This window comes from Loxodonta africana, chromosome 3 (assembly GCF_030014295.1).
Source record: "Loxodonta africana isolate mLoxAfr1 chromosome 3, mLoxAfr1.hap2, whole genome shotgun sequence".
Taxonomy (NCBI): domain Eukaryota; kingdom Metazoa; phylum Chordata; class Mammalia; order Proboscidea; family Elephantidae; genus Loxodonta; species Loxodonta africana.
The window spans coordinates 46767723-46888481 of record NC_087344.1 but is presented as its reverse complement, the minus strand read 5'-3'; the positions used below and the strand labels follow the sequence as shown (position 1 = coordinate 46888481).

At 48.7% G+C, this 120759-nt stretch overlaps 5 protein-coding genes across 17 annotated transcripts; 2 read left to right on the top strand and 3 right to left on the bottom strand.

Annotated features, from left to right (window-relative positions):
• The first annotated feature begins 2708 nt into the window (after positions 1-2708).
• Positions 2709-4985, top strand: NPPA (natriuretic peptide A). Its single transcript, XM_003413163.3, has 3 exons — positions 2709-3264; positions 3387-3713; positions 4431-4985. The coding sequence occupies exons 1-3, from the start codon at positions 3142-3144 to the stop codon at positions 4440-4442; spliced, it is 462 nt and encodes a 153-aa protein (XP_003413211.1). The 5' UTR covers positions 2709-3141; the 3' UTR covers positions 4443-4985.
• A 2514-nt stretch (positions 4986-7499) lies between these two features.
• Positions 7500-44079, bottom strand: CLCN6 (chloride voltage-gated channel 6). 6 transcript variants are annotated; one of them, XM_064281283.1, is made up of 23 exons: positions 43725-44079; positions 42693-42752; positions 36012-36077; positions 35603-35668; positions 31811-31877; positions 29712-29818; positions 28612-28738; positions 27312-27379; positions 26098-26156; positions 25091-25223; positions 23898-24011; positions 23469-23635; positions 22784-22910; positions 17894-18020; positions 17444-17597; positions 17136-17295; positions 16942-17048; positions 15636-15822; positions 14646-14803; positions 14339-14495; positions 13522-13629; positions 13250-13375; positions 7500-10433 (listed from the first exon to the last, which is right to left on the bottom strand). In XM_064281283.1, the coding sequence occupies exons 3-23, from the start codon at positions 36021-36023 to the stop codon at positions 10353-10355; spliced, it is 2412 nt and encodes an 803-aa protein (XP_064137353.1). In that variant the 5' UTR covers positions 36024-36077; positions 42693-42752; positions 43725-44079; the 3' UTR covers positions 7500-10352. The 6 variants fall into 6 exon arrangements, 4 of the variants coding, with proteins under 4 accessions (XP_064137353.1, XP_003413510.2, XP_064137351.1 ...); XM_003413462.4 differs by lacking the exon at positions 43725-44079 and adding an exon at positions 43574-43706; XR_010321300.1 differs by lacking the exons at positions 13250-13375; positions 13522-13629; positions 43725-44079 and adding an exon at positions 43574-43706 and having other exon boundaries at positions 14339-14461.
• On the top strand, positions 43916-58761 carry MTHFR (methylenetetrahydrofolate reductase). 4 transcript variants are annotated; one of them, XM_023552056.2, is made up of 12 exons: positions 43916-44043; positions 46505-46750; positions 47986-48290; positions 49810-49920; positions 52619-52812; positions 53533-53783; positions 54306-54440; positions 54590-54770; positions 55083-55265; positions 56464-56565; positions 57450-57569; positions 57887-58761. In XM_023552056.2, the coding sequence occupies exons 2-12, from the start codon at positions 46518-46520 to the stop codon at positions 58082-58084; spliced, it is 2013 nt and encodes a 670-aa protein (XP_023407824.1). In that variant the 5' UTR covers positions 43916-44043; positions 46505-46517; the 3' UTR covers positions 58085-58761. The 4 variants fall into 4 exon arrangements, with proteins under 4 accessions (XP_023407824.1, XP_023407822.1, XP_023407823.1 ...); XM_023552054.2 differs by having other exon boundaries at positions 43941-46214; XM_023552055.2 differs by having other exon boundaries at positions 43942-44515.
• Positions 58762-58838: 77 nt separating this feature from the next.
• C3H1orf167 (chromosome 3 C1orf167 homolog) lies at positions 58839-83821 on the bottom strand. The gene is given in 22 exon segments (XM_064279928.1): positions 58839-59290; positions 60016-60126; positions 60414-60546; positions 60900-61119; positions 61449-61554; positions 64449-64722; positions 65327-65746; positions 66987-67131; positions 70818-71026; positions 71778-71932; positions 72036-72222; positions 73624-73810; positions 74346-74521; positions 76467-76644; positions 77070-77197; positions 78204-78337; positions 79197-79404; positions 79896-79939; positions 80143-81097; positions 81099-81399; positions 82505-82645; positions 83785-83821. Coding segments are annotated over 22 exon segments (4635 nt in total). The 3' UTR covers positions 58839-59104.
• An 8254-nt stretch (positions 83822-92075) lies between these two features.
• Positions 92076-119935, bottom strand: AGTRAP (angiotensin II receptor associated protein). Of its 5 annotated transcripts, none has more exons than XM_023552059.2 (7): positions 119594-119718; positions 117980-118162; positions 110870-110982; positions 98711-98745; positions 95644-95749; positions 94527-94722; positions 92080-93079 (listed from the first exon to the last, which is right to left on the bottom strand). In XM_023552059.2, exons 3-7 carry the CDS (start codon positions 110912-110914, stop codon positions 92964-92966), a joined length of 498 nt encoding a protein of 165 aa, XP_023407827.2. In that variant the 5' UTR covers positions 110915-110982; positions 117980-118162; positions 119594-119718; the 3' UTR covers positions 92080-92963. The 5 variants fall into 5 exon arrangements, with proteins under 5 accessions (XP_010591418.2, XP_023407827.2, XP_023407826.2 ...); XM_023552058.2 differs by having other exon boundaries at positions 117980-118784; positions 119594-119714; XM_064281284.1 differs by lacking the exon at positions 119594-119718 and adding an exon at positions 119031-119476.
• Positions 119936-120759: the final 824 nt, after the last annotated feature.

The following is a 120759-nucleotide window of genomic DNA, read 5'->3' as shown; positions in this document are numbered from 1 at the left end:
TTGGGCCACCTACAGTCTCCTACAGGCTTCAGAAATGACTCAGGGTAGAGCAGCCACGTGGCCCTCAGAGGCCGAGCCATCAAGAAGAGGCCACCTGCCTTGATGCGGCCTCGAAGTCTTCCTCCATCAAAGGCCTATCTCAAAGGGCATCTCCAGGAGACAGGCTGTGTGACGCACGCGGCATCAGCTCCCCCCAGCGTGGCTGCAGGCTGGATCCTCTCTGCTAATAATAACCCTGCCAGCCGAGCAATTATGCTGTGAGCACATTTCGGGGATGCATCAGGGTATGGGGGTGTTTAGTTCCCAGAGCTCCTACTCAGAACTGTGGCCCATTTCAGATGCCAAGTTGAGTTTGACTGACCCAGATAAGTTACCCAAACCCCCAAGCTTTCTGAAGAGGATCCCTTTTTCCTTCCGTCTTACAATAAAATCACTCTGCACACCTGTGGGGACCTCTGGCCACCAACTGCCCTGATGCCCTGTCTTCTCATGGTGTAACTGCCTCTCTGCCTGGTTGGTCACAGAGTAAGTGCAGCTGCAGAAGGATTTGGCCAGGACAGAGCTGGTTGTTCAACATACATTTTCTGAATTTCCATGTTGTCATTAGTTGCCATTGAGTCAGCTCCCATTCATGGCGACCTTACATATTGCCTGGTTCTGCACCATCTTAATGATCGTTGGTATGTTTGAGTCCATTATTGAGATTATTCTCTCACTCCATCTCATTGAGGGTTTCTCTTGTTTTCATTGGCCTTGTTCTTCATCAAGTAGATGTCCTTTTCTAGTGATTGTTCTTTCCTGATGACATGTCCAAAGTAAGTGAGTTGAAGTCTTGTTATTCTAGCTCCTAAGGAGCATTCTGGTTGGTATTAGGTGTGTAAACAGATTATGGGGACTGGATGAGCCCTTTCTTTAAGAAAATCCAAATGGGGAGAGCAGCCAAACACAGAGAGATTTGTCCCACACACAAAGCTACAAGCCCAGCTGCAGTAGGAGGCAAGAGATGTTCAGGGTAATGGGAGAGATCAAGTGTGGGGGGAGGCATTTAATCAGGAAATGCACCCAAGGGCTTGTTAATGAGCCGCCATGTGAAATGGGTTAAGATCATGGGCTTAAGTATCAAACCTGGGGCTCAAGTCCTGGTTCTGCCAATTGGGCAAATGACATGGCCTTGGGCGAGTGACATAATCTCTCCAAGTCTCAGTTCTGGCTCTCTGCAAATGGGAACAATACTACCCACCTCCTGGGAGCGGTGAGGAAAATCAAGTAATTCACATCAAGCTCTCAGCAGAGTGCCAGCTCATTGTAACTGATCAATAAAAGACCATCATTACTACCCCCTTGCAATTATATAGCATCTCACACTTCACACAGTGCTGGCTCTATTGAGCCTCACAACTGCCCTGTGAAGTGGGCAGGGCAGCTTTTTATATTTTTCTCATAGATGAGGAAATGGGGGTCCCAAAAACTTATGCAACTGGTTTGTTTTTGGGCTACAATGCAGGTTTCTCAACCCTTCAGTTTTAGTATTTTTTCTTCCAGTATGCATTGCCAGCTGTCTGTCAGTGTGTTGTACAACGGTGACTTGCATATTGCTATGCTAAGCTTGTTTACAAGCTATGTCGCTGGTATTTTAAATATCAGCCTAGTCATCCATGGCAGACAGGTTTCAGTGGAGCTTCCAGACTAAGAGGGTGGGAAGAAAGACCTGGTCATCTATGTCCAAAAATGAGCCAATGAAAACCCCATGGACAACAGGATATTGTCCAATATAGTGCTGGAAGATGAGCCCCTAGATTGGAAGGCACTCAAAATATACAGTGGCTACAACAATGGACTCAGCTATACCAACGATCATCAAGATGGGGCAGGAATGGGCAATGTTTCTTTCTGTTGTGCATGGGGTCGCCATGAGACGGAGCCAACTCTATGACAGCTAACAACAGCAAGATGCGTTGCATTGAATGGTATACTAAAGTCGAGTTCAGCACTTAGAATGTGGGGGCCACTCATTAAATGTGGACAGACTCGCTGCCTATTATTTGTCCTTGGGGTTCAGGAAAATTGAGGCCTTAAGTGGTTCAGTCACTTGGCTGGCCCTGGAGAAGGACATGGTGGGTTTTAACGGAAACTGTGTACATCAGGTTTGCCTCCCACCTCATTGTATCCAGCCATCAAAGCTTTCATGGGAAGGGTGGGGGGCCATTACAAGCATCAAACTCAACAAGTCTGAGCTTCTATAAACAGTGAGGTGAAGAAATAAAAACACCGGCATCTTCTAAGTGCCTACCTCCCTGGACACCTTGGATGGGATCATGGGGGATGGGAAGGAGACAGAGTTTGGAAGAGGAATGACTGATTCCCCCAGCTTTTCTTGGTGTTTGTATTTGGGAGCTGAATTCTTGAGACGTTCATCACATTTGGTTCCTGGCTGATTTAATACTCTAAAAAATAGCTCCCTCTTCACCTGACTGCTGAGAGTGACTATCAGAAGTGTGGGCGGTCTTGTCTCAAACAGAGGCAGGAGGTCTGCCACGCTTGCTCATGGGTCAGGTGTGAGGCCAGCCTGAGCATCTGGGCTGATTTGTCCTGAGCTGCCGGCTGCCTGCCATTTCCTCCTGTCCCGCCCTTATTTGGAGCCGCTGCCAGCGGAACCACAAACCAACTGGGGGAGCTGGGCGCCGGCCAACCGCCACCCTTCACTTCCCTGCATGGGTCCGGTTGCTGAGGAGAAAGAATCCTAAGGCATCACTGTGAGATAACCAAGGACTCTTTTTTGCTCTTCTCACACCTTTGAAGTGGGAGCCTCTTGAAGCCAATCAGCAAGAATGTGGCTCTTGTAGCCGAGGGTCTGGGGGGTTGCTGGGGCTGCTAAAGGCAGAGGGGCTGGGACAAGCTCTGCTGGGCTGATAACTTTAAAAGGGCATCTTCTGCTGGCTCCTCACTCAGCTGCTTTATCGCTGCAAGTGACAGAATGGGGAGGGTTCCATCCCTCTTGTGCTCTCGGAGAGCTGGGGGGGCTATAAAAGGAGGCGGCTCAGGGCAGCTGGTAGGCAGAGACGGACGAAGACCACGAGAAGGAACCCAGAGAGGAAGAAGAAGACGCAGCAAGCACCAGACCAGCTCTTGGCCAACGCCAGCATGGGCTCCTTCTCCACCATCACTGTGTGCTTCCTCCTCTTCCTGGCATTTCAACTCCCAGGTCAAATCAGAGCGAACCCTGTGTACACCTCCGTGTCCAATGCAGACCTGATGGATTTCAAGGTAGGGCCAAGAAAGGGGGCTTAGCCTGGGACCAAGGGGCTTTCTGATACTGTGCCTATTTCTGGTGATTTTCTCCAAGCCCATGAGAACTTTACCTTTCCCTGTATTTTCCTTTTGTAAAGAATTTGCTGGACCGTTTGGAGGACAAGATGCCTTTAGAAGATGAGGTCGTGCCCCCACAAGTACTAAACGAGCAGAATGATGAGGCTGGGGTGGCTGTCAACCCCCTGCCTGAGGTGCCTCCCTGGACCAGGGAGGTCAGCCCAGCTCAGCGAGATGGGGGTGCTCTTGGGAGGGGCCCCTGGGACTCCTCCGAAAGATCTGCCCTCCTGAAAAACAAGCTGAGGGCACTACTCACTGCCCCTCGGAGCCTGCGGAGGTCCAGCTGCTTCGGGGGCAGGATTGACAGGATTGGATCCCAGAGTGGCCTCGGCTGCAACAGTTTCCGGGTAAGAGGAGTGGGGGTAGAAATGGGGTGGGGAGGAAAGAGATTGTGGCTTTGTTGAAGCTGAAACCTTGTCAAAGAACACAACCAGGGGACACTTTCAGCAGGAAAGGAGCCAGCATAAAGGCTTGTTCCCTTTGAAATTTCTGCCCTAACTTGGTGGGTGGCCCTTCAGGACAAATGCCATCATCCTCAGCTACTGCCACTACCCTTTTCTCCATTGCTGTCAAGTGGATTTTGACTCATAGCAACCCTATAGGACAGAGTATAACTGTCCTATAGGGTTTCCAAGGCTGTAAATCTTTATGGAAGCAGGCTTCCACATATTTCTCCCTCGCAGTGGCTGGTGAGTTCGAACTGCCGACCTTTCAGTTATCAGCCACGGCACCACCAGGGCTCATTCCTACTGCCACTAGCACAGAGAAATTAAAATGTTCATAGGCCCAAGTCATCTTTGTACTGCTGATTGGCATTCATGTTCCTTCCCAGAATTGCAAGATTCCAAAAGATCAAGTGAAATTGACAAGGGCTGCCCTCACTAGCTGCTAATGAGTAACTTGTTTACCAGTTCTTGAAACTCAGAGAGTCATCAGGGTGAGCATGGGAGCTGGTAGAAGTAACTGGTCAGAGGTCTAGTTCAGAGATGTAGCACTGTCGTCCAAAGCTGACTTTTCCTGTAGAGCTGGTCACTGAGCCCAACATGTCTGTGTTCTTTTTGTAGTACCGAAGATAATGGCCAGGGAAGAAAAGGTGGCCCAGACCCAGGCAGACTCCGAGACCCTCACCCCCTGGGATCTCTCACTCAACCTTGTCCTATCCCATGGCCATCGAGTTGACGAGCACCGGTTCCAGCAGCAGCTTCTGGTCAACGTTTCTCATATTTTATGCTAACTGTAGATAAAATGGGTTAATTGTGTCTTCCCCCGCCTCTCCTACCCCCATGCCATTAACTTTTAGGATACACCCCACCTGCTACTGAAAGCGGTTTGAAAATGAATAAATGTCAGCACCATGGACAGAAGCCAATGGCTTGGGTTGGTGTGATTTCTTTCGTTTCCAGGGGAAGAGAATCCAGCCCAATTTACCTTGTCAAAGGAGCCCTGGTGGTGCTGTGGTTAAGCGTATGGCTGCTAACTGAAAAGTCAGCAGTTGATGGTTCAAACCCACCAACTTCTCTGAGGGAGAAAGATGTGGCAGTCTGCTTCCATGAAGATTACAGCCTTGGGAACCTTATGTGGGCAGTTCTGCTCTGTTCTATGAGTTGGAATTGACTTGAAGGCAACAAGGCTTTTTTTATTCCTTGTCATTTTACCCTTTGTCAGAAGAATGCTCAGGTTTTTTTTTTCTCTTTTCTTTCCTTCCTCCCTCCCTCCCTTTTTTCTTTGGCCTCAAACTACAGTTCTCAACCTGCTCTGCTTTTCGTTCCAACCTCAGTCACGATCCTGAGAAATGCCCAGGAGAAAGTTTAGTTTGAATTTGCTCACATCCACCAAACCAAACCAAATTCGTTGCCATCTAGTCCATCCTGGCTCATAGCAACCCTATAGGACAGGGTAGAACTGCCCCATAGAGTTTCCAAGGAGCACCTAGTGGATTTGATCTGCTGACCCTTTGGTTAGCAGAGTAGCTCTTAACCACTACACCACTAGGCACTTATTTATTGAAACACAGACTTACAAACAACTGGACTTATTTTCTGGTTATACCTAACATAGCTTGTGCTCAATAGACAATTTTTGCACTTGTAGGCTTTTTGGTTACAGTTATTTTCAAGAACCACTGAATTTCCTCTGATATATTTTGAGAGAGCGACCTGCTGGAGGCGAGTGAGTTGCACTTCTAGTTTGGAAAAAAGGAGGCAGCGTGTTGGGTTTAAAAACGGAGGAAGAGAAGAAAAATATTTGCTCTGCTGACAGAGAGTTTATGTGTCTTTCGAGTGTTAACACATGTGCCTAAAATATAGCCATTGGCTTTTCCTAATTCAAGTTCAAGGTGCCTGGACTTGTGGACTTTACTGAGAATATGAGAACCACGAGGGGAGATGCAGCATTTTGGAGTCTGCTTCTGAAAAGGGTGTTGTCCTAAGCAGAAAACACCAGGCATTAAGTTCGCCTAGAACAGGAAGTAATACTTTAAACTATTTTCCCATCTGTTACCCCCTGAATCTCATTCTCCATATCAGATCCTGTGCCCCTCCTTCAGGCCTCCTATACCCACCTATGCCCTTCTCTGTGCCCTTACTTATGCTGTTTCTTCCACCTGGAAGGCCCTTAATCCAGTCCTCCTGAGAACATTCTACTCATTCCTCAAGGCTCATTGCAAATGCCACTTTTTCCCTGAAGTCTTCCCTGATACCATGTGTCAGTAAAAACTTAATCTCCTCTTCCTCTCTCCACGGGCAGCATTGCATATGCAGCTGTCACAAGATGACACAATGTTGTGTGTGTCTATATCCCAAACAAGATTGTAAGTTTCTTGAAGACAAATGTCCCTTCAGCACCTCTTGCAGCTCATGGTACTCAGTGCTCAATAAACATGGGTCAAATTGTCTTGGTTTTGTACAGAAATTTGGAAAAGGGAAAATAATGTAACAATTCATTCCTGTAGAAGAGAAGTGAGGCCAGAAGAAAACTGATGGTTAAGGAGTGGGGGTGGAGCTCTAACCTAACCACTTCCGATAAAGATGTGCCTTATTTGAACTTCAAGCAGAAGGGCAGAAAACCGAGCAGCAGTGAACACCTAGCAAAGACAAGGGTCAAGAGACAGGAAAAGGCATCTGGCCAAGTCTGGCCCCAAGTTCCGGCACAGGGGTGTGGGAGTTCCTAGGAGGGGGAGACTGGTGGCTGGGCAGATTCCCAAGGTGTCCCCGAAACACAGCGGCTTCTCATTGGATGGAATCTACTTAAAGTGCCAAACACATAAGGCAGAAGATGCCCCTACAACTTAGAGGAGCCTTGGATAGGTGGAGGAGCTTGAATGCCTGACCTAGGTGGTTTCTACCACTGCTGGAATGGCAACTTGACGTAGATCACAGAGAGACAAAGACAGTTACGTTTCTTGTAAAACAAAAGGCAAACGAACAAAAACCAGTGAAATGGCCTTGGCAGAGGGTAGCCACAAAATCTAAACATCTACAGATGCAGCAATGATTTTTATTTCTTCTTGTTAAATCTCAGGGGAATGTGTTTGTGAGACAAATTCCTAAGTGTAACACCGTCAGAAACACAAATACCTTCTCAATCTATTGCTCTGGCAAGCAGCAGCTGGAGGGAATAGGTGGTCTTTATAAGAGAGGGAGGATGTAACACCTTTAAACAAGTCGCAACACATTGCATTAAATGAGATGTAATGTGTTCATGGAGTCCTTGGGTGGCATAATGGTTTAACATGCTCAGCTGCTAACTCAGAGATTGGTGGTTCAAGTCCACTCAGAGCTGCTTCGGAAGAAAGCCCTGGAGATCTACTTCCAAAATACCACCCGTTGAAGACCCTGTGGAAGACAGGGGCTGCCATGAGTTGGAATCGGCTCAATGGCGACTGGTGTTTATTTTTTTTTAATGTGTGGATTTGAAGGGAAAAACAGAATAGTGGTGATTTTATGATTTTTGCTAGGATCCACAGGACGAAATCTGTTCTTATGATTAAGATAGCTATCTAACACAGACAAGTGGACCCCCCCAAGCTGATGAGGCATGCTGGGAGAGCTACGGAAGGAGAGAAGCAAGACTATGAAACTACTTTCCAACTTTGCAATTCTTACATGTTAGAAAGCACGGTGGAGACAAAAGGCTAAAGGAGACAGATGAAGACATTTTATTCTGACATGTTACGGTTACGATGAGAACTTCCAAGTTCCAAAAGCTCAAATAAAAATAGATTTTTACAAATTAAAAAAAATACAATTTATATACACAGTGGAATTAGCTAACATTACTGTATAAACAAACAGTGCAAACAAAAGAGAAAGCTGCTGCTGTGAAATGGCCAAAGTCCACAGGAACTGGGGCAACACTGCCCGTCAATACCGCACAGGCCCTCAAGGAGGCGCTCTCCTCCGTCCACCAGGGCCGGGTCGCTGTGCGATTTTGCCTCAGGAATGTGATACGGTTGCCTGGGCCTAGCGAGCAACTTTCTGCTCCAGCTGGGAACCGTTAGTTATACGTCAGGATCAAATCATCCCTAGAGTGTGAAGGGCAGGACCAGACTCTTGTGCCCCTTCTGTCATCTCAACCACAGCACACCAAGCTGGAGATGCAGAAAGCACCTCCAGGCAGCCTCAGGCCCTGCCCCTGTGGGGGTCTGTTTTACTGAGGTGCCTTGTCACTGGGAGGTGATGGAAGTTCAGCTCTCTGGGGCTGGGGAATTGGGAAGATGTTAGAAGTGTTGGTCTGGTTTCTAACACAGAACTCAAAGGACGAGGCTTACAATTATTTTGTCGTAAGTGGAAAAATTGCTGTCTTTGGGCTTTTCTGAAAGGCAGACGCAGATGGGAGGTAAGGAAACAGTGCGCCTCTGCAGAGGACCTGGGCCCTGGATCCTCCTTGGCAGTCATCCAGTTGTTTCAGGAGGGGAGGGTGCCATTTGCATTCTCCTGTCTATCTCCAGGAACAAAATATCCGGTGACTCAAATATAATGTGATGTGCACGAGGGAAAAATTCCAGAACGATCACCCCAGGGTGGCCTCAAGGCCGGGGGCAGGGGACCCGCCCTGCGGGGGGGGGTGGGGAACGACTCAGTGTCCGTGACAAGCTGTCACACCACTCTTCTGACTTGGTAATTCAGTTTCTTCTTAATAAAGGAAGGATATGGCCAAGCTCTGGACACCTCCGTAAAACAGAGCAGCAGCTAGTGGGGCGTGGTCGTATTTGGACTGTTTACCTTTTTGATCTTGTGATTTCCTGAACTATTGATTGGGGGTCCAGATGCACGGAGGGAAGCTGAGAACTTCAGAAATGGATTTTGGTCAAGGAGATAATGGGGTTGAATGCAGGGGGCCGCAGTCAATTGGAAAAGATCTAGAAGCAGCAACTCACTTACGTGGGATACTTCCCAAGAGTGCTGAGCTCAAGAGCTTAACTGGCCAAGCCAAGGCTGCCCCCACCCGCAGCCTGAGAGGCAGGCTTGGCAAAGGCAGTTGGTGTGGCGATGTGGGTGAGACAACAGGCTGCCGTCCCGAGTCCCTCAGCACACCCGCCCCAGGGTTGCCTGTTGGGATGAAGGTGCTGATAAACGCCCAGGGTTGCCTGTTGGGATGAAGGTGCTGATAAACGCGTAGGGAAGCGAGCAGAAGCAGGAGGAAACTAAGTGCCTGCCTGAGACCCAAAGGCTCGGTTTTGGTGCCTATTCAGGAAGGGGGGCTGATTTTAACGTGCCTGGAGAGAAACTAAGTTACTGAAAGAAACGAGGGGGTTCCTGTGTTTCATGCTGACAGGGAACACCTCCTACTATAGCATCGCAGGCCCTCTGGTAGTTTCCATTTCTGAATTCCAGTAAGTTGGGGATGCCTACCGGCCGAGGAGTGGGAGAAGTTTAAAAGGTGGATACCCTCTTCCTCGAATAAACCATCTGCTTTCACGTTAACACTCTGGCTTTTCAAGCTGCTTCTCTTACCTTTTAGTGGTCAATGGCTCAGGACTCTCCTTCCTTCCAACTTATAAAAAACTGTGCCACTCCTCCAAGTGAAGTTAGCAGTTTCACTGAGGGGTGCCCTGCTTTCAGTTAACTTTGAGGGTGGTGCCAAGATCCTGGCTGTGGTCACTTCACCAGGAAGACGTAACGAAAAGGTAAGGAAGGTTTAGGAATCTGTGGAGATGAAAAGGCCCAGGGCCAGATCAGAGAAGAAATGTGTTCCTAGGAGACCTTGAGGAATTTGCAAAATGCGGAGAAAGCTAAAGTGTTAAAAACGAGGGTGGGTGTACTTCTGTCCCTATTTGAAGATTTTCCATTCAAAGACTATTACTGGGGTTGTAATGCTTTGTGCTTCTGGAAGGTGTTGGCTGCAAAGAGTCAAACCACAGGGCAAGCCTAGAGGACCTGCTCACACCCCAGAAGCAGAACATTTCCCTCCAAATGAACTAGAGACGGTATCGAGAGTCCCAACAAATGAAGGCCTCCCTGCAGCCTAGATCATTTTCTCAGGGCCCAATTCCTAAATTGGTATTAACTGAATTTTTCAACTGGCATCCCCCTAGTGTTTGCCTTGGCCAAAGTCCCTCCCAGGTTTAAGGCAACAGCTGGGTTCTGTAGGAAAGCAGCACAGAGGGGCGGAACAACGGCTTTGTGGCCCCCTGGTGGCTGGGGCCTGACTTCCACCTCTGGTCTGGCTCCAGGGGGGCCTGGGGCCCGCCTGTGCCAACACTGGATGGTAGAAACATGGGGAGCAAGAAATGGGAAGATACGTGCTGAGAAAGTTCAGAAGTCCCAACTCTGATGGTTCAAATACCCTCCCTAGGGGTCTCCGACCAGCCAAGTGTTCGACAGTTCCAGGCTTTCCAAACGAGTGGGGACTGGGAATCTTTCGTGCCCTGGAATGGCCCCAGCCAGCTGGACAGGCTGGAATGGGAGCGAGCCGGCTCCCTGGGCAGCTCCGGGGAGGCGGGGGGGACAGGCAGCGGCACAGGCAGGGTGAAGCCGAGCAGGCCGTCAGATGCTCTGGTAGTGCTGCCGCAGCCGGGCCTGCAGAAACTCATACGTCAGGTTGTGCCGTGTGATGATCCCGACGATCTAGGCAGGGAAAGAAAGACCCAGGTGACTGGCTGGAGAACCCTCGTTGGCAAGAACACGAGTGAAAAGTGCTCGCCCGGCTGCCGTGGTGAGCGAGGGAGCCAGATCAGGGGTCAGAACAGACGCCACACGAAGATGCTCACTGAATGCTTTCTAATGCTGACAAATGACCCAAAACCACAACTCAAACTCGCTGCTGTCAAGCTGATTCCAATGCATGGCGACCCCATGTGTTACAGAGGAGAACTGCTCCGTAGGGCTTTCTTGGCTACAGTCTTTCTGGAAGTAGTTTGTCAGATCTTGCTTCTGCAGAGCTGCTGTGTGGGATTGAACTGCCAACCTTTAGGTCAGCAGCTGATCGCAAACCACCTGAGCCACCCAGGGGTCGTGATAAATGATCAGGGATGCTCATTTCAAAGGTTTTCTAACGTCGAGGTGAGAAAAACATGTATAGCCAAGTAGGGGGTCATAACTGGAGACCCATGGGACAAATTAAACTCCACAAAGGTTTTAGCTGGGCCAGGTGAGATGCGAATTTGATGTCTGTTTGAACAGGACACACACTCTCTTGTCTTTCTCAGTGCCACCACATCCAGCCTGCTGCATACATGCAAACAGCTGGTGGTGGTGGTGTGTACCATCAAGGCAATTCTGACTCGGAGCAATAGAGTCAACCTGCCCCACAGGGTTTCCTAGGCTGTAATCTTTATGGGAGCAGATCACCAGGTCTTTTCTTCCACAGAGCCACTGGTAGGTTCGAACCACTGATCTTTCAGTTTGCAGCCAAGTGCTTAACCACCACCCCGTCAGGGCTCCTTTGCAACAGGTGTGGCCCCTGCTAAAGCTCATCATTCCCACCTTTCAGAAAGACCCAGAAGAGTCTTTTTTCACAGTTCATCATAGTGGTTCAGTTTCTCACTGGCGCCAGGCACACCAAAGCCACGTGACAAACCATTAGAGCTGGTCTGTGTCAGCAGTCATGTCTTAAAGAACACAACTGGGTCTACTGAGACATTACCTGTGTGAGAACAAGCTGTGCTGTGCCAGGGTTCTGCTGTATGAGACTATTTGATTTTGAAGCGGTATGATCTCCTGAGTGGCAATTTGGCAGTATGCATCAAAAGCCTCAAAGATGTCTAATAATAGATGACTACTGAATACATGACTGTCCAGCTGTACAAGGGAATGCTGCAGAACCGCTAAAATATTAACGGCGAATGTCTTCTGCCGTGGGAAATCATTTCCTGCATAGCAAGTAAAAAATCAGGCTGGCTATTTAGACAGTATAAATAACGGTTCCATCTCCATTAAGCCTTGATAAAATAAAACCTCTGTTTCTAAATGTACAGAAAAAAGATTGAAACGATGTATTCTGAAAAGTTAACATGACCACCTCTGGATGGCAGAAGTAAGGGTCTGGTTCTTCTTAGTTTTGTTTATCTGTATTTTTTTATTTTTCTACAATGAAAAAACAGTTGTTTGTGTAATAAAAAAGCAATAAAGTTCTAAAAAAAAAATTAGAAAGTATGCAGCAATAACCACTAAACCCAAACCAAACCCAGTGCCGTCGAGTGGATTCCGACTCATAGCGACCCTACAGGACAGAGTAGAACTGCCCCATAGAGTTTCCAAGGAGCGCCTGGCGGATTCCAACTGCCGACCCTTTGGTGGGCAGCCGTAGCACTCAACCACCACGCCACCAGGGTTTCCCAATAACCACTAGATACTGCATATTCTCAAAGGAGTCCTGGTGGCGCCAACGGCTAAGTGCTCAGCTGCTAACCGAAAGGTTGGCAGTTCAAATGCAACCACCGGCTCTGTGGAAGTACAACCTGGCAATCTGCCCCCATAAAGATTAAAGCCTAGAAACCCTACGGGGCCGTTCTACTCTGTCACACGGAGTCACTGAGCTGGAACCAACTCAAAGGCACCCAACAACATTGCATATTTTAAAACAAAGTATTTTGCTTGGAATTCTCTCATCCAGTGTTACAAATTCCCGTTAGAGGCAGGTAACTGGGAAACACAAAGAACAGGTCTGCTCAGGGAGGAGCCAAGTCAAGGGTAAAGAGAAACATTTTAAAATAAAGGAGACTGTCCTGTTTCTGGTAAGCAGAAAGGCCAGTGTCACACGGGTGACATCTGCTGGCCAAACAGGAGACAGAGCATCATAAACCCAGGAGGGGCACAGCTGAACCCCAGGGAAAGGTTCTAGAAACTACAGGCATTCCCTGGACTACGAAGGAGATCTGTTTCGAAGTTTGTCTTTAAGCTGAACTTGTAGATAAGTCAGAACAGGTACACATGGTTCTTATTTAGTGTCAGTCAAATGTACTAAGTATTAGTATATAGTTTATATACATACTATATACTAATACTTAGTATATAGTATGTATATGCACCTTTCTGTGCATATAAAACATTTAAGAAACACATCCAAACCATGCAGGGCTATCATGAGCATTACGAAGTGGTGCTTGTGCTCCTTATTACGAACCATTGTAGTTATTTAACTCAAATGTTTAACATAATAGGCTTTATGGCAGTCTGTTCCTTAAATAAGAGTTGTCCGTTTAAGTCAGACTTTGGTGACCCAGGGACTGCCTGTACAGCCGTCAGTCAGCCACCCCCTCGCCCTGCCTGCCCACACTCTCCCACTCTTGGTGGGGAGCTGCCCAGGGGTTTCAGACTGAGACACTTCCCTCTGAGATCCCAATGCTTCCTCCTGGTTGAGCACCCCTGTTGTTGGAAGGTGGGTGGATGGAGGGCACACAGCCACCAACACACAGGCCTTCTCCAGCCAGAAGACCACTCACCTCTCCCACAGCGTTCACCACCGGCAAGTGCCGCAGGCCCATCGTTCTGAACAGATTGAAGACTTGGGAGACGTGGGTATTTGGTGAAACAGTAAAGGGTGAGGGGTTCATGTATGGGGTGACGTCCTGCAGAGAGGATGCAAGCACAGGTCACCTGTGACTGCCGCTTCTACCCCAGGATCAGGCAGAGCTCAGCAGGAGCTGCAGCAGCGCCCCCTCCAGGTCAGTCCCAGGGCCAGTGACCTCCTTCCCAAAGGGACAGCCCTCCTCACCACGATCATCCGTGGGTTCAGCAGTGTCAGGTCCAGGTCGTGGATGTCAGGGTACCGTGGGTAATCCTCGGCCATCTCCGCATAAGAAAGGCGCGGCTGGCTGGCACTCTACAACCCAACCAAGACACTGTCCTTGCACCGAGCAGCAGTGACTGAGGAGGTCATGCTTCGGGCCTCCTCCCCCTTTAGGTGCGTATGCCCCAGCTGAGAGGGAGACACTGCAGGGCAGGGGCTTTGCAGTCTGACATTTAGACCCAAAGCCAGTTCTGGGCCGATTCCTAGCTGTGTGATCCTGGGCGTGTTTCCTAACCTCTCTGAACATCCCTTTCCTCGTCTAAAAAATGAAAATGGGTTATTCTGAAATAATGCCCCGCTTATCGCTACAAAAACAAAATGAAAGTGAAAAAAGAAAACTACAGTGAAGTTAACAGGAAAAACAGTATTTCTTTTGCTAACACATGTAAAAAAGTTCATTCAGACCAGAAATTAAAATATGTATGGAAAGGGTATTACAAGCCCCAATCCTGTCAGACTTCAGGAGGTCAGTAGGGGGCGCTGAGAACACCCGGCCCAGAGACAACGTGAAGAGCTCTGGCTGGAAACACACCCTACCCCTGCTTCTCCGCCCCTGGAGGAGACGAGACACTGACTTTGCTGACCTCGCAGAGGGAGCAGGAGGGCTACGCTCGCTGCTCAACAGCACCCTACTCACACAACTCCCAAAGAGCCGCCTCTCCTCTCCCTGAGGGACGTGGAATGTGTTCCTACCACCCCTGAGCCTTCCAGAATCCCAGTGCTAACAAGAAGCGAGACTTACTGACTGATTTTCAGAATAACAAACTCCTCGGACGAGCAGGGTGACCAGTTGCGACCGAAGGATCAGGCCATGGAAGGTCAGTGGGCGGAAGCGTTCCTCCATGGTCCAGTCTTCACTCGGGGACTGGTCAGGGTATAGGTTGGGGTAGGGAGTGTATCTGTTAGACAAAAATCAGACACAGCCTAGTACACCTTCAGCAGGATCACTTCTCATCCACATCCCCCAACCCACTCCCCAGTTCCCAGAGAGCCCAGGAACTGGGCAATGACTCCGGGTCCCCTGCGGGCCCCCATGTGACCTCTCTCACCTCCTGTCAAGCATCTGCTGCAGCAGGTCCTCCTTCTCTGCCGGCTCCTCGGAGGCGATGTGCTCGTCACACATGTTCCGCAGCTCGCTTGATGGGTAGGACTTCATGGACTGGCTCCGCTTGCGCTGCTCGCCGGCCCGCGTGAGGATGCTGGATTTCTGCGGACGGCAGGGTGAGGGTGGCTGAGGCTGTGGGCTGCTGCGCACCAGCACACCAGCTGGTTTAAGGATTTGGACGACAGTGAAGGTCAAGAGCATATAGTGATACAGGAATGGAAAGAAACGCTCACAGTGACTCAAGGTCTTGTCATTCAAATGAGCCTCTCAGAGTCCCAGCACTTGGCTGAAACCCTGTGATCTTTAGTGACCCAGTATTGCCACTCCTTTGATCTGGGACTGCCCTTCAATTGGAGAACAACCCTCATCCTATGTCATGTCTTGGTGGAAATGCCCCCCGGCCCCAGCCAGCAATGTCAAGGGGGAGGCATGTGACCCAAGTGAGGCAACTGGACTCTCTCCTCCTGGGTTTTGAATCTGGAGTGACCCAAAGACAGAGATTGGCCAGTGTCAATTCTTCCTGGTCCCTAAAGAGAGCCCCTGGCACCCTGGCACCTTTGTCCCCAGAGCATCTGATTCTGGTTCTTCAGCTTTCTGTCAGTCCCAGAGCTTCCAGAAATAGACAGGCCAGACTGCGTTTCTGTTGCTAGTGAGTCTAAAACCCTCCCAGATACAGTGCGTACACAGTATGTAAAGAATGAAGGCTGCTGATTAAAAATTCACGGCTTCTTAGGGCAAGAAGGAACGCCTGTGCAGATGACCTAAGAAAGTCCATGCTTGCTGCTGATGCTATCTATACTTGCTGTCGTGTGTAATGGAAATCGTATGCCAACTTTTCATAAGGGCCGTCGTGTCCTCCCTTCCAGAGGTGTGGCGAGCACTAGGTCGGTGCGTCTCCTCTCGCCCACCTTTCCTCTCAGGCTGCTTTGGTTACCTTGAATTTGATGTTGTTACTGATGAGCTGGTTGCCCTTCATAAACTCCTTCTCGTTGCCCCGGTTCTCCGTGACCACCGGGAAGGCGTGGTGGACCGTGGTGCGCAGGATGCTGACCAGGGACTGGATGCGGGTGTGCGGGTAGACGTAGGTCAGGTTGGGCTCCATGACGTCGCTGGCTCTCAGTCTGTGGGAGAGGGGTGCAGAGGGAAGCATCCAGCCTCACCGTGGAGCACACAGCTCCAGGAGCTGACACGGCTGCCCTGGTCCTCCTGCACTGCCTGGACTACTGGGGCCTTCTTCTGGACCACCTCTGGATGGCTCCTTGAGCCCACTGAATTCCTTGTACCTCCGACCCCTCTATACATGCTCTTCCCCAAGCCTCCAACCCTCTTCTCCTCTTTGTCAAATTGGTGCCCTTTTACTCATCCCTTAGAGCTTGATACGAATATCCCCTCACCATGAACCCCATCAGCTTGCCCAAGGGTTGGTCATCCCCTCCTGGTACTCCCATGGCACGTCCCACATACTGCTGCAGAGTTTCTAATTATGCTACTGGAACTGAAAAATACATATGTTTGGGTCTTCCTGTAGTTTAGGGGAAGGCGAACTACAGCCCACAGGCCAAACCTGGCCATGCTCATTCATTTACGTTGCAGCTTTTGGGCTGTAACAGCACAGTAGTTGGGACAAAGACCGAATAGCCACCAAAGCTGAAAATATTTACCGTCTAGACCCTGACAGAAAAAGCATGCCGACCCCAGCATTAGACTGTAAAGGCCTTGCCTGATATCCAGACACAGGAGGCCCAAAGTGTGGACTGATGACTATTACGTGGTCGTGCCCAGAACCATCACTGGCAGAACAGCATTTCGCTAGGCACGTGGGGGGCAGGCAGTCCTCACTCCCAGGGCTTTGCACGCCCTTAGTTTAAAAATGGAATCACAGCCCTAACTTTACCCACAGACCTCTTCTGGGAGAGCAGCCACAGGAGCCAAACCAATCCAGTAGGCATGGTCCAGCCAACCTCAGATCCCATTGGGTCTCTCTCCCACCGGGGCCCTCTGTCCCTTGTGCCCCCAGCCACACTGTGCTGCCCAACGCGCCCCAACACGCTCAGGGACAGACGGCTTGCTTTTTGAAGGGCCTTCCTGTGGTTATTTGCTGTTTCACCTTTTTCCAACCCAAGAATCATCTGTGACTGTTTCAAACGTTCCTGTTTCCCACCAGAATACAAACCTTCCTGAGGCCCTAGAGCTTATTTTACAGCCTGAAACTAGGACGTGAAAAGGAATCATGGCCTCACTTGTCCATTTCCACCTCCGTCTCCCATTCCAGAAGTGGCACTCCTCGCAGGCCCACGTGGATATCGTAAATGCCCTTATTGAAAAAGTCCCCTGTCCATTTGGCTACCTGAAACACAAAGTGAAGGCCTGAAATAGGCCCTGTGGGGCGAACTTAGCCCTGGACCAGAAAGAGGCCGAGAAGGGATGTACTCACCATCAGTGTGATCATAATGGGGAGCCCGTAAGTGATCTCGTTGGTGGACTCAATCAGGATGACTGTGAGGCTGATGGTCATGCGGACAACCCCACCCAGGAAAGCTGCAGCACCGATCAGGGCAAAGGTGCCTGAATAGATGTGGCCCAATCCAATGTAGCTGGTGAAGGAAACCGAGAGCACGGCTTAGAATCATACTGGTAGGTGGGGGGGCCATAGTTGGCACACTAGCGCACATGTACACAAAGGCATGTGCACACGCCTGTGCGTGCATACACACATACACACACACCACACACACAGAGTACCTTTTTAGCACATTGGCAACTAAACGTCCAAAAGCAGCTCCACACAGCAGAGAAGGCACAAAAAGGCCACTTGGAACAGAAATGCCGTAAGTCCAACAGGCAAGCAAGAAATAGAGGACGAAGAATAAGGCCAAAGTGATGGGGCTGAAAGTACCTGCAAGGCAAGACCCGCCCTGAGTCCTACTGCAGATGCCAGCCCAGGCCCCAGGCCAGCGCAGCCCGCAGCAGGCCCTTCTAAGCCCCAGCCAGGTCCCCTGCCAACACCAGAGGCAGAGACCCTAATCTATGGTCTGGGTAGGTATCACAAAGGAAAAGTCCTGTTCTTGTTCAGCATTAAGGGAGAGCCCGGTTCTGTTTACAGGGCAATGGAAGGGGCAGAGGGGTAACAAACATGTGTTCCCTGTAGAAGAAACCAGCCACCCAGTAATGGGTTGAAGCATTGAGACTCACCATCCTGGTGGAAGAGCTGAAGGATGGCTGATTCCTGGGGATTGAAGAAGAGGGTGGCCATGTCATTGTAGGTCTCATTGGGACAAAAAAAGGTCTTGATACTTGAATTCACATCTTCTGACATGACCTAAGAAGTACGAATCAACAAGTTAGCACGAGGGTGCCTAATCGGGACACTCCTGAGTCTTTTTGTAGAAAGGAGGTTTCCAGCAAGGTAGAGCAAGCCTGGCTTGAGAGCTTTACCAGTAAATTAAACAGGCAATAAAAAAAACATATGTGGGGTAAGAAATTTAACTTTACCCAAAGTAATTTGATCTTCGCCCTTGTTTCCTGAAAGGTAACTCTAAACCCTTGGAATTTCCTGAGTAACTGAAATGCTTTTGTTATCTAAGGAGCCCTGGTGGTGCAGTGGTTAAGAGCTCAGCTGCTAACCAAAAGGTCGGCAGTTCGAATCTACCAGCCACTCCTTGGAAATCATATGGGGCAGTTCTACTCTGTCCTGTAAGGTCACTATGAGTTGGAATCCACTCTATGGCAACAGGTTTGGGTTTTTGGTTTTTGTTATCTAAGGTCTCCAGACTATACCTGAGCGTTTGTGCTAATGAGTGGCCTGATATCAGCAGACCTCAGGGAGGAGGGGCATGATTCAATCAAGCATGTCTATGCAATGAGGCCCAATAAAGGATCTGGACAGGGAACTTCCAAGGGCTTCCTGGTTGGTGAAAGACACCCACACACATGAACGGGTATTACTTTCCTTATGGGGATATGGGAGTTCCACACTTGGAAACCTCCCAAATCTCACCCTACACCTCCCTTTATTTATATCCCTTTTTTCCTACAGTAAAACTGTATTAGTAAACGTAACACTTTCTGTGAGTTCTGTCATTCCAGGGAATTATCAACCCTGACGGAGCAGTGGGAGCCCGCAGGTCAGAACTGAGAAGGGCTGGGAACCTCTGCACTTACAGTTGGTATCTTGAGGGGGTAATGGGAACCCTCGAATTTGTAACCAACAGGTCAGCAATGAGTGAAGCCCTGGGGGGTCCCGAGCTTGTGGCTGGCGTCTGAAGTCTTGGGCCAACTTGGCAGTCTGGAGGACTGTGTCCTTTAACCTGTGAGCTCTGCCCAAGCGCCAGGTGGCCAGGGGCACAGGAAGAAGTGCTGCCTGTGCAGCTGGTGTCAGAACTGAGCAGAGAAGTGAAAAGTGGGAAATCTGATTTATGTTGATTAATGTCCTTGTAGTTGGTATCAGAAAAAGGAGACGCTGAGATTTATTACCACAACATCCGACAGTAGTCAACTGTGATATTGTATTCTTTGCATTTTGAGAATCAAAGAGTCAGGATGGGGGCCATTGTTCTATACTTATAATGAAAAAGTAAACTATGGCTCACCATGGATTCAGCTATGTTTCCCGTCCTAATAAGCAACATTGCTGGAAGCCCGGCCTGATAGCCCTCAGGACAATGGGAAGATGAGGCAGGTAGGAGCTGATAGGGGTCTGGAGAGGAGAGCCCAGGGCACTGCTTGACCTAAAGCCCCAACTTTGGCTTCAAATGGAAAAACCCTCCATGCTGAATTTGCTGCAAAAGAAAACCAGCCTCAGCACGAGGCCTGGATGACAACTCCAATCTCTGCCCCTGATGCTCTCTGGCTGAAGAGAACCAAAACCGGGAAAAAAGGACATTATACATAAAGCAGATCTCCTGTTCTCTCCACCACTTGGTGTGGGAAGATGAGATGCTGGTATGGCCTGGCTTATCACAGGGTAAGGGTGTTTGGAGTACGACATCTGTTTCTGTTTTCTAATTGATGCTGTGCAATAGTAGAGGGGCTGTTCTTTACACCTATCACTGTGCATGCAAATAGGGAGTGTTGCTAAAAAGATTAATTATGGATATGGATTTTCTTCTGGATTCAATCCTATTGATGACACTGTAGGGATGCCCTTATCTGGACATCAGAGGCGATGGGTTTGTAAATCCTATCAGATGAACCTGGCTGGGCAATGGAGCTGCCTGAAGGCTGCCACAGGAAACAGGACAGCACCCCTTATTGTCAGAACCTGCAGGTAGCAGCTGGCAAAGCAGAAATGTGTAGAGAGTCTGGATCCAGCATCACAAAGTGGAGCAGGGAGGGAGGGTTTGGACCTGAGAGGATAGCTTAACAACCAACACATGCAGTGTCTCCCAAACCATGTCTGGAGGAACAGAAGGCAGTCTGGAAAGAACCCTACTGCCAAATGCACTGAGCAGTGTGGAGTTCTTCTTGGAAACCAGTGTATCTGCTAAAAGCAGAGCCCAGGCTCCACCATCAGACAGATTTCTGACTCTGCCCCTCACTAGTGACCTTGGGTAAGGTATTCTGTGAAGCTTTTTTCTTCATCTACAGAATACCTACCTTATGCTAAAAAAATTCATATCATGTTATATGTAGATCAAAAAGTACAGCATAGTGGTTAAAAGTCTGGACTTAGAGCCATACTGCCTCACTCAAAACCCGGCTATGTCACCAGCTAAGTGAGCTTGGTCAAGACCATACTTTGCCACCCTGTCAGGAGCAAGAGAGAATGAAGACAACTAAAGACACAAGGGAAAGATGAGTCCAAAGGACTAACGGACCACAACTACCACAGCCTCTGCCAGACTCAGTCCAGCACAACTAGATAGTGCCTGGCTACCACCGACTGTTCCGACAGGGATCATAACAGAGGGTCCAGGACAGAGCTGGAGAAAAATGCAGAACAAAATTCTAACTCACAAAAAAAGGCCAGACTTACTGGCCTGACAGAGACTGCAGAAACCCCGAGAGTATGGCCCCTGGACACCCTTTCAGCTCAGTAATGAAGTCACTCCTGAGGTTCACCCTTCAGCCATAGACACATCCATAAAACGAAACTAGACTAAAAGGGCACACTAGCCTAGAGGCAAGAACTAGAAGGCAGAAGGGGACAGAAAAGCTGACATTAGGGAACCTAGGGTTGAGACAGGAGAGTGCCGACATGTAGTAGGGTTGTAACCACTGTCACAAAATAATATGTGTACTGTTTAATAAGAAGCTAGCTTGTTCTATAAACCTTCATCTAAAGTTCAATAATTAAAAAAAAAAAGACTACTTTGTCGCAGTTTTCTCATCTCTAAAATGGGGATATTGCTACTAGCCAACGCGGTTGTAGTAAGACTTAAATGAAATCACATACATAACATGCTCAGTGGAATATCTGGCACATAACAAACATTCCACGTTGTCTAGTGGGACTATAATTATTATTCACCATTATTAATAAACTATTAAAGGTCCTAAGAAATCCTGTACTAAAGAAACTTAAGGCGCAAATAGTTAAGCGCTCGGCTGCTAAGCAAAAGGTTGGCGATTTGAACTTACCTGGCAGCTCCGCAGAAGAAAGGCCTGGGGATCTGCTTCCGTAAAGATTCCCAAATCCAAATCCGCTGCCGTTGAGTCGATTCTGACTCACAGCAATCCTATATGACAGAGTAAAATTGCCCTGTAGGGTTTCCAGGGAGTGGCTGGCTGGTGGATTGGAACTGCCGACCTTTTGGTTAAGAGCCAAGCTCTTAAGCACGACACCACCAGGGCTAAGATTACAGCCTAGAAAACCCTGTAGGGCAGTTCTACTCTGTTACATGGGGTTGCTGTGAGTCAAAACCAACTTGACAGCAACTAACAACAATCCATTTGAATAAAGGAAACTTTTGTGTTTATGAATCATAGATCACATTTTGGAAAATACTGGTCTGGTAATTATGGTCTTGGGGAATAACTAGTAATGATAAAGAAGGGTTGGCACACTTTCTGTAAAGAGTCAGATAGTAAATACTTCATATGTGTGGGTCACATAAGGTCTCTATCATATGTATTATTCTTTGCTTTTTTAAAAAAAATGCTTTAAGAATGTAAAAACAGTTTTTAGCTTGGGGGTCACAGAAAAACAAGCAACTGCTAAGGGCCAGATATGGCCCGTAGGTTGTAGTTTGCTGACCCCTGGTCTAGTACACTCTAGCTATTGTTGAACCGTTCCTGGGACACTGAAGAGGCCCATGGGGACTGAGAGACCCACAACGAAGGTCCCAAAGGGGCTCAGAAGATTCAAGTGGGTACTTGGAAGCAATGAAAAGGACTATAACAGCAAACTCAAGAGAAAACAGAAGCATTAAGAGAATAGTCACCAGGCTCCACCCTAGCAGGCCAGAGCCACAAATCTGTCTGACCACAGTCTAGCTCTTAGACTCACTGGGTTGAACCAAAAAACCTAGGGTACAGTAAGCTCCACCAGCTACCTCACTGACCCTGCTCTTTCAGGGAAAGGTTCTGGGAAATACCACATAACCCTAAGAAGAGAAAAGGAAAAACACAAGACAAATGCATGCTTAAAAGAAAAAAAAAAAAATATGTATACACACACACACACACACACTGATAACTGTTGAACCTGGGTGATTAAAAAGAAAGATGCATAACTTAGTAAAGGCGATGACCCAGTAAGAGCTCTAAGATGCTTAAGAGTTAGGGTGGTCATTCACCCTGTGGCAGACATCCCCTTTCTCCCCGTCTTAGGGGTGACTCTGACAATTATAAAGCACCTTTCAGGCCTGGTGAGGTGGGAGGGTTAAAATAGGCCTCGGGAAAGAAGCGGACAGTCAGCGGTGGCCAGTGCTGTTTACAAATGTGGAGGAGACAGAGGCAATCTGGTGCACATACTGTTTTGGGCAAGAAGGTATTACATATTCCTGTATCTCTTAGGAATCAATGGGCATGAAACAATGGCCCCAATGGATCTACTAGCTCTAAACAGAGGCAAGCCATACATTCCTGAATTCTTCTTCTTTGTGGGTGTATGATAAAGGAAGCAGCTGTAGTGGGGTTTACCTGGGGCTGAAATGAGTCATTACCAATTTGACTCGAAGAAGACATCTGTCGGCATTCTCCTAGCACCATCGAGGCCATAAATACCACCACAGTGGTTACCAGAGACACCAATAGGCTCTCTAAGACTCTAGGAAACAGAGCACAGCTGTTATTACATGGAAACAAAGACACCCTGGTCTCAGGAACACATGACCCCCAACCCTCATGACCCCCAAGTGCATTCATGAGCAGCTCCTATTCACTCAACACATGTGAAGAATTTATCAGCGACTAGCTGTGTTCCCACAATTTGTACATAAAAACGCAGTCAGTAAAGTGGGCTGCTGTATCCACATCATCTCCCTCCGAGGAATGGAGTGGCCTTAAAGGTAAGCCTCGGGGCAACAGAGTCTTTGGACACGAGAGAGTGCCTGTAGCAGGGCCACACTGACCCTTTGGACTTTGTCACGTGTCTTAGCACAAGTCAAGGGAAGCTGGGATTCAACCAGGAACTGAGGTATAAATTAACCTCAGACTCAGCTTTTTGGCCTGACAGAGCAGATTCATGACCCTGTTTATATTCTCGGTCTTAGACGTGAAATCAGAGAGCAGGGTCTGCTCACACAATTGTCTTCCTTGGAGATGGCCCTGCTCACGCGAAGCTCAGGGAGCCCCAGCAAGCTGGCGGAGGCGACTGCACAGGTACCTGACAAGCTTAGGTTTCGGATGCACGTTTCGCATACGGTACTTTGCAAGCCTCTTGTTCAGACAGTTGAATGTGGCTCCCAGGAGGCCCCCAATGACCCCCATGACGACGAAGAAACCCAAATCCATAGCTGTCCAGAGATGACATTTTTTATCAGAGTCAGAGCACTGAGAGAAGGGGAAAGGGAGGAAGAAAGAAACCACAGAGCCCATGAGAACAGGGAAGGGCAGGAGAGGAGACAGAAACGAGAGCAGCACTACCTTCTCTCTCTGAGTCAGGGAGGGAACCTGCCCACACCGACCACCAGGAACGCACAGCAAAGAGACTACAGGGGCAGAGATAGCCCCATGTGAAGCGGAACCCGCCCTTCTGATCAATTCTCTTTGGGGCTTTACTGAAGAGGGTCCTGGGGGAAAGGACAAAGCATACCTTAAACTCGCCAAAGTTCAGCAATCCAGGGAGCTGGAAGGAACCCCAACTTCCAAACTGAATTCCAGAGCGAAAGAAGTTGAGGGTGAAGGTGGCAGACATGGAACAAAAGAGCTGGAGGACAGGGGACAAAAACAAGGAAACTCAATAGTGACAAGTCCTACTTCTCCCCTGATACTTGCTCTTAAAACCTAAAATTTTACACAGAAACCTGAAGACTCTAGGTTTGGATACAGGGATCTGGTAACTGCTACAGTAAACACTCCAAGTTGAGCAACTTAAATCAGGCTATGAAGAGTTTTCATTCAAATAGCCAATAAACACTTATGGAGAGCCTACTCTAGATCAGACCCTGCGCCAGAAAAGGACAGTAAACACAAAGGGCAGATCGCTCTACTCTGAGGCAGGAGACTCAAGTTCAAGGCCTGGCTCTACCACCTCCTGCCTCAGGACTGAGCCAGTTTCAGGTTTAATGCCAGATTGTTCACCAATGAGAACAGCAGTTTGATTTGGGATTATTGTTTGGGTGATGGGAGTGTATTAATATGAAAAGTATTTTTCAAAAGTTTTTAAAATGTGCCACTAATCCTCACGTCAAGGAGTCCTGGTGGCACAATGGTTAAGCACTCAGCTGCTAACCGAAAAGTTCGTGGTTCGAGCCCACCCATTGGCTCTGCAGGGAAAGACCTGGCAATCTACTCCTGTAAAGATTACTGTCTTGGAAACCCTACGGGCACAGCAGTTTTACTGTCATACAGGGTCACTATGAGCCAGAATAGACTTGACGGTACACAACAACAATCCTCACGTCTATAGTTCAGGGGTTACGTGTACCTATTATTGTTATTAGGCACTGTTACATCAATTCTGACTCACAGTGACCCTATAAGACAGAGTAGTACTGTCCCATAGGGTTTTCTAGGCTATAATTTTTATGGAAGCAAACTACCAGGTCTTTCTCCCACAGAATCACTGGGTGGGTTTGAACCGCCAACGTTTTGGTTACTAGCCAAGTGCTTAACAGTTGTGCTGCCAGGGCTCCTTATGGGTATCTAGAACATAGGAGTTTCTGACAGAGCCAATCCTCCTAGTCTCATCAAAGATATTGTTAAATGTGTTGAGTGAGAGATGTCCAGTTTAATTTTGGGGTTTAATGAAGTTTCAAACAAGGCGCCCACTGAAGGCCTCCTCACCACTTTCCATGTGAGCCCTTGGTTCCAAAAGGATGAGCCTTCCTCCAGACTGAACAAGGTGCCCCCAATTGGGGCTCCAAAAGCTGCAGCAACTCCGGCAGCCGCTCCAGCTGATACGAAGTCTCGCTTGTCTCTAAGGAGAGAAGGAAGGGACAGCATTTATCAGAGAAAGAGCCTTCTGGCCACGAAAGTCAGTTTTCTACTTGCTTACCCAAGCATATTATCTCATGACCTATGAGCACTTGGGTTTGAGAAGAGGCAGCTCTCTGTAAGGCGGCCTCGGCAGCAAATATAATTCCCCTATCAGCCAAACACCCTCCCCAGGCAGGTTCCTCCAGGTGGGGGCTCCTCTGCCTGGGGGACATCATCCTCCTCTGCGAACACGGAATCCAGATCACGTCTCAGCCGCTATTTCAGGAGGCAGGCCAGAGATTTCTATAGTCACTACTGACCCACATTCCTTCCAGAAAACCATAGCATCAATGAAAATGTCCAAGTGCTGGTTACACCCAGAGGGGCAGCTGTGCAATGACATGCTGAATAAAGACGAGAAGGTGGACTCTTACCTCTGAACCTGAGCGCCTGACTCCGACGGCCTTACCAGGTGTGCAGGTTGAATAACACACACAAAGCCCACAGGGCTAGAAAAGTCTACTGAGAATAGCCAATTCCAACCTAGCAAGGCAGCTGAACCAATTAAATCGTTCTGGAATACAAAACACATTCCTAATAATATGCCCATGGACGTTCTTTGTTGTGTTTTCGATCTTGGCATCACTGTCTGAGATGCTTCTAGGCCTCATGTCATGATAAAATACAAATCGTGATGCCAGCTTGGTCCTCTGGCTTCTCATTTTCAGAAAAGTAACTCAAAGCCTCTTCTTTTCTAATGGTTGGGCTTCATACGGCCTGCCTATACCGGCCAGGCTGGAGAAAGTATCAAGTCTGACCCGCAGTAAATTAACACTTTGCTTTTTAATAAAACCCAATTCCTAACCCTTCCATACCTGTCACTTCGGAAATAGGGGAAGTTAAACTGGATCTTCTGGAAGGAGATGCTCTGGAACTAGAACAAGAGGAAATGAAGTCAGAGAGGGGCCTACAAGGCCCAGGGATGCAGGAGACCACAGCACCTGGAGTCCCCTCTGCTTGAGCACACCTGGGCAGGTGTCCTGCCAGGAGGAGGTCAGGATGGCAACCTGGAGAAAACAAGTTAACCCCCTTGGGAGCAAATTCTTTGTCCTAACCGCAGATTTCTAGGATCTTCAGAAGCTGCTTCTTTTTTTTTTTCAGAAGCTGCATTTTGCATGTAGTCAACAGGTCAGAAACAAAAGGGGATAATCGCAGAGCAGGAGGAACTAGGAGCTACTGTAGGAGATAAAGGTGGTCCTTCTAGAAGATGCTGGATAAGCGAGGAGGCCAAACAGTCATTTTTCAATCTGTTTAGCAAATTCTCATGCTGACACCGATTCGTGCTTGGCCTCCTTCCACCTCTCAGCTCACTTCTGGAAGACCTGGTAGTTGACGTAAAGGAGTTGAGGCAGCAGCAAGAGAGATGACCAAAACGTGGGCTCTGGAAGAAAGGATCTTTTCTGTTTTGCCTCAAGGAATCACAACCACAGCAACTCCTCCCTCCCTCAGAGCACGGGAGGTGTGAGTGAACTGGGACTTGCAGGCATGCAGCCCAGGAATAATGGGAGCTTTGGAGTCCTGAGTCCTGAGAGAGTTCCTTAGCTTCTCTAAGCCTCAGATTCCGCATCTGAGAATGGGGTTGATGGTTAACAACAAAACACTTAGGGTGGCTATAAAAAAGGAGCTATGTGTCGCATCTAACACAGAGTCTGGCACATAGCATTTCACAAGCAGTAGCTATTACCACCACTGTCCTACTTTACACAGAATCCACACAGAACCGTGCCTAAAACCAGCTTAGTCCACGCTCCCAGCCTCTTGAGATCTGGCGGCACTGAGCTGCTGTTACCAGGCCACCCTAACCGGAGGCATGTGCCAAGGGCTGTGAGGATGCCACGTTGACTTTCATTTGAACTGACTTCCTCTATATCCCATTTTGGTGCTCCTAGGATTTGGCAGGGCATTGTTAAGACTCTGCAAACAAGTTGCCTGCTCGCCTGGGACACCGACCACATATTTTTCATACCAGTCCACACTGAAATCAGGATTCTGTGGCTGTGGACAAGGGAGTGAGAACTTCAGCCCTTACCTGAGGTAGGCCAGCTCCCACCACTGCTCCACTGTGGATCATGGGACCTTCCTTCCCCACAAAGAGCCCTGGAACAGGGGAGAAGACCACCAGTCAGCCCAGAAAGGCCTCTGGGTCAGGAGACCTTTGCCACGTAAACCTTATCCTTTAATTTATTTTTTAACGTGCTTTTTTAGGTAAAAGTTTACAAATCAAGTCAGTCTCTCATACAAAAACTTGTATACAGCTTGCTATGTACTCCTAGCTGCGCTCCCCTTAATGAGACAGCACATTCCTCCTCTCCACCCCATGTCCATTCAACCAGCTCCTGTTTCCCTCTGCCTTCTCATCTCCCCTCCAGACAGGAGCTGCCCACATACGTCTCATGTGTCTCCTTGAGCCAAGAAGCTCACTCCTCACCAGTATCATTGTCTATCTTATAGTCCAGGCTTATACCTGTCTGGTGAGTTGGCTTTGGGAATGGTTCCAATTTTGGACTAACAAAGGGTTCAGGGACCATGACTGTCAGGGTCCCTCAAGTCTCAGTAAGACCATTAAGCCCGGTCTTTTTACGAGAATTTGAGGTCTGCATCCCACTGTTCTCCTCCTCCATCAGGGATTCTCTGTTGTAAACCTTTCTCTTCAGAATACAAAATAGAATGTACAACTTTATAAGACAGTGACCCAAATTCCCACCAAACAAGCTCGTTTATATCTTGCTATAAGAGAAAACACTCTTTAAACCCTAAATCAGGGTCCGTACACTATAGCTCACGGGCCAAGTCTGTTTCCATACAGTCCATGAGCTAGGAACAGTTTTTACATTCTTAAATGGGTATGTTTTTAAATGGTATATACCATTGCCATCGAGTCAATTCCGACTCACTGCGATCCTATAGGACAGAGTAGAACTGCGCCATAAGGTTTCCAAGGAGTGGCTAGTGGATTCAAACTGTCGACCTTTTGTTTAGCAGCTGACCTCTTAACCACCCAGCCACCAGAGCTCCTAAATAACATCTTTGATTTTGCCTCTTGGCTATTTACAGAAAAAGCTTGCTGACCCCTTCTCTAAATACACGAAAGTTGTTTTTCTAAAAAGCAAACTCCAATAAACCAACTAGACAGTCTACTTCAAAACAGAATGTGCTTGTCAAGAGATCTGTGAATAACATGTTCACGGAGTCTGTATTTGCAAAAAAAACTCATCAACAAAAATGTGTGGGGCCTTGCATCCAAATCTAATTAATTTATACATGTAATGCTTCTTGTCCTCTTATCCCTTGAATACCTAAAGGATAAAAATCAGAAAGACTCTCCTTACCTCCAGCTACACTGAAGAACACTCCAAAGACTTTGCAGATCAAGGTCCGGAGACGGACAATTCCCGGCACCTTCACGCCATTCAGGTAGCATTTGATCTCAGGTATCCCCGAACCTGCTGCCACTGGCTGACGGGGAGAGCAGGCACACCCATAAGCGCAAAATCCATCAGCTCTTCAGCTCACCCTCAACCATCTCAACAGCCAGAGGGGGAGCACTGATTTTCATGTTCTAGCAAAGTTTAGCAGTAACGGCATCTCCTCCTTGGGGGCTTGTTCAAACACTGACTACTCTCTAGACTTTCTGGAGCCGCGGAGGGTAGACAAACCCCTGAAACTATGGCCCCGAGAAAATCTTTAAACCTTAAACCAAAAACATCCCCTCTGAAGTCATCTTAAAACCAAACAATAGTTTAGCTTAACCAGTAAAAAAGTCCTGCCTTCAGCATCATGCTCTGTTAAGATCTATCTATATGGGATCAAATTGACAACAGCAACTCAAAAGATTAGACAGGAATCTTAGGGGCCACTGAGTTTATGTTAGTGAGCGAGGAACAACTCAGAAAAGGAGGGTGAGACTGGTTGCACAACTGGGAAAGTGTAATCAATGTCACTAAATTGTACATGTAGAAACTGTTGAATTGGTGTATGCTTTGCTGTGTATATTCTCAACAACAAACTAAATAAAATTTAGGAAGAAAAAAATCAAAACACTGACTACTGGGCCCCACCCTTAGAGTTTCTGATTTAGTAGGTTTGGAGGTGGAACCTAAAGATTTGCATTTCTAATCGGTTCCAGCATCACCTGGAAGCTTTCCAGCCATTAGTGCTGGCACCCGACTCCCAGAGATTCTAACTGGTCAGTATTTTTAATATTGATTTAAGGTTGAGAACCACCATCCTAACCGAGATTTTCCTTCCTCACTAATCTCACCAAAGGCTGAAAATTTTACTTTCAAAAACTTCTCTTAAGTCAACAGCAGGCCGCTTTGTACAGGAATCTACATTCTAAATCTCATTTGGCTTCCTGGCCTTCTGGAAATGGAGATGGAGACAAGAGTGCAGCAATCTGAAGCCTCATAAGCAAACGAAGAAGCCTCACCTCAATTAGGACAAGAAGGCTCCCCAAAAAGACAAACGTCAGGTTAAAACCCAAGAGTTCAAGGAGGGACAGGGCGAGGCAGCCCTTCTTGCTGCATTCTTCCACCGCTGCAGAGGCCAGGTTAAGGAAAACCTGTTCACCAACCAAAGGCGTTCGCCTGAAATGGTGCAGCTTCTCTTCTTTTACAGCATGTTGGCTACTTCCTGCACACCCGCCTGTCCTTCCTATATACGTATTTTAAAAACTGTCTGAGATGTCTTCTACTTTTTTGTAACTTTGAAACGTTACAAAAAGAAATATCCATGCCTTTACAACTCAACCTTTAACAAACCTCCACATCCTGCCATCTGTGTGTCAATTAAAAAAATAAAACATTAGATATTATAAAAAAACAAACAAAAAAAACTCCTTTGTTTCCCTTCCTCCCTTTCCTGAAACTACTAGCCTGAAATTACTGTCCTTCCCTGCATGTTTTCAGATGTATCCACATAGTTTCATGTTTTTATAATTAAAACAAATGGTATTGTACCTTACACACATTCTGTAACTTCGTTTTTTCTCTCTTTCAACATCAAGTTTTTCAGAATCAGTCATGTTGATACATCAGGTTTGGTTCATTCACTTAAACTTCCGTATAGAATTAGACTATGTGAACATACTATAATTTTTCCAATCTCCCCTTTAGTTTGATTCCAACTTTCTGCCACCACAAAGTAGCAGTGAACGCCTTTGTACACTTCTAGGGTACGTATGCAGAAGAGAAATTCGTGAGTCACAGGAACCCACACCTAGCTATTTGTTTTCACTTGCTCTTCAGGATTAGCAGTGAGGTGGGCACTTCTCCAGGGAGTTACCGGACATTCAGTTTTCTTCTTCTGAGAATCGCCTGTTCATACCCTCGGCTCATTTTTCTATTGGGCTGTTTGGTTTTTTCCCTTACTGAGTTGCAGTTCTTTCTGTACTCTGGCTACTAATTACTGGCCTCTCATATGCACAGCAAATAATAAATCCAGGTTAGGGACTTATTTTCACTTTGTTTAGGGTGTTTTATTGTTGTTGCTGTTGTTTAGGATTTTGTTTTGTTTTGTTTTTATAATCAATATTCACTTTGATGTGGTCAGGTTTATCAACTGTTTTCTTTATAGTTTTGCCTTGTGGAGCTTTAAGAAATGATTCCACAGTCTTGTCATCGTATCCCAAAACCCACCGCTGTCCAGTCGATTCCGACTCCTAGTGACCCTGAGGACAGAGTAAAACTGCCTCACAGGGTTTCCAAGGCTGCAATCTTTACGGAAGCAGACTGCCACATCTTCCTCCCAAAAAGTGGCTGGCGGGTTCGAACTACCAGCCTTTTGTTCAGCAGCCGAGCACTTTAACCACTGTGCCACCAAGGCTCCTTTGTCATCATACAGTCTCTTTAAAATTTCTTTTGTCCATTTACATCTTCAGTCCATCTGGAATTTATCTTTATTTACAGTACGAAGTAGGAATCTACTTCTCTATTTTTCCATACGGGTAAACAAATGTCCAGGCATCTTGTACTGACTAACCCGTCCCTTCCTCGCTGATTTATAACACTAGCTCTGTCGTTCACCACATGTCTATGTCTGTCTGGGCCAGCCTCTGCTCCTCTGTTTCTCCACTGGGATAACTGGGTACTCCTGTTTCAGGTACTAGATCTTAAATTTTCTTAAGTCCTGACATCCAGTAGGGTAAGTCCACCTGCTTTTTGTTCCAAATTGTACTTTTGGCCCTTTACTCTTCCATACAAATTGGAAAGAGAATTTTCAAGCCCTATGATAAATCTATTGGGATTTTTATTATTATTATTATTGGAACTACATTGAATTTATAGGTTGACTTGGGAGAACAGGCTTCTTTATGGTATTTGTGCCTTGCTGACCATGAACATGAGCATATCTCTCTATATTAAGATCTTCCTTTTGTGTCTCCCAACGATAATTAGAAACCATAAAGCTGAATGGCTAATAAGAATAACCCTTCAAAGATCACGTTTACTGTGAAAACCATTTCTGGATAACAGAGCAATCTCGGCTGCCACTGATATTCGGGAACACCAGGCACCGTGAAAAGGATACATGTTTGTACCACTCCAAACTTGAGCTGGGTGAAGAGTCGCACAAAAAAATCCACAAAGAGACCCACCTGTGAAGAATAAGAGGTCCGTCAAACACGCTCAATCCTGGGGGCATGACAGGCACTTCTCCTGAAAGGATCTATGTCCCCACTGCAGTTACCATGGCTGGGAAGGGCACTGTGTTACCAGCCAGCAATGCATGAGTGAACTGCTAGTCACTCTGGCTTTCAAGGCACTTTCTGTTCCAGTCTGGTCCCTCCACCCTCCAAAGAACAAGGGAAGGGAGAGAGAGTAAAGTAAAACAAAGAGGGAAAAGGATGTAGAAAAAGATGTGAGATCAAGGAAGACTGCCCCAGGATCAAATAGGACTAATGCTGTGTTGTATGAGTAACTGCTAAACTCTTCCTGAAGGCAGTTTCGGAAAGAAAATTCCGTAACTGTTGTCAGTGATACTCAGTTGGATTGGCGTACAAAACAAAAACCAAACCCCTTGCTGTTGGGTCAATTTTGACTCACAGCAACCCTATAGGACAGACTAGAACTTCCCCATAGGGTTTCCAAGGCTGTAAATCTTTAAGGAAACAGACTGCCACATCTTTCTCCCACAGAGTGGCCCATGGGTTCAAACCACTGACCTTTCAGGTGGCAGTCGAGTGCTTACTCACTGCACCACCAGGGCTCCTGAATATGCATATAGATCAGAAAATTACTTTGAAAGACAACATTTATTTAGGGGTATATGGTTTTCACGTTTGCTATTGCTATTTCATACATCCTACTTTGACTTACGCTGGCTAAGAAAAAACAACCAGAGTCCCGCTATTCTACTCTCCTAAGTCCATCTCAGGGTTTCAAGAAGAACTAGAAAGACTTCTGACTTTGTGAACCCAGGATCAAAGGCTTCATGTCTTTAACTCTGACCTCTCAAGCCAATGCCCAGAGGCTCTTTAATACGGAAGCAACAAGTCATGACACATCAGAGGATAAAAGAGTCAGTAGCAAGAGGAACAAGTTGCTACATTATGAAGGTGGGTCTGCCTTGGTATCACATGAGGGTGTAAAGTTGCTAGTACTGATACATGGCAGCTCAAAGGAGTTTGATATGAAAGGAGCAGAATGACTAACAACCAGATGGCTAAAGACTATGCTTATTATAGGGAAAGCTACAACCAGAAACATATATAGCAAAACAGATACCCTGAGATTTCAATAAAACAAATCAACTCAAGTTCCTCCACAATGGTATCCATCAGAATGTTACTGAAGAAGCCTTCCAAATGCCATTAGTCTTATCTAGTAAGATGTCCCTCTACCTCTGGATCTACTACAGTAAAAACCCGACAAGTGCTATGAAAATAAAAACTGTGGTTGGCCCTTGTGGCTATATTTTTCAAAATATATGTTTACATTTTACAGGTATATTGTCATGGATTATGTCCCCCCCCCCCAAAATGTGTGTATTATTAACTCAGTTAGGCCATGATTCCCAGTAGTCTGTGTTGTCCTCCATTTTGTGATTAAAATTTTATGTTAAGAGAATTAGGGTGGGATTATAACACCACCCTTACTCAGGTCACTTCCCTGATCCAATGTAAAGGGAGTTTCTCTGGGGTGTGGACTGTACCACCTTTTCTCTCTGAAGAGATAAAAGGAAAGGGAAGTGAGCAGAGAGTTGGGGACCTCATACCACCACAAAGGCAGCACCAGGAGCAGACCACGTCCGGTGTCCATGTGCCTGAGAAGCTCCTGAACCAGGGGAAGATTGAGGACAAGGACCTTCCTCCAGAGCGGTCAGAGAGAGAAAACCTTCCCCTGGAGCCGACACCCTGAATTTGGACTTGTAACCTACCAGACTGTGAGAACATAAATTTCTCTTGGTTAAAGCAATCCACTTGTGGTATTTGTGTTATTGAGACAGATAGGGTTAACTGTGCTGGCAGAACAAGACAGCTGTTAAACGATTACCATCTAGTTGGCATCTCCTGCCTGGAGGGGAAATGAGCGGGTAGAGCAGGTTAGAAGCTGGTGGAATGGACATGAAAAGAGAGAGTGGAGGGAGGGAACGGGCTGTCTCATTAGGGGGAGAGCAACTGGGAGTATGAAGCAAGGTGTATGTAAGTTTTTGTGTGAGAGACTGACTTGATTTGTAAACTTTCACTTAAAGCATAAAAAAAATTAAAAAAGAAAAAAAAAAGATTACCATCTAGAAGTTGGGTAAACAGGAACCACATCCTATCAACATGAGATAAAGCTGAAACAACACATGAATTACTCTCTTTCTTAGTGTTTTTCTAGTCCCTTCCCCCTTTACAGGCTCCTGCATACGCAGAAGAATAAAGTGTGACCACTGTTTAACTCTCCTTAGCCCTCTGAAGATGGTGATGTAGTGCCAAAGATCAGTGGCTTGTGCTACATCCCATAAGTGATGCCAAGGGCTGCCAAGAGGACTCCATCTTGAATGACAGCGGGTTCCATCTTGGATTCCAGATGCGAGCACAACCTAATTAACATGTACCACCATTCTGAGAAGTACCTGCCCCTTGAAAGAAGCCCACTAAATATTCATTATTCTATTGTCTCCGTAGAACCCATATAAGCCCTAGCTAGCCTTGCTTCCCTTTTTGAGTCAGTCTTTTGGAGAGGCTTAGATCCCCACTGACTCCTTTTGCTTGACTCAAGCAAAATAAAACTTGCTGAAGATAAAGTTTGTCTTTCGTGTGTATTCTTATTCGGGAAAAGACAAGGACCCTTTGTGTCAGATCAGCAATTGGTAACATTATGGCAGCAGTAGGTGCCCAAGATATATATCATGTACAGCAAGCGGAATATGGGATTTTTGGTCAAGTCTAGAGAAAGGTGATGTATAGGAATATTCGAGAATTTACGTAACCCTCTATTCTAACAACGGAGCCCCTGGGTGATATAAATACTTCATGCACTCAGCTGCCGACTGAAAGGCTGGCAGTTTGAGTCTACCCAAAGGTACCTCGGTAGAGAGTCCTGGTGATCTACTTCTGAAAAATCGGCTATTGAAAATCCTGCAGAGCACAGCTCTACTCTGACACACAGGGGGCTGCCACGAGTCAGAGTTAGCTTGGCAGCAGTTGGCTGATTATTGTATTAATGGAAAATCAGATTTGACATTCCTCACTGTGACTGCCTGCTAAGTGTTCCAGCTTCTCTTCCTCAAAACTACCAATATTAAATCAGCAATAATGGTTCCAGAACTTTTTTAACATAATCTCTGGCAATGTTTCACTTTTTTTCCATCTGTGATTCATCTGGGAACTTGCTGCATCCAGGGGCGCCACCGTTCACTCTGCCTTCTAGACAAAATTAGCAGCGTGCAGGGAGGAAGCCCAGGACAGCACAATGAGTTCACTGAGACCCATGGCGTCCTGTCCTGCTTACTGGTACATTATGATACAGGAAAGTGCATGCTGTTGAAAACTTTGTTCCCACTACTTTGCTTCTTCCCAGTAGAGTGACCTCAACGTCCACTATGTACTCTGTTACCTATTCAGCAGGAATATAGTCACATCATAGGAGGTAAGTCTGGACCAAGCCTTTGAGGACTTAAAGAGCCCCATAGCTGCATGGCTCACTTTCAATTCACAGTGCAAAGGCAACAGAAGTATGAAAAAACTGTCAGGATTACTAATATAAGGGGTCGGGAGAAGAAAAGACAGTCTCTGTTACAATGACAAATGGCTTACTTGCCAGGCCGGGGCTTGCCCTTTTGACCCCACTCCCACCACTCGGGCCCGCACCTCACCACGGCCCATCTGCTCACCAGCCCAGTGCAGACTCCAATGGCAAACACCACCATCCACTTCACCGCCTCATACCTTCGACCTTTCTGTTCACAGAGGAAAAGAATGATTCAGTTTAGCAGGGTTCTGATGGCAGAGGAGGAGAAACACATCTTGACCAACTAACTAGTTTTAGACTAAATTCCACATGGTTAGCAAGCATGGCGAAGATAAAGTATGGGTCATGGGTTCTTTACAAGGGGCCAGATCAGGTTCACTGACAGTTGGTACTCTGGTTGGCAGGATGAAGGTCTAGGGAATGAATGCTGATATCTCATGAAAGGTGTTAAAGGGCCAAGGGTAAAGATCTGTACCAGAGTTTTGGGAACAGAAAAAGAAGTTGGTCTAAGATCTGTTCAGTCCTGACAGATCAAGAACTGTAGGACTCACCTTATTATCCATGCTCTCCAAAACTTCCAGGTAAGGGTCATTGATACAGCGATCATAATCCAAGCTCTGAAGGAGGGACACGCAAAAAAAATAAAAGAAAAGAAAAAAAAAAGAAAAATCACTGCAGGTAGGAGGACCTACCTGAGAAGGGACAAAACACTAGGTTCCTGCTACGTGAAGTGTGGATGGGCACCAGCCAGGAGGAGCTAACTGGAAATGCAGAATCCCAGGCCCCCTGGTCCTACAGCATTAGAACCTACACTTTAACAAGATCCCCAAATGACTCACGAGTACATGGAAGTCTGAGAAGCACTGTGTTAATACTTCATGCTTCAGAAAAAAGTTCTAAATTAGCAAATTTTTAACCTCCTGTCTCTGCAAAACATTTAAAGACCTTCAGCTATCACCAGCCTTACCCAAGTTACTCTGCTAGATATGAACAAAAGCTTCAATTAATCAGGACTAAATTCATTTTAAGAGTAAATCAATTATAACTACCTTGAGTAGTTAGCCTCTATGAACAAGAGGTTAGTCACAGGACAAAGTGATATGGAGGCTACTTTACAAAGCAACTTCCAGTTTATTCAGTAAGAAGCACAGACTCAGCCCAGTTCCTGTAACTTCTACATCTAAAGCCGTGTTCCTCCAGCCACGCGTCACAGAAGCATGTTCTGCGAACAATTTGCACGTGTGCCACATTTAGAGGAACAATTCAAATGAAACACCTTTATTTCTATGTCTTGTGCGAGAAGCAGCAGTCTGGCAGCAAAGGAAAATGGTCTACCGTGCTGCTCTTTCCCATAACCTGCTCTTATCTACATGTCAGCTAATGAACAAGCTGGATACTGGCCTGGTGAACATGCTCTCAGGCAAGGGCTTGAGGTCAGGCCAGGTGTGACGTGTGATAACTGGATCCATTGCTATGACTATCCTAAGTCAAGTTCCCTTTTAAAAAAGGGTACTGGAGTTACCAACGGGGAACTGACTAAATCAATTATGACACATCCAAAAATGGAATACCATGTAGCAATGAAGTAATTACGGTAGATCTATGGACAGATGGAAACCCTGGTGGCGTAGTGGTTAACAGCTATGGCTGCTAACCAAAAGGCCGGCAGTTCGAATCCACCAGGTACTCCTTGGAAACCCTATGGTGCAGTTCTACTCCATTCTATAGGGTTGATATGAGTTGGGATCGACATGATGGCAACGGGTTTGGTTTGTTGGTTTTATGGACAGATGTGGAAAATGTCCAAGTACAATAAAGTAAAATAGCAAGATGCAGAATAAAACACATATGATCCCACTGTGATTAAAGAAAACTAGTATCACATAGAGGCACCGGTGGTGCAGTGGTTAAGAGCTCAGCTGCTAACCAAAAGGTTGGCAGTTCGAATTTACCAGCCGCTCTTTGGAAACCATATGGAGCAGCTCTACTGTGTCCTATAGGGTCGCTAAGAGTCAGAATCGACTCGACAGCAGTAGGTTTTAGTATCACGTAGATGTCAGCACACATATGGCACAAACATCTGGGAGGACTACTGACAGTTATCATCTCTGAGGTGGTTATTTTTCAGGAGGTGTGCACATCTGTGTATTGTTTGAAATTTTCACAGCAGACGTGGTATACATTTATATTCTAAAAAATTATCTTTATTTTTTTCTGATTACAAAACAAAAAACTACAGTAAGAAATACTTTTGCTGGGAAGCTAGGCTGATCTATGAGTAATTAAACCAACATACAAGTTTCTAAATCAACAAAGTGACAACATATTCTAGAAACAGAGAAAGAGTATAATGCTGAAACACATGAATATCCTTCATACTAAATATATTTAGAAATGACTGGTCAATTAGTTATTTGCTTGGTGAGTTTTGTCCAATAATGTGATGTCTTCGTAAATACTTAAAAGGTATTTAGATGTCCAGGAGAGACAAACATATGGAGATAGAAAGTAGATTAGTGCTTGCCTATGGCTTGGGGGAAGGGGAGGCGGAGGGGGATGGGGAGTGACTGCTAATGGGTATGGGGATTCTTCTGGAGTGAAGAAAATGTTCCAATACTGACTGTGGTGATGGTCGCACAACCTTGTGAATATACTAAAAACCATTAAGTTGTATACTTTAAACAGACGAAGAGTAAGTTGTTATTAGGTGCCATGGAGTCGATTTTTAATTCATAGTGACCCCAAGTGACAGAGCAGTACTGCCCCATAGGGTTTTCTAGGCTGTAACCTATACAAGAGCAGATCGTGGGGTCTTTCTTCCGTAGAGCTGCTAGGTGGGTTCGAATTGCCAACCTTTTGGTTAGTAGCCAAGCATTTAACCACTGCGCCACCAGGGTTCCTTTGGTGAATTGTAGTGTATGTGAAAAAAGGGGGAGGGGATTAGAAACAACTGCAACACTAGAACATGGATCTTTTTTTTCCTTAAATAGAGTTTGACACAATAAATAGATACCAATGGAATATGTAATCTGTTACTAAAATCAGATACTGTTGCTTCTCCTTTGCCATGACTAACTAAGTTACTTCCCTTTACTGCTGCTGTATATGTTGTTCTTTGGCTCTGCAGACTAACAACTTATTTTTTAAATAAAATGCTTCCAAGTGTTCTGCAGGGCTGCTCCAGGTAGCTGGAAAGAATCTGGCCATGGGGGCAAGTAGGGTGGAAATGCAGCCCAAACTGAGCCTGGAAGAGGCAACTTGATCCTTACACAAAAAGCACCTGCGACTGGCCTGGGGCTGGAGGTGTTGCTGTGGGCCAGAGCGGGAAGAGGCACTTTCATTCTAACCCCTCTGCTCTTGGAGGGGTGCCTCTTTCTAATTCAAAAGAGCACTACAGGCTCTGTGATCTGCATGCAGTTAGGATCTGCTGTCTACCGTCCCATAAATAGAAAGCAACTAGTACTCAAATCATCCAGAAATCAGAAAACATATCATTGGATAAAGTGTTTTTTCAATCATTAAAATCAGTTCCCATAAAATAAATTATAAAAAGTGAAAAGAAAAAGAAAAAGAGTATCAAACTACACCATGATGGTACAATTGACAAAATCTAGACTGTAGAAAATTCCAGAGTCCTTATATGCCCTGGAAACCCTGGTGGTGTAGTGGTTAAGTGCTACAGCTGCTAGCCAAAAGGTCAGCAGTTCGAATCTACCAGGCGCTCCTTGGAAACTCTATGGGGCAGTTCTACTCTGTCTTATAGGGTTGCTATGAGTCAGAACTGACTCATCGGCAAAGGGTTTGGTTTTTTAATATCCCCTGGTAGCACAGTGGTTAAGCATTGGGCTGCTAACCAAAAAGTCAGCAGTTCTAATCCACCAGCTGCTCCATGGAAACCTTATGGGGCAGTTTTACTCTGTCTTATGGAGTAGCTATGAGTTGGAATTGACTTTACGGCAACAAGTATTTTGTTAATATGCCACCCAGGGCCCTTGCTCGGCTGCTAACCAAAAGGTTGATGGTTCAACCCCACCAGCGGCTCTGAGTAAGAAAGATGTGGCAATCTGCTTCCGTAAAGATTTACAGTCTCGGGAACCCTATGGGACATTTCTACTCTGTCCTGTAGGATCGCTGTGAATTGGAATTTGACTCAATGGCAAAGGGTTTGGTTTTTTTGGTTTTAACATGTCATTATACAAATTACACAGACGAGGAACACAAGAAGCTGAGCTGCCACAGTCTCAAAAGGTATAGCCATGACCTCAGGGTTTCAAATGGTAGAGCCATGACCTCTGGTGTTTCTAAGGGCGGAGCTGACACTCAGATGGAGTAGGAGAATGGTGCGCCTATAGCCGAGGGAGCAGAACTGCTGTCCCGGTGGGCCTGGGAGGCGAAGCTGAAGCCCCAGGCTGAAGGGCCTCCGCTCAGAATCCACACTCAGAGAGTGTGGCCAATACCTAGAGGCTGGAGAGCAGGGTTATTGTGTAAATTGTCTCAGAGAACAGAGGATTATTTTCAAAGCTTTGAGGGCTAATATAATGTGTTCTGCTGACTTGCTTGGTGCCTGTTATGCCTTCTTTCCTTTCAGTTTCTCCCATTTGTAATGAAAATGTCTAGCTTGCACCTGTTCTGCCACTGTACACTGGAAACAGATAAAGCACATGCTAGATTTCACAGATGAAGAGGGATTTTTGGGTTTTGGACTTGGAGATAAGACTTTTGCTATGATATGACGGGATGAATATGTTTTGCATATTATAAGGATGTGATTTTTGGGGGGCCAAAGGGTGGAATGTCATGGATTGAATTGTGTCTCCCAAAAAAAGTGTATAGCAAATTGGTTAGGCCACGATTCCCAGTATTGTGTGGTTGTCCTCCACTTTGTGACTGTAATTTTATGTCGGGAGGATGGGGGTGAGATTGTAACACCACCCTTACTCAGGTCACCTCCCTGATCCAATGTAAAGGGAGTTTCTCTGGGATGCGGCTTGCACCACCTTTTATCTCTCAAGAAATAAAACGAAAGAGAAGCAAGCAGAGACAATTGGGGACCTCATACCACCAAGAAAGCAGTACCAGGCGCAGAGTGCGCCTTTGGGCCCAGGGTCCCTGCACCTTAGAAGCTCCTTGACCATGGGAAGATTGAGGACAAGGACCTTCCTCCAGAGCCAACAGACAGAGAAAGCCTTCCCCTGGAGCTGAAGCCCTGAATTTGGACTTGTAATCTACAAGACTGTGAGAAAATAAATGTCTCTTTGTTAAAGCAAAATTTAGCAAAATTTAGGAAATAAGTGAGATTCAAAGCCATCTATGGCAGCACTAGATGACTAAGACACATACTAAAAAAAAAAAAAAAAAAAAAGATCAAAGATCATTAAATGAGATTTAAAAGACACACGGAACAACTGGATTGTGAAGACCTTTGGAATCTGATTCAAACAAACTAAAAACAACACATACGATAAATTAAACAACCAGAAAATTTACACACTGGATAGTTAATGATATCAAAGACTGTTAATTTTTTTTAGGTGTGATAATGGTATTGTTTTATGTTAAAAAAAATATTTTTATCCTTTAGAGATACACACGGAATTACTTATGTGGAAAATGATGTGATGTATAGAATTTCCTTCAAAATCAGAAAGAAGAAAGTTGGATGGGGCATAGATCAAACAAGATTGGGCATGAGTGGAACAGCTGTTGAGGTTGGGTGATAAGTTCAGGAGGCTTCGATACACTATTCTCCTTTTGCATATGTTTGAAATTATCCATAAAAATAAATAAATAAATAAGTGGCCCATGCTATACTACAAATCCTAACGTTGTTAACTGCCATTGAGTCAGTCCTAACTCAAGGCAACCTTATGTGTAACAGAACAAAATGGTGCCCAGTCCTATAGCATCTTCATGATCGTTAGTATGTTTCACTCCACCGCAAATCCTAATTAAAAAAAAAAAAAAAAAGACAAAAACCCGCTGCCGTCGAGTTGATTCCGACTCATAGCAACCCTACAGGACAGAGTAGAACTGCCCCATAGAGTTTCCAAAGAGCGCCTGGTAGATTTGAACTGTTGACCTTTTGGTTAGTAGACACAGGTCTTAACCACTATGCCACCAGGGTTTACAAATCCTAATAGTTACACTGATTTCTACAGCAAAAGTTAAGACGAAAAGTTCAAAAGAAAATTAATCTGGATATGTTTGGACTTTTAAGGTGTATATGATGTTAAAAAAAAAAAAAACATTGAACGTATATATGACTAATTTCACTTTTTACAATTAATCCTAAGGAAGCAACGAAGAACAAACAAGGATGCTCACCACTATACTGATTATCATACAGAAAAGTGGGAAGCAACTGAAGATAGATTAAATAAATCACGGTACAATAAAATTATGCACATATTTAAAAAGATATTATAGAAAATTATCTAGTGATATTAACATATTATCAAGTGTTAGGACAAAAACAGGTTAAAATAATAAATTCAATAAAATCTGACTTCTGTCACTTAAAAAAGCAGAAAAGCATATATGTAAACATGGAAGAAGACCTAGTATGACATTTAGTAAGGTTTTAATAATAGTCATCCTTTAATGAATGGGATTATAAACTTTTCACTAACTTCTTCTTTTTGTAAATAGTTCCTAAAAACTCTCTGCAATAACTATGGTTTGTTTTTCTCATTTCAGAAATCACAGAAAAAAATCATCATGAGTTGTTTAATAATAAAAAGTAACTCAATGTTAAGCTTTACTTTAGCAGCACTGGCCTTACTAAAAACACACACACTCTAATAAGAGTCCCATACTTGAAACTGGGAGCTACAAACAAGACCATTTCAGAGAGAAGTTGCCAGGACAGGAAACAATCATTTGAAAACTAAGTGCTCTCAGAAGAGAAGCCAGGCTTCCTGGTCCCACACCTATTCTGAGCACCCACTGTTGGTTGCTTTGACCCTGGGTCTCTGAAAGTCATAAAACTCCAACAGTTGAATGGCAAATACACACTCTATCCAGGCTATGGTACCATAGATCTACGGAAGCATAAAGCTACTCAAACCTTGTTTTTGGGGCTTCTGCCCAGAGACAGGTCACCTGTTACCCCCTCACCCCCTGGAATAGCAGGTCACCAAAGAGCATCTCTGGTTGGAACCCTAATGCTTCGGTCTGAAGTGACCAGGCCACTCAGTACTTTAGTTACCCAAGAAAGCATCTAAGAATCTCACCTCATAGTCTTTCCTTGGAAGGATCTCATCCTCCTCCTCCTGTGTTTCTCCAAGAATGGTCTAGAAAAGCAGACCCACAGAGGGGAGACTCTTTTAATGATTAAAAGTGAAAAGAGGCAGAAGTATACATAAAAAACCAGTTGCTAGATTCTAAATCATCAGAAGCCATTATCATCAAATGGGACTAAGACCTCAAAATTAAAACACAAAACAAAAAAAACTTCGGGGGTAGACAAAGATGTGGATAAGAATTGACAGCCATTCAACTGAGTTCTTTCTTTCAACTGATACATTCTCCAAAATGCCACTCTTGTCTTCAAGACACTTCAAACATGTGCAAAGCCAGTTTTGGCGGGGGGGGGGGGGGGGGGGATCAGGTTCCAACCTGACAATGTGGCAAATCTGAAATCAGTAGGGAGCTGTCAACCCTGGGGACACAGCTCAAGTTTTCCCAGTGTGCTCTGCAGTGGGGAAGCTGGATTGTCAGTGACCCAGAAAGGGTGAGGTATAGAGTTAGCTCTAAAGGGAAAAACTAAGCCAGTTGCATAAGTACAAAGTCCTGTGCAGAGGCTTAGTCTGAAAATGCTTGTTTCATTCAAAACTCCTTCCAAATAGAAATAAAAGAAAATACGGGTGGGATTAACTGGAGTTGGCCTGGGATATTTCCCTTAGATTTCAGGGCGGGGTTAGGAGAAAAGACCCCACACTTGGGCACCAGCACGTGAAGCCGAGCAGATCCTTCGAGAGTCTAGGCTTGCGGTCCCCAGGCCCCACCCGCTGCCACCTGCAGGCCTAGCTCGGCCCGGCCCCACCCCCGGCAACGCCTCCCGCAGTCCCTGAGCAACCGCCCCCTCCCCAACCCTGCCCCGCCGGCTCCGTACCAGCTCCTCAGGAGTGCGGGTCTCACGCTCACCGCAGCAGCAGCACCACCTGCAGCAGCAGCACAGAGACCCCCTGCACCCCGCCATCTTCCTCCTTTACTGCCACGCCGGACCCTTTCGCCCCCTCCTCCCACCCAGACCCACGCCTCACGTGACTGGCCCTGGAAGGGTCACGTGGCCTTCTCGAGCTTGGGGACGGAGACAGGGAGTGGCTGCAGACGGGTGGGGCGAGGGGCTGCGTCACATGACGGTGGAGGGACGACTTCCAACCAGCCCCCTGGAGGCGGCCATGTTGGAGGCGGAGCCTCCGGGTCCCCTGCACCACTGGTTTCCACCCTCTGGCCCCGCCTCCCGTAGCCACCTGACATCTGCATAAGCCTCCCCCGCGCGCCCCTTCCTCTCCGCAGGCACCCCAGCAGTGGCGACACTGCTGCGGCGGGTGCGCGCTCCGAGTCTTATGCGACAGGAGGGTGAGTGACGGCGGAGCAGGGGGTCGTTGGGGAGGAAAAGCCCCCGGAGCCGGGGAACACGCGCTCCGGGGCGGAGTTGTTTATGGGCGGAGAGCGACAGAGGTTCGCCCTCCTCCTACGTTGGGGGAACTTTGGCTCCCTCGGCGCATGGCCTATTTGGAACCATCGTAACCCCCCAGCGGCTGCCATTCCCCGGGAGTCCCCGTCCCTGAGGCGAAGAATCACTTTCGGCCCCCGGCCTGGGTGGCCGGGACCTCGGGGCTGAGGGTGTTTCCAGCCCTGCGGGCCTGGGCCCCTGTCCTGTGACCCAGTGATCCAGTGACTCCTTCTTGGCCATCGGGCCATCCGGCGCCGGAGGCGGCCTCTGGCTCCAGCCCCCTAAATCTGCCTGCCTGCCAAGCACCTGGAGGGGAAGAGGTGCGGGTTGCTGGTACTGCTGTTTCCGATGCCCACAGCGTCCAGCTGTGCACAGGTACCTACCGTGGCCTTTCTGGGAGTGGTGGGCTTGGTAGCCCCTGCCCCCCTGGTGCTTGGCACAGACTAAGTAAGTGCTCGGTAAATGGCAGAGAGTTATTTTGAGAATGGAGTGGCAGTCCCTAGCTCCTTGATGCTCAGTGAGTGCTGGCTGTTATTCCTACATGCTCCAGCAACTAACAATGACAAGAGCAGGCACTAGGATACCACAGGAAGGAGATCTGGTTCTGGTCCCGGGAACTGGAGGGAGGAAGGGGAGTCAAAGCTGTTAGCCCACAATTACAGCAGGATGATATGGGATCCCAGCTTCAAATGGTTGAGAGAATGAATAATAACTGGCATGTGCCGGGCACATACTAGGAACGTGGTGAATCTTTATTAAACAAATAAAAGAGCCGATAGTTTGCAGGCAGCTCAGCCTCCTCCCTCTCTTGGTTTTATTCCAGCAGTCAATTAATGAGGTGCTCCGTTGGATGTAGGAGGGAGGCTGGCCAAGCTGCTTTTGCCATTGCCCCCTTTCTCCTGACCACCAACCTCACTGGAGTTTTAGGTCAGAATCAAAATGGGCGTCCCTAGGTGGAGAAAGTGGTGTACACCTGTGTATGTTATGTGCACTTGTGGGTATTTCAGGAGATTGGAGCAGTGGATTTCATCAAATTCTCAAAAGGGACCCCAAGATGGTTAAAGATACTGCCTTATCAGTGGATGTTCCCCCAAAGAAATGAACTTGGCCTGGTCGTTCCTTTGTTGCCCCATGTTACCACACACCGAATTTTCACTACTGTGTGTTTGCTCATTGCTGTGCAAGAGCAGTGTTGTTTTAAGTGTTTCTTATTTTCCCCACCAGTCTGCCAACTGGCACCGCACCCTCTGCTGGCGTGCCTGTGGTTGCCATGGTTCAGAGCTTTGTACATGGTGGGTGTGAAGTCATTATAATTACTCTAACTGACTTCAGGGTGTGCAGAAGGAGAACAGTGTGGAAGGCAGGCACGTGCGGGGCAGCCTTTGTTCTGAACTGGATGTAAATTGATGCCTTTGCTGAACTTGGATCTGGCTGCTGTTGGAACACACTTGAGAATTCTAACCTGTGACCTGGTCTTTGTGGAGTAGCATGAGCCCAGGAATCATCAGGCTGCATGGTCAAGCCCTCAACCTCTCCCATCATATACACAAACTGCTCCAAGTACCAGGAGGTATTCAGGCAGGGCCAGGCCAAGCTAGTCTTTCTTTGGAGAGTGATCCAGGGACTTTGAACCTCTGTTGGCCCCATCTCCACCAGCCCTGTTCCAAGTAACGGGAGGTGTTCCAGGCAGGGCCAGGCCGAGATAGGTCTTCATCGGAGAGTCATCCAATGTCCCTGAACCTGTTGGCCTCATCTCCACCAGCCCTGGAGTCTGGCCCGCCTCCCCTCCTCCCACCTACCCCGCCTCCTTCCCTCCGCCTTGGGCTGGAGATTCAGCCCGCCCTCTGCCTGGAAGCCTCGCCTCCGCCCCTCTTTCTTTGTCACAGCTCCTCCCATTCAGGCAGACCCGCTGAGGAAGGTTCTTCGGTTCCCACCCCACCCACTCTGGGTCTAAACTGGCAGACATGGACCATCTAAAAGCCAGGGCTCTCCCAGCCAGGCACTGCTGCCCCTCCCTGGGAACGCGGGCCTGGGTGAGCGGCAGCGGGAGGTTCTCTGTGCCACCCTCCACCAGGTAGCTGTCACCACAGCCCGTGGGCTGAAGGAGTATGTTTCTGTGCCGGGTGGGGCTGTTGTACATAGAGCCAGGCAGCTGGCCAAGGGGCAAAGCTTTGAGTGAGACAGTCCTAGCGGAGGGGCGCGGAGCCCCTGGGTGGGAGCTGTGTCAGCCTTCCTCTCACCGACCTACTTCCTGTGCAGAAATGGCAGCATCTCTTGCTGGAACTTGCCACTCAGGTGCCTGAGTGTGCCTGGGGCTTGGCTGCCTGGCCTCTGACGCCCCTGCTCCCACCCCACCCCATGCAGCAGGAGCCTGGCCATGGTGAACGAAGCCCGAGGGAATGGTGGCCCAGGGTCCCGCTCTGAGGGCAGCAGCAGTGGTAGTGAGAGCTCCAAGGACAGCTCAAGATGTTCCACACCAGGCCTGGACCCAGAGCGGCACGACAGGCTCGGGGAGAAGATGAGGCGGAGGATGGACTCTGGAGACAAGTGGTTCTCTCTGGAATTCTTCCCTCCCCGGACCATTCAGGGGGCTGTCAATCTCATCTCAAGGTGAGTTGGTAGAAAGTTGAAGAGTCAGGCCAGGTGGGGGTGAGGTGAGCTGTCAGCCCCTTTGGCAGGGCAGCACCTTGACCCGGCAGAAAAAGTCAGCCACGGGGGGCGGAAAAGAGCGAAGGCAGAACAGGACTTTTGACCTGCGGCTTCTCAAGTGTTCTTTACAGTGTCAGGAATTTTCAGGCACGCTCTTCTGAAAATCCGGTGGTTAAAACTGCTTATTCACTCAAACTACATTCTTTGGAGGAACTAGGGGCTGGAGCATGAGTACAGTTCAGGAAATCACAAAGCAGCTACTTGGAGAATGTTTGCAGTGAGTTAGGGATTTGGATTAGGCCTCTTGAGCTTGAAAAATGCCAGCTGGGTGACGTTAGCACTGTCTGCGCTGCAGTTTCCTTCAGATGCCTTTTACTGCTCGCACGTCTCGTGTATCTCCCCAGGGTTTTGAGATTTAAAGGCACAAGGACATTTACAGATGCCGTGTTTCAGTAACACATGTGTGCGTGTGTCCACAGGTTTTGAGTCTAGCTCAAAGACTGTAGCCTTGGTCCACATACTGTCCGCTGCTGCCCTGGCCCAGGGAGGGAGCGTGAAAGAGACTTGGGTCTGCAGTCCTCCTCTTCCCAGTTCCTGGAAAAAAAAAAAAAAAAATCCCACTCAGAGATTTCTCCAGCTCTTGACCATTGAAATGTCTTAACGCACTCATCTAAAGTGCTAAAGTGCTGCTTTCATACCAGTGGTGACGTTGTTGTATGCTGTTTCCATAGTAACAGTAATCGTCCTCATCATAGCAGCTTATTATACCTACTGAGTGCTCGCTATGTACCCGGCACTGTTCTAAGTGCTGTGGTGCCATCTGTCTCGCTGTTCCCAGGGTTACCATGAAGTTATTGTCGTTAGTTGCTGCAGAGTCCGTTCTGACTCACAGCAGCCCCACGTGTGCAGAGGAGAACTGCATGCCATAGGATTTTCAAGGCTGTGACCTTTCAGAAGCAGATTGGAAGGCCTTTCTTCCGAGGTGCTCTGGGTGGGTTTGAACTGCCAACCTTTCAGCTGGTAGTCGAGTGCTTAACTATTTGTGCTGTCCAGAGACTTCTAGGAACTGTTGTCTGCCACCTTTTATTGATGAGGAAGTGTAGGCTCAGAGGGGTGACAAATTCACCCAAGATCACACAGATCAAAAGTAGCAAAGCCAGGACAGGCCTGACTCCAATGTACTTATGCATCTCTAGCTCCCGGACGGTGGTGAAGGGTGGTGCTCTCCCAGGAGCCGCTCTTCAGAAAGACATTACCTACAGGTTTGACCGGATGGGGGCTGGTGGTCCCCTCTTCATCGATGTGACCTGGCACCCAGCCGGGGACCCGGGCTCTGACAAGGAGACCTCTTCCATGATGATCGCCAGCACTGCTGTGAACTACTGTGGCCTGGAAACCGTCTTGCACATGACCTGCTGCCATCAGAGCCCAGAGGAGATCACGGGCCATCTGCACAAGGCCAAGCGGCTGGGACTGAAGAACATCATGGCGTTGAGGGGAGGTGTGGCGCCAGCACCCTCCTCCCCACTCTCTACGTTCTTATTTCCTCATGGCCTATTTCATCACTGGGATGGTCCTTTAGTTTTCCCTGGGCCCCACACTCATCATGCTCAGGGCCCCATCATAGACCGGAGGATCAGTAGGCATTGTGGGTCATGAATCTGCTGTGGGCACCGTGCAGGTGGAGCCACCTCTGACCTCAATGCAGGAGTTCAGTGAGAAATGCAGCCAGTGCCTGATAACCCTCTGCCCCGGCCATACACAGCTCCATCAGTCTCTGGCTGTACCCAATTCTTTTTTTTTTTTTTTAATTTTTTTATTGTGCTTTAGGTGAAAGTTTACAATTCAAGTCAGTTTCTCATACAAAAACCTATGCACACATTGTTATGTGACCCTAGTTGCTCTCCCTACAATGTGACAGCACACTCCTTTTCTCCAACTTGTATCTCCTGTGTCCATTCAGTCAGCTCCTGCCCCCTTCTGCCTTCTCATCTTGCTTCCAGACAGGAGCTGCCACATAGCCTCATGTGTCTACTTGAGCTAAGAAGCACACTCCTCACCAGTATCATTTTATGTCTCATAGTCCAGCCTAACCTTTGTCTGAGTTGGCTTCGGGAATGGTTTTAGTTTTGGGCTAACAGAGTCCAGGGGCCATGACCTCTGGGGTCCTTCCGGTCGCAGTCAGACCATTAAGTTTGGTCTTTTTACTAGAATTTGAGGTCTGCATTCCACTTCTCTCCTGCTCCATCAGGGATTATCTGTTGTGTTCCCTACGAGGGCAGTCATTGGTGGTAGCTGGGCACCATCTAGTTTTTCCAGTCTCAGGCTGATGGAGTCTCTGTTTGTGTGGTCCTTTCTCTCTCTTGGGCTCATATTTTCCTTTTGTCTTTGGTGTTCTTCCTTCTCCTTTGCTCCAAGTGGGTTGAGACCAATTGATGTGTCTTAGGTTGCACCCAATTCTTGACCCAACCAGGGAGTGCAGCCCTGGCCTTTCTCCCAGGAGTGAGAAGCCAATTATGCTGTCATTCAGGGCACCCAAATGTGGGAAGAATGAGCCTGCTAGGTGGGATATTGTGGCCTCATGTTCCTTGTTAAAGGCCATTTCTCCTTGATTGAGCTGAATAGAACAGAAAATTCTCAATGGAGTTAAGAGCTCCAAGAGAGTGGGAGAGAGAAGAGTTGAGTAAGGGTGCCTAGACACACCCAAGTTGAAGTGGGAAAGGAATTTCAAGTCTTCCAGGCTAAATGGAGAGTAGCAGCTACCCCCCGGTCACTACTAGCACAGTGCCCAGCCAGAGTCAGCACTCAGTAAATGTTTGGCAGGGGCGCTTTCTTCCCTTCCACTAGTTACCAAGTGCTGTGATAGAAGGAGATAAAACAAATTGTACGAGGTCTCTGCCTTCAAGGAGCTCACAGTGCTGGGTGGAGGAGTGGGTAGAAGGAACAAAAAGGCTGTCTGAAGTCAAAAAATGCCCAGAGAGGTTGGGCAAGATCCAGTGACCATGACCTTTACCCTGCAGACCCTGTAGGTGAGCGGTGGGAAGAGGAGGAAGGAGGCTTCAACTGTGCTCTAGACCTGGTGAAGCACATCCGAAGCGAGTTTGGTGACTACTTCGATGTCTGTGTAGCGGGTGAGTGTCTGGAGCCTCCGAGTGGGTGGGGACAGAGAGGGGAAGGGACAAGATGCCCAGCACTGAGCAGAGGCACAGAGAGCCACCAATTAGGACTGGCCCCATTCAATCAGGACAGGATTATCAAGTGCTCCAAGCACCGGAGTTTGTGTTAAATAACTCAGAAACCCAGTGATAAGGGAGGTGCAATGGTAAGTTAATGTCCTCACTCTCTTTCTATTGTCCAGTGCTCTCCGAACGCCACTACCACCCCCTTAAGTGTTTGTGCTTTGCATTTTCATACTCCTAGCCTACTTCCCAGCCCTATTCTTCTCTTTAGCAAAAAAAATAAAAAAAGGATGTTTACTAAGAGGATTCCAAGGGACGGGGATCTTAGAAGCCACAGTCAGGAAATGGCACCAGACCTCACTAAGCCCTGGAACTAAGAGCCAGGAAGCAGTCAAATCAAGGCTGAACCTCATATTGTCAGGGCCACAAGTCACCCCTCTCTGCCTCCCTCTGGACAAACGCCTCCTGCTTCATCCTATAGACCTGATGTATCCCCTTCTCTCCAGACCCAACTGCCAGTATGTCCTGAGTGTAGACGGTGTCAGTTTCAGCTGTAGGCCAGACCCATTGACAGGTCTCAATCTCGGTTTCAAATTCAGGGGAGAGAGAATCTGATTAGCCAAACTCTAGTTCCACTGGCTGTAGCCGGTAGGCCAGTTTCACCCAATAGAACATGGAGTGGTCTTCTCTCCTACCCTCACTGAGGTTAGGCCTTCAGCGTCTCAAATGGGGGCACAGGTACAGTGTGGTGGTATGTGTAGGGGGCACACAAGAAGCCCATGATAAATTGACACCTCTTCTCGGAATGAACAAACGAGTTTCTGTCGAGTCGATTCTGACTCACAGCAACCCTATAGGACAGAGTAGAACTGCCCCGTAGGGTTTCCAAGGAGCAGCTGGTGGATTTGAACTGCTGACCTTTTGGTTTGCAGCCATACCTCTTGAACACCGTGCCACCAAGGCTCCCTTGGAATGACAGTTTTCTCAAATATTTTGGGGGAAAGTCGTATCATTTTTATATTAAAATAAACATAGCTAGATTGTGAAGTAGCATATTAAAATGTAGGCCTTTAAAAAACAAGCTATGTGGCTTCAAGGAAATTACTCACTTGTGGGTGAGTGACTTTTGGCTGTCTCCTCTATCCCCAAGTACATGTTCAGTCAACAGGACGTTTGGATACGTTTGGGAAGCACTGAGAACAGGTGTTTCCTACTGTTCAAATGTTCATTGCTCATATTGGCCGTAATGCAGTCAGTTAATTGGGGAATGTGGACAGGTGCACCAGTCAGTGGTGGGGTTGACCATGGTTGGGAACTAGCAAAGCTGTGTTCTTACAGTGGCTGCATGGTGTTGTACTTGGTTTATCATCAAGTGGATGATAAAGGAGGTCAGGGGATAAGCACCACACAGCTGGTAGTGATAGCAAAAGAATATAGTAAATTGAGCAGAGTCCAAATGTAATCAAATGCTAGATTTGTTCAGTGACATTTAGGCTTTGTGGTGACATAGCTTTAGCTCTTAGGAGCCTTTTCCTTTCTGTAATTGAAAGTGAAAGTCTGGTGCTTGATTCTGCGCTCCACCCCCCCACCCCCACCCCCCATCGAAACAATTGTGTTTGTATCCAGTTTTGATGACTTGGGGTTTCTTAAGAACATAACTTCCTTATCATGGCAAAGCAGCCTGTGCTTGGCTGCTGACAGCCCAGACCTCAGGCTTCCCCCTACCTAGCGTGGGGTCCTGCCCTGGTTCAGGCTGAGGGAGCCAGGGCTCCTCCTCTGGTTTCATTAAGGCCTGCAGTCAGCCTTGCCCTACCCTGTCCATGCAGGGCCAAGAGTCAGTTCAGTCATTTAGGGAGGGACCACAGAGTTCATAGAGCTAGAAGGACCTTAGCAAACATCTGGTCCAAACTCCAGGCAGTTCCGGAACCCCATCTTTGGTATCCTGGAAGATGACCCCCCAGCTGTCCCAGTATTTGCAGACTTAAGGAGCTCGTTGTTTTGAGGGGCTGCTTGTTCCCTCGTTAGGCAGCTTTCCGGGACTAATCCTGCTTCCGCCATTAGGAGCAACACAGAATCCAGCTAATAAGGAATTTGACTAAGGTGAATCCTTTTTCCCCGTGACAGAAAGTAGTTGTTACCATGTTTTCTTGGTTCTTCAAGCAAAACATCTCCACTTTCTTCATTTCTTCCTTGTATAACATGGTTTCTAACTTTTCACTATCTTGGACCCCTGAGTAGTTTTAATTAAAAACAATATTTTAATCCTGTGCCTGGAGTCAAACACAGTACTTCAAGTGCTGAGCGCATCACAGTTCTTCTTTTCCATCATCACAAAGTGCAGTCCTGATTTGCCTGGCTGGCTGCAAGGGAGGTGAGACAGGACAGTGTGGGGAGTGGGGAGCCATCCACCCCCACGCCCTGGGAGAGGGGCTAGAAGCCAAGTCCCACGGAGATCCATCTCCAGGGGGAAGGAGCCCATCAGCGGTGAGCCCAGCCACTCAGGGCTTCAGCTCAGCCCGTGCTGAGTGTTGGGAGGTGTAATCCGGAACCCCGAGGCAGAGGACTCCTTGTTTCAGGCTCTCTGGTTTCTTCATCACTCACTTTGAGCAGGTGGAGGCCAGGCTCTCCCTACTGTCATCCCTGTTGGCAGGTTACCCCAAAGGCCACCCCGAAGCAAGGAGCTTCGAGGCAGACCTGAAGTACTTGAAGGAGAAGGTATCTGCAGGAGCCGACTTCATCATCACCCAGCTTTTCTTTGAGGCTGACACATTCTTCCGCTTTGTTAAGGCTTGCACCGAGATAGGCATTACCTGCCCTATCCTCCCCGGAATCTTTCCTATTCAGGTGAGGGTCCCAGGAGGGCTAATAGGCTCCATCGATCGCCCCTATGGCACACAGCCAGGGTTCTGGGGCCAAGTGCTGAGTTCACGCTGAAGTTCTTCTGTGATGCTTACTAGATCCCACCAGATAGTCAGATGTGCCAGACCTTGCAAAAAAGATGTCATCTTGCCACCCAATTGCATCTAATTTTCTCCCGAAATACCCAGCAGTGTGTTGGAGGGGATCGTTCTACTTTGGCCTCCAGACGAGAAGTGTTACAAGAGATGATGGCTCTCATTTTGATCATGAGAGGGTTAAATCGGTGTTTCCCAAGCTTGGCTGATCATCAGTCATTTGATAAACTTGTTCAAAAAGTAGAGTTTCAGGCTCCACCCCTACAAGTTCTGATTTAGTAGATTTGAGGTATATTTTTACTTCCTAAGTTTTGCAGGTAATTCTGATGATTAGTGAAGCCTGGGAACGTCTGGGTTAGGTGACCAGCATGTTATCAGTGAGTACACCTAGGGGTTAAAGAACTGGCTCAGACTGATGGCCGAACTGCAGTTGCTGTACATAGATAGCAAAAGGAGGGTCAAGCAGGACGAACGAACTCACAGAACACGGCCCAGCTCTCCTGGGTCATTCTGCATCGCACTACAGCTGGCCAGGAGACTCGGAGGGGGATGGAAAGGCGGTAAGAGATGGACTGGGAAATGGTACCCACCACCGCTTGTGTCCGGACAGGGCTACCACTCCCTTCGGCAGCTCGTGAAGCTGTCCAAGCTAGAAGTGCCACAGGCAATCAAGGACGTGATTGAGCCCATTAAAGACAACGATGCTGCCATCCGCAACTATGGCATCGAGCTGGCTGTGAACCTGTGCCAGGAGCTCCTGGCAGGTGGGCTGGTGCCAGGCCTCCACTTCTATACGCTCAACCGCGAGGTAGCCACCATCGAGGTGCTGAAGCGCCTGGGCATGTGGATCGAGGACCCCAGGTGAGGACAGTGATCCTGAGTTCAGACCAGGGGAGCCACAGAGGAAGGTCAGGCAGGGAAGTCAGAAGTGTTGGGTACAGCTGTGCCCTAGCAGTACTGGCTACCCAGGTGGTACCGAGGCGTGCTTTGCACCCTAGCTGGCTGGGCACACTTGGGGTTCTAATCTTGACAAGAACTCCATGTGCAGCTTAAGATTTACTAGTCAGACCAAAGAACCCAGGTCCGTTGGGGCTTCCTTACTAACTGCTCCCTCTAACCCACTGAGACCAAACCTGTTGCCATTGAGTTGATTCCAACTCATAGTGCCCCTATAGGATAGAGTAGAACTGCCCCATAGGGTTCCCGAAGCTGTAACTCTTTAAAAAAACAGACTGCAACATCTTTTTCCCCTGGAATGGCTAGTGGGTTTGAAGCAGCAATCTTAACTATTTAATTGCCGAGCACTTAACCACTGCGCCACCAGAGCTCCCTTCCTGCTTCCTCTGGCCAGTCCCTTATCCTGTGGTCTCCCTTCTCACCCAGGCGTCCCCTGCCCTGGGCTCTCAGTGCCCACCCCAAGCGCCGGGAGGAAGATGTGCGTCCCATCTTCTGGGCCTCCAGACCAAAGAGTTACATCTACCGCACCCAGGAATGGGATGAGTTCCCCAATGGCCGCTGGTGAGCTCTGCAGACACTCTGCTGCAAAGGAACCCTGTTTCAAGAGGATTGACAGGAATGGGTCCCCTGGGCACGTGGGTGGTAACTGTTCTTCTTTCAGGAGCCCAAGGTCAGGAGTGTGCCTTGACCTCAGGCATCTCCTCCTCCAGGGGCAATTCCTCCTCTCCAGCCTTTGGGGAGCTGAAGGACTACTATCTCTTCTACCTGAAAAGCAAGTCCCCGAAGGAAGAGCTACTCAAGATGTGGGGGGAGGAGCTGACCAATGAAGAAAGTGTTTTTGAAGTCTTTGCACACTACCTCTCGGGAGAGCTGAATCGGAATGGCTGCAAGGTGCATGGTGCTGGGGCAGAAACCCTGCTACTTGCGTCGAGCTATCTCCAGCCTTGGGCACAACCTTGGACCTGTAGCTTCCTTGCTCTGAGCCTCGTCCCCTCCATGTTGCAGACGTGGCATTTCGGCACAGGGAGAAGGGAGAGAGTTGGGAAATCTCTACCTGGGGATGCCTGCAAGGAGCTTCTGTGGGGTGTCAGCCGTAGAAGTCAGTGGGGACGCCTCCCAGTCATCCAGGGCTGACCGTGAGAGGGAGGGGCCAAGGGAGGCCAGATAGGACCGCTGCCCCAGCTGGCTTACCTTCTTGCCTAGGTGACTTGTCTGCCCTGGAATGATGAGCCCTTGGCGGCTGAGACCAGCCTGATGAAGGAGGAGCTGCTGCGGGTAAACCGGCAGGGCATCCTTACCATCAACTCCCAGCCCAACATCAACGGGAAGCCATCGTCCGACCCCATTGTGGGCTGGGGCCCCAGCGGGGGCTATGTCTTCCAGAAGGTGTGGCGGGGTGCACAACCAGCACCCAGGGGTTCTCCAGAGGGTGAGGGAGGGAGAAGCCTTTCTGTCCTGGGCACGTTGTTCTGAACAGCAGTGGGTCGCAGAAGACAAGAGCTCATGCTTAAAGTCAGAGAGACCTGGGTTCAGATCTGGGCTCTGCTGTTTACTAGCTGTATGATGTTGTACAGGCCACTTGAGTTCTCTGAGTCTCAGTTGTCTCATCTGTAAAATGGGGACACACCTCTTCCTGCCCTGGAGGTGAACTGTGATAAAGTGTGTAAAGTGCTCAGCACAGCAGGAACAGCACAGAGGGAATTCACTAAATGAGTTGACACTTGTCTCCTAGAGCTGCCAGAGCTAAAATTACATTCTAAACTAAAGCCCATGGGCTCTGGAGTCACAAAGATGTGGGTCTGAGTACCAGCTCTGCTGTTTACCATCGATGTGGCCAAGTTGCTCAACTTCTCTGAACTTAGTTTCCTCATCTGTAAAATGGGGGTAGGAGTGCCTACCCTGCAGTACTGTGAGCATCATAGCAAATGAATGTGAATATTCCCAGCCTATCACCTGATTTAAAAACAAAAACAACAACGACAAAAAAACCCGTTGCCATCAAGTCAATTCTGAGTCATAGCGACCCTATAGGACAGAGTTGAACCACCCCCTTGGGTTTCCAAGGAGCACCTGGTGTATTCGAACTGCCGACCTTTTGGTTAGCAGGTGTAGCTCTCAACCACTATGCCACCAGGGTTTCCCATGATAGTTGGTGCTAAAGAAGCCCTCAGTGTCATTGTCGACATCCAGTGATGGCGAGGATGGAATGTCGTACCTCTCTCACATACCTTAACTTACCAAACCAGACCCTCTGCAGAGCCCCCCCGGAATGGCCTCTCCACAGAGCCTTCCCTGATTGGAGGACAAGTTACAGGCATTCCTCAGGCCTGCCCAACCTAAGGATCTCACGTACCTCCTCCCCTCACCCTTTCCTGTGTATTTGCCAATCATAGCTCCTGATGTGTGGCCCCTGCTAGTCCCAATGGCCTAGGGGTCCTGTCATCTGTGTCTGCGGGGTCCGTCCCTGAGAGAGCTGGAGGCAGGCATTTGCTGCTGGCGTGGAGCACACAGCACACCAGGCAGGCCACAGAAGACATTGGGCACGCACTGGGGTTACTGTGATGAGCATCTGTCTTCCTCACAGGCCTATTTAGAGTTCTTCACTTCCCGTGAGACCGTGGAAGCGCTCCTGCAAGTGCTGAAGAGATATGAGCTCCGGGTCAATTACCACATAGTCGACGTGAAGGTAGGCCGGCTCTAGGGGCTCAGACAGGATGGGCCGAGGGCACCCACATCTGTTTCTTCATTTAGCAATCACCGAGACCTAGCCCGGGCCAGGCATTGTGCTAGAGAGAGATACAAAGCCAGTCCCTGCCCTCTGAGAGCTTCCAGCTAGAGGGGGAGACAGACAGACAGACAATTTCGAGTCAGTGCAAGTAGGAAAAGAAAGTTCAGTCTAGGATGCCATGGGATTGCAGAGGAGGGACATCTAACTTGGAGGTCAGCTTCTTGGAGGGGTCATGTGTGGTCTGAGTCCTTAAGGGTGGAGGGGAGTTGTCCAGAGGTTAGAGGGCATTCCAGGGAAAGGGCAAAGGATATGCCAAGGCATCAAGCTGCCTGGCCTATGAGGGAAACTGCTGCAGGTTGAGGAATGAGGCTAACGTGGGAAGCAGGAGCTAGGTCCTCAGAGGGCTTGAATGTCACTCAGTGGCAACAGGGAACATTGAGCGACTTGGTTCCATGTTTAATTTTAGGAAGATCACAGTGAGCTGCTGTATGGCTAACAGGCAGAGAAGATGGGAGCCAGGAAGGCTAGTTAGGAGGCTCTGAGTAATCCAAGTAGGAGACAGAGGCATGGCAGTGGGCTGGAGCACAGGGAACCAATTAGAGTAAGCAAATAGAACCAACTGGATGTGGAGGCTGATGGGGGCCTGAAGGAAGTGCCCAAGGGACCCCTGGGTTTTGGGCTCACATGGAGAAGGGATCGAGGAAGAGGGCAGGCTGTGGGGGAAGGTAGAGGATATTGAGCAGAGAAGGGGCCCCAGTGAGCTGGGGCTCTCCAGGCAATAAAAGGAATATAGTTGTCTTTGTCCCAGATTTGCTCTTACCCCTCACTCACCCCATCCCCAGGGTGAAAACATCACCAATGCCCCCGAGCTGCAGCCCAACGCAGTCACTTGGGGCATCTTCCCCGGGCGAGAGATCATCCAGCCCACAGTGGTGGACCCTGTGAGCTTCATGTTCTGGAAGGTAAAAGAGCTAGAAGCGAGCTGCCCTTCCCACCCTGGAACCTTGGGGTGACAGTATTGCTGAGTCCTTAATGTGTGGCTGGAGGCCACACCCCCAGGGTGGCCAACTTGGCTTTGGTGGCAGCAGCCCAACTCTGATTCAGCAGGGTTGTACTCACCATGTTTATTTCTGGGTGGTGGTAGGGGTGGGGTGGCCCTAGTAGCAGGCCTTGTTCTATTCCTGGAGACACCGTGTTGGGAGCAAGCAGAAGCCCTTGGGTGCTGAGTATGAATGGGGCCCTGACCTGTGGGCAGCCTATTAACCTGGCCTGTGTGCAGGACGAGGCCTTCGCCCTGTGGATTGAGCAGTGGGGCAAGCTGTACGACGAAGAATCCCCATCCCGCATGATCATCCAGTACATCCACGACAACTACTTCCTGGTCAACCTGGTGGACAACGACTTTCCGCTGGACAACTGCCTGTGGCAGGTGGTAGAGGACACATTTGAGCTGCTCAACAGGCCCGCTCCGAAATGAGAGCCAGACGGAGGCTCAGTCACCTGGCGTCCTGACATCCTTAGCCGGGGCCACTTGAGTCCCACCTGCCTCCGCCCACAAGCCTTGATTATCCTGGGAACCGTCTTCTTCCCTCCTTTCTCTCCAAGCCCTGGCCTCCACGTGGCGATGGCAGCTAGACTGGTGTGAGGCTTCCAGGCTTTGGTTGGAGCTGAGTCGGCCCTGCATAGAGCCTGGTGTTCCCTGTGGGGGTCCCCCCGCATCCTGCAGAGAGCCATGTGGGGGGCACACCATCCTCTCTGAGAGGAGGAGGTTGGCTATTGAAGGCTAAGCCTTTGTACCAGTGCTGCCCCTCCGAGCCAGGCAGAGACTTCAGATGAACTTGCACTTGGGGCCCATGCAGGATGGGTGGAGTGAGTACACACCGGCACAGGCTGTCTGCAGAAGACACATGGCTCCAAGACCCCGGCAGCTGGGCACTGCCCACTTGTGATTGAAGGTACAAACCACCGCCTGCTTACCTCCTTGCCTGGCCAAGCTCCAGGCCCCCAGACAGGCCTGGGGCTGAAACCTGTCAAGGCAAGCATTTCTTGCCACCTTCTACCTGAGAGCTCAGCTGGGTTTTTACTTAAGCTGCTTTTTGAAACAGTCTGTATACTCTGGTGGCTCAACAGAGAAAGTGTCCCTGAAAGGTTAAAGGCAGTCTGCGCCCTTGTGCTTTATGGAGCCCTTGCCCTTCCCTGACTTCCCCATCAAGGAATACACTACACCCATTCTTGTCAAGGGTTCACAGAAGTGGGTTGGGGGCCGAAGCAGCTAGAGTCATTTTTCACTTCCTCTCGGGCCAGCCTCTGGGCAGAGGGGCAGCCTGACGAGAGACGGAGCAGGAGAAGCCACTAGGACTCGGAGGGCATTTTATTGTCCCTCAGAGCCCCATCCCTAGGCCATGGCATGAGCACCCATGGCCTCAGCCCGCACTCCCCGAATGGGCGGCCCATAGTTCCTTCCCATGGGAAGGCCAGCTCACTTCTGCTTTTGCCTTTATGGGAACAAGTCACAGCTGCAGCTGGGCCCCTGCTCCATCCTAAGTCTGCTGTGCCCAGGGGCGTGGGCATCTTCCGGCCCACTCCCAGGGCCCCTGGGGCCCAGCTTGCTTGGGGGTCTCAGGCTGCCGTTGGCTCCACTTCGGCCCCTGGCTGCCAGGCGCTGGTGCCACTTCGCCAAAGCCTGAAGTCGGGAAGGGAGGGAGCTGTATGCCTCTGTCTCCGGCTCCCCCACCAGGTCCGTGATGTATGTACCAAAGTCACAGCTGTGCCCAGCCCCCCGCAGTCTCCCTGAGGGTGGCTGAGGCCCCTCTCCCTCCCCAGGCCAAATGCACAGGCTCAGAATAGATTTGACTTTGGCCTGAGAAAGTGTGTTCAGAGCAGGGGCAAAGAAGGGAGGGTCCCTCTGGGGACCGGCCCTACAAGAGTAAGCATGAGCGGCAGCTGTGGGCATAGGCTAGGCCTTGTTACCAAGCTGAGTGGCGGGGGTGGGACTGGATTGGGCACATGGCCCACGGCGAAATCAAGGGTTCAAAACTCTTTTCTGTGGCCAGACAGATACCTCCGGAAATGAAGGGGTCCCGGGATGTGATAAGGAGCCCTGGTGGCCCAGTGGTTAAGTGCTAGGCTGTTAACTGAAAGGTTCAGTGGTTTGAACCCGCCAGCTGCTCCATGGAAGAAAGATATGGCAGTCTGCTTCCGTAAAGATTACAGCCTTGGAAGCCCTATGGGGCAGTTCTACTCTGTCCTGTAGGGTCACGATGAGTCAATTGACTTGATGCCAACAGGTTGGGGTGTGGCGAGCCTGGAGGGCCCCAGCTCAGAAATGTCCCCAGCTCAGAAATGTCCCCATGTGTCACTGGAATGGTTGACGGGGTGAAGTGGAGTGAGGGCTGCACCACCTGTTACCTGGGAAAGGATGCAGCTGTTTTCTTGTTGCAGGAATCGCTGAGCCACCCACAATTGCAGGACCCGCCGCCGCCATGTCCCCCAGGCCCATCTCAGGTGCCACTGTCTGAACTACGAAGACAGTGAGCAGAGAAAGGCCAGGGCTGCGCGCACCACAGCCTCCCATACCTGGGCTCCCTGGCTGATCCCAGCCCTCTGTGGGTGGGGGGAGGAGACATCATCTAAAGAATATGTTAACAATGCAGATTCCTGGGCCTGACCCCCAGGTTTCAGACGTAGTGGGTCCACAGACTTGAATTTGAGAAACGCTCTTTTCTAGTTAGGGTTGAGAAGTGGCTGGAACAGGGAGATGAGCCCCTGGGCTCTGAGATCTCTTGGTTGGGGGGTACCTTACTCACCAGGGTCCGTGCCAGCTGCTGTGCCCCATGAGCATCTCCCCAGTGCTGCCATGCGGCTGCCAGGCGCCTGGCCTTCTGGGAGCCCTGGAACTGGTGAAGCAGTGCCTCAAGGTGCCAGTGCTGCAGGCTCATCCTGTGGGGAGAGGCCCCCGGGTGTGCCCTGAGCATCATGACCCCTCAAGAGCAGGGAAGAGCTGCAGAGCCACTGGCCTGGGCCTGCTTCAGCAGATTCTGTAGGAGTGAGCACTGGCCAGGGGGAGCCCAGCTCGGGCCCTGCTCAGGCGAGCCTGCGCACACCACCCCCATGCCCTGAACCTCCATACCTGCACACCTCTACCGCCGCCCCCCACGCCCGTGCACAGCTGCCCTCACCCAGACCCCCCACACCCACACACAACTACTCTCACCCAGACCCCCCATGCTCACCCACAGCTATCTTCCCCCAGCCCCGCTCCCCACCCAGTGCCTGTGTACAGCTGCCCTTACCCCAGCCTCCTCTGATAGGCCTCTCCAGTTCCTTTGAGGGTTCTGCTCTCAGGGCTACAGTCTCCACCTGGTCCTGTAGGGGGCCTGCTGGGTGTTGTCCAGAGAGGCAGGCCTTGGGCCCCGTGGTAGTGGACAGGCCACTGCAGCCAGAGCTGGAAAGCGTGGTGGAGGGGAGGCCAGCAGGGGGCAAGGGGCCACTTGAGGTCCTGCTCTCTGTCGCCTGGAAAGGGGAGTTAAGTCATAGAGGTTAACTCATCATTCAGGCTGGCAAATCCTCCCTTAGTATGAACATTCAGAAGGCAAGTGCCATGATGAGGGTGACCAACAAGCAGCTGCTTGGGACTGCTCCTGTGTGGAGTGGTAACCCAAAGAGATGACGGGCAGGGAAGGAGAAAACTTCTCAATCTGGCTGAAATAGCCAAGAGGAGGAAATGGGTGGGGAAGACACAGAACAAATATAAGACAGGTTCACCAAGGAGGCCCTTGGGGGCTGGGGACCACCTGCCCCCTGCACTTCAGACCTTGTCCCCAGGGGAATGGTTTTCTTACCCTGAGCCCGGGGCGTTCCTTGCTGCTCCCTGTGGCTACTGAGGTGGTGGTGCTGTGCTGTTCCAGGCAGTCCGAGCCCTGGGGCCTGTGTCCAGCAGCTGTGGGTCTGAGGGAACAGCCAGAGAGGAAAACTGGAACTGATGGGCTGGATGCCCTGAGCCAGGGTGACCTGGCGGAATTCCCTTCCTGGCCTTCCTCTGATTGCTAGCAGGACCTCCTCCTCCTGTGTGTAGAAATGGGGTGGTTCACATCGCATCACACTCTCCATGTACCCCAGGCTCCTCCAGACTGAGAAGGTGCCACAGAGCATGGCCGGCAGTACACACCTTGTCTCTTCCCATTCTCCCACAGGGCTCCCACTCCATAAGAGCTGGCTCTGTGCTAGGCACTGGGCTAAGCACTTTCCATGTGACCCTGTGAGGTGGGGATCACTGTCCCCACAGCGTGGAAGTGGTCCGACACCAGAGCCTGAGCGTCCATCTACGACTGGTCAGACCAGGCGTCTTTAAGGGGACTCCGTGTCATGAGATGGCATCACACCTCTGGGTGGCACCTGGCTGGGCATTTGCATTCAGATGGTACAAAGGAGGGGGCCCAGAATTAGGAACCCTAGTTACCATTTCCTGCATTTACTTTTATTCCCTATAAGCCTCACTTTCGCCATCAATAAAATGGGATCCCTGCCTTACTTTGCTTACAGGGATGGAATGAAAGAAATAATAAAAATCCTCTGAAAGTAAAACTGCCCTATAAACGTATCTAGAAGTAAAATACCCTGAGATCCCAGAATCTACTGTGGCCACGGCCCCACATGTGTGAATTCTGCAAATAACCAAAGCTAGTCTCTTTGGATACCATTAAAAAAAAATAACACTTTAAGACTGACAGTTGGCCTCATCTCCGGAGGTGCGTGGTGGGGGGACGGTGCTGGCAGCGGCCTGGAAACAGATGTCCCGGTCCTACTACCAGTACCTGCTCATGAGAACGCTCTACATGCAGGGGCCCTGGGAACGGGCTGTGTCCAGTTCTATGCCGGTTCCCATCGTGGGGACGGATGGCGCTGCACAGGGGTGTGTCTTCACGCCACAGCACATCATGGCTGTGTTGCCACGACTTTGAGATTGTGCAGCCACCAAAACGTGACCAGGATCCAGAGGTTCCTTAGGGAGGACTCACCCTCCAAAGTTGGAATGAGACTTCAGCAGCTGTCCTAAGAAACTACTAGATGCCAACATAACCAACCTTATGAAACAACCTCAGAAAATTCATGAGTAGGGAAATAATCCTGACTCCTGTGTCGTGTTCTTTAATTTTAAAAGAGACTCGTGCAGTTTTTGTCTGTTTTAGCAGTGCAGTCACTCGTACTTTGATAGCAGTGTTTTCTTAACCTTTGTGACTGTTTCAGTATTACCTCGTGGAAGCTTTTATTAATGTAACTTTGAATACATTTTAATTGCTTTCTGTTTTTAAAATCCGAAGTCATTAATTGGCTTTACTGTTCTGGCTACTGTATGGTATACACCTCAGCCTGGATCTATTTCTACACTTGACCAAAGTTTTGTATGAAAAAATACAGGATTTGGGGTGGGGGGAGAGAGGAGAGAGGCTATTTTACTGCGCACTACTGACAGAAGACCAGTCTGTAAGTTTGAACTCAGGAGTACAGTTTTACCTACGGAGGCTCCCCTCTATTTAACAGCTTTTGCTTTTAAACTATTAAAACATTTAAGAGTGTGACAGTGAAAAACAGATCCCACTAAAGTTAAAGGAACATTTCACCTTAAAAAAAAAAAAATACACTTTAATCTTTGTCCTTAAAATCTTTCTAAAATCTATTATACACTTCCTGGCATTCTCAAAGGAGTCCCGATGGTGCAGTGGTTAAGTGCTCGGCTGCTAATCCTAAAATCGGTGGTTCGAAACCACCAGCCACTCTGTGGGAGAAAGATGTGGCAGTCTGCTTCCGTAAAGATTACAGCCTTGGAAACCTCACGGGGGCAGTTCTACTCTGTCCTATAGGGTCGCTATGAGTTGGAATTGACTCAGTGGGTTTGGTTTTGGTTTTGGCATTCTCAAACAGACTTCTTGGCGAGGCAGATCATCTTGGGAACATTTCTGTAGGAATGCTGCAGTGTGGGGTTGACCTACAGGGCTGCCAGTAACTGGGGCTCCGTGTCCCTCAATGACCTGTCCCCAAGCTGCCATGCAATGTCAGTTCTTGAGCCTGGTTTTCATTGTTGCTGCTGCTTCCCTCCTACTAGGCCATCAAGCTCCTATCGCTGTTTTTGCAGGTGTCAGAACTAACCGCCTCTCGTCTGGAAAGGAAATTGGCAGTTATCTTTCAGTAGATAAATTTATGGGAGAGAATTTTTTTCTTTGTATTTTTTTATTTTTCTGTAACGAGTGTGTTTCATTTTTCCAACAAGAAAAAAAAAAACTTAAAAAAATAGCTACTGTCCGTGTGTCCCTATTTCAACCCTAAATGGCACTGTGATGTGTAAAGAGTTCAAGTGTCTGTCTCCTGTTAGACTGTGATCTGTCGCGATCATCTTTGCAGCCAGGCCCCGTGGCACACGGTGCTCAGTAAATGTTTGTGATGAATCACACCCTGGAGTTGGCTGGTGGCCAGTCTGGAGACTGCCCATAGGCCAGAGGTTGCTGTTTTACTGGAACCGGTAGGGACGGTGCCAACGAGGAACAAGCTGATTCTAAGGCCAGTGGCACACGTTCATTTTTGGACCTCCCACCCCACCTGCCATCAAGCACGGTATTTTCAATCACCTGATATGCATGCTAAAGTTGGACAGACGATGAAAAAGGAAGACAGAAAAATTGATATATTTGAATTGTGGTGTTGGAAAAGAATATCGAATATGGACTGTCAGAAGGATGAATAAATCTGACATGGAAGAAGTACAATCAGAATGCTCCTTAGAAGCGAGGAACCAACTTGACCACACCTAAAAACACCACCACCACCCCATCTGGACCCCACTTCACCTGTTTCCACCAGGCAGGGGAGTCCATCAGCAGTAGGAGCTGCACTCTGCTGGCCAGCCTCAGGCAATGCGTGAGGTCAGCTCCGGGCCTGGGGTGGACAGTGCTGGTCTCCTCCACCTCAGCCCGTACTTCTTGCCGCACTCTGAGCAGCGCTGTCTGCCACTGGGCCCAGTGGGTCCGCAGGAGGAGCCCGAGCCCACCCTGCTGGAGCTGGGCAAAAGCAGCTCGCTGGACCCAGGACTGGGCTGCTGCCTGAGCCCAGGCCTCTAGGACCCTGGGGGGAGAGAGAGGAGCCAAACCTGAGACCATGAGAGCCACCCACGTATGAGCCCTGTCAGGAGCCCTCCACAGCCCTCACCAATGCCCTGGCATGACAGGGACCTGTGGGCAAAGTGTCAGGCCTGTGCCCCTCATCCCCTATCCTTCTTCTGGAGAAATCGGGTTAAAATGGACATGAAGACTAGCCTGCAAGGGTGGAATATCACACAACAGGGAAAAGCATCCTGTTTAAGGGATAGAGAGAGGGTTGTCCTGCCAACTATGTTTTGCCTCTGCTTCCATCACCAGAGCGCCTGTACTGAGCACTTGCTGTGCACCTGGCCCAGCTGAGTGATTTCATATGTAGTCTCTAGTCCCCCCAGCCACCCTACAAGGCAGGGCTGTTGTCTTCCTTTGACAGAGATTTGCCCAAGGAGGGTCACCCAGCTAGAAAGTGGTGGAGCTGGGATTTGACCCTAGGACTAGCTGTAATGACCAGAATCACCTCTCCCTACCTCCCGGAGCCTCTGCCCTGCCTCTCAGCCAAGAACACCCTCCATCCCTGCTAAAAACAGAGCTCAAAGCCCAGTGGGGGCTGCCCAAGGCCCTGGGGCACTCACTGGGCACTCAGTTTTCGGGCAGCATGGGCTCTGCTGACCTGGCACAGGCGGGACTCACGAACCCACCATGTCCAGCACAGGGCCACCCCTGCCTGGGCCTGGGCCAGGGATCTCTCTTCTGCCTGCTGGTGGGCCTTATGGCACAGGCCCGGGGCCCAGCTCCATGCCTCCAAGGCCTGCTGGGCCTGGACCCGCCTCAGCTGCTTGCATGCCCGGCCCTGCTGAATGTCCCTGCTCCAGCAGGTGATGGCATCCCAGGCCATGTGCTGCTCCTGGGCCTGGGCTGCTGCCACTAGGGCTCCCTGCCATGCAGCAAATGCATTCTTCAGTGCCCTTCTCTTCCGGCCATCCTGGAAGGCTTGGCGCCGGGCCCAGAGCATTCCAGCCTCTCTCACAAGTCCATGCCAGGCCTGGAAGTGGCTGCAAAACAGGAGCGGGAGGAGGGTCCAGCTGGATCTTGGAGGTTAGGCAGACTCACAATTACCCACTTACACCCTTGAATCACCCACCAAGCACCATAGGTTATACACAGTTTTGCATACACAACCCTGGGCCTAAAATGTGCTGACCAATGGGTAACAGGTGAAGGCACTGGCTTTTGTTTAGGGGCCCAATGCACAGAGTCCCTGTCTTGGAACCCCGGGCTCAGGGGGCAGGTGTTGCCAATGTGAGGGGTGCAGGGACCCAGGTAGTGGTGGGTTCAAATCCCAGTTCTGCCAGGGGAGCAGCCGTGTCCTGCCTCCCCTCACATGGCCACTCTGAGGCAGGCGGTCAGTCCCTCACTCCCTGATGGCTCAATAAAATGCCCATGCAGTTCAGATGTGAGAACACAGGTGTCAGTCACTCTGTGGTCAGGGATCCCCTGCCCTAATGGGGTCACCGTGAACATGTGCAGATCTGTTGCTGAACTGTGTACAGACATAGTACGTGCCCTCTACGTTTAAAACACGCATTGATGAACTATATACATGCTTTGCTGAAGCATCTCTATTTAAATTAAGATTTCACACTTTTCCTTCAGCAACTGTGCTGACTGCACCAGCAACTACAATAACACGCGGCTTTGGAACACGTGCTACCGTGGATGCTGGAGGAGTTGGTGCAGCCCATCTTAATTGTACCCTCTGGAGTCCCTGGGTGGTACAAATGGCTAATGCACTCGGCTGCTAACCAAAAGGTTAGAGGTTCGAGTCCACCCAAAGCAACCTCGGAAGAAAGGCCTGATAATCTACTTCTGAAAAATCAGCCTTTGAAAACCCTATGGAGCACAGCTCTGCTCTGAGACACATGGGGTCCCCAGGAGTTGGAGTCAACTCAGTGGCAATTGGTCATTTTTTAAAATTCTATCTTCTGGAACCACAGGATTTACCTGGCCAGGAGGGGGAGTCCTGGGGCTGGTCGGGGCCATAGGTTGTGGTTGGGGGTTTGCCATCTCCCCCACAAAGCAGAGGTTGGTGGCCACGGCCCTGCGTCTCCAGGCTAAGGTCTTCTTTCATGACTCCCCTTTCCCAGGTCCCAGACCTCCAGGCTGAACTACCTCCAGAGGTGCAGAGGTGACCCAGCTCCCCATTGTCCCTGGACTCTCTCCCTGCTTTTCCTGGTGGAGATGACCCTCACCTGGCTTGCCATTTCCCACCTTCCCACCCCCAGGCCCACCCACCTCTGCAGTAGGAGTTTCTCTGGCCTGGTCACCATGTGTCTCCGCCGAGCTGCTGCCTGCTGCCAGCCCCAGAACACGGCCCTCCGTAGGCCCTGGAGACGAACCTGGGCCCACACCCGGTACTTTTCCTGTAGGATTTGCTGCCCTGTGACCAGAGAGACACTGGAGTGCCACTGGGTACTCCACCCCGGCCCTTGTTGACCCATCCCTTTGGACTCTGTCCAAGTGGGAACAGCGGAGGCCACCCTAACTGTCCGAGGTAAGATGCTTCCGTTACAGGTGTATTACTGGTGACCAGGCCAATCCAGCTCATGTTAATGTTAGCTGTCATTGAGTTGATTCCAACTCAAGGTGACCACATGTGTGCAGAGTAGAACTGTTCCATAGGGTTTTTATGGCTGTAACCTTTTGGAAGCAGATTGCCAACCCTTTCTTCCGAGGTGCCACTGGCTGGGTTCAAACTGCCAACCTTTTGGCTCGTAGTCAAGTGCTTAACAATTTGCACCACCCAGGGACTCAAATCTAGAATTTTTCTATTTGTTTAAATTTCTTGATGATGTTTAGGAATCAGGAGAATTCACATAAAAATCAGATTTACTAGCTTTTCTTTAAAGAAAGTTTTTAAAAACTAGAAGATTTGCCCACACTGGGCCAGCATTCCCCCTGGGCAACAATTGGGCTGGAGAAGCAGCTATACTGGTGGACAGGACAGGAGCTTTCTAGAACAACCAAGTCTTCACCTGCGGACCCACTGATACCATGTATTGGTGCAGCAGGCCGCTTCTAACACGGTCCCCAATGTCCCCCACATCCTGTGTCCATGCTCTTGTGTAATGCCCTCCCCTTGAGTAAGGGCTGAACTTTATTGACCTGTTTCTAACACAATATGGCAGAAGCGATGGGATGTCAGTTCTGAGATTACGACATAAAAAGACTGGCTCTAGCTTGGGTGCACTCCCTTGCTTTCTCTTGGATCCCTCCCCTGGGAGAAACCAGCTCCCAGGTCATGAGGAAGCCCTGTGGAGAGACTGACATGGCACAACAAGGTCTGCCAAGCTTGGAAGTGGATGTTCCCCTACCCCCACCCTGCTGAGCTTTCGGATGAGACTGCATCCCTGGTCATGGACTTGACTGCATCCTCATGGGATATCCTGAGACAGAGGCACCAAGCTAAGCCATACTTGGATTTCTGACCCACAGAAACTGTGAGATGATAAATGTTTGTGGTTTTAAGCCATCACATTTTGTGGTAATTTGTATGCAGTGATAGATAACTAATACAATTGGTCTGAGCGGTCCCTCAGATTGTTCCCCTGACTTAGCTGAATTCAAACTGAGGTGCAAAGAGAACAGCTTTCTTTTTGCTCTGAGGCTAGGACCCCCAAAGCAAGCTGTCTGGGAGCCAGCCCTCCTCTTTTCCTTGGTTATGTCTCTCTGGCCTGTCCAACAAGCTACTGCTCAGGTAGCTCAGCACACCTAGTCCTTCCCACCTCCCTACCCAGGCTGAAGCCATTCCCACTGCCTCAATTACCCTTTCCACTGCTCTGCCTACTGAGCTGTCCTCTTCACTTCCTCCTGGGGGACCTTCCCTGACAGTCTGCTGGGCTCTACGGGCTCCATGACACTGCCCACCCCTCCTTTCAGCTCGGAGCTCAGACCAGTGATTCCTGAGGGCCAGGCAAGGATGACGAGGATGAAGATGCTGCTGGTGGTGGTGATGATAACCTCCTAGAGCTGGATTCTGAGCCAAGCACTTTCCATGAATTGTCTTGTAGACCCCACAACCACTCTATACTACTACTATCCCCATTTTATAGATGAGTAAGTTGAAGAGAAGTTTTGAAAGGGCAGCTTGAGAAGACAAAGTAAAATATTATAATGAAACATGCAAAGACCTGGAGTTAGAAAACCAAAAAGGAAGAACATGCTTGGCATTTCTCAAGCTGAAAGAACTGAAGAAAAAATTCAAGCCCCAAGTTGCAATACTGAAGGATTCTATGAGCAAAATATTGAACAATGGAGGAAGCATCAAAAGCAGATGGAAGGAATACACAGAGTCAAGGTATCAAAAAGAATTGGTTGATAGCATATGATCTAGAACTGATGGTACTGAAGGAAGAAGTCCAAGCTGCACTGAAGACATTGGTGAAAAAAAGGCTCCAGGAATTGATGGAATATCAACTGAGATGTTTCAACAAACGGATGCAGCACTGGAGGTGCTCACTCATCTATGCCAAGAAATCTGGAAGACAGCACCCTGGCCAACCAATTGAAGAGATCCGTATTTGTGCCCATTCCAAAGAAAGTGATCCAAGAGAATGTGGAAATTATCGAACAATATCATTAATATCACAGTGAAGTAAAATTTTGCTGAAGATCGTTCAAAAGCACTTGGCAACAGTACATCAACAGGGAGCTGCCAGAAATTCAAGCCAGATTCAGAAGAGGTCATGAATCAAGAGATATCACTGCTGATGTCAGATAGGTCTTGGCTGAAAGTAGAGAATACCAGAAAGATGTTTACCTGTGTTTTATTGACTGTGCAAAGCATTCAACTGTGTGGATCATAACAAATTATGGATAACATTGTGAAGAATGGGAATTCCAGAACACTTAATTGTGCTCATGTAGAACCTGTACATAGACCAAGAGGCAGTCGTTTGAACACAGCAAGGGGATACTGCGTGATTTAAAATCAGGAAAGTTGTACACCACGGCTGCATTCTTTCTCCATACTTATTCAATCTGCATGTGACGCAAATAATCCAAGAAGCTGGACTAGATGAAGAATGTGGCATTACGATTGGAGGAAGACTCATAAACAACCTGCGTTATGCAGATGACACAACCTTCCTTGCTTAAAGTGAAGAGGACTTGAACCACTTACTGATGAAGATCAAAGACCACACCCTTCAGTATGGACTACACCTCAACATAAAGAAAACAAACATTTTCACAACTGGACCAATAAGCAACATCATGATAAATAGAGAAAACATTGAGGTTGTCAAGGATTTCATTTTACTTGGATCCACAATCAATACCCATGGAAGCAGCAGTCAAGAAATCAAAAGATAACATTGCATTGGGCAAATCTGCTGCAAAAGACCTCTTTAAAGTGTTAAAAAGCAAAGATGTCACTTTGAGAACTCAGGGGCGTCTGACCGAAGCCATGATATTTTCATTCTCCTTCTGTGCATTCGAAAGCTGGACAATGAATTAGGAAGACTGAAGAAGAATTGACGCCTTTGAATTACAGTGGTGGCAAAGAATATTGAATAAACTGCCAGAAGAACGAAAAAGTGCTTCTTGGAAGAAGTGCTCTTTGGAAGCAAGGATGGCGAGACTTCGTCTCACGTATTTTGGACATGTTATCAGGAGGGACCAGTCCCTGGAGAAGGATATCATGCTTGGTAAAGTATAGGGTCAGTGAAAAAGAGGAAGACTCTCAACAAGATGGACTGACACAGTGGCTGCAACAATGGGCTCAAACATAAGAACAATTGTGAAGATGGTGCAGGAACGGGCACTGTTTCATTCTGTTGTACATGGGGTAGCTATGAGTTGGAACCGACTCAACAGCACCTAACAACAAGCTGAGATGTGGAGGAGTGAAGTAGCTTGTTTAAGGTCCACATAGCCAGAGAGTGAAGAGCAAGGACAGTAGCCTATACCCCTAAGTCTGTCTGGCTCTGCCACCCATCCTGAGTGTGCCCCTGTGGGGGGTCCTATCAATGGACTCTGTGCTGGAGGAAATAGAACCCTGGGTCTCCCTGATGGACCCTGGCCCTTCCCTCACCAGTGGTAGCCTCGACCCAGTCCCTGACTCACTCTGCCAGCAGGAGTGCCAGCGGCGCAGGGCATCTTGTGCCAGTCCCCGGCCCCGGTCCTGGGCCCACTGCTCCACTGCCCACCACTCTGCCAGCCGCTGCCGCCACAGGCTCAGTACCGCCCTGCAGCTCCGGGCCCAGGCCCAGTGGGCTGCCAGCTCTCTCCAAGCCCTTTGGGCCGTAGTCCAGTGGCTCCAGCTGAGGAGGACGCTGGGGAAGGTAGTGTCCACCCTGACGATGGTCACTGCCACCCTGGCAGCCCCAGCCCCACTTCCCCTTCCCAGCACTAGGAGAGGCTTGGGTGACTCTTCTCCCTGTTTCCATCATGGGGGAGAATGGTTGCTGGGGGCTAGAGGGATTGAATGCCTCTCTGAGGGTCACAGTGACAAGTGGTGGGGATAGGACGGGGTCCAGGTTCCCAGTGCTCAGCCACTGGTGGTAACTACTCTGGACTATTTGCCAGGCTCCGTGCTTGGGGATGCATGTGCCCCTACTTCAATAATGCTCCATTGGAGTGAATACTATCTCTACCCCATTTTACAGATGAGGCAATAGAGGCACAGAGAGGTTAAGCAACACCCAGTGTGAGCAAAGCTGGGATTAGAACCCAGGCAGAGCGACTCTTAAGCACTGTGCTATGAGTGAATAAATGAACAAACCACAGCTGGGAAATCTCCAAGAGAAGTGATTACCACACAAAGTGCCCCCCCTCCCCCCACTTTGGTAGGCAGGGTAGGAGGGTGGATGGAATTCAGAGGAGCTGAGTCTGGGGGCTGAGCTTGGCTGGGCATGAGGAGGCCTCCTGGGATGCAGGGCATGAGGGGGCCTCCTGGGATGCAGGGCCCAAATGGATGCTGCTATGAAGGTCAAGGGCGGATGGAGAGAAGGGGCTGGGAAAGCCACAGTAAACCCACAGAGTGGCGGTCTGCGGGGCTGGCCCTTCCTGGGGAGAGGTCCCTACCGCCTCTGGAGGGTGCGCTGGTACCGATACGCTGTGCTCCGGGCCTGCTTGGCCCGCACCTGCCAGGGCAGGAGGCTCTGCTTCTGCTGCCACTGCCCAGCTGGCCGAAGAAAGGTCGCCTGGAGGATCTCCAGGAGGGCGGGGTCCCTGGGAGGCTGGGGAGGAGGGGTGGAGTCCTGGGACCCCCGTCCCTAACCCCATCTTCTCCACCTGCCTGCCCCTGCCTGCCCCAGCCCACCCCACCCCCGAGCCCCTCACCCTCTCTAGGGAACCACAGGGTGAGCTGCAGCCCAGTGAGGTCTTCCCTTCCGGGACACTGTCCAGTGACTCTGGGGCCGAGGTGGTCCTGGCGTTGCTGGATGGGGTACAGGGACCCCAAGCCCTCGAGCGCCATTGGTGCAGGATGTGCTGCAGGGTCCGCTGCCGCAGGCCCTGGAGGAAGAAGCTACAGGAAGGGGCAGGTGAGTGGGCCCCAGCCTCACCTCCGGATGGGTTTGAGGGCCACCAAGCAGGGCAACCCCCACACTGGCCCCTGTGAGAAGGCTGAGCTGAAAGGGTGCTTGCCATGTACACCCTCTGCCCCACTGACTCTCTAACTGGCTTCTCACTGGAATCACTGGGAACTTTGAGAAATACTGATGCCCACTGGGCCCCACCTCCAGGGATTCTGATTTGATGGGTGTGGCCTGGGCGTGGGGACCTTTCCAGAGCACCCCAGGCGACTCCAGTGAGCAGCCAAGGCAGATCCATCTTGCTACTCTCTGGGGTAGGAGTGGTGACCACATAGCGATGAGGGGGAGAACTAGGCCCCAGACCCAGGGATCCCCAACTCCAGAGCCCACACACATAACTACACCAGTAATTTTGCCTCTGCTCCGTTGTAAAGACAGGGAAACTGAGGCTTGGGGAGGGCCATTTCCTTAAACTCTCACGGTGACCCAGCAGCAGACCTGAGATCCAACCATTCATCTCAGGCTAGCAGGGTAGCCCGAGTGTGCCTGATGCCCCAAGGCCAGAGGATGGACTAGGGGCTTGCATTCTGAAGGCTCACAGAGAACTGAGTCCCCCTAGGGGCCCAGGGTGCACTGAGAGAGACCAAGGGTCCAAGTGGACCAAGTGGGTGTGGGGACTGTGGATGCCAGGTGTGTGGCTTTCAAGGACAGACTGCTGGCTTATGTTCCTCCTGGCATCCCATCAGGGAAGCGCCTTCCACCTTACCCACAACCACCAACCTGGGGTCGGGGTCTCAGCAATGGCCCTTTTGTGTAAAGGCAGCGCCATGATCTTCCTACAGGGCCCCTTCATGCTCCTGATTCACAGTGGGATTTACAGCAAGCTGCTCCACCCCTCTGAGCCTCAATTCCTCTAATATTTGTATAATGAGGCAGATAAGGGTACGAGCTCTGCCCATGGCTCCTTCACTCCTTCATTTGCAGTACCTATCCCAGGCCTGCAGCATGCCAGGCACCTGCTGGATGCTGGGGAGCCAATGGTGAGCAGACAGACAGGGCTCCTGCTACCAGGGAGCTCCGTCTAGAGGGGGTGATGGGCAGGGGCTGTTCCAGATACTGGGGAGGGGAGGCCTTCACGTCAGGTCCCAGTCCCCTTGGCAGAGCTCTGTGCCTGTGTCCCCACAGTCCCACAGCCCTCAATGGCTCTCTGCCCAGTCATCATCTGCAGGCCACCTCCCTAGGCCCTGTGCCTCTGCCGATCCTGTGCTAGGGACATGTGGAGGAGCAGGATGTGGCCCGTGCCCCCCGGGGCATTCCTCCCAGCGCTGAGCACTGCTCACGTCCCCACCCCATGCCGCAGGCCCAAGCCCAGGTCCCAAGCCCAGGACACCTACTCAGCCCGCTGGCGCTGGGAGAGCCGCATCCTCCAGAGCAGCAGCACCCGGTAGAGGGCCAGCCTCTGGCAGGCTTTCTGCAGGGAGCCCTGACCTCGCTCCAGGAGCAGCCCCTGGGCCTGGGCCACTGCCCGGGGGCCCTGGGCTGTGGCCACTCCAGGGGCTGGGCTGTGAAGGGCTGCAGTCCCTAAGAAGTAGGCAGAGATGAACCAGCCACACCCCTGCTGACCTCCCTCTGCCCAAAGCTGTTGGTAGCTACTGCCTCAGGCCCGCTCGTGACCTCTCGCCATCATGGGGATGATCCCATCTTCCCTCATCAGGTTGTACTTTTTTTTTTTTTGGTGAGAAGGGGCTGTTTCCCAGGAGCAGGGGCTGCTTCCCCTCCAATAAACTAGGAGCTTCCTGTGAGCAGGGACCAAATAAATCCCTTCCTGGGGGGTATGGGATAACCCAGCACTAAGCTGGGCCTCAGCAAGTCCTCGGTGGGAGGGGATGGAACCGTGTCGCTCTGGCCTAGAGGAGGTCACGATGGGGGTGAGGATGTGGCCTAGCACACCTAAGAGCTCCCTGCTCTACCACCTTCCATCACAGGAATCCATAAATCTAACAGGGCCAACTGAAGAAGGCACTTAGCTGCCACGTTCACTGGGGAGGGAGAGCCCTGGCAGGGAGGGAAAGGGGGCCCCATCTTGGTGTGGCTCCTCGGCCTGCCACTTGCTCACCTGCCTTCTGCCGGCAGAGGAACAGCTGGGTCACCTTCACCTCATCCGAGGCCCGGAGCTGCTTCATCTGCACCCACTGTCGCAGGCACGTGTTCAGGGTCCCCACCAGGCGGTCAGCTAGGTGGTTCCGGCACCGGACTCCTCTTTGCAGAAACCGCTGCCAGGCCCCAAAGCACCTGGGAGAGCCAAGGGAAAGTGCTGGTACTAATGTTAATGACCACAGGGACAGCTGTCTGTTACGTACCAGACACTGCTGAGGGCTTGGGCAAGCCACTTTACCTCTCTGAGCCTCAGTCTCCTGATCTGTGAAATGGGGCTGCTGTAAGAACAGCATGGCATGGCCCGTCAGGCTAGGACACCATCATCTCTGGGTGCTGGGGTGGCTGCGGCAGCCTCCAACCTGGTTTCCCTGCACCCACTCTCGTCCCCCTCCAGTCAGCCTCCACTTGGTAGCCAGAGTGATTTTTCTTTCAAATCTCAATCCAAAATAATTTACTTTCCTGCTAAAATCCTCCAGGGGTAGCCCGCTTGCTCTGTGATAAAATTTCAACTGCTCCCGCAGCCTACCTGGCCATACATACCTTTCAAACCTAATCCTCAACCTCTCCCTGCCTACTAGCAAGTCTCCAACTTGACTCTTTGCTGTTCCCTGCATTTCCTGTGTTCCTCTGCTTCAGGGCCTTTGCACATGTTATTCCCTCTGACTGGCAGTCTTCTCCGGACTCCTTTCAATAGTCAACTGTCCACCCTTTAGCTCCCCGATAAGCCTATGCTCTAGGTCAGCTTTCTTTGTAATAAGTTCTCATTTTGGGAACAAAATCAGCAAAATGCAGCCGGCTGACAACGCTACCAGACAAGCCACCTGGTTTCTTCAACAAATAAAAAGCAAGGGGGAAAAAAATGGGGGAAACCCGTATGTTAAAGAGACTTCAGTGACATATCAGCCAATTACAGTGTAACGAGCTCTGACAAAATCTGTATTTGTGAAACAACTGGAATTCTAATGTTGTATGCAGCTGTCGAGTTGCCCCCGACTCATGGTGACCCCATGTGTTATGGAGTAGAGCTGCTCCATAAGGTTTTCTTGGCTGTACTGTAATCTTTATGGAAGCAGATTGCCAGGCCTTTCTCCCATGGTGCTGCAGGGTGGGTTCGAACTGCCCACCTTGAGGTTAATAGCCGATCACAACCACTTGCGCCACCCAGGCTCCTTGGAAACTTGAATACAGACCAGATATTTGTTGGTATTAAAGGATATTGTTCATTTTCTTAGGTGCGATAATAGGATTGTGATTACATTTTTTAACAATTCTTATCTTTTAGAGATACATACAGAAATATTTATGGGTGAAATGATATAATGTCTGGGATTTGCCTCAAAATAATGAGGGACGGGGATGTAGTTACGGTACAGATGAAACATTCCCAGGAGGTGATTTTGTTAAAGTTAGCGACAGGTACATGGGGGATTATTACCCTGCTCTCTCTACTTTTGTGTAAGATGAAAATGGCCCATAATAAAAAGTTAACGACAAGGAAAAAACAAACTCTTCTAGACCTGTGTCCATTTCTGTCACAACACGTAACTCGGGCCTTATGCACACACTCACTTTGTGACTGCTGGTTTTTTGTTTGCTCCCCTTCCTGGCCCGGGTTCCGTGGGTTCTGTGAGGGCCCAGGGATGGAACCAAGCTTTGCTTAACCAAGTCCCAGCCCCTGGGGTGGTGTCCAGCAAGTCTTGTGTGAGGTTGTTAGGGGCTTTTGAGTTGATTTTGATTCATAGTGACTCCATGTGACACAGTAGAAATGCCCCACAGAGTTTTCTTGGCTGTGATCTTTCTGGAAGGAGGTTGCCAGGTCTTTCTCCCTGGGAGCAGCTGAGTGGGTTCCAACTGCCAACCTTCTGGTTAGCAGCTGAGCGCTTAACTGTGTGCACCACCAGGATGTCCAGGTGTTCAGTAAACAGCAGCTGTTTTCACCAGTTGCTTCTGTCCTTGTCTCTCAATACCAGGAGTCCTTGAGAGCTGACTTAAAGGGCACCTCTCTGCTGGGTCCTACATGGTGCCACAGGGAGGGGACCCCCAAGCCCCAGTACCACCCACACCCACTATGTTCCCCTACCTGCAGAGCCAGGCTCTCTGGCACTGGGTCTCCTGTGGGGCCACCCTGGCTGGGGCTGCATGCCAGGCCTGGTGAGGCCACTTCGCCCTCCGAGTCCTCGGCGGGGCCCAGGCAGCTTCTCCCTGAACTCCCGTCTCCTGCCTGGCCAGCCCCTTCTGATGGCACCACAGGAGGAAGACTGCAAGGGATGGGGGAGAGAGAGAAAACAGAGGGAGTGAGATGAGGGGAGGTTCAGGAGGGGCCACTGACACCTGGGACACCAAGTTGTGTGCTCCCTGTCTCTGGTCCTCAGTTTCCCCACGAGTGAGTGATTCCTAGTTCTAATGCTCAGATTTCTGCCTGGGCCTTTATCGTCCTCATGCTGTGTGTCCTTAAGCTGTTCACTTAAATTCTCTGTGCCTCAGTTCCCCATCAGTAAAATGGGCATGCTCCCTTGCCAAGGTCACCAGGAGGCTCAAGTGGGTTTGTATCTAGAAAGGCACCAGAATAAAGCTCAGTAAACACTGGTTCGCTCAGGACTCACTGCCCTCCCTGTTGGGGTCTCAGATCCTGTCCAGCCTGGCTCCATCTGCCCCCCAAACCCTATTTTCTCCACCATCTCACCAGCCAGCCATTGCAGTCCCTGCAGGATCTGGGCTCTCCCGTCTCTGCCATCTGGTCTCAGTCCAGGATGCGAAGGAATCGGCAGGCCTCCTTCCTCCTTCCTCAGGTTCCCTTTACTGTTAGTGAAGCTGCCATACCGAGGGAACCACACAGTCTCAACCTGCCCACCCCAGGCCGAGGCTGGTGCTGGGAGCGGGAGGTGCAGAGCCACCCTGCTCTCTTCCAGACACTTCATTTTATTCCTGATTATAAATGCCATGGTGGGAGGGGGAGAGGGTCTGCCTTTGCTTTAGTCTCTTCAATGCTATTTGAATTTTTTACAACAAACATGCAGTAAAATAACTGTTACTAAATAATTATTTTAAAATACGTTTGTTTAATTTAAAAACAAGAAAAAAATACCACATGGCTGTAGTGGAAAAACTGGGGAAATGAAAAAGAAAATAACAACCAACTTAAATCCCACTGCTCCAGAGATAAGCCCCATGCCCATTTTGGCTTTTTTTCCCCCAGGTCCATTGGTCCTTTTGCGACTCCACGGCAACTTTTTTTTTTTTTTTTTGGTCCTTTTTCAATGCGCTGTTTTATGTGGCTGAAAAAAAAACTATTCTAGATACTATTTTTTATCCTCCTTTTTAAAATTTAACATTAGCAATGACCATTTTTTCTTGCCATTAAAAATTATGCAAATACCCATAAAAACACTCCCAGAAAAAGGGATACGTGTGGGGTAAAACTTCCAATTTAATTTATATATTTCCAACTCTTTTTAATTTTGTTTTCCAAACCAAGCATGTATTGTTATTGTGGTTGGCAGTAAAACCAATAAAGATATTGAAAAGAAAAAAAAAAAAAGAACGAGGAGGAATTTTTTAAAAGTCCTCATAAACATCATATTGAATGGCAGCCAAATGGTTCACCACATGGTCAAACTTTAATTTACCTACTCACTTTTGGGCATTTAGTTGGTTTCTGAGGTTTTAAAATGATAACGCCCTGACAGCCATCTTTTTGCATATCTCTGCCCACATCTGCTTCCCCATTCTAGTGTGGGGGGAGGGGGAGACAGTGAGGCAGGAATCATGGGAGGGAAGGCCACCAGCACTGCAGGCCACCCTGGATGCTCCAGCCCACCTGCTGGTCAGGGCGGGGTCTGCAGCTGCCTTCCTTCCTGAGCGGCCTTGGCCCCAGACTCCCCCAGAGGCCGGGGACTCTGGCATTGCCTGCGTGTGGGGCTCCTGCTTCTGCTGTGCGGCCAGCTGTCTCCACTGCGTCAGGAGAGAAGGGAGAGAAGGAGGTCAGCTGCAGCCTTAACATGGCCCTGGAGTACGCACAAGGAAGGGGCAAGAGCAGGACCTAAACATTTCTGCTGGACTCCAAACCCTGTGGGAATCCTGAGACTCTCCTGTCTCCTTGAGGATGAATGAATGAATGAATGGAGAGACGGAGCCTGAGAAGCAGGGCTTTCCTTGGTCACTATGGGTCGGAATCTACTTGGCAGTGGGTTGATACATACAATGGTTCGTAATAACAAAGGAATGATACTTTGCAACACACATCAAAACATTACTAACACTGTATTATTATGTTAAAGATGTTTTAGTGTATCTGGAAGTGTTTCTTTAATGTTTTTTATGCATAGAAAGGCACACTATATGCCATATACTAACATAAATATCTGACTAACTGACGTTAGGTACAAATCGTACCTAACTGTTTCAACTTACGTACAAATTCAACTAAAGATAGACCTAGGAATGGAACTCATTCGTAATCTCGGGACTGCCTGTAAAGGCAAATGCTTGTAAGGTAGGTAGGTGCTTACTATGTTTTTTAGCCTTACAAGAACCCTATGGCATATATACCATTATTATCCCATTTTAGAGATAAGGAGATTGAGGCACAGACAGGCTGAGTAACTTGTCCAAGGTCACACAGCTAGGGAGTGGCAGGGGCAGGATGTGAACTCAGGGCAGAGCTGGTTCAGGCGTCTGAGCTCCTAACCATTGTGCAATATGGCCAGTCACTCATGAGGTGTAATCTGTGCCCTCTCAGGAGAAGGAGCCTCCTCCTCAGACACACCAGGGCTTCATCACCTCCCCTTGGCCCAACCTGGAGGCCACTGACCTCTCGGAAGCTCCGGGCCAGCAGGGTCTTCATGTGCCACCCTGACACTGCCTCAAGCCACGCCTCCCGGAGGTACAGGGCCCACCGGAGTGCCCGCAGGCCCTTTCGCAACAGCTGTCGGCGGCACAGAGCCTCTGCTGCCACAACTGTCCGCCGCTTCTGCGCCGTGTGCTGCCAGGCTCTGAAACATCTGGGCAGCAGCTGCCAGCTGGGAACAATGAGTGTTCGTCAGGAGGCGGGCCTGGCCCCCTACCCCAGTGAGCAGCTTGGGGCACCACCCACATCGCCTTTCCAGCATCTACACAGTGATGCCCCCATGCTGCAGCAGGAAGGACTAGTTGCAGACTTGAAGAACTTCCCTCTTATTCATGGCTAGTCTTGGAAATTCCAGACAAGAAAGCCCTCGGACGCTGGAGGATGCCCCATTTGACCACCAAGAGCTCAGGGCAGCCCAAGAAGTTTACAATTCCCCATGTCCCACACCCAGGTGCAGTGGCCCCCATGTCTCTGTCCTTGGGGCCCAGGGGGCTCCCCTCATCCCAGCAGGGATAATGTGGAAGAAGGAAGCTCGGTTCCCTTCCCTTTACATCCTGCCAGGGATATACCATCAAGGCCTTAGGTCAGGCCTAGTCTCCAGGCCCCAGGCAAATGGGAGAGAAGCTGTCACTATCCCCCTGTTCCTGCAGCCCATGGCCTCACCGGTCTGTCTTGGTCTCCAGGGTCACAATGTTTGGGACCTTATTCTGGAAATGCAAGAAAACACAACACAGTTCTCAGGCCAGGGAACAGGTAGGACAGACACCCTCTGCCAAGCTTGCTTGCCCAAGGCCTCCCTACCTGGGCGGGGGAAAGGGAGGACAGGGTAGAGACAGTTATTTGGAGAATCCCTGGGAGGAGGCAGCCTGGTCAGGGAGCCACCCCTGCTCCCCCGCCGCCCAGGCTGTACCTGCAGGGTGCTCCTCGCTGAGATGGTGTCTGACAGACAGGAGAAAGCCATCCTTTCTTCTTCTCCGCTGACCTGCTCCCTCAGGGCCCCCTTCCTGCCTTCCTGCCCAGGCAGGACTCCCCAGGCTGCACTGGAGAAGGTGGAAGAACAGGGCCTGGTCTCCCGGTTGCCCGCCCCTTGAGGGAAACTAGGGCTCCCCCTCTGCCCTCCATCATATGCAGGCCCTGGGGAGCAGTTCCCTCTTCTGCTTAGGGTGTAGGCAGGAAGAACCCCTTTCTCAGGGTCAAGGGGGTCCTCCATCAGTATCCCAAAAGTAGTCTTCAGTGATGCTGGCTGGCTGTTTGCCTGAGAGTCTGGGAGACTGGCCCAGGCTCCTTGTGTCTTTTCCCTGGGATTTCTGAGGCATCTCTGCCTCTCATCCCAGCAAGCAAGAGCAGGCTGGCTGGGCTGGGGCTGGTCAAGGACTGCCTGGCCACTGCTGGCCCAAGGGTCCTGCTGCTCAGGGCCCAGGGGTTCCTGGGATCCCCAGTGCCTGAGTCGGGCTGCCTTGTGCTCCAGGTGTGGCATGGAGGACAGCAACTGATGGACACCAGCATGGGATGGGGCCTGAGCCTGGCTCTGGGCAGGGAGAGCAAGGTCCTCCAGGGTGAGGGGCTCACCCACGGGCCCGGAGGTCCATCGGCCCAGGGCACACCAGGATCTGGTGGTTGGCCAAGGACGCCCATCTCGAGGGATGAAGCCTGCAGGGGGCCTGAAGTCCAGGCGGGGAGTATCTGGGGCTGGTGGCTGGGACTGCCTCAGGCTGGGTGATGGGCAAGTCAGCTGCCCGCTGCGGCAGAGTGGGGTTCCCCGTGGCAGAGTGTGGGAACTGAAGTTTTCCTGAGGTTCTGGCCAGAGGTGGGGGCTGGTTCGATTTCCACGCACGGCAAAGCTGGTCTTCCTTAGGCTCAGGTTGCTGGATGGCAAAACTCTGGGCCCTCACATGAGGCCTCCCAGCCCAGGGCTGCAGGTTGCTCTGCTGCAGGAAGGTTGAGTTGGCCCTTTGGCCAGTTGTGTCCTCCAGAGCAAGATGTGGGCTGGGGCCAGGGCTGGCCAGGTTTGTCTGGACGAGGCAGGGCTCCTGGCACAGCACTGTCCCTGGGGAGGGTGTGGCGGCAGACCCTCCCCTCCTGGCCCAATGCACGGGCACCTGCTGGCCATGCCCACTGCCCAGGCTGACACCCAGGCTCTTCAGAAATCTCCGGGGCTCTAAAGAGAGGAGAGACAGTCAGGCCCTGGGGGAGGACTCTAGAGGTCAGTGCTCAGTAGGACAGGTGAGCCTAGCCAGGTCACAGAACTGGGGCGGGAGCCAGGACTTTTGTCTCCCTGGGTGGACGAAAGGCAGCCCCCAGGGGTCCTGAGCAGAGGGGTGACATGGCTGCCTGGAGCATGGGCTGGGGGCAGGGGGCGTTTGTGCAAAGGGCAGAGGAAAGCAGAAGGCAGTCAGGAGGCTGTTGTAGGATTCCAGACGAGATAATGGTGGCCGGGACCAGGGTTGGCAGTGTGGATAGAGAGAAGGAGATAAATTCAGATTCTCTGTGGAGCACAGCCAACAGGCATGGAAGAAGGGGATGGAAACAAGAGGAGAATCAAGGATGACTCCTTGATTTCTGGCCTGAGCAACGGGGTGATGGGGAAAACAGGGGAGCAGCCAACTGGGATGAAAGCAAGACCCGCTACATGAGCAGCTGAAGGGGGCTGTTCTGGGTAAAGTGGGGGTGAGATCTAGAGCTCCTTTCTCCCTGCCGGTCCCCCCAGGCCACTCTGCAGCACGGCAGAGTCCTCGCGGGGACTGAAGGTGGCCTGGGAGGCTTAGAGCCCAGCAGGCAGAAGGAGCAGGAAAAGTTGCCACCTTTGGGGAATATAGCATCTAAGGCTCAGAGAGGTTAAGCACCTTGCTCTGTGGTCACATAGCCAGAACAGAGAAACTGGTATGTGAATCAGGATCAGAATTGTTCTTGGGCTGCTCTCTTCCTGGGCTGGGCCAGCTCCAAGGCCTTCTTGTAGCCCAGAGTGGCTAAGCAGGAGGGTCTAGAAACTCCTGGCACAGACTGACCTGTGGGCCCCCTTCCCAGCCAAGGATCTCCACCAGGCCTACCCCTGGTCCCCTTTTCCTGACCTCACTCACCCGAGGCCATGTGACCTCCCTTGAGCCCAGGCTGGGGAAGACTTTGTCCTCAGCCCAGCTGACCCTGATTGGATTATCCCTGGAATTAGCACCCCCTGGGCTGCCCCGCCTGGGAGGGGGGCTCTGGGCTAATAACTTGAAGGCAAGGGTCCAATGCTCCTGCCACCACTCCCCCAGGTCTGCTAAGCCTCTTGCCTGGCCTCAGGGGGGCCGGGGGTCTGGGGGGCACATTCTCCTTGCAGCTGGCGTTCGGCCTCAGCTCCATGTGCTCCGGGGCAGAGCCAGGGTGGTAGTGGTGGCCTTGGTACAAGGTGCTGGCCTTGGCAGAGGTCTGGCCTGTGTGATCAGATGGGGCTCTGAAGGATGAGGTCACACAGGCCAGGCCCGATCACCCCCATCCTTGGCAGCACCCCCAGCTGCCCCTCAGGCCCAGCCCCAGCTGCCCTGGCCTGGATCCCCACTGGTCAGGCCCCCCTGCAGTCTCCTCTCCCTGCCCCCCATACCTCTTCTTCGTAATTTCCTGGTATCCACCAGTGCCCACTCCATCTAGCACTGACTGCAGATCCCCAGCCCTCCCCTGTGGACCCTGCTTCCAGGCAGCCTTTCCAGGTGGGAACACCTTCTCTCCCAGCCCTTGGACCACTGGGCCCAGAGGATGGCAGGGCCTTCTCTGCTGCTGAGTTGATTTCGATTCATGGTGAGTCCATGTGTGTCAGAGTAGAACTGTACTGCATAGGATTTTCAGTGTTTGTGATCTTTTTGAAATAGTTCTTCAGGCCTTTCTCCCAAGGTGCCTCTGGGTGGACTTGAACCTCTAGCCTTTTGGTTAGCAGCCGACTGTGTTAACCATTTGCACTACTCAGGGACACCACGAGCACATAAACCAAAAAAACCAAATCTGTTGCCGTCGAGTCGATTCCGACTCATAGCGACCCTGTAGGATGAGCAGAACTGCCCCACAGGGTTTCCAAGGAGCGTCTGGTTGATTCAAACTGCTGACCTTTTGGTTAGCAGCCATAGCTCTTAACCACTATGCCACCAGGGCTTCCCATCAGCATATAAGTAGGTGCTTATTTCTCCCATCATTAGGAAATACACACAAAACAACACTCCCCCGCCCCGAACTTCCAGGTCCCTGCCGCTTTGTCGCCTCTTATTACACCCAAATTCCAAATCCTTTTCCCACCTCTTTTGACCCTACTTCAATCAGGCTTCCCATCCCTACCCCCACTACCCTCCAGTGAGCCTCCCAGAGGCTGAGTCCCACGGACCCCGGTTTTTGTGAGGCATCAGCAGCCCTGGGCACAAGTGGTCACTCTGTCCTCCTGGAAACCCTTGCTTTCCCGATTTCAGGATGCCCCCTCTCTCATTTCTCTGCTTCCTCCCTGCCCACTCCTTCCCAGTCTCCTCTGCTGGCTCCTCTTCTCTCCGGTCAGGGCTCAGCCTTGGGTGCCCCTCTTTTCTGATACACTCACTCCAGGTGATCTCAGCCAGGCTTGCGGCTTCGGACATGTTTAATGCTGCCTTTTAATGGGTGTCTCAACATTAATATGGCCCAAACGGAACTCCGGCCTGTCCCCCCAAACCAGAGCTCTCTCATCTCGGCGTCCCCCCTTCTCCATGAATGGTAGCTCCATCCTTCTGGGGGTTCAGGTCAAAACTCTGGAGCACCCCTCCCCCCGCCCCGACTCCTCTCTCTCACATCATATTCAAGCCATCAGCTGATCCCATTGACTCTACCTTCCAACCCATTGCCATCAAGTTGATTCTGATTCCTAGCGACCCTACAGGCAGAGTAGAACTGCCCCATAGGGTTTCCAAGGCTGTGATCTTTACAGAAGCCGACTGCCACATCTTTCTCCCACTGAGCGGCTGATGGTTTGAACTGTGACTTTTTGGTTAGCAGTGAAGCACTTAACCACTATACCACCAGGGCTCCTTCTACCTTCCAAAGGTATTCAGAATCCAACCTTTTTCCTTACCTCCATCCCACCTCCTAGGTCAGGTGACCCTCACTTCTTGCCTACATGTGGCAGTGGCCTCCTAACCGTCTTCCTGCTTCTGCACTTGCCCCACCTCTGACAGTCTGTTCTGCACACAGCAGCCGGAGTGACCCTGTGAATACTCAGAACATGCCCTGCCTCAGCTCAAAGTCCCCAAAGGCTCCCCACCCCATTCAGAGGCCCTACGAAGGCCTTCAAGGCCCTGCATCAGGGGTTGGCCAGTTATGGCTGGCCGGCAGCCTGTTCTGTAAATAAAGCTATACTAGAACACATCCACGCTCATTCACGTGTCATCTATGGCTGCTTCTGCACTACAAGAGCAGAGCTGAGTAATGGAGCAGACACCGGATGGCCCGCAAAGCCTAAAACACTCTGGCCTTTAAGAAAAAGTTTGCCAACCTCTGCCCTACGTTACCTGACCACTGGCCACCTCCCCAACCTCATCCCCTACTCCTTGTCCCCTTGCTCACTCTGCTCCAAACCAGGGCTTCAAACTGGTTCATCCTGGTTCAGTTAAGGCCAAGGAAGTGAAACTAGAACAGATCCAAATTTTTAAAATTTGGGTGAACTGAGAAGATAAATGAAACAGGAAAAATTACCCGTCAAAGCCCTGCTAGAAATCTAATTTCTGTCTTAGAAAACAAGGGCAGCATATGTGTTGGATAAGCACGAAATCTCTTGCCCGTCAGATTTTCAGCAGAGTCCGAAAAAATGGTGCCTCTCTCAAAGAGGGCAGCTGACTGTGCCACTCGGAATGTGTGTCCCTCTCCACGCTCCTGTCAATAATCCACATCTCATGCATGCCTCAGGCTCCTGAAAGGGTTCACTACACCTCTTTTGAGTCTCCCATTCCATAATTTTTCCCGTTTTGTTATTGTTCTGGATCACCCAAATTGTAAAACTCCAGGTCTATTCTGGTTTCACTTCGTCAGCCATGACTGAAACGGTCTGAAGCCTTGCTCCAAACACATCAGCCTCCTCACTGCTCCTCAGAAACACTACCCATGATGCTACCTCGGGGCCTTTGCATGTGCTGTTCTCGCTGCCTGAATTCTTTTGCCCTTACTCCTTCAAGTCATGTCTTACATCACAGGGAGCCCTTCCTGAACATTCTCTTTCCAACTGCAGCACCCCTCACACACTCTTTCTCTTGGCCCTGCATTATTTTCCTCCATAGTACTTATCACCATCTAACATACTGAAAAACAAACTGAAAAACAAACACGCTGTTTGTTTTTCTCCCTCCAGTGGACTGAGAGCCACATGAGGGCAGGCCATTTTGTCTTTTTTTCCTGCTGTGCCTGCAGCACAATGAACAGTGTTTGACACATGGTAGGAGCTTACAAACGTGTGTTAAGTGAACAGCTGAACCACGATAACCACCATGCCGCCTTTAGGCTGCATCCTATCATTGAATCCAGCCCTAAGAGTGAGCTTCCCTGTTCTAGATGAGGGAACCAGACCTTAGACAGGCTGTCTGCCCACCCCAAGGTTCTATAACTGGACTTCGGTTGCAGAGAGCCCAACCCAGGGCTGACTCCACTGCTCATGCTCCTAACCAGGGCCATGCCTGACTCACCTCTTTCCAAAGGAATGGAGGTAGCTCAAGCCACAGCGTCCTTTGCCTAGCACCCCACCTCTCCACCCCCGTTCCCCATCCCTTTGTTTTACCGGGTTCTGCCCTCCAGGCGGGAGCTGTCCATCTACTTGCTCCTCACCCCCCACCAGGAGTGGATTAATCCGTAAGCAAGGTATGCAACCAGTTTACAGTAAGCAAGGTATGTATGGGCTTAACTGCGTTTACTTACTAATCTGTAGCACACAATTTCAAGGGTTTCGCCACATCTTTGATGTGGTGGAAAACAGGTGATACCGTACACTAAGTCAAGCCAAGCCCAGTGCCATCCAGTCGATTCCGACTCATAGCGACAAGTAAGCCTGTTCATACCTTGCTTATTGGGTAATTCCTCCCTGCTCCCCACCCTCTCTACCCGCCTCTATCCCCATCCCTGCACACTTAAGGACACTCAGAGCCTCCTTCCTCTCCTAACCAAAGATACTTGCGATCAGTTTTCCTGACCTCCTGGACCTGCCCTCAGGAGCGTCTGTCTTCTCCTCTTGGCGTTTGAACCTGGAGCCGATCTCAGGCAGGACGGTAACGACCCTGGCCGGTAGGGGGGGTGGGAGTAGCAGCGTGCGTCGGACTCGAAGGCGCGTGGCCGCCGGCGTTGGGGTGAGTGGGAAGGGCAGAGCGCGGGGCGTCAGGAGGAGAGCCTGCAGGTGCGCTGCTCGTGGGACCCCCTCCTGGCGCCGTACAGCCGGTTGCAAATCACATGGCTCCGTGCAGACTTCTTGCACTTGCAAAAAATGGGCAATACTCTTCCCCCGCCTTCAGATCCCTCCGAAATCGGGTTGTAATCACTCCTCTCTGCTGTGCGCCTGACCAAATCACTCTTCCTCTGGACTCCAAACGTTCCTGCATTTTCTCTGCCAAGCCTTTGCCCTTGCTGTTCCTCACTGCGCATCTGCCCCTTCCTTTCTTCGCCCAGTTTCTTTTCTCCTTTCTAAACTCCCGCTGGGGGAGGAAAAAGCTCTGGGCCAGGAGTCAGAAGACCTGGGATCAGGATTGTGACCTTAGGAAAGTTCCTAACCTCTCTAAGCTCCGGTTCCTCTTCTGTAAAAGGGAGATGGTAACACTTATCCTACCTACCTCACCGGTTTGATGTGAGGGTCAGATATTTAACGAATACTCGTCAAAGAGGCATTTAAACTGTAAAGCAATTCTTGAAGAAGGGGGTGATTCTTACTTCCATTTTAAGTCTATGTGTCTAATCTCCTACACCTGGAGAATTGAGCCTAACCTTTGTAATTTAAGTTTAACCTAATAATACCTTTTACCTTAAAGTCAAGTTTGATATTAATTTAGCCATGTTGTTATATGCCATCGAGTCAATTCCGACTCATAGTGAGCCTATAGGACAGAGTAGAAGTGCCATGGGCTTTCCAGGGAGCACCTGGTGGATTCCAACAGCCGACCTTTTGGTTTGCAACCACAGCACTTAACAACTACACCACCAGGGTTTCCAGTGTACCACCAGGGCTCCTTAATTTAGCTATACCAGCTCTATTTTGGAGCCGTGGTGGCTTAGTAGTTAAGAGCTACAGCTGCTAACCAAAGTCAGCAGTTCAAATCCACCAGCCACTCCTTAGAAACGCTATAGGCCTATTCTACTCTCTTATAGGTTTACTATGAGTCAGAACTGACTCAACGATACATAACAACAGCAACTGTATTTTGGTCATTTGCCTAGTATAACCTTTTCCATCCTAACCTTTTCCTTTCAGTCCATGCAGTTCATGGATGTCTCTTGTAAATATGGTTGAAATTTTTAAAAATCTAGTCTGATAATCCTGTATCTTAACTCCAGAGTGTAATTCATTTACAAATGTATGATTATTACATATTAACTGTATTATCTTGTGCTAATGGTATTTCGTGCTAATGGTCACCATGTGTCGGAATTGACTTGACAGCAGCAGGTTTACATTTTGGTTTAATGGTCAAACTTTTTTTTTTCCTCTTTTGTAATTTTTTTCAAATTAAGTTTTTTTTTTCCTCAGCATTGGCTTGGAAATTACGCATTCTATTCTGTCCCTTCAGTAGTCATCCAATTGATTTAACAATGTCTAAAGTTAATTCAATATTTACCCTCCTTTTAGCCAAAAAAAGACTTTAGAACATTTTGTCTCTGGTCAGCCCTGTCTGATATATACGGTCTTGAAGACTGACCACATGCTTACCATTAACTCCTTGCATCTTAGATCTTCCTTCTGGAAAATTTTCCTTCTTCCACAAAAAGATTTAGATGTTTCTATATTAAAAGTTGGTTGTCAATAAAGTCTATTGTTTACTTGACTACATCTTTATTTTTCCTCATTCCTGAAAGATTCCTCAGTGGTATACAATTCTAGGTTGACAGTTTTTTTTTTGACTGTACGTTAGATAAAGGTTTACAGGACTACCTTCTCATTAAACAGTACGCACATTGTCTTATGACATTGATTAACAATGCCGTGACATGTCAACACTCTCCCTTCTCGACCTTGGGTTCCCTATTACCAGCTTTCCTGTCCCCTCCTGCCTTCTAGTCCCTACACCTGGGCTGGTGTGCCCCTTTAGTCTCATTTTGTTTTATGGGCCTGTCTAATCTTTGGCTGAAGGGTAAATGAACTTCAGTAGTGACTTCATTACTGAGCTAAAGGAGTGTCCAGGGGCCAAACTCTTGGGGTTTCTCCAGTCTCCGTCAGGACAGGAAGACAGGAATTGCCCACATAGTCTCATGTGTCTGTCTGAGTCTAGAAACTGACTCCTCACCAGTCTCATTCTCTGTCTTATAGTCCAGTCCAATTCCTGTCTGAAGAATTGGCTTCGGAAATGGTTCCAGTCTTGGGCTAAGAAAGGGTCCAGGGACCATGACCTCCAGGGTCATTCTAGTCTCAGTCAGACCATTGTCTGGTCTTTTCATGAGAACTTGAGGTCTGCATCCCACCGTTCTCCTGCTCCATCAGGGGTTCTCTATTGTGTTCCCTGTCAGGGCAGTCATCAGTGGTAGCTGGGCACCACCTAGTTCTTCTGGTCTCAGGCTGATGTAGTCTCTGGTTTACATGACCTTTTCTGTCTGTTGGGTTTGTCTTTACCTTATGCCTTTGATGTTCTTCATTCTCCTTTGATCCAGGTGGGTCAAGACCAATTGATGCATCTTAGATGGCCGCTTGCTAGCAAACGTTTAAGACCCCAGACGCCTCTCGCCAAAGTGGGATGCAGAACATTTTAATATGTTTTGTTATGCCAATTGACCTAGATGTCCTCTGAAACCACGGTCCCCAAACCCCCGTCCCTGCTACTCTGGCCTTTGATGCATTCCGTTGTATTCAGGGAACTTCTTTGCTTTTGGTTTAGTCCAGTTGTGGTAACCTCTCCTGTATTGTGTGTTGTCTTTCCCTTCACCTAAAATAGTTCTTGTCTACTATCTAGTGAATAACCCTTTCCCTCCCTCCCTCCCCACCCTCATAACCATCAAAGATTATTTTCTTCTGTGTTTAAACTTTTAGAATGTAAGTCAGATCATGTCCAACTCTGTTCCTAGGGGCCAGGGACATTTTTTCCACTCTGATATCTCCAGCATCTAGAACACTCCTAGCTCACAGTAGGCTCTCAGTGTTTGCTGAATGAATGTCAGCAGCTCTCCTTTATGGGGCCTGCTCTGTGGAAAGGGGGCAGCCACCCTGGTGCCCTTCACTGTTTCTGTGCATTTCTGATGGCCCTCTCCCTGAACCCCTCCTTGGAGGATGGCCCTCTGGCTCCTGGGGCCACTTCACCTGCATGGTTTGGGAACCAGGGTGCTTGGGAATTTAAGTCCTCCTTCCCCAGCTCCAGAACAGCCCTTGGCCAATGACTGAGAAAGCCCAGCTCTCTTGCTTGGCATCAAGCCACACGCTCTGAGGTGTCACTCACATACCAGAGTGCCCCCGTGGGACCAGGCTGAGGTGGTGCCTGTAGGACTTTGCCGGAAGTCACACCCTTGCTTGGCTTCTTCCCTTGCCCCACCCTGCTTCCCCACTCTACAACACAAGCACGTACAGAGCAAGCTGTCTGTGTGCCAGGCACTGGCATAAACGAGAAAGAAAGCATGCCATTTAGTCCCATTCTCCCCAGGCCAGGCCACCCCCAGACATCACAATAATGGATTTGGCATATGTCCACCCAGAGGCACCTTGGTAGAAAGGACTGGCAATCTAGTTCAGAAAAAAAAAAAAATCAGCCATTGAAAACGGAGCAGAATTCTACTCTGACACCACGCGGTTGTCACGAGTCAGAGCTGACTCAACGGCAACTGGTTGGTCCAAGTTTTATATTCTCACCCCATGTATAGCCGTGGGCAATGTATGGTTTAGTTTTAGGTTTAAAAAATCCACACCAATTCTCTCATATTGCATGCCATCCTACGTGTCGTTCACACTGAGGGGAACCAATGTGGATATGGTTAGGTCTAGCTTATTCACTTGAATTCTGAACAGTATTCCACGGAACGAATGTAACGCATCTTACTTGTCCATCTCATTCTGACAGTTGAGGCTGTTTCGTTTTCCACAACTGCAGCCACTCAGCACCCCCTGGCCCCAGAGCACGACTCCCTTCCCCCAGAAGGCTCCCTCGCCTGCCAGGTGGCCAGTGTTCCCTTTTGGGGCTCTTGCCTCAGTCTGAAATCCTCTGATGAGAACCAGTTGCCCTCAAGTCGACCCCAACTTATGGCAACCCCATATGTGTCAGAGTAGAACTGTGCTCCCTAGGGTTTTCAATGGCTTAATTTTTGGAAGTAGATTGCCAGGCCTTTCTTCCAAGGCATCCTGGGTAGACTTGAGCCTTCAAACTTTCAGTTAGCAGCTGAGCATGTTCACTGTTCACACCACCCAGGGACTCCCCTCTGATGAGAAGAATCATTTAGTATCTCTTTCCCCACTAGCAGGCACCTGAGTTTACTGGTGTAGCCCGGGCCCTTGCCCAGCACACAGCAGGCACCCCGCTTTATCTGACTGACAGATGGATACAGGGGAATGGTGGGGGATGTGCTCCAGGCCTTGATCTCTCAGTGCCAGGGAGAAGCCAGGATAGCCTCGGAAAGCCCAGGCACCTGGGGCCCAGTGGCCACCTCTATCGGCCTCTGGAGAGGAGTGAACTGTGAATGCTCAGACCCAGAGTGGGGTAGGGCCAGAAAGTGCTGCTGCTGCCCCTCAACTCCTGTCCCAATATATCATCACAGGTTCAGTAAGTGACTCCACTCCTAGTCACTTGGCTGTCGTTTAGGAAGCCCTTCCAGGGGCCATGCACTTTACATGCGATTTGCAAAGTCATCCCCGTGGGCAGCATTGGCCCTTTCCCAGAGGAAGACTCTGAGGTCTGAAATGCTAAGTTTCCCAAGGTCACACAGCTAGTAAGTGGCAGAGCAGGGTTCAAACCAATTCCCAGTTCGTCTGATTTGCAGAAATGGACAGGTATTTGCCACACCACACAGCCAGGCCTGAGCTGGAGGCAGGGCAGGCCCCAGCTGGTGCCCTGAGCCCTGCTTCCTCCTGCCATGACCACCACCAGGCAGCCTGGCACCCTGTACAACGTTGGTGCTCAGACATCAGAGGGCAGGCTCTCCCCCACGGCACTGCTGACACAGGGCTGGATCACCGTCTGGGATGGGGCATCCTGGGCACTGCAGGGTGTTGAGCAGCATTCCTGACCTCCACCCACTCGATGCCAGTAGCACCCTCCCCAGTCAAGACAACCACAAATGTCCCCACACATCACCCAATGTCCCCTGGGGGCAGAACCACCTCAGGTGAGAACCCCTGGGTTAGGGGATTCCGCTGACCCCCAAAACACTCTGCATCCCATAATCATCTGACCTGCTCACCTCCTAGGATGCGGCCCACATTTAAATCTACACACTGAGAAGGGAGGAGAGAGGAGGGAAATCACAGGAGCTGGAGGGTCCCCCTGGCTTCCACCATCCATCCCATTGAGAATTTATCCTGTGTAAGCTGTGAGCAGGGACCAAAGCCACATTCTTTCCAAACAAGGAGCCCGGCTCTCTCCCCCGGCACTGCTGACATGGGAGGAACAACCTCGGTTGGAGGAAGGAAACCGGGAATTATTGCCTGAAGGGTACTGAGTGCGTTAAGGGCGATGAAAAAAAAAAAAAAAAGGAAACAGATAGTAGGGAGGTTGTACCACACAGTGAATGCGCTTAATGTCACTGAATCATACATGGGTGTTTATTTTTCTGAAGACATGCTGGTCAGTAACACGCACTCAGAATTCTGCGCTCACTGAAGGCTTCCTCCCAAAATGGCCAGCCGGCATCTTTGCAGCCATGACAGAAGTGGCAGCTAAACCTGGATTCTACCCAGGGATTCAGAATGAGAACTCTTTCAAGGAATGGCAAACCCCAGGCCCCAGCCCAGCCAGGGGATTAAATATGGGTCAAAACACAGCCCAGCAACAGGATTCCCCAAATTTTAATGACAGGGCTCCGGGAAGGCAGCTGGCAGCTGGCTGTAGCAGTGTCTCTGGTACCATAGACACCCCTGCCTCCAGCCCGGGGGGTCCCCAGGCACCATGTGATCAGGCACTGGGACCTCATTCCCATGCTTCACTGTCCGTGGGCTGAGCTTGGCCCAAAGTTATCAGAGCTTTTACAGAGGGGCCCGATAAGTGGTGAGTGAGGAGTGGGCAAGGGCCTCACTGGCCCATAGGTACCTGACTCTGCCTGGCTCAGGGATGACTTGGTCTGAGGCCTGCACAGAGCAGCTAAGGGGCAGACAATTGGGACAGAGATTATGGTTCCCAGTCTGGGGACCAGTGGGATGATGGAGAGGAGGGAAGGCTTGGGGAATCTGGGGCAGATATGTGCATGGAGTGGGGGTGCATGGGGCTCCCGGCCTCTCCAGGCGCTTGCTGCAGGCAGCTCCTGAGATGGGGAACGAGAGGACACGTTCCATCCGAGGTCCGAGAAAGGGAGGTCATGGGCATCCCTAGAATGGCCTCTAAGGCATGAGGAAGGCGATACAGCCCAGGCGGGGTCAGAAGGGCGGGCCTGACTTCAGTACCCATGGCCCGGCTGACCCCTGCTCTCTGGGCCTGCAAAGGGGTCGTTGGATGCTTCTGGTGAGTCAATGGTCTGGTAGGCACTGCGCCCTGGTGAGGGTCCAAGAAAACCTGGGGCAGGGGGCAGGGAAAGAAAAAAATGAAGGTTGAGAACTCAGGAAATTCTGCCGAGTCCAAACCAAGATCCACCTAACCCCTGCTAGGAAGGCCAGAGCTGAGCACCCTGGCACCAAGGACAGTGACAGTGGCAGCAGCTGCAGGGCACCAAGCCTTTCACATCCATCATTCATTCAATCCTCTTGCAGCCTACAGAGCAGGAGTCCTATGAAAAGGGCACTGCTGTACTCCTCAGGGAGTCCCGTTAAACTTGATGGCTTCACCACAGCTGGAGTGGCGTGTTACGCCTGACAACCATGAGAGATTTTCATACAGGAGCCAACGCAGCTGCTAAACCAAAGGATGGAGATATGAGTCTACCCGGGGTGCCTCAGAAGAAAAGCCTGGCAATCTACTTCTGAAAAATCAACCACTGAAAACCCTATGGAACAGTTCTACTCTGACACACGTGGGGTTGCCATGAGTTGGGATCAACTCGATGACAACTGGTTTGGGTTTTTCTGAGTGGAGTAAATTCCCTCAAGGTGTAAGAAGAATATGCTGAGGAGAAAAGCTAAACTTTGTCAGCCACTTCGCACTGAGTTCAATTGGTAGAGAAGCCAGAATTCCAAAGTTGGTGGCAGGGCCCTGAGGCCAGGCCCACTGTTGAGGGGGACCAGGGTGGGCGTGGGCAGGCACGCACGCACGCGCAAGCGTGCACACACACCCACACATACACCCACACACACACCCACACACCCACTCTTATCCTTGCCCCAGCTGCTCCCTCAGGCAGGTCACAGGCCACTCTGGACCTCTCTTCTCAGGAGTAAAAGGTAGAAGACCACACCCTGGCCCTCCCCACTTCTCTCTCAGGGAGAGAAAGGAAATGAGAACATGTGTCAGAGAGTAGGAAAATGGCTCAGCCACCCTGAGAGGGACACAGGAGACCAGAGAGGCATGGGAGGGAGCAGATGGGGGGCTGGCTGGAGGCAAGAGGGCCGGTCAGCAGGTTAGTGCTGCCTTAGCAGGAGGCTCGGCACTGCCTCTGCCACAGGAGAGGGAAGACCCCACCTGACAGGAGGGGGCTTCCTGGGGAGGGACCAGGTGGGACCTGAAAGGAGAAGCTGACAGTGTAGATGTCTGCACATCTCAGAGTGACCCAAATCATACCCTGGAGGAGGGCCTGGCCACTGCCCCCAGCCCCATCTGCAGCCTGATGCTGGAGAGTGTGCAGCAGGCTGGGATAGCCGGGGTCACTGGAGCTCCTCAGCAGGGGTGTCCACACTTTCTAGCTCTGATGCCCATGCCACGCTCCCCCCTTTAGCCCTAGTCCCATGGGGCAAGGCCTGCTCATTGGCAGGGGCTGTGGGTCATCCAGGCAGACAGAGAGGGAGGCTGGGAGAGGGCACCTCGCCAGTAGAGGGCAGGTGGGGAGCTGGCAAGGGGAGGGCGGGCTCACCGACATGGAGCAGGAGTTCACCCCCACGCTCCCGGTACATGTGGTAGACGAAGCAGCAGGAGAACGGCTTCAGGATCAGGCTGAGGATGGCCATGCCGGCCCCAAAGCGGCCCGTGTCCGTGAGGTCCCCCCGCGGATAGAAGACACTAATGTGGATGATGTCCAGGAAGATGGTGGCCACCAAGCCACCAAGAAACTGTAAGACATGTGGGGTTTGGAGCCGAGGGGGTGTACACATGACATTACAAGTTTGTGAACACATGGATACCCTGTAATACCCCTGTCCTCCCCGAGACTGGGAGCTCGTGAAGGCGGGCAACAGTCTGGACGGTTCCCTACTGTATTCTGAGGGATCAAAGTAGGCAGGACTTTGTGCGTGAGATGTCAGATGGAGTGTGGCGCTGGAAGACAGGGACACTGGGCCCCACCTGCCAGCTCCACTACAGAGCCTCCCACCCTCCCCCATCTCCTGAGGCCATGAACAGGCACAAACTTGGTTCCAGAACCTCTGAGTTGGAAGGTCTTCTGGGGTTCATCTAACCCAGTCTCCACCCACAAAGGAAATCCCTTCTCAATCATCCTGAAACGAGGCTCTCTGCCTTGATTTGAATAGCCTCCACGCCAGAGAGGTCACTGCCTCTCGGGACTCCCTGGGTGTTGGGAAGCTGTCCTGTTATAGCAGATATCAGTTGGGCTGTGCCAACTCATCACTTCATAAGAGTGGTAGTGCTCTCTCTTAGCCAGGTCTCCCAGCTGCACCCCTCCTCTGAAAAAGAGCCCTGGAGTCAGGTGATTGGGGTAAGTTCCACTGCCTGCATAGAGTGGCCAGTCTGGGGGCACTGGTGGGGTCCTACCTCATGTGCTTCCTGGGGAAGACAACAAGCAGACCCTGGGCTCTCTGAATCAGGTAGGCAGAGAAGCAGGCCAGGCTAGTGAGGACACATGTAGGCTGGTAGCCTGGTGGGCTTATTTACAAGGCTTTAGAAAATGCAAGGGGGGGCACAAGGAAGAGAGAGTAGATTGAGATGGGTGAGGGGAAGACAGCAGGGGCCACGGCTCACCCTGAAGCCACGTTCCCTGGCTGCTGCCCCCGTGCCCCGTCCTCCCCCGAGCTCACCATGCTTATGGCGTCGATGGAGTCCCTCTGAGCAACAGCCCACAGGCCCAAGGCCAGGATGGTGAAGTTGGCCCAGGCATAGGGGCCCGAGAATACGATGGAACCCCTGAAGAAAGAGACACCCCTAGTTCAATCAGGCGGCTACCACCCCCGGGTACCCACCCCCAGCCCACCTCCCTCATGCTCCCAGGTTCCAAGGCCTTCCCTGAAAACAGGCCACAGTCTGGGAGGCCACAGGGTGCTCGCTCTTCTCTACCCAACTGTGCCTCAGAAATGCCAGTGGATCCCATTGGCTCTGTCTCCCAAACAGATCCCCGAATCTGGTCATTTCCCTCCAGGTCCCAGCTACCATTCTCTCCAGCCTTTCTGCTGGTCTCCCTACTTCCACTCCTGCCCCCTGCAGGCTATCCTCTAAATAGCAGCCAGTGATATAAGTCATAGAGCCCCTGGGTAGAGCAAAAGGTTAACGCGCCTGCCTGCTAAGGGAAAGGGAAAGGTTGATGGTTTGAGTTTACCCAGAGGCTTCCAGGAAGAAAGGCCTGGCAATTTATTTTGGAAAAACCAGCCACTGAAAACCCAATGGAAGACAGTTCTACTATGACACCCGTGGGGTTGCCGTGAGTCAGAGACTTCTTGACTGGCACTGTTTTTTCCTTGTTTCTTGTTTTTTTTAATGTAAGTCAGGTGATGTCACTTCTCTGCTAAAAATCCCTCCACTGGAAATAAAACACTGACTCCTCTCCACGGCCCACAAGGCCCTGTGAGGCCCGGCCCGGCCCCCAACATTGCCCTCCTCACCTTCCAACCCTCTGTAGACCTCCAGGTCCCTGGCTGGCCTTCTTTCTGCTCCTTGAATATGCCAAGTTCCCTCCAACTGTCCAGCCACTCTCCACGCTGTTCCCTTTGTCCAGAACACTCGGCCCCCTTTTGTCATTTTGGTCTCAGCTCAAATCTTAACTCCAAGTCCCTTCCCTGACTTCCCAATTTTACATGCCACCTAGTCATTTTCTGGAAACCCTGATGGCATAGTGGTTAAGAGCTACGACTGCTAACTAAGAGGTCAGCAGTTTGAATCCGCCAGGCGCTCCTTGGAAACTCTATGGGGCAGTTTTACTTTGTCCTATAGGGTCACTATGAGTCGGAATTGACTCGATGGCACTGGGTTTTGGTTAGTCACTTTCTAACACAATGCCTACTGTATTTTATTTTTTAGGGTATTGCTACTAACTGCTATTGTTTACTTACTTATTTGCTTGTCAACTTAATGAAAATAAAAGTTAACACTTCCTAATATCTGGATGGAGCCCTGATGGTGCAGTGGTTAAGGGCTTGGCTGGTAAACAAAAAGTCAGCAGTTTGAATTCACCGGCTGGTCCTTGGAATCCCTATGGGGCAGTTCTACTCTGTCCTACAGGGTTGCTGTGAGTCGGAATGAACTCGGCAGCAACAGGTTTTGGTTTTTGGTAATATCTGGCATAGTTCTAAGAAATTTATATTAACTAATTTATGTGCCTGTATGTTAATCTTTGGAGGGAAGAAGTATTAGTATCCTCATTTTACAGATGGGGAAAGGGAAGCACTGAAAGGCTGAGTAACTTGTCCAAGGTCACACGGCTATGGAGTGGTAGAGCTGGGATTTGAACCCAGGCAATCTGGTTCAAAGCCCATCCTCTTACACTCTATTGCACAGAATGTCCCTGAGGACAGGGATCTTGTCTACCTTATTTACCATTATATACTCTGGGCCTAAACTGCCCCTTCATGCAGGGGGTGCTCTGTAAATTTCAGTGATACCCACTGAAGTGTAACATACAGAAAACATGTAGGAAGCAGCACACGTGGAGTGCAACCAGGATCTATAAGTCTTTGAATAAATAACCTCATCCCTCGGTTTTAAGAAAGCAGGTACCCAGGCCCCAGTCCAGACTCCCCAAATCAGAATCCCAGTGAGTGTAACTGAGAAATCTGTATCTTCACCTTGCTCCCCATGGTCATTAGCTATGATTAGCACTGTTCACATTATTCATAAACATATACATGTACACTGCACTTAAAAGCTTCCAAAGTGCACACACGAGCTCCATGGTTTCTGATCTTTGTTTGGAAGAGAAGTCCTCTCTATAGAAGAAACCTCCCGGAAGCCCACCGGAGAAAAGAGAGAGTACCCAAGGAAACCCAGGCTCAGTCCTGAGTCTCCCTCTGTGCTAGGCCCTGGGGGTGTCAGACAAGCACCGCACACTTCTCAGGGCTCCTACAGGGCGTGCATCCCTAGCCCCATTGTACAGATGGAAACCAAGTCCTAAGAGGTAGAGCTGCCTGTCTAAGGTGACCTGGCTGGAACATGGCACTGCCAGTACCTGACCAGACCCCTCTGAATCCCAAATCTGCCTTCTCTGGGCGGAGAGTATGGTGTGGAAGAATGAGGATCCACCCCTAAACAAACAACTCCAACCCCATGAGTCTCAGGTTCATTGTCTGTCAAGGTGCTGAGCTAATCCACAGAGGTGCCCGGCCCAGCAGCCGGCTCCTGGACGCCCCCAAAAATGTGAGCAATTATTGCAGTGTCTAAGGTAGTGTTTTCACCTGCCAATGACCTTACAAGATAAGCAGGCGGGTAATAGTCCCATTTTACAGATGAGAAAACAGGCTCAAGAGAGTTCATGGTCCGAGCTTGACCTAGGTTTATAGAAACACAGAGCTCTTTCCGGCTGCCCACCCACGGCTGCCTTGGGGGTTCATGTGGTATTTGAGACCAGTCACCGGCTTTAGCACCGTAGACCTTCTGATGCAGAGGCCTTGGGAGAAGCCAGTCATCCAAGCTTCCAGGAGGCCTGAGTGGTGTCTGGAGGAGATCTGAGCTGTCAGCATTTCTGGGCCTGCACCCCTCCTAGGATGAGAGCTTGAAGCCCCTCAGAGGCAGTGGTGACAGAGGCCTCTGGGAACTGCCTGCTTTTCTGGCAATCTTGGGGTGGTAGGGGGCTTGCCAGTGATAAAGTTTTTATTTAGTCTTGGGACCAGTGGGAGATACAGACATGCACATAGACCCAACACCCATGGAGTCACTCACCAGGTCGTCAGTATCCAGTGAACCAGGAGGATTGCCTGTGACACAAAATTGTGGGGGGAGGGTTAGAATAGGTCTGTGAGTATGACCGCGACAGGGTGTGGGGGAGTGATGGCTTTTAGAGCCAGAAGACACAGGAGACACCTAAGAGGGTGTTATGGATTAAACTGTGTCCCTCCGAAAGTTATGTGACAGTCCCAACTCTGTCCCTGTAAATATGACCTGCTTGGAAACAGGGGGTTTCTTTTGTTATGTTAATGAGGTCATACAGAGTACGGTGGGTCCTAAACCTAATCTCTCTGAGACACACACACACACACATAGGGAAGGCAGATACTAGGTGAAGACACATCTACAGGAATTTACCTAAGGAACGCCAAGAAATGCCTAGAGCTACAGAAACTGAAAGAGACAAAGGTCTTCCCCTAGAGCTCACAGAGAGAGAGAGACAGCCTAGCTCTGCCGATGCCCTGAATTCAGATTCCTAGCCTCCAAAACTATGAGACAATAAATTTCTGTTCTTTGAAGCTACTCACTTGTGATATTGTTTTGTTACAGTTGTTGTTTGCAGTCGAGTTGATTCTGACTCACAACAACCCTATATGACACAGTGGAACTGCCCCATAGGGTTTCCTAGGCTATACTTAAGGAACCATAGTGGCATGCACCGTGGTTAAGTGCTCGGCTGCTAACCGAAAGGTCAGCAGTTTGAACCCCCCAGCTGCTGCTTGGGAGACAGATGTGGCAGCCTGCTTCCATAAAGATTTACAGCCTTGGAAACCCTGTGGGGGCAGTTCTGTTCTGTTTACAGGGTCGCTATGAGTTGGAACTGATTTCGACAGCAGTGGGTTTTGGTTTTCTAAAAATCTTTGCCGGAGAAGGTTGCCAGGTTTTTTCTCCTATGGAGCTGCTGGTGGCCTCAAACCACCAACCTTTTGGTAGAAGCCAAGTGCTTAACCGTTGTGCCACCAGGGCTCCTTTTGTTACAGTAGCCCTAGTAAAGTAAGACAGAGGGTTTCCACGATGTCTGTGGAAGAGAAAACATCAGCAACAGAGAGTGGCCCAGGGGTAGAGAAGGAGAAGGGAGAACACAGGCCAGGCCAGGGGAGCCCCTACTTCCACCTTTCCCCACCCTGGGGGCAGTTGACACTGCACCCTTCCTGCTTCCACAGGCTGGTTGATGGCTCCTTCACAGAAGGCTGGGAGTCTGCCCTGAAATCAGAGGGAGGCGTCGACAGGAAGCAGCCAGTTGGGACAGCAAGTACCTCCAAGGAATAGACAAGTGGCCAGTGTGGCTGCAGAGAAGTACAGGGAAGAGGGATGGGAGATGAGATGAGGTGGGTGGGCCTTGAGGGCCTGTAAGGAGCACGGGTTTTATTATAGGTGCAGTGAGGGAAGCCACTGGGGGTTTTCTATAGGGCAATAACATAGTAAGATTCATGTGAAGAAAAAAATCCTTCCGACTACTGTTCCTGGATTTCTGTGACATCCCACCCTTTTTATTGCCCGATATATCCTTAAAATAACGGCCCCCTTTACTGAAACTGAGGTCCCTGGGTGGCAAAGATGGTTTGTGTTCGACTACTAACTGAAAGGTTGGCAGCTGGGACCCACCCAGTGGTGCTGCGGAAGAATGGCCTGGTCATCTGTTTCCATAAAGATCACAGCCAAGAAAATCCTATGGAGCAGTTCTACTCTGTAACACGTGAGGTCCAGTTTTACTGGAATTGGAGTCCCTGGATGGTGCAAATGGTTAAAGTACTTCGTTGTTAACTGAAAGGTTGCAGGTTGGAGCTCACCCAAAAGTGCCTCTGAAGAAAGACTTGGTGATCTGCTTCTGAAAAATCAGCTATTAAAATAACCCTATGGAGCACGGGTCTACTCTGGCACACTCGGGGCCACCACGAATAAGGCTGACTCGACGGCAGCCGGTTTTACTGGAACTGGTCTCTACTCCTGATAATCGAAAGGGCCTTGCCTGGAAAGCGGAAAGAGAAGGAAGGAGCAGGCATTATGGGGAGATGGGCCGGGACAAGGTGGCATCGGTGAGTACTTCCAGAGGGAAGACACACCGGAGCTGAGTGCTCAAGGATGAGCAGGAATTGCTGGGCAAAGCGGAGGGAAAGCAGAGTGACCTTTCAGGGAGAGGGCACATAGCAGCAAAGGCAGGGAGCAGGACCCAGGTGTGTACAGAGCCAGGAGCAGATGAACGGCGAGGCAATGGCCGAGGCCGTGGGTGATGCTGAGACTGCAGGAGGCCAGGGACCCCAAGCTAGGAGCTTCATGGAGCCTGGTGGCCGATGGGGGCCTTTGGAGGCATTTACTCAAGGGATAGAGGGGATCAGACTGGGAGGGAGATGCCAAGGTTGGGGCCGGACAGTATGCTGGGCCCAGAGAGCAGGGGCCAACCAAGGAATAAAAGGCCCAGGCTTTCGGCCTGGGTGAAAGGGCAGAAGGAGACACCCCACCTGCGATAAAGAACATGCCTGAAGAGGGAAAGGCACTTCTAGAAGAGCTACCGTTTACTGCACACCTGCGGCATACCAGGCCCTGGGCCAAACACCTTGCATGACCTTGCCTGGGCCTCATGACAGCCTCTGGAACAGATACTATGATTATTCCCATTTTACAGTGGCAAAATGAAAATTAAATTTGAGTCTGATTCTAAAACCAGTGTTCTCAGCCTTTACACTGGAGGCACAGGCCTTCAGCTGGGAGATCTTTGGACTGGGGACAAATCTGAGCATCCTCTATACATGGGGGGAGATGAAACCCAGAGCAGACATGGCTGGGATAGTTCACATGCACCTCCAGTACCCAGTGACAGAATGACCTCAAAGTGCTCTGGGCTCCGCAGCCCAAAACAAAGTCCTCTGCCAGCTACAGGAGACAAGGAAAATAACTCTGTAAGGACAATACGCCTAACTTTGCAGAGAATTTACATGGTCCTGAGACTCAAAAAGCTGAGTCTGTACATTACAGACCCTAAATGGTACAAGCAGTTGACATGCTCACAGCTAACAAAAAGGTTGGAAGTTTGAGTCCACCCAGAGGCACCTTGAAAGAAAGCCTAGCAATCTACTTCTGAAAAAATCAGCCATTGAAAACTCTATGGAGCACAGTTCTACTCTGACACACACGGAGTCTCCATGAGTCAGAGTCGACTCAATGGCAACTGGTTTGGTTTTTTCCTTTTTTAGCTCTAGAAGGAATCTTCAGGATCATCTACCGTTGTTTGTTATTGAGTACTCCCTATGTGCCAGGCACCAATTTAAGTGGTTTCTGTATACAAATGCATTTAATGATCATGATCCTCCAAGGTACTGTTATCCCATTTTACAGCTGAGAAAACTGGGGCTTAGAGGTAAGTAATTTGTCCAAGGTCACACAGCTGGTCAGGAGCAGAGCCAGGATTCAAACAGGCTGCCCGGTGCACAGTTGAGCTACTAACCCGGCATCACTGAGCTCCAGCTTTGCATCAGCCCTTGGGTCCCAATGGTGAGCAAACAGTTGTGGTGCCTGCCCTTCCCGAATTTACATCTCATTAATCAGATAATCAGCTTTAGGAATGTGGGGTCAAATGAGACCCCATTTGAAAGGAAAGTCATAGCAAAGGAAAAGGGACCTCATTCTATTACAAGTAGAAAAAATTTAAGCTGAGATTGAAAGTGGCAAGTAGGGGGTTAACCAGGGGCAGAGAGGGGAGAATTGCATTTCAAGCAGAAGGGGCAGCACCTGCAAAGCCCCTGTGGCAGAAGTGGACAGATAAGGTTAACTGTGCTGGTGGAACAAAAGAGCTGTTAAAAGATTACCATCTAGAAGTTGGATAAACAGGAACCACACCCTGTCAACATGAGATAAGGCTGAAACAACCCCTGAATTACTACTATCTCCTTTTTAGTGTTTTTCTAGTCCCTTCCCCCATACAGCCTCCCTCATGCGCAGAAGAACAAAGTGTGACCGCTGTTTAACCTTCCTTAGCCCTCTGAAGATGGTGATGTAGTGCCAAAGATCAGTGCGCTTGCGCTATATCCCATAATAAGTGACCCCAAGGGCTGCCGAGAGAACTCCATCTTGAATATCAGTGGGTTCCATCTTGGATTCCGGATTCCAGATGCGCAGGCAACCTAAGTAACAGGAATTGCCATTCTGAGAAGTATCTGCCCCTTGAAAGAAGCCCACTAAATATTCATTACTCTGTTATCGCCACCAAACCCATATAAGCCCTAGCCTTGCTTCCCTTTTTGAGTCAGTCTTTTGGAGAGGCTTAGATCCCCACTGACTCCTTTTGCTTGACTCAAGCAAAATAAAGCTTGCCGAAGATAAAGGTTGTCTATCGCGTGTATTCTAACTCGGGAAAAGACAAGGACCCTTTGTGTCAGATTGGCAATTGGTAACAAAATTTGGCAAACCAGCCAGAGACTAGGGGCTCAAATTAGCCCCTGGTTAGGGGACACAGACAGACCAGGGGGACTGAGCCTCCGGAACAGGCCTCTACTCAGAGACAAGCTGCTGCCTGGACCTTTTTGTCTGGTGTCTCTTTGAAGTGGTAAGTTCAGGCGATTCTCCCCCTCAGTCCTCCTTCCCTCTTCAGCAACATTTACCATCCTCTTTTTTTTTTTTTCTTCTCTGCATACCTTGTCTCCATTTCCTTTTTTTCTCTCTCTCTTCTTCTTTCCTCTTGCCACTGAATGGGTTGCGAGCCCCAAAAGGGGGGTTCACGGAGAGCATTCCAGTCATTTGGTTTTCGCAAAAGAGGGTTTGGGGACAAGGAGTGAGTCCTTGTTAGGGGCTGATCACCCCATATCTCCAGGGTGGGTCACGGACTTCGGACAGAGCCGTGGAGAGCGCCCACCAAGTGAGTCACAAACCCCATCAGAGGGTTGTGGAGAGCACTCAGTAAACTGAGTGGGTTGCAAGCCTACGATAAGAGGAGGCCGTGGAGAACGCTCCAGAGAGGGTCATGTACCCCCAGTGGGAGGTTGCAGAGAGCATTCGGATTGTCTACTTTCTTGACCTTTTTTTTCTTTCTTCTTTCCTTTTGTTTTTAAACTATTCTTAGTCTTGGTGACTCTAGAGTTTTGGCAGGCGTGTGAGTGTGTGGCGGCCATTGTTTTTGTCTAGATGTTATCTGTCTCTGGTTGGTACACCCTGCTTCTGGGGAATGGATGTAGAGGTCTCTGTTTAAATTGAGAGACTGAAGCCCCTCCATTTGGTATTAGAGATAAGCGGTATCTAGAAGATCGAGGTAGAAATTCAGATATTCCTAGTAATGTGTTAGACCTCACTAAGCCCTTTCTGACTTGTCTGGTCTGAGGGCTCTCTGTTTCTTTGATGTGTGACCGGGGCTGTCTGGGGAGGTTGAGACTGAGAGATTATCTCAGTCGCCTGTCTGTGTCTTATGTGTAATGTACATGTTGCATAGAAACTAACTGGTGAAGAGAAATTCACGTTGAATTGGAACATGCTTGTGGAGACTCCTGAAAATTTATTGAGCTGTTTACTGAACAACTGGTCATCTTTTGCTCTATAGATGGTTTAAAGGAAAAAGATAATTTTGTCTTAAAAGTAACAGTTCCAGAACAGCAAAAGAGAAAGAAATTGTTATCTTTTGCCTTTCAAAATGTCTAGAATTGGGATGACTCTCTCCAGCCTCCAGTTTCTCTAGCTAAGAATTGCATGATTTACAAAATTGCTAAAGGGCTTTGGTATTTACTGGGTAGATAGCCTTTCAAAATGCCTCTGTGTAAATGAATCAGAATGGGTTAAAAGGAAGGTAAAAATAAAAAAAAACCTGTTGCCATCGAGTCAATTCTGACTCATAGCGACCCTATAGGACAGAGTAGAACTGCCCCATAGAGTTTCCAAGGAGCACCTGAGGATTCGAACTGCTGACCTTTTGGTTAGCAGCCATAGCACTTAACCACTATGCCACCAGGGTTTTCAAAAGGAAGGTAGGGTGGGGCAAAATCAGGCCTCCTTAGTCCCCAGGCCTCAGCTGCCAAGGTCAAATAGAAATCATAATGAAATGGCCTGGAGAAATGTTTAATTAGTCAGTTGAACAGAAACCTTGTGACTTTCAAAGCCAATTAGATTGGAAAAATATGAGAAATAGTAAAAGTCAAATGAAAATTTGGAATATTTAAAGAAACTTTATTTCAATTATGTTTTACGGTATACAGGCTTAAAATAATTTCTCAGATCTTTTAGGTAAATTACTGATGTTAAATTCAGTCTGCTTCAAAGACAAAGGTTCAGCCTGTCATTAGAATAAGATTCCTGAGTAGTAAACCAAGCCACATGCCTTAAAGGAAAAAAGCTGAAGTTTTTAAGATCTTTGAGGTAAATAACTATTGTTTCTTGGTGACTTACGATAATCTCCTGACAAGTTTGAAAGCCACGAAAATTTTTGTAAAGAAGAAGTGCTAAAAAGGTTTATTTAACATGTCATAAATTACATTAGGACGTGTTGTTAAAACCGTAAGTGCCTGATTCTTTCTCTTTGGGTTAAAATTTATATGTTAGTATTTCCTCTTGTGTTTTTGCCTAATATTAGACAACAAATGCATAATATTATGTCATCTTAATTGCTAACTCGGTTGCAAATGTATTTATTTATTTTTTGAACGTAGCATCATTAAAGCCAATAGTTTGATTGGAGAATCCACATCATTTACCTAGGAAGTTATTTTTCTTGCTGTTCAGGTATTTGGAGACTTGATGGTCTTGGTATATTCTTGATATAACCTGACTATGTGGTATTATGTCTCAAGATTATTATGTGTTACATCGGAAGTTCTTTAAAAATATGGTTCTAAAACTTTTTTTTAAACTGATTTTATTTGGCCTTTGCGGTGAGCTTGTAATTAATTTCTTTCTGGTCTTTCACCGTTAAGAATTATGTTTATAAATTAATCATGACCGTATTAAGTTTTGTCATCTACAGATAAGTTTTAACTTTCTGAAAATATCTGACCAGAATATCTAAACAAAAAAAATATGGATTATATTGGACTTATGAAGAGACTGTGACTAGACTCAATCACAATTTCCAAAATTCTTATGCAAATGCTGATGGGTTCTCAGACTGCGGTTGATCCAGTATGACATGGAATAGAAGTTAACTACATAAGGCTGAGTAAATGATATGATACTATGGGTTTTATGTGGGAATATTACTGATGTTTTAAGGTTTTTCTTTCTGGAAATAAGAAATGCTTTAAGGTCCTACTTTCTGGAGATAAGAAACCATATTCCTCTTTTCTCCTAAATTATCTAAATAGTGGGTTTAGATATTATAACTCTTGAATTAACAATCTTAGGTTTGGCAGAATATAGTTGTTGCTAATGCACATGGAAAGCAGTTACTGACGCTGCCTATGCATAGACAAACACCTCATGAGATTTGTTTCCTTGGTTCAAAGATCTTAGGTCATGGTTTCATTGGTTATTTCACACAAATGGCCTAATGTTAGTGTTTCCATCCTACCTCCTAATTTGCTGTATGGTGCCTGAGATCTTAAAAACAAGTAGTAATTGAGCATTTTTGATTAAAGATTCTGTAACAAGATCATGATCCAAAAGAGAAAACCATGAGAGAGTTGTATGTAATTCTCCCAGAATCCGTATTTCTGGCTTTCATAGAGGTGGGGCAACCCATACAGGCCATTGCCTTTGGGTGTCCTCTTGAACCTTGAGCTTTGAGAAAAAAAAAAAACTAACTCCTGAAGCCACTCTGAGATAAACAATTGTCCAGATAAACTAACAAGACTATTTGTGCTCTGGGTGTTGTGCTTTTTTTTAAAGACTTCAGTCTGTTTTGAGAAACTGACTCCCAAGATCAGTAAATAGAGCTATGTTTAGGGTAAATCAGTAATCGGTTTAATCAGTCTTCAAGACAATGTTGTATAAAATACCTGTCTAATGTTTATAATCAAACTCTTGCCTTCTTGCTATACAGAAAATTATGTATCTTAAGAAAACCAAGCTCTCAGAGGAGATCGATCTCATGAGTCAAACTCCATTTTGTCTTAGATTCCTCTTTGCTTCTGAGAAAGTAACCCATGACTGTTAATAGGTAAACCAAGGAGGGGCAGCTTGCCCTCAGGGGGAACACTTAGTATGTTTTAGACAGACTAACTGGAGACCTCCAACAGAAGTCCATTCTGTATTACCTTGCTAATCATGAATTCTCTAATGAAAACTTAGTTGTCATATGTAAGTTCTTCTATATTTTCTGTTTTCTCTGGACAAATTTTGTGTGTTCCTTCTAGATATGTTTTTTTATGTGATATATTCACCTATACTAGTTTAGATGATCCCTTTCCAACTGATAGTAAAGTTATATAGACAATTTCTTGTTTAAATTCCTGATAAATGCATAGACAGTATACTCTGAGAACTTTAAGATTATCCTTAGATATCCATAGTAAATATTAGAAATGTAATCTTAAATTTGTTACCCATTGTAAAACAAGAATCAGAAAAAAAAAAAAAAAAACGCCCATTGGTCCAACACTCAGGGTATGGTGGGTAATTTTAATTCCAATTTACAGTATATTTGAATTGGAGAAATCTTTAAGAAATTTATCAACCACTATGGGACAAATAACAGACAAAGTTGCTAGTGGGATGGAAACACAACAGTGATCTCTGGCCTCATTAAGCCAAGGTGACATGAAATAACAGAATAGCCTTAGATTTTTATTTATTGATCCAAGAAAAGTATAGTCTGTGCTGTAACAAATACCTCTTGTTAAATAACACAAGAAAAGTAGAACACATAGAATTGGACAACAAGCTACTTGGTTACACACTGTAACACCCTTATAAACACCAGATTTACTGGGTTGGTTACTAGCAAAAATAAGTACATGAGCTAGGTCACTACTGCAAGGGATAGTCCTGATAGTATTAGACACAATAAAATTTATCCTCTATTGTCTTACATACTTAAAAGGTGAAAGAAAAGCCTCAGACTAAAATGTTGATGTACATTGAGTTTGCAGTTGATGAGAACTTTGCTCTTACTTAAGATCCTAGTGAAGAACCAGATGATATCCGGTGGAAAGCCAGCACCGTGAGTTTAAAGAGTCTGCAGTGGCCACCACCTAGGAGCTCAACTAAGTCCAGGTATTGATCACTGATGTGTTCCTGTCCTTGAGCATAGAGAATGTAACCCAGCCTGGAGCTGGGCTCACAAGGACTCACAAAGACACTTCAATTGAGCCCTGAGATAAAGACAATAGATGAGACAATCCTAAAAATTATCTTTTAGAGAACTTTTCACATAAAGCCAATCAAACAGAACACAAAAGACTTTCCACTCTTATCTTTTTTCTATTAGCATTTAGTAAATAGAAAATTTGTTAGACCAATAAAACCCCCAAAATCCTGACAAATTGCCAGCCAATAATGCAGTCCCTAGAATTGATCCAGAGTGGGACTAGTATTCAAAGGAGGACATGAGTAGGCTGAGGCATTATAGAAAGTGCTTACTAAAAGGCCTTCAAAGTGGGGTACAAAAACAGAAAAACCTCTTAAAAATTTACGAAGTAATTCAGGGACCTAAAGAAAGCCCCTCTGAGTTTCTTGAAAGAATTTTTCAGGCCTTCCAGAGACACACTGACATAGATCCTGATGTTACTGAAAATCAACGAATGGTTAATATCATCTTCATAGGACAAAGCTCTATAGATATCCTAAAAAACTCCAGAAATTAGACAGAGGACCAGACTGCAGCTGGTGAGATAGTCACGCACCTCAAGTCACAGAGATGGGCAGTAAACAAACAAAAATACAGGGGCCTGGCTTGTCTGTCAAGTACTTGAGTGTTATCTGGTCAGGTAAGACGGGAGTGATGCTTGAAGAGGTGATAAGGTCTAAGCCGACCCCCGCCCAGAAACTGTGAAACAACCACAGGCATTTGTCAGGCTCCTAAGATATTGGTGCCCCTTCATACCCCATGTAGCCCACAGCCTATGGCCCCTATACAGGTTAGTGAAGAAAAAGTGAGACTAAAGTAAACAAAAAGACTGGATCAGAAAGTGATACAGGGAGATAGAGAAGAGAATCAGTGAGAGAGACAAAAAAGAGACAAAGATTAGAGAGAGCTAGAACGTGAGACTGGAGAGAGTTCTAGAAAGTGAGGGCATGAGAAGGAGAGAGCCCATAAGAAAAGAGACAGAGACATAGAGAATGTAAAGAAAAGAACAGTGTGAGATTGAAAAACAAAAGAGGGGGAGGCCAAGATATTTGGTGGACAGTGTGGGAGGCATTTCCCTCTATTACTTGGTTTCACACCCTTTTTAGGCCCCTTTTTTTTTTAGTTGCTATACTTCTGATTTTTGGGCCTTGTCTCCTCAAGCTTCTCATTTGTGTCCTCTAGGTTACAACAATTCCAAGATGATGCAGGGTTTCTAGCCCATTCCTGAAAGTGAGACCTTACAAAACTTTAGACCAGATAGGGAGAGATTTCTACTCTGCTAGGCAGGCCAACAACCCAGTGTCAGCTTGAAGAAGTTACAGAAGAAGAGACCTCCACCCCTCCATCCTCATAAAGCATCATGAGTATGAAATCTCTTAGGGGGGAGTGAGACAGATAGTGTTAACTGTGCTGGTAGAACAAAAGAGCTGCTAAAAGATTACCACCTAGAAGTTGGATAAACAGGAACTACACCCTGTCAACATGAGATAAGGCTGAAACAACCCGTGAATTACTACTATCTCCTTCTTAGTGTTTTTCTAGTCCTTTCCCCCTTTACAGGCTCCCGTGTGTGCAAAAGAACAAAGCGTGACCGCTGTTTAACCTTTCTTAGCCCTCTGAAGATGGTGATATAGTGCCAAAGATCAGTGTGCTTGTGCTATATCCCATAATAAGTGATGCCAAGGGCTGCTGAGAGGACTCCATCTTCAATATAAGCAGGTTCCATCTTTGATTCCAGATGCACAGTGCAACCTAATTAACATGAACTGCCATTCTGAGAAGTGCTCACCCCTTGAAAGAAGCCCACTAAATATTCATTACTCTATTGTCTCCATCGAACCAATATAAGCACTGGGTTGGGTGGGTTATTGTCTCCATCGAACCAATATAAGCCCTAGCCTTGCTTCCCTTCTCAAGTCAGTCTTTTGGAGAGGCTCAGATCCCTGCTGACTCCTTTTGCTTGACTCAAGCAAAATAAAGCTTGCTGAAGATAAAGTTTGTCTTTTGCATGTATTCTCACTCGGGAAAAGGCAAGGACCCTTTGTGTCAGATTGGCAATTGGTAACAGAAGGGAAAATGGCACATTCTGGGAAGGGAAAAGAAGCCAGTGTGGCTAGTGTGGAAGGCAAGAGGAGACTGGAGCGGGGACAAGAGGCTGGGAGGTAGGCAGAGTGAGTTCTGGGGCAGGGGATGAAATCTGATCTTTACCTGAAGAGCTAACCTCTGCCCCCTCCATCTCACAGGAAAACCTAGGCCACAGAGGGGACGGGACCCGCCAAAGGCCACACGGCCAGCCAGGGCAGTCCTGATGCCCCAACTTTTAGCCTAAGAGAGGACAACATGGAAGAAGGCAGAGAGAAGGTAACTCACATCACCACTTTTCTCAACAAAACAAAAAAACAGTTGCCATCAAGTCAATTGAGACTCATGGCGACCCCACGTGTGTCAGAGTAGAACTGTGCTCTGTGGGGTTTTCAATGGCTGACTTTTTGGAAGTAGATCACCAGGCCTTTCTTCCAAGGTACCTCTGATGGACTCAAACCTCAAAGCTTTTGGTTAGCAGCCAAGTGTGTTAATGTTAACCGTTTGCACCACCCAGGGATTCCTTCCTCAAGAAAATCAGTGTCTGATCTCTCCCACTGTTGACTTTTAATTGCAGAAATAATCTTCACTTCCAAGTGATCTCATGGTGGCTCTGGTTCCTGCATCTAGACTGTGCATGCACAGGTCTCTAGTACTGGATGTTTCCTGGCTCTGCAGAGCCTGTTTATTAGGGAGCAAATGACATATAGATGGAAGGCTGAGACACAGGTGGGTGACTGGCCTGGGGGGAACCTTGCGGGTCTGTAGCACCTCTACAATACAGATTGCTCCTAGAGCTAGAAAAGCCTGTAATACGGAATGCACACCTGGCTAAAACCAAAATCATGCCATTTCTCAGGGAAGAAGAGTATTACCTGGACAAACAGCGGATCCTCAAAGACATGCAATTCCCTCTGCATGACATTGCCGCTTTTACTTTATAAATATTTAAGAAACTTAGCACCATTTGATCACTTCTCTTAAGCCCCTGGAAAAAGAAACCCACATAAGACTAAACCTCTTTGGTTTCCCCATGTTTGTAGTGGGGAGGACACACTCACCCAGCCCTAGAGAGGCCTAATGTCAGAAAAGCTCCAGCAGAGCCTGGCCTAGCCTGGCCCTTCCCTTCCCAGCAGCCCCCAGGAGGAGGGGCCATGACTCATGGTCAGCACAAAAGGCTTGTCTGAGGGCTCTGGGGGAGGTTTCTGATGACCACGGACAGGCTAGGATTTTCAGGTATTGCTCAGGAGAGGAAGAAAAGCTGGGAGCATGGGAGGGGGCTGAGTGAAACAGAGGAGGGAGGGGCCAGAATCTAGAATTGCCTGGGCAGTGTGACCTTCCCTAGCTGGGCAAGAGGCAAGGAGCTAAGCCCTTGTTGTTAGTTGCTGTTGAGTCCATTCTGACTCGTGGCAACCCCACATGTACAGAGTAGACCTACTCCATAGAGTTTTCAAGACTGTGACCTTCTGGAACCAGATCTCCAGGCCTGTCTTCTGAGGTGCCTCTGGGTGTGTTCGAACTGCCAACCTTTTAGCTAGTAGTCAAGTGCTTAACTGTTTTCACCAGCCAGGGACCTTCTGAGCCCCTAGACTCTTGATATAGTGCTCTAGCCCAAGGGAGCTGCCCTGCTCTTCCCAAAGAGCATTTGATGTGTCAGACAGAGGCCAGGGGATAGGGAAGGCCCAGGCAGCAGGGGACTGCAGGACACTGAACTGGGAGTAGGAGACCTGGATTCTGGTTCAGGAATTACACCCGTTCATATATTTGAACCTCAGTCTCCTTATCTGTGAAATGGAGGCAGTACATGTCACCCATCTGTCCCATGGGGCGCCCCCTAGACCTCAGCCAACAGCATTGGGTTCCCAAAGTTGGGCTGCAAAACCCACCCTCCTATGCGCTCTAGAGAACACAGACACGCCTTCCACCCAGGCTCCCAGGGGCAGCCATCAGCCACCTACCTTTCTTAGCATATAATCCCCTACAGCAGCCAGATACCCGGGCCTACTCCAATCACCCCTATGTAGCCCTGCCCATCCAGGACTGTAGGTGAGAGCCCGCACCACACACTCAGTGACCAACAACCTGAACACCTGAGCTGAATCCATACAAGAAAAGTAGATGGACTCCTGGGCTCACATACCTAGTCCTAACTCTAACCACCTGGTGACAAGATGTGAGAGCTTCAAAGATGCGAATAATCAAAGTAGCTCACATGACCAGCCTATTTTGGCATATAATACAAAACAAGAAGCTAGGACACAGTAAATAAACATAAAATAAATATATTTATGTATATCAAACCACATAAACAGGCAAACCATGAAGGCTTCAACAAGTGATCAAAACAAAGAACCAACAAACCTCATGGAGGAAAAGGTCTTGGAATTACCAGAGGCAGAATTCAAAAGATTAATATACAGAGCTCTTCGTGAGATAAGGAAAGAGATCAGGCAAAATGCAGACCAAGCCAAGGAACACACAGACAAAGCAACAGAGGAACTTAGGAAGGTTACACAAGAGCATAATGACAAATTTAACAGACTGCAAGAATCTATAGAGAGACAGCAAACAGCAATCCAAAAGATTAACAATAAAATTTCAGAATTAGACAACTCAATAGAAAGCCACAGGAACAGAATTGAGGCAATGGAAGTCAGAATTAGTGAAATTGAAGACAAAGCACTTGACACCAATTTATTTGAGGAAAAATCAGACAAAAGAATTTCGAAAAATGAAGAAACCCTAAGAATTATGTGGGACTCTACCAAGAGGAATAACCTACAAGTGACTGGAGTGCCAGAACGGGGGGGATAACAGAAAATACAGAGAAAATTGTTGAAGATTTGTTGGCAGAAAACTTCCCTGATATGAAAGATGAGAAGATATCTATCCAAGAGGCTCACTGAACCCCACGCAGAGTAGATCCCAAAAGAAAGTCACCAAGACATATTATAATCAAACTTGCCAAAACCAAAGACAAATAGAGAATTTTAAGAGCAGCTATGCCTGGTGGCATAGTGGTTAAGAGCTATGGCTGCTAACCAAAAGGCTGACAGTTCAAATCCACTGGGTGCTCCTTGGAAACCCTATGGGGCAGTTCTACTCTGTCCTATAGGGTTGCTATGAGTTGGAATTGACTCAACGGCAACAGTTTTTTGTTTTTGTTTTAGGAATAAACGAAAAGTCATCTACAAAGGAGAGTCAATAAAACTTAATTCTGACTACTCAGCAGAAACCATGCAGGCAAGAAGGCAATGGGATGACATATACAAAGCCTTGGAGGAAAAAAACTGCCAGCCAAGAATTATATATCCAGCAAAACTGTCTCTCAAATATGACAGTGAAATAAGGGCATTTCTAGATAAAGAGAAGCTTAGGAAATTGGTAAAAACCAAACCCAAATTACAAGAAACACTAAAGGAGTTCTCCGGTTAGAAAATCAATACATCATATAACAACCCAAGACTAGAACACAGGACAGAACAACCAGATATCAACCGAGATAGGGAAGTCACAAAAATAAATCAAAGCTAAAACACTAGAAATAGGGAAACAGAGACATCAATATGTAAAAGACAACATTAAAACAAAAAAGAGGGACTAAAAAATGTAGTCACAGAACTTTCATATGAAGAGGAAGTCAAGGCGATATCAAGAAATATAAGACTGGTTTAAACATAGAAAAATAGAGGTAAAAAAAAAATAAGGAAATGAACAATCCTACACATCAAAGTAAAAAACAAGAAAAACATAAAGACTCAGCAAATACAAAATCAAAAACAATGAAAATACATAAAGAATGACTCAGCACAGAAATTAAGTGAAACAAAGAAACTGTTAACAACACACACAAAAAATACATCAAAATGGCAGCACTAAACCCATACCTATCAATAATTATGCTGAATGTAAACTGACTAAATGCACCAATAAAGAGGCAGAGAGTGGAAGAATGAATTAAAAAAGCATGATCAGTCTATAGACTTATATGCTGCCTACAAAAGACACACCTAAAAGACACAAACTAAAACTCAAAGGATGGAAAAAATGTATTAAGCAAACAACAATCAAAAAAGAGCAGGAGTGGCAATATTAATCTCTGACAAAATAGAATTTAAAGCAAAATCCACCACAAAGGATAAAGAAGGATACTATGTAATGATTAAAGGGTCAATACACCAGGAGGACATAACTGCAATAAATATCTATGCACCCAATGACAGGGCTCCGAAATGCGTAAAACAAACTCTAACAGCACTGAAAAGAGAATTAGCTCCACAATAATAGTAGGATACTTTAACACACCACTTTTGGTGGAGGACAGAACACTCAGAAAGAGGCTCAATAAAGACACGGAAGAACTAAACACCTAAATCAACCAACTTGACCTCATAGACATATACAGAACACTCCATCCAACAGCAGCCAAGTATACTTTCTTTTCCAATGCACATGGAACATTCTCCAGAATAAACCACATATTAGGCCATAAAGTAAGCCTTAACAGAATGCAAAACACTGAAATATTACAAAGGATCTTTTCTGAACATAAAGCCATAAAAATAGAAATCAATAACAGAAAAAACAAGGAAAAAAAAAAAATCAAGTGGATGGAAACTGAACAACACCTTGCTCAAAAACTACTGGGTTATAGAAGAAATTAAGGATGGAATAAAGAAATTCACAGACTCAAATAAGAATGAAAACACATCCTACCAGAACCTTGGGAGCACAGCAAAAGCAGTGCTCAGAGGTCAATTTATAGCAATAAATGCACACATCCAAAAAGAAGGGCCCAAATCAAAGCTTTAATCCTGTAAGTCAAACAAACAGAAAGCAGCAAAAGAAGCCCACAGGCACCAGAAGAAAGGAAATAATAAAAATTAGAACAGAAATAAATGAAATAGAGAATAGAAAAACAATTGAAAGAATTAACAAGACCAAAAGCTGGTTCTTTGAAAAGATCAACAAAATTGATATGCCATTGGCCAAGCTGACAAAAAAAAAAAAAAAAAACAGGTGAGGAAGCAAATAATCCGAATAAGAAATGAGATGGATGGTATCACAACACATGCAACTGAAATTAAAAGAATCATAACAGAATACTATGAAAAATTATACTCCAACAAATTTGAAAACCTAGAGGAAATGGACAAATTTCTAGAAACACACTACCTATCTAAACTAACAAACAGAACTAGAACTAAATAACCTACAATAAAAGAAGAGATTAAAGAGGTAATTAAAAAACTCCCAACAACAAAAAAAAAAACCCTGGCAGCTTTACTGGAGAAGTCTACCAAACTATTTCAGAGCATAGAAAAGGATGGAATACTCTCGAAACTCATTCTATGAAGCCAGTATAACCCTGATACTAAAACCATGTAAAGACACCACAAAAAAAGAAAGTTACAGACCAATACTCCTCATGAACATAAATGCAAAAATGCTCAACAAAATCCTAGCCAATAGAAATTAACAACATATCAAAAAAATAATTCACCATGACCAAGTGGGATTCATACCAGGTATGCAGGGATGGTTCAACATTAGAAAAACAATCAATGTGTAATCCATCATATAAATAAAACAAAAGATAAGAACCACATGATCCTATCAATTGATGCAGAAAAGGCCTTTGACAAAGTCCAATACCCATTCATAACAAAAACCCTCAGCAAAATAGGAATAGAAGGGAAATTCCTCAACGTAATAAAGGGCTTTTATACAAAGCCAACAGCCAACATCATCCTAAATGGAGAGGGTCTGAAAGCATTCCCCTTGAGAATGGGAACCAGACAAGGATGCCCTTTATCACCACTCTTATTCAACACTGTGCTGGAGGTCCTAGCCAGAACAATAAAGGCAAGAAAAAGAAATAAAGGGCATCCAAATTGGTAAGGAAGAAGTAAAAGTATCCCTATTTGAAGATGATACGATCTTATACACAGAAAACCCCAAAGAATTTACAGGAAAACTACTGGAACTAATAGAAAATTTCAGCAAAGTATCAGGATACAAGATAAACATACAAAAATCAGTTGGATTCCTCTACACCAACAAAAAAGAACTTTGAAGAGGAAATCACCAAATCAATGCCATTTACAACAGCCCCCAAGAAGATAAAATAGTTAGGAATAAATCTAATCAAAGACGTAAAAGACCTATACAAAGAAAACTAAAAGACACTACTGGAAGAAACCAAAAGAGACCTACATAAGTGGAAAAACATACCTTGCCCATGGATAGGAAGACTCAACACTGAAAATGTCAATTCTACCCAAAGCGATCTACAGATACAATGCAATCCCAATCCAAATTCCAATGACATTTTTTAATGAGCTGGAGAAACAAAACACCATCTTCATATGGGAAGGGAAGAGGCCCCAGATAAGTAAAGCATTACTGAAGAAGAAGAACAAAGTGGGAGGCCTCACTGGGAGGCCTTACACTACTGAATGTTAGAACCTATTATATTGCCACAGTAGTCAGAACAGCTTGGTGCTCATACAACAACAGATACAAAGACCAATGGAACAGAACTGAGAATCCAGACTTAAATTCATCCATCTGTGAGCAGCTGATATTTGACAAAGGCCCAAAGTCCGTTAAGTGGGGAAAATACGGTCTCTTCAACAAATGGTGCAGGCATAACTGGATATCCACGTGCAAAAAAATGATACAAAACCCATACCTCACACCACGTATAAAAACTAACTCAAAGTGGATCAAAGACCTAAATACAAAATCTAAAATGAGAAAGATCATGGAAGAAAAAAATAGGGACAATACTAGGAGCCCTAATACATGGCATAAACAGAAAACAAACCATAACTAACAATGCACAAACACCAGAAGAGAAACTAGATAACTGGGAGCTCCTAAAAAATCAAACACTTTTGCTCATCAAAAGACTTCACCAAAAGAGTAATAAGACAACCTACAGACGGGGAAAAAAATTTTGGCTACAACATATCCGGTCAGGTTCTAATCTCTAAAACCTACAAGATACTGCAAAACCTCAACAACAAAAAGACAACTAAACCAATTACAAAACCGGCACTTCAACAAAGAAGACATTCAGGCAGCTAACAGACACATGAGGAAATGCTCACAATCATTAGCCATTAGAGAAATGCAAATCAAAACTACAATTAGTTACCATCTCACCCCAACAAGGCTAGCATTAATCCAAAAAACACAAAATAATAAATGTTGGAGAGGTTGTGGAGAGACTAGAACACTTATACACTGCTGGTGGGAATGTAAAGTGGTACAGCCACTTTGGAAATAGATTTGGCACTTCCTTAAAAAGCTAGAAATAGAAGTACCATATGACCCAGCAATCCCACTCCTTGGAATATATCCCAGAGAAATAAGAGCCATCACATGAGTAGATATATGCACACTCATGTTCATTGCTGCACTGTTCACAATAACAAAAAGATAGAAACAACCTAGGTGTCCATCAACAGACAAATAAATAAATTATGGTACATTCACACAACAGACTACTACGCAACAATAAAGAACAATGATGAATTCACGAAACATCTCACAACACGGATGAATCTGGAAGGCCTCACGCTGAGTGAACTTAGTCGCAAAAGGACAAATATTGTATCGAGACCACTATCATAAGAACTCAAAAAAAGGTTTCAACACAGAAGAAAACATTCTTTGATGGTTACGAGGGTGGGGAGGGAAGGAGATGGGTATTCACTAACTAGATAGTAGACAAGAATGATCTCAGGTGAAGGAAAGGAAAAACACACCATACAGGGGAAGTTAGCACAACTGGACTAAGTCAAAAGCTAAGAAGTTTCCTGAATACAACCAAACACTTCGAGGGATCAAGTAGCAGGGGCTGGGGTCTGGGGACAATGGTTTCGGGGGACATCTAGGTCACTGGGCATAACAAAGTTTATTAACAAAATGTTCTGCATCCCACTGCAGAGGGTGGCTTCTGGGGTCAAGTTACTTACCCTCTCTGAGCCAAAGTTTGCTCATCTGTCAAAAGTTTGCTCGGGAGGTTGTTGTGATTAAATAATTAATCCCGGCACACCACAGATACTCCATAAATGAGCGCTCTCTTCTTTCTTTTCAGTTCCTGCAGCACTGTCCCTCATCCGATTCTCCCATTTTTAGCAATTAGTTTGTGCAAATCTCTAATCAGAGGAAAGGCAGTCAGCAGGTGTATACCTTCTACATTAAACTCAACCCACCTGGAATAGCATAGGTGCTCAAAAGACTTGCGTACTGATACCAACAAACCTCAGATGGCCTCATGTGAATTTCTTCCCAGCTAAACTTTAAACCCAAGTCCGACCCCTTGTTCCAGGGATCTCTCCCCCCATCTGCTGATTGAAAAGAAAATCTGTGCCCAGGTGAAATCACAGCACAGGCATGTCTAATCGAAACATGGATTATGAGTCGTTTTGGAATCAGCCACCCCTGGGTTCTTCTTGCACCAGGCACCACACCACGGGGTGCTAAATGGTTTGTCACTCCTGAGTAAAAGGGCATTCCTGGATGTGGTCCCAAAGGAGGCTGCACCAAGACCTTAAATGGGCGGGTTTGGTCCAAGGTTCAGCCTTCCAGACCAAAGCTAAGGGCCTAGCCCCTCTGTCTGCAGGCAGAACCTAGACGAAGGCTGGAGGTGGGCGGGGAGAAAAAGAAGAACAGCCGCTGGCATCGTGACAACGCCGAAGACACAGGACAGGAAATGAAGACATCCCAGGAAGCCCCACAGTGTCTTCCAAAGTGCACAATGTGGGGGTTTTCTGCTCGCTTTAAATAAGAAAGCTAGACTTAATAATTCTGAAAACCACTTTCTGGCAACATCTGATTTTCTTAAATCCCCAAAACGAAAACCAAACCTGTTGCCTTCCAGTTGATTCTGACTCATGGCGGGCGACCCCATGTGTTACAGAGTAGAACTGCTCCATAAGGTTTTCTTGGCTGTAATCTTTACAGAAGTAGATCGCCAGGCCCTTCTTTTGCGGTGCTGCTGGTAATCCAGTTTAAGCCGCCCACCTTTAGGTTCACAGTCAGGGCAAACCATTTGCGCCACCCAGGGGCCTTTTCTTAACCTCACTGAGTGAGTAAAGGAGGCTAGCAGGACCCAACTGGGGGCCCAAGTGAAAAGTGTGGTCTCAGCGTCTCCTTGGGGGAGACGTGGCCCAACCTCAAGCCCCTGCCGCGGGCGCTCAGTGGGCCCCTCCCCCCGCGCCTGCCTCCCTCCCCACAGGAATTCTGGGCGTGTAGGCCCTGCAATCCTCCGGGGCGGAGCTCCCAGCAGGAGGCGGCTGGCTCCGGGACCAGGCGGCCCTTCCGACCCTGGTCAGCCTCCAGTCCCCCCTCTGGATCCTCCCTGCTCGCTTTTTTCTGGATCCCTCCTCCCCGCTGAGGCCTACCTGCCCCACCTCCTTCTCACCTGGGGTGGTGTCCGTTCCCTCCTCCCCTTTCTCCCTGCCAAACTCTCGGTCCTCCCGCCTTTAAAATCCTTTATAGAAAGCAAACACCCAACACACTCCCAGATACCCGCCGCCCCGCCTGCCCGCGGCGTGGCCACCTCCGCCCCGTCCCGCCCGTCGTACCTTCAGGTTCACGGCGGGCAGCTCCATCCTGACCCAGGCCCAGTGCACCTGCGTTGCAGCGGTAGGAGCTCTTCGGCTCCGAAGTCTGGAAACAAACTTGCCCGGCCCCGCCCCGCCCGTTGTAGCAACTCCAACCCTATCCGAGCTCCCGGACCACGTGAGCGCGGCCCGGTTGCTAGGAGACGGCGTCGGTCTGTTCCGGTTGTCTTGTAGCCTCCTGGCTCCTGGACTGCCCAGGCAGTTCCTGGGGGCCCGCAGGCAGAATATCGGGGTTTCTTGAGCAAAGGGCGCGATGTCCTGCCTGGCTAATATGCCAGCAGGTGGTGACACCTGGGCTGATGAGACCACCTGCAGTCACGAGAACCTGGGGGGACTTCCAAGTGCAAACTGTGGATGTAGCGACAGCTGGTGTCTCAGTCCCTGGGGCACCCTCTCAACTTCCTCTTTCCCGGTGTTAAAATGGAGACATTTACAATACCTGCCACCTTTGAGGAGCCCTGGTGGTGCGGTGGTTAAGAGCTCGGTTGCCAACCAAAAGGCCTCAGTTCAAATCCACCAACAGCTCCTTGGAAACCTTATGGGGCAGTTCTACTCTGTCCTGTAGGGTCGCTATGAGTCGGAATCGACCCAAAGGCAGTGGGTTTGGTTTTTGGTGTGAGTGCCAATGTAAAGTGCCCAGAAGAGTGCCTGGCACTTAGTAAATGGGCAGTACACACAGCTCCCTGGGTGGTGCAAATAGTTAAGCACCGAGCTACTAACCGAAAGGTCAGCTGTTCAAATCCACCCAGAGGCACCTCGGACGACAGGCCTGGTGATCTACTTTTAAAAACTCTATGCGATACAGTTCTAATGACACACATGTTTAATCTGAGCCTGTTAGTGTGTAATAAGACCGTGAGCAATGATCATCTCATAAGGAGAGAATGCAAAACAAACAATTTATGTGATTAGAGCTGACATTTATTAAGTACTTATTTTGTTGTAAAAAAAAAAAAACCTTCTGACTCATAGAGACCCTACAGGACAGGGTAGAACTGCCCTAGAGGGTTTCCAAGGAGCAGCTGGTGGATTCAAGCTGCTGACCTTCTGGTTAGCAGCCAAGCTCTTAACCAGGGCTGTGAAAAGCACTTCATAGTAAATGCTTGCAACAACCTCATGGTGTAGGT

Excerpts from the sequence above, each read along its gene's own strand:
- MTHFR (XM_023552054.2), top strand. The coding sequence starts at position 46,105 with ATGGACCATCTAAAAGCCAGGGCTCTCCCAGCCAGGCACTGCTGCCCC. Across the intron at positions 46,215-46,504 it reads TCTGTGCCACCCTCCACCAG|CAGGAGCCTGGCCATGGTGA; the intron begins GTAGCTGTCACC and ends CACCCCATGCAG. Across the intron at positions 53,784-54,305 it reads ATGTGGATCGAGGACCCCAG|GCGTCCCCTGCCCTGGGCTC; the intron begins GTGAGGACAGTG and ends CTTCTCACCCAG.
- AGTRAP (XM_023552059.2), bottom strand. The coding sequence starts at position 110,914 with ATGCAGAGGGAATTGCATGTCTTTGAGGATCCGCTGTTTGTCCAG. Across the intron at positions 94,723-95,643 it reads CCATCGACGCCATAAGCATG|TTTCTTGGTGGCTTGGTGGC; the intron begins GTGAGCTCGGGG and ends CATGTCTTACAG. Across the intron at positions 93,080-94,526 it reads TGAACTCCTGCTCCATGTCG|GTTTTCTTGGACCCTCACCA; the intron begins GTGAGCCCGCCC and ends CCCCTGCCCCAG.
- CLCN6 (XM_003413462.4), bottom strand. The coding sequence starts at position 43,660 with ATGGCGGGGTGCAGGGGGTCTCTGTGCTGCTGCTGCAGGTGGTGCTGC. Across the intron at positions 42,753-43,573 it reads CCCGCACTCCTGAGGAGCTG|ACCATTCTTGGAGAAACACA; the intron begins GTACGGAGCCGG and ends CTGCTTTTCTAG. Across the intron at positions 13,630-14,338 it reads GTTATTCTGAAAATCAGTCA|AGTGCCAGCCAGCCGCGCCT; the intron begins GTAAGTCTCGCT and ends GTTGGGTTGTAG.
- NPPA (XM_003413163.3), top strand. The coding sequence starts at position 3,142 with ATGGGCTCCTTCTCCACCATCACTGTGTGCTTCCTCCTCTTCCTGGCA. Across the intron at positions 3,265-3,386 it reads CAGACCTGATGGATTTCAAG|AATTTGCTGGACCGTTTGGA; the intron begins GTAGGGCCAAGA and ends CCTTTTGTAAAG.